The 144,179-nt window shown below is 43.1% G+C and overlaps 1 protein-coding gene across 3 annotated transcripts; it reads right to left on the bottom strand.

The window, feature by feature from the left end:
* Nucleotides 1-19,065: 19,065 nt before the first annotated feature.
* Nucleotides 19,066-91,613, bottom strand: GAD1 (glutamate decarboxylase 1). Of its 3 annotated transcripts, XM_040440324.1 has the most exons (17): nucleotides 91,526-91,613; nucleotides 80,857-81,016; nucleotides 75,764-75,826; nucleotides 49,964-50,122; nucleotides 48,418-48,660; nucleotides 44,122-44,212; nucleotides 40,379-40,491; nucleotides 38,148-38,263; nucleotides 35,734-35,813; nucleotides 35,302-35,356; nucleotides 30,930-31,046; nucleotides 30,767-30,831; nucleotides 26,624-26,702; nucleotides 24,639-24,788; nucleotides 24,335-24,442; nucleotides 23,837-23,926; nucleotides 19,066-21,250 (listed from the first exon to the last, which is right to left on the bottom strand). In XM_040440324.1, the coding sequence occupies exons 2-17, from the start codon at nucleotides 80,924-80,926 to the stop codon at nucleotides 21,077-21,079; spliced, it is 1,773 nt and encodes a 590-aa protein (XP_040296258.1). In that variant the 5' UTR covers nucleotides 80,927-81,016; nucleotides 91,526-91,613; the 3' UTR covers nucleotides 19,066-21,076. The 3 variants fall into 3 exon arrangements, with proteins under 3 accessions (XP_040296258.1, XP_040296259.1, XP_040296260.1); XM_040440325.1 differs by lacking the exon at nucleotides 75,764-75,826; XM_040440326.1 differs by lacking the exons at nucleotides 48,418-48,660; nucleotides 49,964-50,122; nucleotides 75,764-75,826; nucleotides 80,857-81,016; nucleotides 91,526-91,613 and adding an exon at nucleotides 46,363-46,443.
* Between the last annotated feature and the right edge of the window lie 52,566 nt (nucleotides 91,614-144,179).

Consider the following 144,179-nt stretch of genomic DNA (forward strand, 5'->3'; position numbering starts at 1 on the left):
CTATGACTTTACCGGAGCCTGTAACCAGAGAACGGAGCGGCGCCCGGGGATAATAGTAAGTGCAGGGGGATCCCTGGGCGCCGCTCTCCATGTATGTATATTCAGTTTACATACTTGATGCTGATGAAAGGTCCTCTTTAAGTTTTTTTTTTCGCTGAGGGGTGGTCAGCAGGCCAGGCACCAGTTAGCTGGTGAGCGTCCTCCAATTTGTAATTATAGTAATGCTATTAAGCTCACGGAAGTCCAAACATGGCCTAAGGGTTACGTCCTTCTTTTTTACAAAGAAGAACCCTGCAGCCACTGGTGATTTGGATGGTCTAATATGACCTTTAGCCAAGCTCTCGTGATATATTCTCGCATGGCTGCTCTTTCGGGTTCAGAAAGATTATACAACCGAGACATGGGCAATCTAGCTCCGGGAATAAGGTTGACGGGGCAATCATACTCCCGATGTGAAGGTAACTCCTGGTCTCCACTTTCAGAGAATACATCAGAAAAATCTGAAATAAAAGAAGGTACAATTTTAGTGGTTACAACAGAAAGCAACGTGCTAAGACAGTTGTCTATGCAAAAATCACTCCAATCAAGAATCTGTCTCGCTTGCTCAATCCATGGTAGAGTTATGTTTGGATAACCACAGTAAACCTAGCACCAGAGGAGCAGGCAGACCCTCCAGCACAAAACTGTCACGCCCTGCCCTGTGACTGATCTGAGAAGATCTGTCAGACTTGCTGCACGTGAAACTATCTGACAGATTGCTTTGTTGTGGCTTTGGGCAGGATCCCACCCCCTCACAGGTTCTGCTCATTAGTTAGGGTACTTTCACACTTGCGGCAGGACGGATCCGACATGCTGTTCACCATGTCGGATCCATCCTTCCGCTATTTCGCCGTGCCGCCGGACCTGCATGTCCGACTTTTTAGTCCAGCGGCTTTCGCCGTGCACCGCCGTGCTGCGCCGGAGCTCCACCCCCGTCCCCATTATAGTTCCACAGCAAACACATCAGAGTCCAGGCTACACTCAGTTAATATACTCCTATCTAGCCCTGCTACCCAGTGGACGCTTCTACAGCGAACTGACTAAGTCCCTGACTCTATCACCTATCACAGATAAGCACCGGTGCCACTCACAGTTCTGCAGATTCTCCTTGATCCAATAAGAAGCAGTCTGGCTCTAGGTCCGGTCGCTTGCTTGTCTGTCTTTCTCTCTCTGGTTACAGCAGATGCAGATCTTCTTCAGCTCTGGCAGGAAGGATCCGGCTTGTACTGGTCTCTGACACACGTCCCACTCCTCTCCTCTGTAACACACTGTGCAGTCTCTTTCTCTGGGTCACAGCTACAGCACTTCAGTTCAGAGTCTATCTTGGCCTGTCTCCAACACAGCCAGCTTCTCAGGACTCCATCAGTCAGGCTCCATGTCCCATCACTAGCCTTTACTTGGCTCCTAACATGGCAGCCATCATCACCCAGGGCACACACACACCTCCAGCCAGGACTCCAACCCCGGGAACTTCTGGCTCCTGCTACCTCTTGTGCATTTCAGAAACAGTTCAGCTTCCTCTTACTCAGAGCCACAGCGGCCTCTAGTGGCTGAAATAAGTCATAACAGTCTATGTAGCACAATATCGCAGATATCTGTGAAAAACAGTATTCTAGGGGCTGACCCTTACACTTGCCTCTCACTATAGCCCTTGCAGTTTATAGTTTCTCCTGGAGATCTCTGCTGGTGTTTGGTGGATCTCCTGCTCCCAGTTCGTCTTCAGTTAAGTTCTCCTTCCTTCCCTTCTGTTGTTTGTACTGGCTAGGCCTTAGGTAGACGCTGGTTCCTTCATCTTGTGCAAGGAACCGGTTGTCTTTTTGCCAGCTCCCTAGCTGAGGGTTTGTGTCAGTTGCAGCAGGGCTTAGGTTGGTGTGCATGAACACTTCTACCATCAAGATTTTTTCGTGTTGGTAGCAGTCAGGGAAAGGCTCAGGGATTGTCAGGAGGTGACCTTTCCCCGTTCCCTAGCTGTGGGGCCTAGCCTGCTCTTTTGTTTAATTTTGTTGTGCTTGGTTCGCTTCCCTTCCCTCACCCTCCGTGACAAAAACATGAAATGGATTCTTGATGAGAATCTCCAACCTTTAGGCAAATGTCCTGCACAATTTGTGACACATTTTTTTGTGAGAGTGGAGCGGAATCAAGTGCAAACAGCGAAATATTTTTGTCTAATGCGCTTGTTGTCAAACCATGCATATGGACGAATTGGCCATCCACTAGGTTAACCCCTGTTCCACTGTCAATAAATACTTCAATTCCCACAGTTTTGGAGTCTAGCGCCACCTTGGCAGGCAGGAGAAATCGGGTACTACCGGTAAATGACAAAAGTACATTCTCAGATTCCCCACCCACACTACCAAGAGTGAGAAGAGGACTAAACACATTCGTTCTCTTTCTCTCTTTTTCACCTTGATGTTTAACATAAGGACATCCGTTAACAAAATGTCCCCATTTACCACAGAAAAAGCAGAGTCTTTTCCTAACCCTAACGTTTTTATTACCAACTGCATTGGCTCATCATCAGACATGAGCATAAGTGCCTCCCTACCCAAAGTGTCAGAAGAGGCCGCTTCCCCATATAATAGTGCATCCCGAGCGAGAGGAACCTTAGATCTCTCCCTCCGGCGTCTATCAATACGTACAGCCAGAGACATGGCCGCCTCCAATGACTCTGGATATTCGTGAAATGCCAATGCGCCCTTCAGGTTCTCGGATAACCGTTGACAGAATTGACTACGGAGGGCAGGGTCATTCCACTCAGTATCAGTTGCCCATCTCCTAAATTCAGAGCAATAGATCTCCGCAGAACACTCTCCCTGCCATAAGCCATAAAAAGTCTCGGCCAGGGAAACCCGATCTGGGTCATCGAAGCCGCTGCTGGAAGCCGCCGCCTGTGGTCTCTGAAACTGCGAGACGGCCGTGCAGAGGTCAGCCACCTTTAAAGACAATCCCTGCATACGATTGACCAGTGCAGAAACAGATGCAGTATCCATCGCTGCACTGACACAAACAAAATGACGTTTCTTTGGGCGGTTGATAATGTCACGAGTAATGGGGAGGGGATAACACCAAATGACACACAGAAGGAATAGACCGGAGTCTAGGCCTCAAAGCTAAGGGAGAGGGATGGTGACCTCCCAGGGATCCCTATACCTCTCCCTGACTCCTGCCAGTATGAGTAGACCCTGAAGGTGGAAATACTCATACACCGGAAACTAGGCCCTGAAGACCCTGGAATGTCCTAGGAATGGTGGCAGGGAATTAGACTACTGGTTCCTCCCCAGGTGAAGGAACCAGCGTCTCCCTGAGGCCTAGACAACAACACACACAAGCGAACAACAAAATGCAAGACAAAATGCACTTAGCTTAAAGTAGAATGGAGGAGCAGGAGATCCAAAGGAAGAACACACCAGCTCAACCAACTCCAACAGGAAATATCAAACGCACGGTAAGCAGTGTGAGTCAGAACTAAATAGGGCCTCAGTAATGACTGCACCTGACAAGAGGTGTGGTCATTACTAAACACAACACTGAAAGGAAAAAACTCAGAGACTGTCAGATACCTTCACGTACCGCCAGTCTTTCCGATCGTCTCACCTCTGTCATGGGAGGGACCGTGACAGAGTGACCTGCAGTCACAAGTTGTTGTCAGTGCTCGAGTTGTCAGGGTATTGCCTGCTTTATGTGGGCTCATGATTCCCTAGGCATTAGGGTCTAGGGGATTGTTAAGCCTGTAAGTCCTCCAGGGGCTCCACATTTTTAGGATTTTTTTCGTGTTTCTGTCCTCCCAACTCGCCAGCTGCTCTAAGTGTAACATCTGATCTACTTTGTCTCTCCACTGTTCCCTAGTGGGTGGGTCCCCACTCAACCATTTCAATGGGATTAAAAGTCTCGCTGCCTGAATCAAGTGGGGAGTTAAGTCCACTTTGGAAGGTTGCCAAGAGGATGTGGGCAACCAAAGAAGGACAGCTTCTGGGGTCAAGGTAATAGGGCAGGGTGATATGTCATTAATTGAGCGTGAGATTTCTGTCCAAAAGGTTAGTATCTTTGGGCAGAACCAGAAAATGTGGCTCAGTGATCCTTCCCCAGTCCCACATCTCCAGCATTTGATTGAATCTTGTAGGCTTCTTAAGTACATCTGTTTGGGAGTTTTCTACCATTGTGTCAATACTTTATAAGAGTGTTCCTGAACCCGTATACATCTCGAAAACCCATGGGAATGAGAATGCATACGCAGGGTGTCTATTTCAGAAAAATCAATTCCCAGTTCTATAGCCCAGGTCTGTATATATTGAGGAGTCACTTTATTCCTTGGTGTCAACAGGGAGTGGTACAAAAGTGAGATCAATTTGGGTGGTACAGTCCTCTTATGCATTAACTTTTCAAACCCTGTCTTATCTCTATCCTCTCCCAATTGTTTACATAGTAACCTGCAAGTAGTATGGAGTTCAGAGGTATCTAGAAAATTACCCTGTGTAGAGGCGAAGAAGGCAGATTGGGGGTCTCCTTCTGCATCAGGCATTTCCTAAGGAAATTGTCTAATGTGCAGTCTGAGAATTTGTCCCATACAGGAGCAAGATCAGTCACCCCTGGTCTCACCAAAAAGGGGGTAAGGTCTTCTTGCATTGCAAGAAATGGGCTACTAAGAAGGTAACATACATAGTAACATAGTAACATAGTTTATAAGGCCGAAAAAAGACATCTGTCCATCCAGTTCGGCCTGTTATCATGCAAGTTCATCCAGAGGAAGAAAAAAAAAAAAAACTGTGAGGTAGAAGACAATTTTCCCAACTTAAGGGGAAAAAAATTCCTTCCCGACTCCAATCAGGCAATCAGAATAACTCCCTGGGTCAACAATCCATCTCTAGTAGCTATAACCTGTAATATTATTACACTCCAGAAATACATCCAGGCCCCTCCTGAACTCTTTTAGTGAACTCACCATCACCACCTACTCAGGCAGAGAGTTCCATAGTCTCACTGCTCTTACCGTAAAGAATCCTCTTCTATGTTTGTGTACAAACCTTCTTTCCTCCAGACGCAGAGGATGTCCCCTCGTCACAGTCACAGTCCTGGGGATAAATAGATGATGGGAGTGATCGCTGTACTGACCCCTGATATATTTATACATAGTTATTAGATCTCCCTTCAGTCGTCTTTTTTCTAAAGTGAATAACCCTAATTTTGATAATCTTTCAGGGTACTGTAGTCCCCCCATTCCAGTTATTACTTTAGTTGCCCTCCTCTGGACCCTCTCCAGCTCTGCTATGTCTGCCTTGTTTAAAGGAGCCCAGAACTGTACACAGTACTCCATGTGTGGTCTGACCAGTGATTTGTAAAGTGGTAGGATTATGTTCTCATCACGGGCATCTATGTCGATTTTGATGCAACCCATTATCTTATTGACCTTGGCAGCAGCTGCATGGCACTGGTTTTTGCAGCTTAGTTTGCTGTTCACTAAAATTCCTAGGTCCTTTTCCATGTCAGTGTTACCCAGTGTTTTACCATTTAGTATGTACGGGTGACTTTGTTTATGTTTCGTATCGCTGATACTGTTCCTCTAAGAAGAAGACTATCTCCTATGGAGGCAGCAGAGAGACACCACAATCCCGCTCTATTTGTAAGATGTGTTTGTTCTACTTCATTTCCCAGGGCCCTATAATTGGGAACCTGAATCGGGAGCCATCTTTTCAAGTGAATCGCTCTATAGTAGGTGAGGGCATCTGGAAGACCAAAACCGCCATGTTGTTTCCTCAATACCAATCTATGGTGAGCCACTCTGGGCCTCTTCCCATTCTATAGGAATTTTTTTGACGATCTTTCTTACTAGAAAAAGGAAGCATTTGTAGGGCATATAAAAGTTTGGGCATGATAAAGGTCTTTAGCAGGTTTTTGCAGCCCATCCACGAGACATAGGGGATCCTGAGGGACTTTAAGTGTGTTTGGATATCCTTAAGCAAAGGGACATAGTTCAAATAGAATAGCCTTCCAAGCTGGGAGGGAATTTTAACCTCTAAATAAGTAATATGGGATGTCTGCCACTTAAAGGGTGTGGATGTCTTTAGGGTTGACACTATCACCGGGAAGGGAGCGGGCTAAAACATTCAGGGCTTCGGGTTTGGAGTGATTGACCTTGAAATTAGAGAGGTTTCCATATTGGTTAAATAACTCTAGTAGGTGCGGGAAGGCCCCGACAGGGTTTGTGACCATGATGAGCAGGTTATCTGCAAAGGCTGCATTAGTGTACCTAGGCTTATTGTCCGCCACCTGAATACCTTGAATACCCAGAAGGTCTCTGATGGCCTGGAGAAGAGTCTCCATAACAAAAATATAAGGTCATAATTGCTTGAAGAAATCTTTCTGGTATTCCAAAACGCAGTAATGGCTTCTGCAGGAAATCCCAACTGACCCTGTTGAAGGCCTTTTCCGCATCTATTCCTAGTAGCACCAGTGGTTGACCTGTCTTCCTGGCTATTTGAATGGCTGTGATAAGCCTGCAGGAGTTGTGATTTCCCTCTCTACCTGGAACAAAACCTGCCTGATCAAAGTGTATGAGTTTGGGTAAAAAGGTACTAAGCCTCTTGGCCAGTAGCTTTGCCCAAATTTTTCACATCCTCATTTAGGAGTGAGATGGGTCTGTAGCTCCCGCAGTGTTGCAGGTCCTTCCCTTCCTTAGGTAGAATGGTGACTATTGCTTCTAGGGATTGTTTGTGATGGTGGGAACCATCCAAAAAATGGATCTACACCAGTCAGTAATCTGTGGTAATAGAATGGGCAAAAACTTCTTGTAATATCCCACAGGGAAACCATCCAGACCAGGGCTCTTCCCCAATGGCATTGATTGAATAATCTTCCCAACTTCCTCTTCTGTTATTGGTCTGAGAAGGGTCTCTGCATCCTCTATGGATAGACAATTTAATCGTAGTTTGCTCAAGAATTTATCCATATCTGAACAAGAGCCCGGCCCGGACAGCTCTCCAGATTCCCTTGAAATGCATCAGCTATATCTTTTGTCTTTGAGACTAGTTTACCATTTGTTTTGCTTAAAAGAAGCAATCTATGTGGAGTCTCGCCTTTGTTTTATGAGTTTGGACATAAGTTTGGTGCCTTTGCCCCCATGTGCATAGAAGCGGTATTTAGAATATTGATATGCCTTTGCATTGCATACATTAAGATGGTCTTTCATTTCCCGTCTCAGCCGTAGCAACTCCGCATGGGCATGTAGAGCTTTAGTTTGTTAATGCTCAGATTCTAAAGTAGCTATCTGGGAAAGCAGGGAGTGGAGTAATTTTTGTCTGTCCTTCTTGATTCTGCTCCCTAGAGCAATAAGTTCTCCCCTCATCACTGCCTTATAGTCTTCCCACACTGTTGCTACTGATGTATCTACAGGGGTGTTTTCCTGAAAGAACAGCCGTAGTCTCTGTTGAAGAGATCTTAAATTAGCCTCTTTATCTAACAGTGTTTCATTTAATCACCACATCCATTGTTTGGATGGTAGATTAGCAAAGGTCACTGAGGCCGAGACGGGAGCATGGTCAGACACTGTGATAGGTTCGATAGTTACATGCTGCAACATGTCTATATGCTTGTCTGATATAAAAACATAATCCAAACGTTGAAAAGAATTGTGTGGAATGGAAAAGAAAATGTAGTCCCACGCGGTCGGGTTAAGCAGCCGCCAAGCATCCACTAAGCAGGAATCAGAGCGTGTTTTATTAATGCGCCCCAAGGAAGCTTGTGAATGTACTGAGGAGCCTCCAGATGTACCTAGAGTAGGGGACAGCACCATATTAAGGTCTCCTCCTACTAGCCTGACGCCTTCAGCAAATTGATTTAGGCATCTCAAGGTACTCTTAAGCCATTGTTGTTGGCCTCTATTGGGGCCATACAAACTGGCTAGCTTTACCGTGTCTCCCCCTATTTTCCCCTTCACAAAAATATAACGACCTTTAGGATCTGCCTCGGTGAGCAAATGTATAAAAGGTACGCGCTTGGCGACTGCGATCCCCACCCCGCGAGATGCTTTTACATAAGGGCTGTGATACCGTGACTTAAAATGAGCACGAAGTAAAGAAGGCACACGTCCTGCTTTGAAGTGTGTCTCCTGGAGGAAACAGATATCAGCTCGAGCCTTCTTCAGGAGGCAAATGATTTGGGACCTTTTCTGTGGGGTGTTTAAGCCCCTAACATTGAATGTAATACACTTAATAGAAGCCATCATAATAAAGTAGGTACTCCGTTGTGCCCAATGCTTAAATGATATGTGCCATCTGGAGAGGGAAGGAGGGACAGAAGAGGATATATAAAACAATACAGGTAAGTAAAAATTAGGAACAAAAATGAACAAAACTCTTCATCTTTGTATGCAGACATTATAATGCACAAAAGCAGCATGAGAAGAGATCTCTGCACCAGGAGATGGCCATAGACTTCCCATCTCCTGGAGGGGGGAAAATTAGATGGTAATGTACGGCCTAACATGTAGCAGCACAATCTGCAGATACAAACATATATCAAGTAACATCAATGGCACCACTTCACCATTCCATCAGGCCGATGGGATATTATGCGTCATAGCTGGGGCCTCAGGTGAGGGCATCTGTGTGTCGACCTTAAGAATTGCAAAACATTAGTAAAACATTAGTAAAGAACGTTCAAAGAGGTTAAACATGCCTCTGGGGCTTGATGAGAAATCCAAACCTAAAGTGTTCTATGTTGAGAAAGTCCCTAATAGGCGATCATCAGTATGTGGGTAGGGTCCACCAAGGTCCTCTGGTGTGGACTCTCCCTGGCCTCATATGTAGGTGTAAATGCTATTCCCACCCATGTAACTCCCTCCATGTGTAATAAACTGTGTGATACTTAGATATCCAGTGTCCTGAGTCTTGGAGTTTGGCGTTCTCTTCTGCCCTACTTTCTCCCAACGGTCCAGGTCCAGCAGTTCTGGCAATGGCATGTTGAGCATCGTCCCCAGCATCCAAGAGGGGATTTCCACAGGAGGGGTCCGCAACAATGACCACGCCACAGAGAGGTCACCAGGCATACAGACTGTGCATCGTTTGCCATTTGTGACAAGAAAATAGCCATTTAAAACCTATCTAGCTGGATTTGAGGAGATCCGTCAAGGGGCGCAGCGCCTGCCACTTGTTAAGTGTTGATAGCGCTAAGTCCTGAAATAAGAGGATTTTTACACCTTCAAAGAGCATCTCCTTCTTCTCCATGGTGGTCTTGAGGAGTGCTGCAGTGTCTAAATAACTTAGAAGTCCACAGACTACATCCCTAGGTATACTTGACTCCAAATATACTTGAAGCCAGTTATTTGCTTCAGTGGAGCATGTGTCCATGTCCAGTTACCGCTGGATGTAAACAGTCCAGGGACCCAAACATTGACATGTGGGGGGACCGGAGGACCAGAGTGGTGGGGAGCAGGTAAGTATGTCTCTTTTATTTACAAAAACAGGCTGTTGGCATTAGAGAAAAAATCTGTGGGTCTGATTTATCGTTATTTTTTGCCAGTTTTTTTACGTGAAAAAGTTGCAGTCTGTTTGCGACTTTTTAAACACCAATTAAGCAAAAACATTTCCAGAAATTTTGCCAAAAACAGCACCTGTTAAAAAGTGTAGGAATTATGCCTTAATAGAGGACATCTAGAAGGGGTGAAAATACATCATTGCCTCCATAACTATGTCCATACTTGCTATGGGCCCCAGAGATGCAAGAACGTTGTGAATTTTTGTGGGGATGGCAATTTTTTGCTATAATGTGGGTTTTCTGATGTCTTCTTTAATTATTTCTACTTATGCTATTGTTTTAATTTTTTTATACTAGGTGGTGGGGGCCCCACCTTATTTTGCTATGGGGCCCTATGAATTATAGTTACACCCCCGCTTGTATCCATATACTGCACCTCGAGGGATGTGGGCATTAACCAAGATCAATATTCTCACATTACACATCTCATACATTGCTTCACATAAAAAATTGTGCAATTGATCAGGTAAGAACAAATATGGTGAGAAGGTCTTGTTGAAGCAGACACATCTGTTTTGTTAATGTCCTTGTAATGAAGCAGGGAGGTATGAAATTGATTGAGTACCTTATAGAAATTTCCATCCTTTCTTCATCGCTTCACTTAACCCATGAAAGATTGTCAATAGGCTTTAATTATCGCACAAAAATAGAGACAAGAGCCAGAATGATACCATTTCTTTTACCTGCTGCAGTTATTGGTTGCTTATCATAATTCAGTATTGACTTTCTTTAAAGAGATCAGCGCTTTTAGATACATCATTGATCACTGATAACAAATAACTAACCAAGTTAGTACCCTATCAGGATCTCTCTCACTTTTTGGGTCCAGGCCTACCTTAGTAGGCAATATACACTAGTAGGGGCCTACTGCGCCTTATTTCTCTACAGCATGTGCGTCAGTCAATCACAGGCAATGCAGAACGCCCCAGATTTCTGAAGAATTTTTTATTTATTTTTTCTATTGATGAAGATAGGTCAACCCCTGTAATAAATAAATTTGCTTGGGCCTCACCCACTTTGTCTGAGTTTTATGCCTGAAAAAGTGGAACAGGTGCTTGACATATATGGCGATCAGTCTGAACACCATATTTCTCAATGTATGTGTACCAGAAAACTGGCAAAAATACATTGATAAATCTCCTGCTTCTCTTCTGTTGAAAAGCTAGCTGCCTGCCTGCCACCACTAGGTAGAGCTCAGTGAATAGGAACTAATACAATTTCCATGGAAGCTGTAATAATCTATTTGCATTGCTGTGTGAAATTGCAGTATTTTCACATGGAGAAGAGAAGAACAAGTTCTGTGCGTTCCTTCCCGACAGTCGGCTGTTCGTTCAGTGGAGGTGAAGTCCTGCATTTACATGCAGCGATCTCCTTCACGGTACGAGGACGAGGCATCGCTATTGCCATCGCACATCCTTATATAGCTGCATTGTTTAGCAGATCACTGTTTAGACAGTACAATCTGCTGGAGTTATAAAACAAAGTTCCAGCACTCACGTTTTCTTTGGTAGCTAAAATCCTCGTCTTTATTCAGGCAGTAGAGACAATGTACAGGACATGCACCCACTAGTGTAGCAACATTGACGCGTTTCGAACGAAGTTCTTATTCTTAACTGTGAGCAGTGTCTTTTCCAGGGATTAAATACTTGACTGGAGTATTTAATCCCTAGAAAAGACACTGCTCACAGTTAAGAATAAGAACTTTGTTCGAAACGCGTCAATGTTGCTACACTAGTGGGTGCATGTCCTGTACATTGTCTCTACTGCCTGAATAAAGACGAGGATTTTAGCTACCAAAGAAAACGTGAGTGCTGGAACTTTGTTTTATAACTTATGCTACAGAGGCTCACCTGCCTGTTCCGTGCACGCGGGTGATCCAGGTTGATTGAGTGAGCTGGACTTTTCTCTACATATCTCTAAAGTACAATCTGCTGCCCTGAAACAATAGTTGGTGTGCCTGCACGAACGACAGGATTACCTTAAGAATGCAAATAAAAGTATAGACCAGCACTCAGATATGGGGATAAAAGCAGGAATTTATTAATTCTAAAAACAGTGTATCTATTCACACTAAACAGCTCCATATATGGTAGCATAATGTATCTATTCTAGACAGCCTTATGCCACCTGCTACAGCGCTGCCACTCTCCATACAGGGTTACTTTGATGTGCACACCAACGCATCCATTTGATATCACTTAATACCTACAGTATTCAGCAACTCATTTTTTCGCTTATTCTTTTAATATCTTTCCAGTACTTACTACTCTTTTTTATACATATCGATTTTTTATTGGTTATTCCACTGCTCATCAAGCACCGTGCATTGATCTCATATGGTTAAATACCTGCTTTTATGCCCATATCTGAGTGCCGGTCTATACTTTCATTTGCATTCTATTCCTTCTGACTGGGTGAGTCAGTTTAGACCTAGAGCACCTCTCATATTGCAACACTAGGTGAGCCACCTCTTCCCTCAGCCTAGGATTACCCTAAGAATAAGCATTTCGCTCGTTCATCGGGTGATCGGTCGTACATTTAGATGGGCAGATTGTCATGAACAAGCCTTTGCAGGAACATCCGTTCTCGATAATCTGCCCGACAATCAGGCCATGTAAATCCACCTTAAGGGGTTAGGCTACTTTCACACTTCCGCTGTAAATTCCGGCAGGCTGTTTCGGTAGAGAAGACGCTGCGATTAGTCAGTCCTCAGCAAAGTATAAACGCTGACTAGTCTAGTGTCTAGTCCTCAGTCTAGTGTAAATGCTGATAACAGTCATTCTAAAGTCTGGTGTAAACGCTGACAGTCAATTTACAGTCTAGTGTACAGTAAATACTGCCCTCAGTCAGTCGTCAGTATACTGTAAACACTGCTGCTGGTCAGTCCTCAGTTCAGTGTAAATGCTGCCATCAGTCAGCCCGTAGTCTGGTGTAAATGCTGCCGCCAGTCAGTCCACAGTCTAGTGTAAATGCTGCTATCCTTTAGTCCTCAGTATAGTAAAAAACTGCTGCCAGTCAGTTGGTGTAAATGCTGCTGCTACTAGTCAGTGTACAGTCTTATGGCCCGAAGAGCAGGAGGGGCCCTTTGCACCACAAGGTCTGAAAAAGTCTGCTCATGGGACTCTCCACTATGGGCCTTTGCTACAGCCGACAGCAAAATCCCTAACCTGGGGTTGCCAAAACCATTGATGGCTGCTACAGTACCTGCTGCTAACATGGTTACTGTTAATCCAGTAATGATTGTCAACTTTGTGCCGCCACCTACCCCTGTACTTCCATGGAAGCTGCCACTGGAGCAACAAGCGCCTGTGCTCCAGCTGTCACCTCTGGGCCTCAGGGGTGCTCACATTCCAAAGCTGGGGATCCTGCATTTCCAACTTTGACCCCTGGAATTCACCAATGCTTCAGCTATCCAGCTACAAGGACCACTGTTTTGGAGTCATCACAAGAAGGCCCCCTCTGGAGGAGGAAGTGGACTTCTCCATGATCTGAAGAATATTGGAGTCAAGAAGACATCTAAGGGTGAGACTATTAACTTTTATTTCTGTTCCATTAGTGTGAAGTTGGTTGTACCTAGTCCACCCTAGAACAAGTTGTGCATGTTGCACCTTTCCCCGTCGATTTTCAGGTTATTGTTTTAAGCAAAGTTCTAAGTCATGTACCCAAAGCGAGACTCTGATACTTCTGGAACTCTTTGTGACCTGTCCATCTGTAATATTTCAAGCACCATATCTATTGGCAAGAACTCTAATGCACTTAAGCAACAATGTGTCCTGGATTTGTGTTTCTATGGACTCTAGCGTTACCAGAGCTGCAATACCAGGACTTGTTATTTGCATTTTAGCTAAGTAGTAACCTACCATATGGACTGTTACTTAAGCACTTAAAGGGATTCTGTCACCAGGTTTCACCCCCTCCAGATAAAAATATGGTTTTGTTCACGGAGCTTTCACGATTCCTAATGTGGTCTTATAAATGTAATCTGTAGGCTCATTTTGCTAAAAAAAAACGCTATTACTAACCTGTCATTCAACAAAATAAGGTGCCCAAGGGGATGTAAATGGATCCAAGCTGCCGCCCGCACCCGCCGCCGTTTGTGCCCAGCTCCGCCTTTCCCGACCTCAGCGCCGCCTCATAATCCTGTGTGACGCCTCCGGCTCTCCCTCCCTCCCCCCTCCTTCTGCTCTAACATCTCGCGCGTGCGCACAGGGCTCTGCCTGATGCGCCCGTGCGGACTTCTCCGTTCGGCTTCATAGAGCGAAGTGCGCATGCGCCAGCACTTCGCTCAACCTCTCGATGACCTGCACACTGGCAGAGCCCTGTGCGCACGCGCGAGATGTTAGAGCAGAAGGAGGGGGGAGGGAGGGAGAGCCGGAGGCGTCACACAGGATTATGAGGCGGCGCTGAGGTCGGGAAAGGCGGAGCTGGGCACGAACGGCGGCGGGTGCGGGCGGCAGCTTGGATCCATTTACATCCCCTTGGGCACCTTATTTTGTTGAATGACAGGTTAGTAATAGCGTTTTTTTAGCAAAATGAGCCTACAGATTACATTTATACGACCACATTAGGAATCGTGAAAGCTCCCTGAACATAACCATATTTTTATCTGGAGGGGGTGAAACCTGGTGACAGAATCCCTTTAAGTTTTTGCCACTGTGGTAGTCAGGTAAGGCCTAGTCGTTGTTGATGTTGTGTATAAGCCCTTAAGCCTCTTTCTCTCTACAGCTGTAGAATAGGGAAGGGAGGGAGCCAGCTAAGACCTGTGTCTATGGGACTATGCACCTTACTGCCACAGATGGATCCGAGCACCAATCCAAGGACGGCTTGACTTTCAATAAGGGTGTGTGCAGTAACCCAGTATAGGGGGCATCTGCGAATAGTTTGTTCTTTAACCCCTTCCCATCCAGTGCCGTATATTTACGGCACAGTTCGGGTCTTTAAATATGGCACCCGCTCACGAGCGCAGCATCATCAAAAATGTATAGAAAGGTCTTACTCCTTTTATAATTCTGATATGCTTGTCAGTAAGGGCCAAAGCAGAACAACACAAAAGGCAGTTTTAAGTTAGACTTTTATTGAAAAATTAAAACTGCATTGCATATCATCTTTAATAGTTAGACATCTCTTATAAGTCACAGGATAGCAAGAGTCCATTGATCACACCACGGCAATTCTCACACTTTCACACATACTGTGCCCTGACAAATCCAAGTATGGCAGTGTGACTATTGCTACAATCCCTGACAATCCTCCTGAGACAACATGGAGTCCTCTCTTGTATCAGTCTGGAAAGAATAAAGTTGTTGTATGGGACAAAATACAGATTTACTAATCCATAAAATTGTGCCCAACATTTTTCTACTATTACTTTTGTTACGGAAAGGTTTAAAGTTGTGTTTCCCAGCTTAAATTTCCTAAATTATTAATTAGGGCCAGACGAAGAAACTGTGAGAGAAATTAAAGGGGAAGGATGACAAAAAAAAAAAAGTCTGCCTTTTAAGAAATGGCACTACTCTTGTCCTTGAGCTGTGTCTGGTATTGCAACCTATCCCCAATCATATGAATGGAGCAGAATTGTAATACCAGTCACAGACCTATGGTACCGTTCCTTTAAAAACAAGCATAACCTTTTTCATTTTTTTAAAGAAGTACTCCGACAAAAATGTTATTCTATGATCTGTTAAAAAGATACATGATGTAAATTGTAGTGAAGATAATTTTCTTACCAGTGACTGTATTTGTGAGTTATTCCCTCCCTTCTGATCCTCAGCTTTGTCATTTGACCAGCACTCTGACTCTCCAAATAACATAGCATCTTATGTGTGGTCAGGAAGCCAGTTTCTCTCTGTATTCCTATGGGAGCCTCAATGTCAGTCTCATAGGAATAAATAGGGAAGTAACTAACTTTCTCTTCTGTGTCAGTTGGAGGTCAGAGAATTGGTCACATGACACAGCTGAGGATCAGAGGTGAGGAAATAACTCACAAATACAGTCACTGGTTAGGAGATTACCATTACAAATTTTTGTGGGAGTACTTCTTTAATTATTTTCATTGACAACCCCTTTAAATAGATATAATTCTGACTAAAATAGCAGTAAGAGAGAGAAAGTCGGATACAACCAAGCCCTTATTGCCTCTTCTCTGCAGTAAACTCAGTGCCAGTTTGTCCTTGAGCATATAATCTGAGACATACTGGTTGCCAGGTAATAAACTGCCTGACAACCTTTGTTGTTGCTAGGCAATGCATCCCTGGCAACCAGTCTGTCTCAACAAAGCTATTCAAAGTTATTCAAGCAATAGTATCTATATTTACTTTATTCGCATATTCCAGACTGATTACTCCACGGCACCAAAAATGAGTCCTGCTGTGGTTTCCGTACATTGGCACTTAATCTTATAAGTAATGAATCACGTATGACATCACTGTGTGCTTTAACCGAATAGGATGAGGAAACTCAACATGGTATGACAGTAAGACTTTTGACAGACACTACAGGGTAAACACAAGATTGTCACAACCAGTTAAACTTCAGGAGACATATTAATTTACAGCACACAACATCATTGGAGATGAGCACGGATTTATAAATCTATTCTTTTAGACAGTATAAGTTATGGCTGTCAGAATTTGCATTAATATATGTTATGTAGGGAAAAAAAAAAAAACATAACACTGGCCAGTAATCTATTTTGATGTCTTTGATGTCTTTAAATATGGATTAAGCTTGTGAGGAATACTGAGTCTCCTTGTGGAGACCTAACTAGTCTAGGATGTCTTACAGGCAATGTTCACTGGGAAAAAAGTATACAAATGAGCTCTTCTCCAGCTCTCTAGTGCCACCTGTTGCTCCTAAGACTCCCTACACCAGCTGGATCTCAACGAGGGGAATGAGTAGTTTCCAAAAGCTTGGATCAAAGGCATCTCACCAGGCCACTCCGTACTGAGAAAGGGCAAGAACCCCAACGCAGTCGTCTACAGTTGGTGTGTGGTGGTGCTTGGTTTGGCTGAATTCTCTAGTTCTGTTTCCAGGTTGCATTCACCTACAGGCTTGCTATCTATAGGTGGCACAAGACAAACCGTTTTCTTCCTTCTAGATAAGAGCTTATCTGCGAACAATTGGGTTAACTAAGGTGACCACGTTATACAGATATAAAATGAAGGTGGGAAAATCCATTAGAAACGTCATTGATGACTAAGTGGACCTTCCACCAAACCCAAAGCTGGTTAATGGTGCTCTTATAGCTACTGTGATTGAATGTGTTCTGTGTTAGTAATTATGATCTCTACAGGCTCACATTGGTCTAAAAAGGACATAGCTAATATGGGGGCTTATGGGAACTGGTGGACATCGCGGCTACATCTGTCTCTACCAAGGAGCTGCCTATAACATGGAGGCCCTTGTCTCTCAATGGCGTGGTCTACATATTCCTAATTCTAGTGGTTTCATAGTACTTTGAGAGATGATGGACTTTAATCACTTATAGCCATATGTTAGGCAGGGCCATAGTAGATACAACCTCAGATATCAGATGAACCTCATGCCGCACAGGACGACATGCCTTAATGGCACAACAAGTAGTTAGGACAGATAATATACCAAAGAAAAAAGACTGCTAACATTATTGCCATGTTTGATTACAGATCTTGTATATAAAACACTATTTCAGTGAATCTGTCAGGTCTCTTGTCTGATGGCTGTATAGGACTGAGGAGGACATCCCGAGTTTGAAGATATATAGCTTTCTATGATTTAGCTGTTTGAATGTTGCCAGGACTCATAGAGAAAGTGTAGGAGTCCTGCTTCCTCCGCCCACACACAGTGATTGGCAGCTGTTCCTGTTTATCTGTAGAGATATCAATCCCTGCAAAGTGGGTGGGCAAAAGCAGGACTCAGAGGCCTTCTCCTGACAGCATTGATACATCTTTTTATATAAAAATACCGAATGAAACCATAGAAAACTAAATATATATATAGAAGAAAAAAGGCAGCACTCCAAATTTGTAAAAAAAAGTGGATGGTTTATTCACCCATCTAGCAGCTGCTAGATGGGTGAATAAACCATCCACTTTTTTCACAAATTTGGAGTGCTGCCTTTTTTGTACTTGGGACCTTGGTCTCAGGCCCCCATAAGGACTTGCACCCGCGTTTAATGTGTGCTGTTTTTTTCTGTTCTATATATATATATATATATATATATATATATATAATCTCAGCATCCAGCACTCTATCCTTTCCTGCCCTCAGAGAGAGATTTGACTGATCTGCTTTAAACGGCATCTGTCAGCAGTTTTGTACCCATGACACTGGCTGACCTGTTATATGTGCGCTTGGCAGCTGAAGACATCTGTGTTGGTCCCATGTTCATATGTGTCCACATTGCTGAGAAAAGTGATGTTTTAATATATGCAAATGAGCCTCTAGGAGCTCGTCATTATACCTAGAGGCTCTGCCGCACCCTCTCCATTTTCATTGACAGAACCAGGTGCTATGATGTTTTTACAGCCTGGCCCTGTCAAAGTGCAGAGGGCGGAGCAGTTGCAGAGAGAGCTGAGCCTCTAGGAGTAACTGCAACGCCCCTGTTGCCCCTAGAGGCTCATTTCCATGTATGAAAACATAATTTTTCTCAGCAATACAGACACATATGAACATGGGACCGACACAGATACCTTTAGCTGCGAAAGCGCACATGTAACAGGTCAGACAGTGTCATAGGTACAAAACTGCTGATAGATGCCCTTTAAACTTAGAGTCACTTTTTATCATGTAGTCCACTTGCCAGACCATTCATTAAGTTAAGTCATTACTAATCATTCAGCCTGGTTTCATTAGCCATTCTTTTATTTTAGATCTACAGCTTTAAACAAAGAAGGATTGACATTGCCAACGGAGCGTTGACCAACAAGGGGGAAGCTCAGTGGGTTCATAATATCATATCTAAAATGGACATAATAAACTGTAAACTAAAACTTGTCGTGTTGGTCCGGCATGTTGGAATAAATGCATTTTAGAAATTTAATGCTGATGAATTTAAAGTGCTAGAACTGTCATTTTTATGAGACTACATACTAGATTTTTCAAAGGGGGACATGGTTTAACATTACTTATTATACCCCCTTCATGCAAATGAGCATTGATAGAAGCTAAATCTTAGTGCCCCTTGATAAACCTAGACATATAGTTTATACTTCTGAACTACATCTGAGGGCACTATAGTATAGATACAAGTTCCACTATATATTTTTTTGATTTCTTTGGTTCACAAAGACACTAAATTACAATAAACATTATTTAGAACTTAGCTCAATAATATATACTATATATATTTATATATATATAAATAGAATACAATACAAATGGAGGAAAATACAAGACACCTCTTTAACATGGTAAATCTCTGCATATAAATAAGCCAGTATTTTCATATACCTATGTTTTAACAGTTAAACTGCTGTAAAACTATGACATTTAATCCCAGTTCACAAAGTTTTTTTTAAGTTTTTTTTTGACAATAATGTACACAATCTACACAAAATAATCCCTAGAAATACAGCAAGAGTATACCTGTTACAACGACTGTGCTACTATAACCCCCAAAACACTAAGACGGGGACGCACAACTATTTACTGGTTAATGCTTTTCCGACTAGTTATGTTATGGAGAAAAGCCAATCTATACTGAACGCAGGATTCTGTCCCATAAGCCTAAGGATTTCTTGTCCCGCAAATTGAGATTTTAAACTGTTTACCAACAGTGACATATAAGTATGCATTCTTTATGAACGCTCTAGAACTTCTTCTTTTTTCTCCAGGTATCACATATGTCTCCACATATTGTCTTTATTGTTTCGATGACGGAAGAAGGATGACACAAGTGCACCATTTTCATGCTTTATGTTGCCTGAGAGGGATAGACCCAGTAGAAGCATGTGTAGCATGGAGGGTCTAATGCATGGAAGATGGCACTTCCTGTGCCCACTCCATTAAAGGGACTTTCAGGGGCTATAATACTGATGGCTTATCCTCAGAATTAGTCATCAATATGTAATTGGTGGGGGTCCAACTCCCAGCATGCCCCCCCCCCCCCCGATCAGCCGTTTGAAAAGGCAGGTGAGCACTGCCGCATCCTCACAGCAAACCAAGCACAGCGCTGTCCATTGTATAGTAGCTGTGCTTGGTTTTGCAGCTCAGCCCCATTCAGTTGACCGATGAACATGACGTCAGTGGCCTAGGAAGAGGTTGTGGCGCCCACTGAAGCACCATGACCTCTTCAAACAGCTAATCAGCAGGGGTGCTGGGAGTCGGACCTCCACCTATCTGATATGGATGACTTAACCTGAGAATTTAACTCCTGGAAAACCCCTTTAAGTGGAAAGGAAGTCAAGGGCTCACTAGGCAAGCCTGCACAATGCCGTAAGAGAGGATGCCTCCAAGAACAGACATTTAGAAATACAGATTCAGGAAAGGTATGGAATAGTAATTACAACATGTGGAGTTACATTGTCATTATTTAGAGGATTATGTTTGAGTATTAAAAGTAACAGGCCACCATAAATGCTAAAACACATTTCACAAAAGCCTCTATGAAGTGTTTGCAAGGGAATTTTTGGTAGTGGCCTATCTCCTAGCAATTGACAACATGTATAAGAGAACATAAGCTTCATCTTGAGAAACACCATTCATTTCCTTTCATATTTTTATACCATTAAGGGTTCTCTCACATGGCCAGTTTGCATTTTGTTAGCAGGATGGTTGTATAGGTGCTGCATGAAAGATTTGCTTTGTGATGGGACCCCTTTACACGGGACAAGTAACGGCAACAAGCATTCATATGAACATTTATTCCTGATAATTGGCCCGATCCTCATCCCATGTAATAGGACCTTAATATACCATGAGATTATGATGAAAATGGTAGGTGTGTTGTAAAAGTAGTTTCCTATACAACCTACCTCGCTGGGTGGATGCAACATTACACTAGTGAGTGAAGGAATCTATACACAAAGTGTTAATGTCTTATTACATATTGGGAAAAATTTCAATTTGCAGTACAAGTGAAACAAACCATCCCGAGCTCCTTGGCTTTGATGAACATTACATATTTCATGGTTATCAGGTTTAGCCTTTCCCTTCATAACTCATCGAGAATCCTGTCCTATCAATATTTACTGTCCTAAGCAAAGGCCTACACTACATATGTCAAGGGCCGGCCCTGTACATAAATATTCACACAGACATACAAGTGAATACATATTACAACACTATTATTTTGGATTTTGGACATATCTGACAACCTTAACAAACACATTTATGCCAGTTGTCACTGTACACGGGTTAGATAATATTTTCTCTACATATACACTTCAGCAACCTATGTTTGTTAAGATGCCAGAGAGGAGCTGTACTCAGGGAGGGTTTCTTTTGCTTTCACCAAAAAACAAAAATACTATTCAACTGATTGGGAGAAGATTTCTCCAATATCGAGGGTTCAGTGTATTTGGCACATTTATTACAAATCTTGACCCAATCTCTCAATTTCTTCCACCAAGAAGTCAATATCTGATTTGGTGGCTGCAGGGTTTGAGATGACCATTCGGAAGAAGTTTGCCTTGTCTCCCTGGGGTTGATAGCCCACCATTGTTGTTCCAGATTCCATCATTAGAGCTTTTATCTTTGGAGCCACCTTGAAGAAAACAGACTCAAGTTTAAACATTTGTGACTGGCTGTAGGATCTGCTGGGAAAGGTCTGGTGTTTTTAACGGTGGCCATACACATTAGATAGAAGTTGGTCGATGGTTGAACAAGCAATCATATGGTGAACGTTCATTTTAGTCCATATTGGTTTGTTACGGTTGCTCAAACTGCCCATATATGATCAATGAAAGCGGGCGATGGACCAAAGATTTATCTGGGAACGTTCTTTCAAAGAAAGATTTTCGTTCACAAAAATATTAAACACGGTCGACTTCTTTTCAAACATTAATGGTCTATCATCTGTTAGCTAAAACGTTTGTTTTCACCCAACAAACGTTCATTTTGGTTGAAAACATTCATTTTAATCGACTTTAGACTAATGTACAGTATATGGTCACCACTAAAGGCCCTTTTACACAGGTCAAGGACAAGAGCAATTATAAGGGATGAGCAATTGTATGAACGCTCATTCCCGATAGTTGCCAGATGTACAGTGAATGTGCTGCTGATCTTCCAATGAACACGCAAACGCCCATTCATCAAGTAATAACGTCTTTTATGCTGCACATCAACCTGGGATGTGCTGCCGGCAATTTAATTGGTACAGAGATGAGCAATCGCAGTAACGATAAGATGATAATGCAGAGAAGATAATTGCTGCATTTTAATGCGGCTATCACCTCCACTCACGCTCAGGAAATTATTGCACATTTTTGGTTTGTTCCTGATAATTGCCTGAACATCAGCCAATGGTAAAGGGCCTTAAAGGAGTTGTCCACCTTTGAGTGGAGACCGTAGCGTGTACGAAGACTAAAGGAGCCAGAACCCAGCAGTGGGGAGTATGTAAGTGTGCTTTCCTCCGCAGATCCGGTGACGTGGGTGTCTGGTTAAAAAGACTTCCAAAGTTGGACAACCTTTTTAATGCTGTTCCTAGTGCGCATCAAGTTGCCCAGCAGATCAGTACAATAATGTATACACGTATTATTGCAGTTTTTATAAAAAGAAACTCACTACTTGCAGGAAATGTTTATTCTGTCAAATGGTCAAATGTCAGGAGTTTGGCTGAACAATTTGACCATTGGATGAAAGGAACATTTCCTGCAAGAATTCAGTGCCAAGAATTTTGCATCTCGTCACACCTTTGTGCAATATGCCAATCATGTAACAAACAACAGCATCTGGATCAGCACCACTATATAATGCATATAACTGAACTTGACATTTGGTTAGCCTATTGTAAGGATAGCCCTGTAGTAGTTAGTATAGCTGCTTTTGCAGCTTTGAGTTTAAAAGGGTTATCGGGGAAAAGATATTGATGACCCACCCGGGACCCCCGCCGATCATCCGTTAGTAGAGTCCAGGTGCTCCGTGAGCACAGCAGCCTCTGCCTAGACCAGTGACATCACCGTACATCAGTCCCATGGTCTAGTTGCAGCTCAGCCCCATTCAAGTCACTGGGACTGACCTGCAATACCAAGCACTGCCACTATACAATGTACGGCGCTGTGCTTGGTGAGCTCCCGAGAGGCCACAACTTCCTGAAACAGCTGAACACCAGGGGTGCTGGGAATCAGACCCCCGCCGATGTGATAACGATGACCTATCCTGAGGTTGTTTTCCAGGATAACCCCTTTAAGGGAATAAATTCTCATATTCAAGTGGTTTCTTCCAGGCATTCCAGTTTATCTATACTGTCTTCTTATAAAATAGGGAAATTAGATTATGATCTTCACTGAAGACAGGCAAACATCATAAATATACTACAGTATCGTCTTCATATATAGAAATGTACATTTTAACTAAAGGATGTATAAAAGACTTATTTGGTACAATATATCTGTTAGTGCGCTAATATCAGGTGGATCTCTGTCCAGTTGACTCGATGTGTCACAGCTCTATATCCTGTGACTGGATACCAAATATTACATTTATTTATTTTATCCCCCATCCCCTTCTTGATTAAAGTAACAACTTTTTCATTGGTACTTATTAAAAGTTGATTACTGGGCCAGTACTGTATCCCTGGTCCAATGATATCCTCCTGGCACTTGCTGCACATTGTGAACGTGATCCTAGCCTTGCTACAACCTGCAGCACGTGAGTGAGAATGAAACTCTCACTAGCACCTTTGAACCAAAGTACAGTACATAAGGATCTAGAAGGCAAAAATGTGTTTTCTAATTGAGCCACAAAAGGAACAAGTCTCAAAGTTCCCACAATTCACATAAAAATTCCTCTGAGGCTACAAAGATTGGGCAATATAAACATCACAATGTCTATAAGGTGTAATTCACTCTTTATGCAATGGGTTCGTATAATATGACGCAAAAAGAGTTTGACCGTCAGGAACTTTTGCGTCATATTATACTAACCTGTGATGAGTTACACCTTGTAGACATTGTGATGTCTTTATTGGCCAATGTTTTTAGCTCCGGAGGAATTTTTGTCAGATTTCCCCCCCCCCCCCCATAAAAAGAGTCCAGAGTCTTGTCCAGAATCCAACAAATTGCAACAAAAATAAAGTATAATCTTAGGATGATTGATATAATTAAATGACAAACCACAGAAGCCTCACCTTGTGCAGTTTTTCTTGCCTCTCCTGGCTTGGGGGCATACCTCTGAGGCTTGGGGGGATGTACCAGAAGCAGACATTTGTGTGCTCAGGCTAGAAAATAAGGTCTGATTCAGTAATCTAATAGTTGACAGCATAGCTCAATTTCTTATGTTAAAGAGGCTCTGCCATCATGATCAACCCTATTAACCTGGTAGGGTTGATCATGCTGTTGGTAGGTGCCAGTGTTGTGCAGAAAATCTTGCATTCATTGTTATGCAAATTAGGATTTGGAGCACCAAGAGGCGGGCTGTAGTGGTTTGAGCACCACTACAGAGACGTCCCTAGTGCTGACTACATACGCCTCTAGACCTCAAAACACCCCCCTCCCCCACGTCTAGAGCTGAGTTTTATGCGCCTGCACAGATGTGATCAAACATGGCGCTTGCTTGCTGAGCAGCACTGATTTTCAGTGCGCAGGAGCACAGTTTTAATACCCTCTTCTAATCTGTGAAGACTAACCTCTCCTCTGAAGACCATCTCAAAATCTTCCCGATTGCAGATCTTGGAATATAAATATTCGGAGAGCTCCAAACATTTGTTGATCTGTTGTTCGAACCCTACAGTGCCCTGTTTTGGAAGAAAACATAGTATATTTGACAACTAAGCATATGTACATGTTCACATACCGGTTTATCCTTGGATCCATCTTCACTGGCACTTTTCATTTATTGGGCCACTTTGAGAATTAACCGGTCTACTGATATAAGCAAAAAGTATTGTCCTTTTAAGAATAAAATGTGACTGACGTCATCAGTATTTCTACCTTTGCTTTCCACATCAACCAGAATTTGAATATATCCACATGGCGGCCACATTGTATTGCTTTGTCTCCGGTGTCGTATGATATGTCATATTGCTTGTCTTGCTGGAAGAGGTATCCTGCACACATCTGATTGCATCCCTGAAGTATACCCTGGTGAATACAAAGAAAATACTAACGTATGTATAATAATCCTAATTCCCTTCATCTTTGTAGTCCGTGAACCATTCCTTCTGTTTTATTTCTGGTGTACAGACAACACAAGTCCCCTATCTGTGTAGGGGAGTAAAATACACTGCTCAAAAAAATAAAGGGAACACTTAAACAACACAATGTAACTCCAAGTCAATCACACTTCTGTGAAATCAAACTGTCCACTTAGGAAGCAACACTGAGTGACAATCAATTTCACATGCTGTTGTGCAAATGGGATAGACAACAGGTGGAAATTATAGGCAATTAGCAAGACACCCCCAATAAAGGAGTGGTTCTGCAGGTGGTAACCACAGACCACTTCTCAGTTCCTATGTTTCCTGGCTGATGTTTTGGTCACTTTTGAATGCTGGCGGTGCTTTCACTCTAGTAGTAGCATGAGACGGAGTCTACAACCCACACAAGTGGCTCAGGTAGTGCAGCTTATCCAGGATGGCACATCAATGCGAGCTGTGGCAAGAAGGTTTGCTGTGTCTGTCAGCGTAGTGTCCAGAGCATGGAGGCGCTACCAGGAGACAGGCCAGTACATCAGGAGACGTGGAGGAGGCCGTAGGAGGGCAACAACCCAGCAGCAGGACCGCTACCTCCGCCTTTGTGCAAGGAGGAACAGGAGGAGCACTGCCAGAGTCCTGCAAAATGACCTCCAGCAGGTCACAAATGTGCATGTGTCTGCTCAAATGGTCAGAAACAGACTCCATGAGGGTGATATGAGGGCCCGACGTCCACAGGTGGGGGTTGTGCTTACAGCCCAACACCGTGCAGGACGTTTGGCATTTGCCAGAGAACACCAAGATTGGCAAATTCGCCACTGGCACCCTGTGCTCTTCACAGATGAAAGCAGGTTCACACTGAGCACATGTGACAGACGTGACAGAGTCTGGAGACGCCGTGGAGAACGTTCTGCTGCCTGCAACATCCTCCAGCATGACCGGTTTGGCATTGGGTCAGTAATGGTGTAGGGTGGCATTTCTTTGGAGGGCCGCACAGCCCTCCATGTGCTCGCCAGAGGTAGCCTGGCTGCCATTAGGTACCGAGATGAGATCCTCAGACCCCTTGTGAGACCATATGCTGGTGCGGTTGGCCCTGGGTTCCTCCTAATGCAAGACAATGCTAGACCTCATGTGGCTGGAGTGTGTCAGCAGTTCCTGCAAGACGAAGGCATTGATGCTATGGACTGGCCCGCCCGTTCCCCAGACCTGAATCCAATTGAGCACATCTGGGACATCATGTCTCGCTCTATCCACCAACGTCACGTTGCACCACAGACTGTTCAGGAGTTGGCAGATGCTTTAGTCCAGGTCTGGGAGGAGACCCCTCAGGAGACCGTCCGCCACCTCATCAGGAGCATGCACAGGCGTTGTAGGGAGGTCATACAGGCACGTGGAGGCCACACACACTACTGAGCCTCATTTTGACTTGTTTTAAGGACATTAAATCAAAGTTGGATCAGCCTGTAGTGTGTTTTTCCACTTTAATTTTGAGTGTGACTCCAAATCCAGACCTCCATGGGTTGAAAAATTGGATTTCCATTTTTTTATTTTTGTGTGATTTTGTTGTCAGCACATTCAACTATGTAAAGAACAAAGTATTTCAGAAGAATATTTAATTAATTCAGATCTAGGATGTGTTATTTTTGTGTTCCCTTTATTTTTTTGAGCAGTGTATATTACCCCCACTAAAACTTTTTGTGACTGAAAGGGCCCTTAAAGGCTCAGTAGTAAGCACTGAAAAGACTACTCATTTCATTTTTTTTTGTCTTTTTTTTTATAAATTACCTTTTCCTTTAGGAGAATTGCAGAACATTGGAGTAAAACACCCATCATCTTGTGGGGATTCCAGGTCACGGAGTCAGCTCTATGAAAAAAAATATGAAGGCATTTGTTACGTTCTAGATGAAACTAAAAGCTTGTATTGAAATGGGGAAACCAAGTTAAAATTATCTTCAGATGTCATACATGGGAGGAGTCCACATCACCACTGATTTCCAGAGAGCCCTCCTGAATTCAAATGTATCGCCATCTTCAGGAGGGTAATACATTTGATTCGAATATTGCAGCTGGGGCAGAAGTATTTTGCACTGCACTGTGGTATTTGGTCCTGCTAGGGTGGTATTTTGTGCTGCACTGGTGGTTTTTTGGTGGTATTTTGTGCTGTAGTACAGTATTGCTGGCCCAGCATACTTCTGTTGTCCCGGCCTACTTATGTTTCCCTACCTCATACAACATGGGGCCATCTCTAGTTTTTTTCTAGGGCCACTTTAAATTCCCAGCCCGACCCTGGATGTGTTGAAGCAGGAAAACTGGGGACAGGGGTAAGGATCTGAGTGACTTTACAACTAGATGACTGCGGCAAAGCAACTCCAAAACAACAGGTCTTGTGGGGTGTTTAGTGGTTAGAACTTACCAAAAAAAATCCAAGGAAGGACACCAGTGAAACGACAATAAGGTCATGGGCACACAAGGCTCACTGATGTGCATAGAGAACAAAGGCTAGTTATAGACCCAGTAAACCCTTTCATGACAACAGTTTTACCTAATGGAAATTGCCTTTTGGGATAATTCTCAACTAAAACATTGCAAAAATTGTTCAAGTATGGCTTAAGGAATATGACAGAGAGTTGACTTGGTCTCCAGATTTCCTAGACCTCAGTCCACTCGAGCATCTGTGGGATGTGCTAGAAGAGCAAGTCTGACCCATGGAGGCCTCACCTCACAACTTACAGGACTTAAAGAGAACTTGTCAGCATTTATATAGAGCAGGAGGAGCTGAGCAGATTGATATAGTTTTGTGGGAAATGATTAAGTAAAATTTGCAATTTATACATTGAAATCTCTGCTCTTTCTGAGTTCAGTTTGGGGCTGTCTTATCAATGACTTGCAGCTACCTCTGTATACACACTTGCACAGAGAATGCTATCGATCTCTGATAAGATGGCCCCATGTACAACACAGCTCAAAAAGAGCAGGGATTTGAATGAATAAATTGCAAGGTTTGCTGAATCTTTTCTGGCAAAACTATAATAAAAAATTAAAAGGTCTAAAGGGAACTTTAATTTCCTTTCAATGGCTCTTCCAGAACATTATCCATTGTTATGGACAGCGGTTGTGGAACATTTGTGGCAACCAACAATTTGGCTTTGGGCTAAACCTAAGGACGGCTCCCTGGTTTTCATCCTTTAACCACTGGTCTTTGCTGCACCAGGGCCTCTACCTCTTGAAATAGTCTTGGTATGGTTGGATGCGGATGTTGGGGGCACTGAGGGTTGAGACAAACTCAAAGTCAGTAACAGGCTGAGGTCAGGGCAGGCAATCTACATGCAAATCCGTAAAACAATTACAAAGGTCATGTCAGGTCAGGTGGCAGAGAGTCAGAGACAGGAAATCAGGCAGAAGTCGGCACACAGGCAGACCTTGATTACAGCACACCTTTGCAGGATCTAGCAATCCAGTAAACCTATTGCTCAGGCAGTGAATGAGACAAACAGCATGGTATATATAGCAGAAGCTGATTAACACATTAGAAACAGCCTAGTAGCTGCACACAGAACCAAAGGCGGGTTTAACCCTTACAGTACTGCAGAATGAGTTGAGGTTTAAATCAGAATACATTTTTTTGAATAGACACACAGGAAACAGGTGCCCACTGAGGGGGTGCAGAGGAGGGCCAGTGGGTCCAGACACAGGGTGAGTGGAGCAGCGTCTGTTACCGCCTGTAGTAGTGGGGAAGCAACGGGCATGGGCCACCGTCGTAGCATCCATCTATTATCGCAAAGAGAGTTGCATTAAGTAGTCTATGCTCATGCATATTGCATCTTACAACTAGGAAAAGGTGGCATTTAGCCCTGTATCTTCTACAATGTGATCTGCTTGCTGGATCAATAGGTTAACACACTTAATCCCCCTAAACATTACTATTCTATGTAGGCAAAACATTTGGGTTATAGAAAATGTAAGTAACCCAAAGCCACAATTTTAGCTATAACCTTCACATATAACATTGCACTAAGCTTTCCTACATCTTCAATTCCTTTTTTTCTATGGCCTGAGGCTTCCATAACTGAAAAAAAAAAGCATTGTAAATAGGCGCACCATGTGCATCCCTTATGTAACACGCAGCAGCGGGTCCCTTGCCGACAGCGCTTCTGCCCTCATAGAAAGGACCCCTTGATGTTTATAGCAATAGATTGTGTCTCATTTCTAATCTCAGCAACCTTATTCTTACTGACATTTTTTGTCAAGTTTCAGTGGGGCAAATAAAGAGGTCATGTCGCAGTTGATTTTCCCCAGGCAATGGAAAGAAAAAAAAACCAAGGCAGTAATTTTGACGTGTCAGCTACTGTCTGATCAATACATGCTGATGAGAACGGTGATACCAGCCATGTCACTTTGTATCTCATGATGACAAAGATGCAGTACTGCAATGTCTGCACGGTGTGCTTGTTAGATCTACAGAGGATGCACAACTTGACTTTTTCTCACTTCCAATGCCATTTAAAAGGTCATCTATGATGGGCGCCACCGCTCCATTTATTTCTATGGCAGTGCAGGAAATAGCTGAGCGCTGTACTCATTTATGTCCAGCGATGCCATCTATCTCCGGCGTGCTCCGTCCACAAGGTACAGAACCCCTGTTCTCTAGATCAGTGGGGGTTCCGGCGGTAGGACACCCACCAATTATTATTATTTATTATTAAAGCGCCATTCATTCCATAGCGCTGTACATATGAAAAGGGGTAAACATACATAAGTCTGATAGTTATCCCCTATCCTGTAGACAGGGGATAGCTTATTATAACTGGGATACCCCTTTAAATAAAGGCCTTTTCATAACTGGCAAATAACGCTGTTTGGGTATGGCGAGGGCATAAAAAGTGGAGAAAATCTTCATTTGCATTTATTAAAACTTCATTTTTCTCCTAAGTGAGGGCACAGATAAGGGCTTGTGCACACGACCGTATGTATTTTGCGGTCCGCTAAACACGGATCCGCAAAAAATACGGATGATATCCGTGTGCATTCCATATTTTGCAAAACAGAACTGCTGGCCCCTAATAGAACAGTCCCATCCTTGTCCGTAATGAGGACAATAATAGGACATGTTCTATTTTTTTGCAGAAAGGACATATGGACATACGGAAACGGAATGCCTACGGAGTAACTTCCGTTTTTTTTGCGGACCCATTGAAATGAATAGTTCTGCATACGGTCTGCCAAAAAAATACGGAATGGACACGGAAAGAAAATACATTTGTGTGCATGAACCCTAAGCATGGGACCAACACAGATAGCTTCTGCTGACCAGTGCGCATGTTTTAGGTCAGCCTGTTTTATCGCCATAAATCTGGCGACAGAAGCCCTTTAATGTATCTGTTGGGACAAGGGTTGCCAACCATCCATAAATTTTTGCACAGTCCGTAAAAATAGGTGTCTTTTTTCCTGTGTCCGTGAGAAAAATAGATATGTCTGTGATTTTTTGAGGCTGATGGTTCTTGACTAGATTATTTTGGTGGTAATTATCATCATGTTACAGCTCACAGTAAATGATGGTGATGAGTTCCTATCAGGATTCTGACCTATAGACATGTATCACTTAATCTTTACCATTCATTATGGTTTTCAAATTTGTCCATAAAAAAAATGTTAGAAGCCCATGATTTTGAGACAAGTTGTCCAGAAAAAACTTGCTGTGAAAGGAAATCCGAAAAAGCATAAAACTACCATAAAAACTCCACATAGAATCCACTATACATCTAAGCCATGACGCGTCACCATGGATCCTCACAGCACGATTCACTGATGGTTGTAGAGCCACCATGACTGGTGCTGTAGGACCACTACGACTGCAAAACACGTATCCCCGATCTCTTTCTATAAATGGTGTACAGTAGTAACATCATCCGTTATTTCCTATTTACTTGCCTTTCTATCCCGTTCATCTTATGACGATGCTTCCTGGACATGAGAAGTCCACCTCCCCACGCAGCCTGGTCCAAGAAAAATAGCGTCAGTCGCATGATACGGACTCAGTAAGACTGGGTTACTATCTTTACCATGGGCGGTATACAAGGTGACCACTACTTACATCCACATGTAGCCAAATGTTGTACTTTTCACATATATCTGCTATTTCGTCAATGGGATCAAACGCTCCGTAAACTGTGGTCCCAGCAGTAGCATTCACGTACAGTGGAAAGTGGCCCTGCAAGGTATACGAGAATGTTGTGGGTATTTGCAGCACATTTATGGACTCCAGGTAGACAGTAAATGCCCATGTACAACTTTTAAAATCTAACACAAAACCTATGAAACCACCACACCATAAGAGCTAGCTCAGTATAGGGTTAAAGGGATTCTCAAGTCCAATAAGACGTAAATGGTACGGAAATTGTGCCTGGTATTGCAGCTTGGTTTCATATAAAGGGGCTTTCAAACTCTTTTTTAACTGATGCCCTGTCCTCTGTATAGGTCATCAGTATCTGATCGGTGGGGGTCACTCGGGACTCCGGCCGATCAGCTGTTTTAGAAGACTGAGGCTTTCACAGGATTGCCACGGTCTTCTCGTAGCTTAGCTTAGGCCAGTGACGTCACATTCATCGGTCACATGGCCAAGGCACAGCTCAGTCTCATTGAAATGAATGGGGCTGATCTGTGATACTAAGCAAAGCAGCTATATAATGTATGGCCAGTGGCGTAACTAGAGTGCTATGGGCCCCAGGGCAATCTTTGAATTGCACCCCCCCCCCCAGAACCCCCACCCACTATAAGTTAGAATGCATTGTAGTAGAATATTAAATAGAAGAGGTAGGTGTTTAATTTTTGTTATTAACCTCTGTATATATATCCATTTAGCCTGCTCTGTATATATATATCTATTTTGCCCGCTCTGTATATACAGTTGCAAGAAAAAGTATGTGAACCCTTTGGCATGATATGGATTTCTGCACAAATTGGTCATAAAATGTGATCTGATCTTCATCTAAGTCACAACAATAGACAATCACAGTCTGCTTAAACTAATAACACACAAAGAATTAAATGTTACCATGTTTTTATTGAACACACCATGTAAACATTCACAGTGCAGGTGGAAAAAGTATGTGAACCCTTGGATTTAATAACTGGTTGAACCTCCTTTTGGCAGCAATAACTTCAACCAAACGTTTCCTGTAGTTGCAGATCAGACGTGCACAACGGTCAGGAGTAATTCGTCACCATTCCTCTTTACAGAACTGTTTCAGTTGAGCAATATTCTTGGGATGTCTGGTGTGAATCGCTTTCTTGAGGTCATGCCACAGCATCTCAATTGGGTTGAGGTCAGGACTCTGACTGGGCCACTCCAGAAGGCGTATTTTCTTCTGTTTAGGCAATTCTGTTGTTGATTTACTTCTATGCTTTGGGTCGTTGTCCTGTTGCAACACCCATCTTCTGTTGAGCTTCAGCTGGTGGACAGATGGCCTTAAGTTCTCCTGCAAAATGTCTTGATAAACTTGGAAATTCATTTTTCCTTCGATGATAGCAATCCGTCCAGGCCCTGACGCAGCAAAGCAGCCCCAAACCATGATGCCCCCACCACCATACTTCACAGTTGGGATGAGGTTTTGATGTTGGTGTGCTGTGCCTCTTTTTCTCCACACATAGTGGTATCCTCCCATGAAATCCATTCTTGTTTAGTGTTTTACGTATCGTAGATTCGCTAACAGGGATGGTAGCATAAGCCAGAGACTTTCGTAAGTCTTTAGCTGACACTCTAGGATTCTTCTTCACCTCATTCAGCAGTCTGCGTTGTGCTCTTGCAGTCATCTTTACAGGACGGCCACTCCTAGGGAGAGTAGCAGCAGTGCTGAACCTTCTCCATTTATAGACAATTTGTCTTACCGTGGACTGATGAACAGCAAGGCTTTTGGAGATACTTTTATAACCCTTTCCAGCTTTATGCAAGTCAACAATTCTTAATCGCAGGTCTTCTGAGAGCTCTTTTGTGCGAGGCATCATTCACATCAGGCAATGCTTCTTGTGTATAGCAAACCCAGACCTGGTGTGTGTTTTTTATAGGGCAGGGCAGCTGTAACCAACACCTCCAATCTCATCTCATTGATTGGACTCCAGTTGGCTGACACCTCACTCCAATTAGCTTTTGGAGATGTCATTAGTCTAGGGGTTCACATACTTTTTCCACCTGCACTGTGAATGTTTACATGGTGTGTTCAATAAAAACATGGTAACATTTAATTATTTGTGTGTTATTAGTTTAAGCAGACTGTGATTGTCTATTGTTGTGACTTAGATGAAGATTAGATCACATTTTATGACCAATTTGTGCAGAAATCCATATCATTCCAAAGGGTTCACATACTTTTTCTTGCAACTGTATATCCATTTTGCCCCCTCTTCATAAATATTCAATTTTTACCCCTCTGTATATATATCCATTTTGCCCCTCTTTATATATATCCATTTTGCCCCCTCTGTATATATATCCATTTTGCCCCCTCTGTATATATATCCATTTTGCCCCCTCTGTATATATATCCATTTTGCCCCCTCTGTATATATATCCATTTTGCCCCTCTTTATATATATCCATTTTGCCCCCTCTGTATATATATCCATTTTGCCCCCTCTGTATATATATCCATTTTGCCCCCTCTGTATATATATCCATTTTGCCCCCTCTGTATATATATCCATTTTGCCCCCTCTGTATATATATCCATTTTGCCCCCTCTGTATATATATCCATTTTGCCCCCTCTGTATATATATCCATTTTGCCCCCTATGTATATATATCCATTTTGCCCCCTCTGTATATATATCCATTTTGCCCCCTCTGTATATATATCCATTTTGCCCCCTCTGTATATATATCCATTTTGCCCCCTCTGTATATATATCCATTTTGCCCCCTCTGTATATATATCCATTTTGCCCCCTCTGTATATATATCCATTTTGCCCCCTCTGTATATATATCCATTTTGCCCCCTCTGTATATATATCCATTTTGCCCCCTCTGTATATATATCCATTTTGCCCCCTCTGTATATATATCCATTTTGCCCCCTCTGTATATATATCCATTTTGCCCCCTCTGTATATATATCCATTTTGCCCCCTCTGTATATATATCCATTTTGCCCCCTCTGTATATATATCCATTTTGCCCCCTCTGTATATATATCCATTTTGCCCCCTCTGTATATATATCCATTTTGCCCCCTCTGTATATATATCCATTTTGCCCCCTCTGTATATATATCCATTTTGCCCCCTCTGTATATATATCCATTTTGCCCCCTCTGTATATATATCCATTTTGCCCCCTCTGTATATATAATCCATTTTCTGCCCCCTCTGTATATATAATCCATTTTCTGCCCCCTCTGTATATATTTCATTTTTTTGCCCAGTATATTTCATGATTTTGACCCCGGGGCCGGGCCCCCCCAGTATGAGGGATTTGCTGCCAGACTGTGCCCGTGCCCCGCCCTCATATGGCCGGCGGGGCATGGCGGTGAGCTGTCGTGACTTATGTTGACCATCAAGTGCGGCGTGCCACTGTGCCGCACTGTGTGACATTACACATACAAGAAAAATACTTATCTACTCTGCTCTGCTCCCCCGTCATCCAGCATGCGCTGCCTCATCCTGCGAGACCCGGCGCTGAGGTCACGGGTCTCGCAGGATCATCTCAGCAAGAGGCACAGCGCCAAAGAAGGTATGGGTTGGGGTGTGGCGCCGCCGGCCAGGCAAAGGGCCCGGACTGGCCATTAAAATCACTTGCGGCAAGTTGCGGGGCTGCGGACCTTCCCCTGACCCCCCCGCCGGGCCTGGTCGTTACACCCCTGTATACGGCACTGTGCTTGGTGTGCTGAGAGGAGGCCTCAGTGGGGCTCAGGATGATCCATAGGGTTGAAAAAGTCGGAAAACCCTTTTAAATGAGCTGTGCCGTTTTTAGGATTAAAGCAGACCCTTATCTTCTTATATGAAAATGTTTTATAGTTAAAGGGTACCGGTCATTTAAAAAGAAAATCTGACATGCCATAGTGAGATACCAGACATTTTGAGCAGCGGGGAAGATTCCCCCGATCTCTCAGACGAAGGGTCAGAGGTGCCCTACTGAGCGCTGGGCTGCTTCCTTTCTGTCTGACGTTGCTTTGTTCTCTCAACGAGTGGTGTACGGATTCATAGAAAGGCCACAGAATCCATCCACCACTTGTTCCTCTCCCTCCAAGCCAAGCCCAACTGAAATGAACGGGGCCCAGCACTCAGCAGGGCATTTCTGCCTCCTCAATTTAGCAATTAGGGTTCTCACCACTTGGCCCCGCAACATTCAAAACTTCACACTCACTAGACATGTCAGAAGTTTGTGAAAACGACAGGTAGCCTTTAATTCTTGTCTAAAGTCACACAGTAAAGTTTAGCTCCATTCAAAGATTGCAGAGGTCTTTACCTACCTTCTGTTTGGATTCAATGATTTTGGCCTCCAGGTCTGCAGGAATGATCTTTCCTCTGGAATTAATACAGTCATTGTTAAGTGGGTAATAAAATGGACTGATCCTGCGATGACAACGAGTGATGAAAACCCCCCTCCCCAGTCTAAACATATACATTAAGGCCAGCGATCAGGGAAATTAGAGGGAAGGAGTGTTCCTAGTAATACTTGTTCCTGATAATTGCCCTGTGTAAAGCTGCTACCCGATGTACATTGATCGGGAAAAGCATTGTTTTTGGGCAACAAATCATCCTATGTAAACTGGGATCTGCTGACCAGAAACGTATTCCCTGTGAAGACGAGTGATGGCAGTAGAAATAGCTCATCCCCCATACGGAACAGGTGACCGCCGGCCGCGTAAAGCCTTTACACCTAGAATAGAGGTATCACTTACCTCTCATTACATTTGACCAGGATCACGTTCTCTGAACCAAATCCCAGCGCTGCTCCAGTCTTCTTCATTGAATAATGACTCTGAAAAATTCAGTATGTATTCAGATGTAAATTCTTTGTTAGAAAAACACACAGACATATATATATATATGTATATCTTCCTTGTTTCCTTCCTTCCTTTCTAGCTTCCATATAATCTATCTATCTATATATATATATCTGTCTATCTTATATCTATCTATCTATCTATCTATCTATCATCTATCTATCTCATATCTATCTATCTATCTATCAATTCATCTATCTATCTATCTATCTATCTATCTATCTATTCCTCCATCTATCTATCTATCTATCTATCTATCTATTCCTCCATCTATCTATCTATCTATCTATCTATCTATCTATCTTATATCTATCTATCTTATATCTATCTATCTCATATCTATCTATCTATCTATCTCATATCTATCTATCTATCTATCTATCTATCTATCTATCTATCTATCTATCTATCTATCTATCGCAAAGCAAGGGAGGCAGCACCAAATAGAAACAAATTGGTAGCAAAAATAAACAAGGTGCAAGCCCAAGGGGACTAGACCATTGCCCAATATACAAAAATGCAAAAAGGCAGCACTCTCAGCAAAATAAAGTAGAAAAGTATACAATTTATGAACCCATGGTATCCAAATGGGTGAATACATTTTACACTTTTCTACTTTATTTTACTGAGAGTGCTGCCTTTTTGCATTTTATCTATTTATCTATTTATATACATACTTTAAATCAGATTCTCTGTAGCTTTACTGGGGTTACTAATTTTTCAGTAAAAGTACATTTAGACGTAGAACTTCTGTTTTTCTATATGTCTGTGCAGGTTCTCATGTATCCAGGTCATAGTATGACAGTAGTAATAAGTCAGAGTACCTGCACTTGTATTTTTTCTTGAACACATTTCACTAGTCATCCGACTGGCTTTCTCAATCAGAGTGACTTGTATCAGAAATCTCCAGCATTAAATACTGGTGACTCGTGCTTCAGTCATGGAGGTAAAGTGTTGATTGCATTTGCATGACTGAAGCTATTAGGTGTGATTAAACTTACAGCTCGACTCTAACACCTCTCCAAAGGCAGTTTAATCACACCTAATAGCTTCAGTCATGCAAATGCAATCAATATCTTACCTCCATGCAGGGGCGTACCAAGATCTTATAGGGCCTCATAACAAAACTTAGCAATACGTGCACAACAATCACCCCCAGGCAACACATGATTTGTGACAAATGTATTTAAATTTCTTTGTGATTAAAAAAAGCCTCCGTCCACCTTTCCCACTTTATACGACTTCAGGCAAATAGGAAAATACATTGATAAGTCTCCTGCTTTCCTTCTATTATAAGGCTGGCCTGCTGCCTGTAACCACCACTAGGGGGAGCTCAGTGCACAGGAATTTATGCAGTTACAATTTACTGGGAGATTGAATAATCTCTTTGGATTGAGCTCCCCCTAGTGGTGGCCGCCTGAAAATGCAGTGTTTTTGCATTGTGAAGAGGACGAAGCAGTTCTGCTTTGGGCCTCCTTCCCCATGGGTCCCATAGCAGTTGCGTGGTCTTCCCACATTGAAGGTATGCCACTGTTAGGGTTGCTATATCCGAAACAGATTATTTTAAAAACTACCTTAATAATATGGGCTCCGTCTTACTATAAAATGTATGTCCTCCACGGAGGTCTTGCCGAAGGTTCTGCAAATATCGTGAGACTTACTTTGTCTCGCCTCTATCACGTCAGTTCGTTTATTCACATAAATCACTGTATCAAAATATGAAGCTGAACTTGACTTCGATAATGAGGCACAAAGACGAGTTTGGCTTAGTATTTTGATAAAGTAATGCCAATACTGACGTGATAAAGGCGAGATTAAGTAAGTCTCGCAATGTTTGCAGAACCTTCAGAAAGCCCCCCTGTAGAGGACATACATTTTACAATAAGAAGGAGCCCATATTATTAATGACGTTCGGATACAGCAATCTGAACCCTATTTGCTCAACCCAAATCACTGTCACCATGACTGAAGCATGAGCCACCAGTATTTAATGTGGAAGAATGATGGTACAAGCCATTATAATTAAGAAATCCAGCAGGATGACTAGTGAAACCAACGTCTTCAAGAAAAAAAGTCTGGTTGCTCTGACTAATTACTACTGTTTTTATCTATATGTACGTAATTGCGTACTGTCCTATGGCTTGTGTAATACTGCTGTGTATGTCCTATGTGAACATGGTTATTGTGTTTTGCGTAGGAGGAATTTGTTCATCATTTTTCTACAATTCTCTGAAATTTGTAGTTTCCAGCACCATTTTAAAAGTGAATCCATGCACGTCACACATCCAACACGGATTGATTTAACTTACATGTTCTGAGGTATAGATTATTAGTTTGGGGACAGCAGCCATTCCTTTGGTTTTCACATCAGGGAAATACTTGTATCGAGCAGCCATGATACTGTACATGTTGGATATCGCTCCTCCTAATAGCAGAATACAATAATATAACTTATTGACATGAAATTGATTTACGTGAAATTTTTGTCAATTCCATTGGTTGTCTGATGATCTTAGGGTCATGGAGGGTCACTACAGGGGCCCATATACCTTCAATAGCCTTCAGCCGATAGCTGCCAATATACCTCTGATGATGACTTATTTCCCAAGTGAACAAAAGAATTAGGCTAAAAAAATTCTGATCAATTTCAGATGATGTCAAACAAATGTCAGAAGCACCACGTACAATTTAGATTGTTGACCAGTCCTGCTGAAAACGGCAAGTTCAGCTGACAGTATACTAATGTATATTGGGGCCTTTAAGGGGTTGTCTAGACTTTTACAAGTGATGGTCTATCCTCAGAATCAGTGTGGGTTGATCAGCTGTTACGGTATAGCTTCAGCACCAGAAGGCGGCACCAGAACTATAGAGCTCTGTCCACTGTGTAGTGGACTGAGCTGTTTACTGCAGCACTGCCCCCTCTGAAGTGAATGGGAACAATGCTGCAGTAACCAGCTCCGTCCAGTACAGAATGGATGGAGTTGTGTAGTTCTGATGCCGAAACACTGAATAAGTTGATTTTCAGGGGTACAGGCTGTCAGACACCCGACCCACCGATCAGATAGTGATAGCCTATCCTGAGAATAATAATGTCCGAAAGTTACAGGTGCTCACCACTTTAGCTCCACATCATTTGTCCAGTAGCTCCAATCTTTCAGCACACGGAAGCCGTGGGCCAGCGGCAGCAATATCCAACATGAATTAAATTTCCCCATGCTTCATAAAACATAGTCCTTTATTGTATATTCATAAAAAATATAGTACAGTACATTCCGCTTAAGAGTTTCGAGCTCCCAATGGGCTCCTGTTCACACTGTACTGTACTATGTGTTTGAGAAAATGTACTAAAGGATCTGCTTTATGAGGCAGAACTTTTGTTCAAGCTAGATATCCTGAGGATAGGCCATCACTTGTGAAAAGCTGAACAACCCCTTTAACAGTGACCTAGGGTTTATTTAGACAGTGTGGTCAAATATGTATGGAATGGCAGCAACTGTAGGTCCTGTGAGGCCCATGTAGAGGAGAGAACCAGTTCCAGGCTCCCCCTTGTATTTTTAACAATCTACATCTTTCACAATCTACATCTCTCTACAAACGTACAGTATTACCAAAAAAAAGAGAGAGACATCTTGGCCCAATGGTCCAGCAGCACTGCTATCCTACAAGTGCCTGAAAAGAGGAACAAGGACCATACCCATTCTCATAAAGATGTGGCCATGACTATTCTGGGGTCTACTGAGGTACAAGGTCAGATCGTGAACTGATTCCCTGACTGCCATAACAGCTACCTGCAGCTGTCACCAGGTGGAGCTCACTGCATACAGACTTATACATGAGTTCAATAGTAGATATAAATCTGTATGCAGAAAAACTCCCCCTAGTGGTAGCAACATAGATCCAGAAAACGAGCTGGGGAGTGAAACTTTCTAGTTTCTATGAATGCCCCTGGCCAGGAATGCTGATGAACTAGTATCCAACTGGTGGTGGTGGTGGTGGTGTGTGTGTGTGTATTGCCATTTTTATTTTTGATATATTGTTGATTTTCAATGTAGACCTGGCTTACAAGGTAGCTACGTATAGGTGGCTCTAGGAAGGCAGTTTCTTTCTTCTGGTAGTGAGCTAATTTGCATACAATATGGAATATCTTTTAGCTGTATTCTCTTTGACACTTGTATGGTTTATTTAATTAAGGGTAATCCAATAAATTAAATCGATAATAGGGAATTCAAACACATGCACATATATATATATATACAATAAATATTCTAATGAACATCGACATAACCTACGCTGAACTCACATTTGTCTGTCTCTTACCCCTTTGAACTTTAAATGATCCATTTCCCATGTCTGTAGTAGTCAGGCCGCGTTATCTTGCCATTATTTATTTTGCCGTTTTAGCGTTAGGCTGAAATCATGGCTTTTAGCCTATATTTTATTACCAGTACATTCTCTGCCCGAGAGAATTCTTGTGCGCCGTACAGATTGATAATAAACTCCCTATTACTTTGAAAGCAGTAAAGTCGCTTGGGAAACTTACCAGGTGAAAAAATGCCATCTCCATCCTTTCCATTCCAACCAATTATTTCCCTCATTTTCCGGAGTGTTATTTGTTCCATCAGGACAAAAACCGGTGCAATTTCATATGTAAACCTTCATAAAGCAAATATATATGTATCAGGCAAAGCGAGATCTATATCATTTAATAGAAATGGTTTGTAGAGGCAAACTAAATTGGTTCTGGGAAAGTGGAATATTTGGTTCTGTATGCAAAAAAAAAAAAAAAAAGTAACGTGGCTTTATACCCACAGCCAATATAGATAGGTGAAGGGTTAAGCTTTACATTAACACAAACAGCACAAACCTAATTAAAAAATATTGAATGCAGTTTTAAAAATCCAAATATAATTATTTACGTCGTACCCACCGCCCCGCAACCCCCAAGGACAACTTGGTTTCTACAATAGAGTGGAGTCGATATCTGTCTGGAGTAATTATAGATGATGACTTTTTTTAATTAGCCATGACAAAAACAAAAAGATGTTCAACCAGCTGAAATGTCCGTCTAATGGAGAGGGGGGCAGTGTGTAGCGTGCAGCCGCTTGTCATGTACCACTTTCTAGTGATAGAGGGGTCTCATGGATCTAACATGATCGAGCTCTACATTACATTTACAACCCTTCATTAATACTAAGGTGAAGAATCAATGCAAATCAACATTGTGTTAATTTAGATGTATAGGAAAGCGTATTAAGGGACCGGAAAAGTGCAACTTTGTGACAAAAGGCATTCATTAATGTATAGCGCATAGAAAAACACAAGATAGCTGTCTACAGCTGTCTGCAGCTATCTTGTGTTTTTCTATACGCTATACATTAATGAATGCCTTTTGTCACAGAAGTTGCACTTTTCCGGTCCCTTAATACGCTTTCCTATACATCTAAATTAACACAATGTTCATTTGCTAGATGATAACAATAGATAGATAGATAGAATATATGTAGGTAGATAGATATTAGACAGACCAATGGATAGCTTATTGATAGATATTCCATAGATTAGCTAGATAGCTATTATATAGACAGAGTAAAACAGATAGATATTCAACAGATAGAAGATACATATATAGTTGATCAAAAAATACACTAAAAACAGCTTGTTGATAGATATTCCATAGATATACTGTATATCAGACAGCATGGTGGGTAGATAGATAGATAGACAGACAGACAGGCAGATAGAAGATATATAGACTAATTACGTAGACATTCCACAGATAGATATTCCATAAATAGATGGAAAATATATTGATAGTAGATCAATAGAACAACAAACAGCTTATTGGTAGATATTTCATAGATAGAAGATATATGGATATGGGATGGTAGGATAGATAGATAGATAAATAGATAGATATGTAGGTAGATAGACAAATGGATAGCTTATTGATAGATATTCCACAGATATAAGATAAATAGATATGATATAGATAGACATTCCACAGATATTACATAGAGGAAAAATAGACAGATATTCCATAGACACATAGAAGATACAATAGAATAACAGACTGACAAAAAGACAGCTTTTTCATGGTGGAGTTCTGTGCCCACTATTCGGGGCAGGCATGGGCACCACATCACTCACTTAGCTTCTTCTAGGCAGCTGGGTCACGCTGGCCCACCTATGCCACACTGCAGGCAGCAGCCTGGTTACTAGGCCTCTTCCTGTGTTCCATAGGCTGCATGCTCCCATGCTCCCAGCAAACAATCTATACCAGCCAATGGCCCGATTTCTGTGGGCATTTAGCCTGAGCAATAGGTCTTTCTAGCTCACTAGATCCTGTAAAGGTGGTGTAATTAATTTGTCTGCTTTTGTACCGACTTCTGTCTGATTCCCGCATTCTGACGCTGTGTTGCCTGTCCTGACCTTTTGGTGCCATGCAACAATATCTCTGACACTCATGGGTCAGCAGCCAACCAGACAAACTCTACTCCAAGAGCAGTCTTGTGTGTCCCTGCAGCGAAGACCAGATCCCTGTATAGGGGTTAAAGGATAAACAGCATAGGCCGCCAGGAGGTGTAGCCCATAGCTAAATCCGTTGGCTGGCACAGCGGTTCCACAACCATTGTCCAGTTTGCTCGGGCCATAAATCCTGCTGACCGACCTCAGATGAGTTTACCTGAGGTATGTCAGGAGCTGGCTGAACAGCATGACCTCCATGAGAGATTGCTGGATTCTATGCACCACATGTCCACCCGCATGAACGCTTTGCCCATTGCCTCAGCTGCAGCTCCACTTCTGCCTCAAGTCTTGCCTGCTGGAGGTTGTGGTTTTCGTCTGTTGTTGCCCCCATGCTGTTATGGAGATTCCAAACTGTCCTGTGGTTTCCTTTACCAGTGCACTATTTAATTTTGATCTCAAGGGAGAAGAAACACAGTAGGCACTGCACCGTGCGGTTTTTGAACATCTGACCGGATTCACACTTGCCACGGCTGCTCACGCGGTTCAATCATAAAAAAACGAGATGATAGAAGAAAAGCGGCACTAACCAATTCCTATACCAATAGTAGCTTTATTCCAGGTAAAAACATGATAGATGCGGGTCACTGCACAGCAATCCAAGGCATTTTTTTTGGAGAATATTGCTGCCCCTGCTCTTCTATAGGAATTTCTGCAAACCTTCAGTTGAAAGGAGAGAGGGCATGGGGGAAGGTGGGTAATGTCATGGCAGTGCTCTATGTCCACCACCATCCTGTTATTCCGGGTGGGAAAAAAATCAGTTTTATTTTTTTGTCGCCATATTTTGACCCCTATAACTTTTTTGTATGTTTATGGAGCTGTATGGGGGCTCACTTTTTTAGTGTGATCTGAACTTTTCATTAATACCATTCTGAGGTGTGTATGACTTTTTGATCACTTTTTATAAAATTTTTGTAGAAAATGAAGCGAACAAAAACGGCGAATCGGCCATTTGGACGCTTTTTTGTTTGACATATGGGGAATATGTTTTAATATTTTTATACTACACCCATGAAGTGTATTTTTAATTTTTTTTTAATTCTTTTATTTTTATTTTGGGAAAGGGGGGGGGGGTGATTTGAATTTTTATTTATTTTTAGGTTTTTTTTGTTAGTTTTTTCCCCATAGGGAACTATAATATGCACTCATTCAATTGCTATTCTATGCACTAGCATTGGAGTCTATGAGAAAATTGCTTGTTTCCTATGGAGCCCTATTACAGGCAAGGGCTCCATAGGAAATACTATGCAGCAGCCTCTTGTCATTCACAAAGACAGGGGCTCCTATACACAAGCTCCAGCTCCTCCGATCGCCGCACGGGGAGCCGGAGCACCACCGGAAGTGCGCGCTTTTGGTTTTCAGCGCGCTCAGATGCCGTTGTCAGGATTGACCACGGCATCTGAGGGGTTAAATGTACACGATCGGCATTACTGCCGGTTGCGGACATGAGCCGCGGGTGTTTGCTATAAGAAGCAGGCGGCTCAGGAGTGGGCGCCATCTTTAAAGACCCAGACAGCACCCTACTATTATGGTGCTGGTCGGGGAGGGGTTAATGTGTAAACAGTGTGCGGTAAGCTCCACCTAGTGGTGGCTGCAGGAAGACAAAATGCTGTTATTTAGTGCAAAGTCCTTGCAGAAGATTTGGTGCTCTGTAACAGAGAAATTCAGCTTCAATCTCTATACAACTATATGAAGAAGTTAAGTAGAACAGATGGTTGGACCTGTTCACATTAAAACAAAAAGGGCATTGATGAAACTTACATGTTTGTATTTGCCGTTGAAGTCAACCACTCCCCAGCCAGACCAATCATATCCAATCCGGTTGACAGCTGATTGAAAAATCTGGGATGACCTATGAAGTAGAAGTTGATATTGTCACTAAGTGTTACAAAATTACTTAGAATGACTCCTTAAACGTCTTATAGGGGTTCTGTACTTATTGCCATCAATATGTGATTAGTGTGGTCCTGACCAATGTTACCCTCACGGATCATAGTAATGCAGAGGGCACTGTGCTCGCGGAGGTGCTACAGCCCCTTCAGCTTCTCCTAGACACAGTATGTGCGTTGTGTCTGATACTGCAGCTCAGCCCCATACACTCTCATAGGATGGACTGTGATACCAGGCACGACATACAAATGATGGGGGCACTGTATCTGGTGAAAGTCAATAGGGCTGATGCACTCCTGCATGTGTGATCCAAGATAACATAATGCATTGTACTTTACTGCGTATGCTTATATTTATTCATATTATGTACCCATTGCTGTGAAATATAAAGGGGACCCTGTCCATGAGTCAGGATTTGTCCTCAGGTGACATCCTGCCCTTATGGGTGGGAAACTGCAGTTGGAACAATCAGTTTATTTTTATGCCTAGAGCCCCATGCACACGACCGTATCAGTTTTGCAGTCTGCAAATCGCAAATCCACAAAATACGGATGTGCTCCGTATGCCATATGCCTTTTATTTGCCGATCCATTGTTTTCAATGGGTTCATGGCTATTAGATAGGAAGGGCAAAAAGTGCAAAGGAATGCTACTCCCAAGATAAAATAGGTGCGCATTCACACTTGAAGGTGCCACTCCCTCAAGCATATACTACATAAACAAAAAAAATCACAGAAAAAAACAAAGATAAAAACATCCTGCACAGTATGATAAATAAATGTGCGGATGTCCCTGGCCACATTCATGGAAAAAAATAAAAATCACAGAAAAAAGATAATAATGCACTAGCAAAATAGTTGCAAGCATTATATATGGACCAAGTCCTCACTCTGATATAATAATATCTGAGACACTTAGCCAATATATTTTGATCAAAACACAACTGTGCCCGCCTACCAAGCTCCAAGGTGATCTCAGGTCAGGCGGGTCCTACGCTAAACCTACCTAAGCCGTTGGGCTTCTATGTTCAGGAGCGCAGACGCCACCCACACATACGGTGTGCTGCTCCTAGTCACCTCCATGTGCATCAAGCAACCGATGGGAGGAGGAGCAAGCACACCCATATGTACCACCATATGTGCGGCGTCTGCGCTCCTGAACATAGAAGCTCAACGGCTTAGGTAGGTTTAGCGTAGGACCCGCCTGACCTGAGACCACCTTGGCGCTTGGTAGGCGGGCACAGATGTGTTTTGATCAAAATATATTGGCTAAGTGTCTCAGATTTTTATCACATCAGAGTGAGGGCTTGGTCCATATATAATGCTTGCATCTATTTTATTAAGTGCATTACTTTTTTTTCTGTGATTTCCCGCCCCCCCCCCCAACTCAAATAACGTGCACGGTTTCACTGGCCAGCACATAAGGACCTGATCAGAGGGGATGGGACCAGGTTTGACCCCCACGCTGTCTCCAAGGGCTCCATAGCAGCCATATCATCTACCTCTACGGCCCATACACCCCTGTTATTCTGCAGAACACAGGAGCAATCAAACAGAGATGACTCTTCTGGCTAGTTCTTCTTCCACAGGACCACAGGTCATACAAGGACTACTGGGGAGCGCACGCTCTAATCTAATGGGAAGACCTGACATCTGTGCCTATAAAATGTATTTGGCAAACGAAAAAAAAAAATATTGCATGAAATGCGATGCACTAAAAGAAAACCTGTACAGGCCATATACTGCTCCATAAATCAGATGGCTGGGTCATGAACAGCTTGTGCAATATTAGCAGCCTCCTAATCTGCCATCACTGACATGCCTGCCTCTAAAAAATAAACTCCGGCTCCGGCTTTGAAAACCTTGGGGGTTATTAATGCTAATGACAGAGAAGATTACTTTAGGAGCATGTACTAGAAGGGCTGCCATTAGCTTGGAGTGAGCTGCTTTAATTAGCTGCACTTTCTGATTACAGTTAATGATGTGAAGAGACAAAAATTCAGCAGATTCAAGTATATATATATATATATATATATATATATATATAGGCACCGACAGACATCATAAAGATATGGTACCAGTGAGATTGTGTCCCTGCCCATCAGTAAACACACCTGGACGACAGCGGTCATGCTTACAATCGGTACATCTGCCTGGGATCAGTGTTTACTTGCAGCAGCTGCACGCCCTCCATTGTCTCCTATACAACCGCACCTAGTTAGGAGTTGGCTGAGTCATATCATTCTTGCACATACTCAGCAATGGCCTTTAATGTTTCGCTCTGTTGTCTGCAGATCCAATAAAACCAATAAAACATTTGGTTCATACTCGGCCGATCTGTTACAGCCACCTGCTGCTGCAACCGGGACAAAGAAAGTTGGATATGACAGAGGATGTGTCACCATAGATAATCTGACAGCCTTCTTTCAATTCATTCCCCATGTGGATGTGGTAGATAGTTTAAGGAAGAGAGTTGAACGGCACACCTCTAAGATGAAGACGGTGCTCAGTGGTAAAATGGATACATATAAATCTGGAAAAAAAAACACGGCACTCCAAGTTCTGTTATATGAATTTCTTATTTATTTAGTTTTGTTTTCAATCCATCCGGATAAGGTTATATTTTAGCCACTGGCCAACATTTTGGTCTAAACCTAGACCTTGTTCACGGCCTTAATCATGGTAGCGATTAGTATGCAAGATGGCGCCATCCGACTAAAGCTGTGAACAAGGTCTAGGTTTAGACCGAAACGTTGGCCAGTGGCTGAAATTTAACCTTATCCGGATGGATTGAAAACAAAACAAAATAAATAAGAAATTCATATAACAGAACTTGGAGTGCCGTGTTTTTTTTCCAGATTTAGATGTGGTAGGTGGCGGCCCCGCCAGGATGGATGGATGTTGTTGAAACCCTGTTTGGAGATAGGTGTGGGTTCCATAAGTGGGGCCTACAATTATCAGGCATTCATGCCATATCCTGTACATGTCCCATAAATGTCTATGGTGAAGGGGTTGTCTCACAATGGGTCATATAGACATCATAGGGGCGGAGGGGGGTTCCCTAGTCGCAAGTCTCCACTAGGGAACCCAGAGGGGAGAACGGCCAAGTGGCTCAATCTTTGGCTGACCCGACCCATCTACATATTATTATAATATGATTGAATGTAACATCATTTCAAGCCAACTATGGGCAATCCTTCAGAAAATTACAGTGTCCTATGAAACCGCCCAGCCTTAAAAATAGGAATGTTTTTTTCATTTTTCTCTGACAAATGCATACTTATCTCTATAGTCAATCAGCTTTAGACCAAGAAACCTAAGGCAATTATAATAACTATGTCTTATCCATCCAAAACACATCAGGAAATGCATCCTGTTTTAAACCCCACCCGATTTTACGGCCATTTTGATTCCTTTAAGGAACGTTAACCATGCAATGATTTGTCATTTTGAACTTGGCGTATTAAAACGCTTCTCGTTAAGATTTAGACGGCACATTACGTGAACAGCTTCATCTGATTATCCATAAAGAGGATAATGAATGCAGAGCTGTCTGAGAGTCTACGCTTCACGTCCCACAGAGGGTCTATATATCCAGGCCCCTAGTGTACAGGAAGTGCAATCCTTTCACACGCGCAGCTGTTAAACCTAATGAGATGATTCCCTTGGCATATCTTAAGTTTGGGTGTTTTTTTTTTTTGTATGAAAATAACACTCTTTTTAGTAAAACGTTACTAAAGGAGAGACCTGCTGCTTCCTGTAGAACCAAAGACTCAGAAAATGCTCCAGGGTGTTGATTCAAAAGGCCACCCTGCGCCCCTAAAGGCCAAAACATTTTTTGCATTCTGGTTGCAATTATAGTTGACATATGCAAAAGAGGTGGCCATAGGTTATCATGTTGTATTGTTATCTGACAAGCTTTTTGGCAGGCCCCTATGGTACAAGGGTCACCACTGTAAAGATCTGGGGGGAGGGGGGGGGGTTGCTGCCAGGAGTTTCTTGGTCCATCTCCTGTATAGGGTCATAGTTGTATAGTGCCAGTGCAAAATCTATATTGCAGTACTCAATATAAAAGTGACATTTTATTCCACTTTTTGTAACTATTCCTCATTATGTTCAATGGTGGTCATACATTTACTTATTTCTGACAGTCCATTGAGATACCATACCTGTCCTGACTCCATACTTTAGAGTATCCCTGCAGTCCACCAGGATCTGCTCAAGCGCTTCAGGGTTGTCCGACAGCTCCAGATTGAAGCCCTCAATTCCTTCCAGAAGCTGGTGTGGATGGTGGAAGTCTAGGACTTTGGTGGATCTATCAAAGGTTTTCTTTACGTAGTTCATGAGAATGTCAACCACCTCTAGAAGAAACTGCATGGTGGGTTCTTCTCCATTCTTGGCAGGCAGTAAATCTGTAGAACAAACAAGCTATTAGCAGGCCGGCCTTTAAATCTGAAGAAGCAGAAGATGGATCACCAAGTGGCGGCTGTCAGCTAAGTGCTGGGATCTTTATATATGACTTGGGCTAGGAGAATACAAATTGTCTGAGCACAATACTAAGAGCGCTATCACACATCACCCTGACAGTCGTAGCCGTTTCTCATTTGGAATTAGCCATATTTCTCGGTCTAATCTCCTCTCACGACCAGTCATCTCTGTGATTAAGCATTAAGGCATTATACAAAAATTTGGGTTTACAAAGTAGCAGATATTTTTCTTGTAGGCAGCAATGCAATTTACTTCAGATGGGCTTCAAGGCAAACCCATACTGAATACTCCGGGTTATAATATTTTGCAACAGAAATTAAAAGAATATATTGCATACCCTATAGCATTAGATATCAGTACTATGAGCCTATAAGAAGTCAAATCTACCCGTCATACCTAGCAGGTAATGTCAAGTAGCAAAAAACAGTATGAAATATGGTTAGTACAAGGAATAATGTGTAAGTAAATATAAGGAAGTTGCTAGTAAACAGAAACCCTACAGGTTCTGCAAATAAAGGTTATCCTTTGTATAATGAAAAGTTATACATTGTTTCTTTTTGTATCAATTCCTCAAAATTTCCAAAATCTCTGCCATTATTGTTTACTTCCAGCGAAGCCATGGTTTATTTGCTGAAATACCCCTTTAAGTGTATAGAATCGGATAAATACTGTCATCATACATAAATGAAATTTTCAGGTGTTTTATAACGAAGATCTGAACAGTCTAGAACAGGGATCAGCAACCTCCAGCACTCCAGCTGTTCTAAAACTATAACTCCTTTCACTTCTATGAGAGTTACAAGAATAGATGAGTAAGAGTGCATGCTGGGAGTTGTAGTTTCACAGCAGCTGGAGTGCTTAAGGTTGCTGATCCCTGGTCTAGAATATAACATGCATTGATTGTAATAATAATTAGCACAAAAATAATAAAGGATTTGCAAAACTGGATGACAAAAGCCCAAAACTTTTAAAAATTTCAAAACCCTTTATAAATACATGAAAATATTAAAATGTAAACTGTCTAAATGTTAAGGTAAATAATGCAAAATATGGGAAACTAGAATTCAGAACCCAAAGGATCAAATTATAACAAATTAGTCACTCAATATAAACTTCTAATAAAAAAATATTCTTCAGGAAATAAAATTTTTTGATAATTCAAAAAGTTGACCATCATGAATATGGAGCTTTACCAGCCAACGAGTGAAAGAAGAGTTCGAGTCTCACCTCTGGCATACAGGTTGGAGAAGTCAGTCTCGGTACGTCTAAACCTGGATTCTTTCTCACTGTTCTCACAGACCAGAAGATTTTTGGACGATTGTCTCTCTTTGAAGGAACTCACAATTCTGCTCTTGTCCTCCAAGCTGTTGTTCCTCTGCAGAAAGCCTACATTATTACAAAGAGAACAAGTCATGGGCAGGCTCTTGTCGTCCCTCAGCATGGTGGTGACAATGGGCACAGGTTCTAGCTTTGGAACAGAAGATCAAATGCGAGGTTATCATGCAAACTCCTAACCAGGCACGCGGAAAGGGCTATTTATTGGATTATAAAACTATGTGGGGGCTGATCTACAAATGAAATCAACCGACATAAAAAAAAAAAAGAAATCCAGTCATGCAAAGGACAAATGAATCTCCATCATTTGATGCAGAGGTAAATTCTTATTAAGTTGATCAGACAGATTCCACTTCACTAATCAGCCACTGGGAAGCGGTTCAGGATGAGTCAATGCTATTACAGCCTGCAGGCCAGGTTTATGGACTGAGCAGACAGATAGAGGGGGCAGCGATGTGTGATTAATAGCCAGGCCACTTTCACTCATTCTCCTGTTGCTGGTTCCTGAAGAAAGGACAATAAAATCCTTATCTTCTCCCATAACTGCCCCCATAACAGGCACTCATTTGTTATATAACCTAGCATTCTAGAAGGGCAAATTAATATTTGTGACATGATTAGGGACATAGTGGAATTGGAATCCTCATGGAGGTTGTGGGTCATACATTTTCCGGTCGATACTGGTATTAAAGGACACAGCAATGGTAAATGACATGTAATTAATTGCAGTGCCTTGTGTTATCTGGTTGATGGGGGAGAATGCCATTATTTCAGTTGGAAACACTATTGTGAGCATCAATTTTAGTGAATGAATTACAGCTTTTAGGCTCCACGGACGTGATGTATTATACCTTCCTGTCCTGTTTCTAACTTTACAACACATTGCCTCTCTTTAGGTTTTGAAGACCAATATATACTGACTTGGAGAAAGTGGTCAGATAAAATATCAGTATCATATCATATATCATATTTTATCATTGCATTAACTTTCAAAAGGAAAGGGACCACATGGCGTTCATCAAATTAGGACCAACCAGGACAGATGAGCCTAGTTTTGGTTTTTCATTCCCATCTCCTTTCCAGTACCCTTGTACCGATTCCCCTCAGCCTTTGTAGTGCCTATGGAGAAGGAAATCCTTTACAGGTTCCAATATCCAACCAGGCTTGACTTCTCAGGGCCATCAATATTGTGGTGCAGCACAAAGTACTGCCCCAGCACAACCGAATACACAGTGCAGCACAAAATACTGCCACCCCCTCCACAACATTCAACTCTATCACTGTCCTTATGACAGCAATACAGTTGAAAGCAGGAGGGCACTTTCTTCTGCCAGCCAGGGGCATAAGTACTAGAGGCTCTTAGCATTAATTAATGCTGAGCGCGTCAGATTGCTATGCACCTGACAGGCGGAAGTGAGGAGGGCTTGGGCAGCCTCTTGGGCATCGGCCCAACAGGAAATTTCCCTGTAGGGTTTATGGCCAGTCCGCCCGTGATTTCAGTAGTCCAAAGTAACATCTGTTTAAATAAAATCTACAGCCATCCATTCAAATACTGCATTAACACATGCACCTTCAAATAACTTTGATTTCTTTACTGAACCCTCCAGCAGCTTCAACCATTGCTGTGAAGTTGTAAATTAGACATTTTTGTGAAATCGTAAACCATTCCATGTAGTTTACAGGTGCAAAGCTTCATGTCTGGTTATGTTGTAAGTGTATATTGCAAGAAATAACTGGCATTTTGTATACTTAAGTAATGATTACTGAGTACTGATACTGAGTACAGTCATCCCTCAAGATACAATGCTCTCAGGATACAATATTTTCAACATACAATGGCCTTTTCTGACCTATCGTAAGTTGAAACTAGACTCAACATACAATGCCTCAGACTCAAATCCAACCAACGAAGGCCACTTCTCTGGTAAAATAGTTGCTAGTTAACTGCTATTCCAGAATGTTATATGTAAGGACTTGTATCTGCCTTAGTTATCTGCTTATTTTTCTTAAATCTTCATTTTCTCTTATCTTGGATGATATTTTGGGGCTTTGGAACCGATTACTCAACTTACAATGGTTTCAACATACAATGGTCGTCCTGGAACCAATTAATATTGTATCTTGAGGGACCACTGTATTGAGTACTCCAAGGCCTTGGACAGGGTAAAGTGGAGATTCCTCTGGAAGGTTTTGGGCAGGATGGGATTTGGAGATAGATTTATAGATAAGATTAAATTGCTATATACCCTGTAGATCTCCTTTGGCGAGACTGACAAGGAGTTTGACATCTAGTTTTACCTTGAATAGGGGTACTCGCCAAGGTTGCCCATTATCCCCATTGTTATTTGATATCTATATTGAACCCATAGCCTTGGCTGTTAGGCAGGATACTAAAATTAAAGGATTTGGAACTTTAGGGACAGAGCATTGTATTACTTTATATGCGGATGATGTCCTATTTTTTATAAATCATACTAATACAACTCTTCCAAGACTCATCCGAATAGTTAACTCCTTTGGCAAGGTCTCAGACCTAGCTATAAATTGGTCAAAAACTTCTCTTATGCCAGTGGATACCTTTGTACTCTCCAGTGAGGGACTCTTGAGCAAGTTGATACCTTTCAATATTTCGGTATGATTATATCCCCCAAGATTGAAGATTTTTTTTACAGCTTAACCTGATCCCACTGTTAACTAAATTGAGGTTTAAAATTGGGGTTTGGCTGCAACTTCCTTTATCTAGAGCTGACAGAGTATCCCTGGTTAAGATGGTGATCCTACCCCAACTCCTCTATATCCTTAGGAATTCACCCATATGGATAGAGGATACGTTTTTCAAACTTATGGAGAGAATGATTAATGACTTGTTGTGGGGAAGAAATTGGGTAAGGCTTAAATTGGAATATTTATATAAGCCGCTGGAACAGGGGGGTTTGAATCTTTCCTACTTCAAGGGCTATTTTATAGCTGGGCAGTTATGGTTATATCGTGAATGGGAGAAAAGTGCATTTGTATGACTGGTGAGGAGATCCCCATATAACAATATATTTGCCTTACTAGAATCTGGACAACTGATTAATGTGGAACAGGAGTACAGAGGGGCTAGAAAATTATTATCCAATTCTTGGGACATTCAAGGATCGCTCCAATGCACCCCTGTTTGGTATAATCTCCATCTACAGGTTTTAGATGGAATATCCGGAGATCAGTTTTGGCAAAAAAATAGCATTCTATATGTCACACAGGTGGTGAAGAATAGAGTGATACTGTCATTTTCAGAGTTAGCACAAAGGGAGACTTTGGATAATTTGTCGTAGTTTAGATACTTTCAGTTGCGATCTGCACTTTCTAGTGTAAAGGATAAATCACTTGGAAATAGATACTTCCAAGTTTTTAAAGTTTAACTGCCATTTCACTACCAAATATGAAATTCCTAACATATGTGATGCTGAACGGAAGATATTCATGAAGCTGCATTTTTCAGCTAATTTAACCATTCTGATGTCTGTATTCAGCCCTTAGCAACCATATTTCTCTGTGCCTCTATTTCAGCAACTTCCTAAGATGGCCTCTGCTGCTCTTCCTGTGATGATCTTTACCCTTCCTTGAGGCCATCCTGTATTTCCCTCACTTCCCATAAGCCCTTGCATTCCTCACAAGAACTAGCAGGACCAATCAGAACGCAGATAACTTCCCACAGTACCCAGAGCAGTGTGTATCCTCACATACAGCTAACCAGAGACAAGCCCTGCAATTAAATTAAATCAGTAAGCATTTCTTTTAACCTCTTAAAAGCCAGTTGTCCCTCATTCTCTTCCAGACTGACAGGGGGGGGGGGGGGGGCTGCTTTAGCTGCTTATAACTCTAATTTGGTACCAGCTAGAAATATGGGCTTTGTATTGTCTGAAAGCTGACATTCCAAGCTTTTCAATACCAGAATGACATAAGTCTGTTCAGTACAGGGGAGGATATCAATGATAGAAATTGGGATGCTGTGAATAAAGCTGAAAGTAAAAGCAGATTTTACTTGCGATTATTCCCGACTCTATTTCTAACAGTGATTTCCCCTCTGTTGCTTGGACTATAGCTGTCATTCTGGTCTTGTATGAAAGCCTGGACTGTTGCATATTTCTAGCTGCTACCATTGAGAACATATTACCATCTAAAGCAGCCCTCCCCTCTCCACTTTCTGCCTCAGCCCAACTCCAGGCTGTCAGAACTGATCTCCTCCTCCCAGAGCTCATCCGTCTCTTTTGGTATAATACTGAGAAGACGGACTGCACATGGCAACGCTGTGAGATGAGAGCTGCTGAATAGGAAAGTAGCATGCATCTGTGGGAGTTATTAGCAGGTAAAACTGAAAAGGATCAAAGTTTAAAGGGTTTCTACCACCAGAAATAACGTTATGTAGCTGACTGACATTAGCACATCGCTAATGTCAGCACTACATAACAGTATGTTTTTGACATTTCTCCCTGCAGCTGTTTTGGTAAAATAAGCACTTGTATAATATGCTAATGAGCCTCTAGGTGCTATGTGGGCCTAAAATAAGCACCTAGAGGCTCCGTCTACTCACCCTTTATCCCGCCCAGGTCCTCTGTTCTGCCCGCCTCGCTCCTCTTGATTGATGTGACGGTTCGCAGCATCGTTGACGAAATCCCTCGCCTGCGCCGTTCACTTCTGTATTCGGCGCAAGCGCAGTGAGTGAATGATGCGCTACTGGTGCCGGATTACATACTGCGCCTGCACTGACTATGTCACACAGTGAGGAAGCCGGCATCAGGAGAGCAGCCTTCACTCACTGCGCCTGCGCTGAAGACAGAAGTGAGCGGTGCAGGCGCAGGATTTCATCAACGATGCTGCGAACCGTCACATCAATCAAGAGGAGCTGGGCGGGCAGAACAGTGGACCTGGGCGGGATAAAGGGTGAGTAGACGGAGCCTCTAGGTGCTGATTTTACGCCCACATAGCACCTAGAGGCTCATTAGCATATTATACAAGTGCTTATTTTACAGCTGCAGGGAGAAATGTAAATAACACGTGGTTATGTAGTGCTGACATCAGCGCATCGCTATATCAGTCAGCTACATAACAGTATTTCTGGTGGTAGAAACCCTTTAAATCACAAAAGCACTTATACAGCAGGGTGTACTATACCATTAGGGAATAAAAAATGAAACGGCAGTGACACTTTAAATGATTGTGAATTTAGAATAGAGAGTTAAGATTGCACATATTTACAAACTACTACTTAAGGCACTATATATTAAAATACAATTACCAGGACAAAGGGCTTGGGGAGTTGAGTGTCCAGGTATTCAATTAGAGGGATGGGGAAATATTTTTGTGAATTTAAGTTTAATATCTCACAATTTTAATCATGTTTTGGTACAATTCAATATTTTGCATAGATTATATGTTACCCCCTTATGGCTTAATAAATGTAGGTTAAGAGATAGCTCTAAGTGTCCACGGTGTGATCTACCTGGTCCAGATAATCTGCATATGCTTTGGTCTTGTCCAAAACTAAAAGAATACTGGAGTGCTATTAATCATTTTTTAAATTCATAAATTGAGACTGCAGATCCCTTTTATGGTAGAATGTTGGATACTGAGTGATCTTTCTAAGTTAAGTACCTACAAATATAAGAAGATTCTTTTAGGAAGAATATTGTTTCTGGCTAAACTCCTGATTACTTGGGCCTGGTTTTCACGATATGTTCTAAAGCTGAACACATGGATAAACTTTGTTAATAAGGTAAAAAATTATGAAAATATTCTTTATAAGCAAAGAAATGCTCAAGAGAAGTGGATGAAGATATGGGAGGCCCCTCATTTTTATCTTTGACTCATTTTGACTTTTCTTTTTTTTGTTCTTAACATCTTAGCTTTTCCTTTTCCTCTTTCTTGCTTTTTTCTGAGTGATAGAAGGATTTGAGACACATTGCAAGGGTGGGGGGGGGGGGGCTAGGTTTTTTATGGGGGAAATAAGGTATATTAATTTCAAATTTTAATTTTGTATTAAAAATAGTCTGTATATGTCTTATTCTAATAAAGATATGCAAAAAAAAATAAAGTACTGATTAGTTCTTTCCCCTTTAATTACAATATTACCTTCTATATTCTTTGTAATGTAGTGAATTAGGGATAGTTAATTACCATATATATAGCCATTGTTCTGTGTCAGATGACCACCAGGCCACATTCTAGAGTGGTTAACTCACAAGACATGCGTACTGTACACTAGACATTTTTTTGAGGAGGTGCTGAAAGGTATAAACCTCTGTGTACAAAGACAAAAAACTCAGCGCCAATGTGAACATCATCCAGGTAGGATGTTGTAGGTCAATCTCTCTCTCTCTTGTATTATCAGGGAGCATTGCCCATGTGGTACATGAGTAGCATGGTATGGTAATAGGTGATTATTATTTACCTTTACTATTCTGTATGTGATTTGTCTCTTTTATATATTTAGTCACACTTAGTAAATATTTTTAGCACTTAGCCTGTGTAAGCCTATTTATTCTCAAATCTTTGAATTCAAGGTAAAACAGAAATACAGGTGATGAAAACAAGTGCTGGCCCTTCATGCATCGGTATAGTGGTGGCAAGAACTAACGCCAGATGGTTCCATTTGCTCCATGGCCCTTGTCATCTATGTATGTACCTTTTCTGAACTTTTTATTGCATGTGCTCTCAACAAACAGTTCATTTTCTTTCTCATAAGCAGATCACATCCCAAACTGATATACAAGTGTGAAGCGCAAAGACATGATGGATTTTGAAGTTTGATAGTCAATTAGAATGACCGCCTGGTTGTGTTCCAAATTTTCAATAACTCTCTAAAATGCTGAATCTGTACATCATTTGGCCAATGAGTGTCTGTAACTGACTGGCAACTTTGCCCTCAGAGACATAGTGCTTTGTCTATACATAAATATCCATTTTCCTAGCTGTTTGGGCACAGATGCTACATGGAACTAAATTCAGGCTTTTTAGGGCTTGTATTGCATTTCAGTTGCCCCTTGGCCTGCACCAGTTTACCTGTGGCTGTCTGTATTAATGCTAAATTCTTGGTCAGTTTATGTCGATTTTGCAACTTTTTAACTAATGAAAATGCCAAAAACAAGCTGACCTTTCCATGTTCAAAATCTCTGTATGTAATTTGCTGCCATTATTGCGGACCGCGTGAAGTCATTCAGTCCTACTGTACCGTAATTTGACATTGTTGGTTTTCTTCCCCCTTTGGACAAGTAATTGCATCCTTTCATTGCCTCAGATTTAGTCACATCTCCAGCAAGGGCATTCATTTATTACCGCCTATTGCTCTTCAACACCATCCACATACTGGGACTGGATCTGTTGCCAGGCAACTGGATTTTTTTTTCCTTTTTGCATATTAAAGCTACACACAGAGACAGGGTAATTTGCATTAACAAAATTAGCTCAACCGCACATTAAAACCATAAGTTCATTTACTATGCATTGTGCCAGCGGATAAGCAAAAGCTAAAGCTTGGTTCTTTTGGTTCTTATTTTTACAGTAGGATACTACTATACCTTATATGCTATATTGCATTGGACGTCTATTTAGCGACATCAATATTCACAAGCATTATTACATTTCGAAGCTAGACCTGTAACTATATATCCCAGAATTAGAAAACATTGAACCATTTGTTGAATGCACTTTGTCTATATTGGATTGCTCTCAGTTTCTGAAGCACAAACCTGCCACTAGGGGGAGCCAAATGTAGACGTATACATACAGCATGTATTTTTATAGCCACCTAAATGTATCTGTACAGCACCACCTGCTGCTGGTTCTTTTTTCTTATTTCTCTGTCCACCTCGCTGAGATGGCCGCACATGCTCAGCTCCATACTTTAACTGCCTCCTGAGCTGTGATAGGGAGAGAGCTGCAGCAGAAAGGACACACTCACTGAGTTGCCAGCTTGATATAAAACATTTGGAGCAATGAATGGGCAGATTTCTAGATCCATGTGAGGATCAGAGAAAGGCTGACTGAGTGATTTGGATCATGACAACCTAGAAAAATATAATTGCAGTTGTTAGACAAATTGCCTTTAGCACCAAGACAGTCAGGCATGACTCAAAAGTGCTGTGCAAAGTTCAGTTACACTGTTTGGTGGGATTTACACCAGAAATGTGACTCATAGGGGCAGGTATGTCTGATTAAGGCTTAGCCTTAGGGCTCATGCACACGGCTGAGGCCGTTTTTGCGGTCCGCAAATTGTGGATCTGCAAAACATGGATACCAACCTTGTGTGTTCCATATATGTCCTGCCCTCTATAGTAAGACGGACAAGAACATGACATGTTCTATTTTTTCACTGGGCTGCGGAACTGACATACAGATGCAGACAGCACACGGTGTGCTTTCCACATCTTTTGTGGCCCCAGTGAAGTGAATGGGTCCTCATCCGACTAACAAAAAATGCGGATTGGATGTAGACCAAAAATAAGATAATATTTGCAAAGACAGGTGCACTCTGCGGTGCTCGGGCTCAGACAGGTCCTCCAAAGTAGGATATGTTGGCTAATCTCTCAATTTTAACATCAGTTTGAGGGTTTAGTAAGACCGCAGAGTGCACCTGACTTTGCAAATATTATTATATTGTTATACTGGTTATCACATCCATATAATTGCTATCTTGTGTAGGATGTTTATTGTGGTACTTGTGGTTCGCTGCTGGCATCCTCCACTGTATGCATTTTTGCTGGGGATCGCCATTAGCAACGGGCCACAATTGCAGGATTTGCTCCCCTGTATATACAGTCACCTAAAGAATTATTAGGAACACCTGTTCTATTTCTCATTAATGCAATTATCTAGTCAACCAATCACATGGCAGTTGCTTCAATGCATTTAGGGGTGTGGTCCTGGTCAAGACAATCTCCTGAACTCCAAACTGAATGTCAGAATGGGAAAGAAAGGTGATTTAAGCAATTTTGAGCGTGGCATTGTTGTTGGTGCCAGACGGGCCGGTCTGAGTATTTCACAATCTGCTCAGTTACTGGGATTTTCACGCACAACCATTTCTAGGGTTTACAAAGAATGGTGTGAAAAGGGAAAAACATCCAGTATGCGGCAGTCCTGTGGGCAAAAATGCCTTGTGGATGCTAGAGGTCAGAGGAGAATGGGCCGACTGATTCAAGCTGATAGAAGAGCAACGTTGACTGAAATAACCACTCGTTACAACCGAGGTATGCAGCAAAGCATTTGTGAAGGCACAACACGCACAACCTTGAGGCGGATGGGCTACAACAGCAGAAGACCCCACCAGGTACCACTCATCTCCACTACAAATAGGAAAAAGAGGCTACAATTTGCACGAGCTCACCAAAATTGGACTGTTGAAGACTGGAAAAATGTTGCCTGGTCTGATGAGTCTCGATTTCTGTTGAGACATTCAAATGGTAGAGTCCGAATTTGGCGTAAACAGAATGAGAACATGTATCCATCCCCTGATGGCTACTTCCAGCAGGATAATGCACCATGTCACAAAGCTCGAATCATTTCAAATTGGTTTCTTGAACATGACAATGAGTTCACTGTACTAAAATGGCCCCACAGTCACCAGATCTCAACCCAATAGAGCATCTTTGGGATGTGGTGGAACGGGAGCTTCGTGCCCTGGATGTGCATCCCTCAAATCTCCATCAACTGCAAGATGCTATCCTATCAATATGGGCCAACATTTCTAAAGAATGCTATCAGCACCTTGTTGAATCAATGCCACGTAGAATTAAGGCAGTTCTGAAGGCAAAAGGGGGTCCAACACCGTATTAGTATGGTGTTCCTAATAATTCTTTAGGTGAGTGTATATGCACAACTGCATGTGGGTTTGAGCACCTCCTGCCTGTTTAACACCACACCATTTTTTTTCAGTTTGTTTGTATATAGAGATGCCTGGAGGGGTATAAACTCCAATTTAACCATTTCTCTACCAGCACCGTACATGTTGCGAACATGGCGCCCGCTCGCACATGCAGCGGGCATCATGGCCAGCACATCTCTGCTGTTTCATGCAGCAGAGACCTGCGGCTAATTACCATGACCGGCAATAATGCCGATCGCGGTAATGAAATGCTTCACTTGGTCACAGCATATAAATGTGGATAAACTCGGAAACTCATGCTTCTGGGCTTCCTATTGATGCCCCGTGTGGCCAAATGGGGCATCGGTATTTGCGCTGAACACCTTCAGCCTCGCTGATGAGGCTTAAAGTGTTCAGGCTGCAATTATTATTTTGGCCACCAGATGGCAGGCCAGGAGAAGAAATTAGCAAAATGAACTTTCAATGGCAAATATAAAATCCCTGAAAGAACAAAATTAAAAATTAAAAAACTAAATTAATAGGCTCATATATGACTCACAAAATGATCTCAAAAAATAAAATTAAAATGTTAAAAAATATATTTAAAAAAAGTTTAAATCACCCCCCTTTCCGTATAATTAAAGAATAAATACCTAGATAACAATAAATATAAACATCATGGGTATCACCGCGACCGAAAACGCCCATATTATTAAATTCCAATACGGCGAATGGCGTAACGGAAAAAAGGGTCAAAATGTCTGATTTGCCATTTTTTCATTGCTACTCTTACTCAAAAAAAATTAATAAAATGTGTTTAAAAAGTCACGCACACTCCAAAATAGTATCAATAAAAAGTTAAGATTGTTCTGCAAAAAATGAGCCCCTAAACAGCTCAGTAGACATAAGTCTAAAAAAGTTATGGGGGTCAGAATACTGTGATATAAAAAATATTTCTTTATCAAAGTTTACATTTATTTTTACAGTACTTATACATAAAAAACCTATACATATGGGGTATCGCTGTAATCGTACTGACCCAGAGAATGAAGGGCATGGGTCAGTTTTGCCATAAGCGAAACGCAGTGGGAACAAAACACATAAAACGGTGGAGGGATTGCGTTTTTTTTTTCCAATTCCACCCCATTTGGATTTTTTTTCCCGCTTCCCATAATTAATGATAGCATTAGAAAGTAGAACTTGTCCCGCAAAAAATAAGCCCTCATACAGCTATGTGATCGGAAATATAAAAAAGTTATGGCTCACAGAAAATAGGGAAGAAAAATAAAAACGCAAAAATGAAAAAAACCTCCGGTAGCCAAGGGGTTAAATGTGCCTGTTTTCCATTCACAGGCTACATTTAGGTGCACCTGTGAGGCCTGGGCCTTATCAGCCAGTCTTGAGTGGGACTCGCAGACTCCTCCCTCTGCTAGCATGGCTACATGCTGGAGGTAACTGGTGAGTTGTCTGTGAGTCGGACCTTACGCTCCTGTAATTCACCCACTGGCCGCTGGTATTGCCCATACGGGTAAGGCTACTTTCACACTTGCGTTCAGAGCGGGTCCGTCTGGTGTCTGCACAGACGGATCCTCTCCTATAATGCAGACGTTTGGATCCGTTCAGAACGGATCCGTCTGCATTATAGTTTAAAAAAAATTCTAAGTCTGAAAGTTGTTCAGACGGATCCGTCCAGACTTTACATTGAAAGTCAATGGGGGACGGATCCGTTTGAAAATTGAGCCATATTGTGTCATCTTCAAACGGATCCGTCCCCATTGACTTACATTGTAAGTCTGGACGGATCCGTTTGCCTCCGCACGGCCAGGCGGACACCCGAACGCTGCAAGCAGCGTTCAGGTGTCCGCTTGCTGAGCGGAGCGGAGGCTGAACGCTGCCAGACTGATGCATTCTGAGCGGATCCGCAGCATCCACTCAGAATGCATTGGGGCAGTACGGATGCGTTCGGGGCCGCTTGTGAGACCCTTCAAACGGAGCTCACAAGCGGAGCCCTGAACGCTAGTGTGAAAGTAGCCTAAGGTAGGTGAGTGTTAGGTCCCGAGCTACTTGAGAAACCTTGGCGCGGTGCTCGGGCTCAGACATGTCCTCCATAGTAGGAAATGTTGGCTAATCTCTCAATTTTAACATTAGTTTGAGGGCTTAGTAAGACCGCAGAGTGCACCTGTCTTTGCTATTATTATATTGTTATATTGATTATCACATCCACATAATTGCTATCTTGTGTAGGATGTTTATTGTGGTACTTGTGGTTCGCTGCGGGCATCCTCCACTGTATGCATTTTCGCTAGGGATCGCCATTAGCAACAGGCCACAAGTGCAGGCTCCCCTGTATATACAGTCAGGTCTATAAATATTGGGACATTGACACAATTCTAACATTTTTGGCTCTATACACCACCACAATAGATTTGAAATGAAACAAACAAGATTTGCTTTACCTGCAGACTGTCAGCTTTAATTTGAGGGTATTTACATCCAAATCAGGTGAACGGTGTAGGAATTACAACAGATTGCATATGTGCCTCCCACTTGTTAAGGGACCAAAAGTAATGGGACAGAATAATAATCATAAATCAAACTTTCACTTTTTAATACTTGGTTGCAAATCCTTTGCAGTCAATTACAGCCTGAAGTCTGGAACGCATAGACATCACCAGACGGTGGGTTTCATCCCTGGTGATGCTCTGCCAGGCCTCTACTGCAACTGTCTTCAGTTCCTGCTTGTTCTTGGGGCATTTTCCCTTCAGTTTTGTCTTCAGCAAGTGAAATGCATGCTCAATCGGATTCAAGTCCGGTGATTGACTTGGCCATTGCATAACATTCCACTTCTTTCCCTTAAAAAACTCTTTGGTTGCTTTTGCAGTATGCTTTGGGTAATTGTCCATCTGCACTGTGAAGCGCCGTCCAATGAGTTCTAAGCATTTGGCTGAATATGAGCAGATAATATTGCCCGAAACACTTCAGAATTCATCCTGCTACTTTTGTCAGCAGTCACATCATCAATAAATACAAGAGAACCAGTTCCATTGGCAGCCATACATGCCCACGCCATGACACTACCACCACCATGCTTCACCGATAAGGTGGTATGCTTCTCCATACTCTTCTCTTCCCATCACTCTGGTACAAGTTGATCTTGGTCTCATCTGTCCATAGGATGTTGTTTCAGAACTGTGAAGGCTTTTTTAGATGTCATTTGGCAAATTCTAATCTGGCCTTCCTGTTTTTGAGGCTCACCATTGGTTTACATCTTGTGGTGAACCCTCTGTATTCACTCTGGTGAAGTCTTCTCTTGATTGTTGACTTTGACACACATACACCTAGCTCCTGGGGAGTGTTCTTGATCTGGCTAACTGTTTTGAAGGGTGTTTTCTTCACCAGGGAAATAATTCTTTGGTCCTCCACCACAGTTGTTTCCCGTGGTCTTCCAGGTCTTTTGGTGTTGCTGAGCTCACCGGTGTGTTCCTTCTTTTTAAGAATGTTCCAAACAGTTGTTTTGGCCACACCTAATGTTTTTGCTATCTCTCTGATGGGTTTGTTTTGTTTTTTTCAGCCTAATGATGGCTTGCTTCACTGATGGTGACAGCTCTTTGGATCTCCTCTTGAGAGCTGACAGCAACAGATTCCAAATGCAAATAGCACACTTGAAATGAACTCTGGACCTTTTATCTGCTCATTGTACTTGGGATAATGAGGGAATAACACACACCTGGCCATGGAACAGCTGAGAAGACAATTGTCCCATTACTTTTGGTCCCTTAACAAGTGGGAGGCACATATGCAAACTGTTGTAATTCCTACACCGTTCACCTGATTTGGATGTAAATAACCTCAAATTAAAGCTGTCAGTCTGCAGTTAAAGCACATCTTGTTAGTTTCATTTCAAATCCATTGTGGTGGTGTATAGAGCCAAAAATGTTAGAATTGTGTCGATGTCCCAATATTTATGGACCTGACTGTATATGCACAACTGCATGTGGGTTTGAGCACTTCCTGCCTGTTTAACACCACGCCATTTTTTTCAGTTTGGTTGGACCAAAAATAAGCCCTATGCGGACTGCAAAATGTCCAACAGTCGTGTGCATGAGCCCTTAGTATAAAGTCCTTTGGCACAGATTTTTGCCTAATTTATTAAGAGGCACAGCCCTCTTAATGCATTTGGCCCAGTTTTAGGCAGTCCGTGCACCAGACTTTCAAATGTACACCAGCTATGAGCTGGCGTATATTCGAACTATCAGTTACACCAATTTCCGGAGTAAATGATAGAAGCCCCACCCACGAAGTGAAAAGTTGCAAATTTTTGCTCAAGTATGGTGTGCACCATAATTTGAATTCTTTTTACGCCACATGTTCCTCATGATGTTATATGTGATGACACTGGACGCACCATGACCACCGACAGTACTACAGCTGTGCCCTTGAACTTTTCTACTTTGCTTAAGGGCTCATGCACCGTGTGCTGGCCGAGCGCGTGCTGCTGATAGCAAATTGCTGTCTGCAAGACACGAGCACCGACCGCGGGGCAGCCGCATGTGGATCGCGCACCCATTGAATGGGGTCCGCATCCGACGGTCCGCACAGCAAAAAAGTAGTGCATTCACTCCGTAGTGCTTCCGTGGGCTTCCGATCCGTGACTCTGTTCTGCATCTCCCAGATTGCGGACCCATTTAAGTGAAGGGGTCCGCGATCTGTGATGCGAGATGCACACGGCCGGTGGACGTGTATTGCGGAACCGCCGTGTGCGGCCCACAATATGGTCACGGCCAGGCAACGGTTGTGTGCATGAGCCCTAAGGCCTTAGGTTTTGCAGTCCGTTTGAAACTGATCCTTTTTTTTTTCAGTAGTGTTTCCATTTCCGTTCCGCTTCTGTTCCGTTTTGCCGTTCGGTTTCCGTTTGTGATCCGTTTTTTGCGGATCGGAAACAGAAGCATACAATAATGTTTAAACAGAGAGTACATAAAAAAATTGGGCTGGGCATAAAAATTTCAATAGATGGTTCCGTAAAAAAGGAACGGATACGGAAGACATATGGATGCATTCTGTATGCATTACGTTTTTTTTGCGGGACCATTGACTTGAATGGAGCCACTGAACGTGATTTGGGGGCAATTATAGGACATGTTGTATCTTTGAACGGAAATACGGAAACAGAATGCCTACGGAGTGCCTTCCATTGTTTTTGCGGGCCCATTGAAGTGAATGGTTCCGCATACGGACTGCAAAAAAATGAAACTGAAACAGAAAAAAATACGGTTTTGTGCAGGAGGCCTAAAGCAATTGTATTGTCAAGACACAGCTTTTAGCCTGTCTACAAAAATAAAAGACGGAATCTGATTAATTTTACAGCCCCAAGGATTGACCTACTGTTCGTTTTGAAGCACTGCACAATTCTAATATCAATGTCCAAAAATTAGACCTATTAAAGGGTCCAGTACAAAAAAAAAGCAGCACAGGTTGTGCGTGATAATATGGCTCAGCCCTATTCATTGGAATGGAGCGGAGCTGTAATACCAGACACAGCCCATGGATGGGACAATGCTGGAAACCCTTTTAAACCTTACACTTCCATGTTCTCGCCTCGGAACCTTGCAAGACGATGTGTCTGGAGAAATAACTCTACGAGGTTGAGATATCAGGTGCTTACCAGACATAAAGGGGCGGCTCAGGGCCTGATTACTCGCTTTACCATAAACCTGCACGACTAGCATGTAGAGACTACAGGGTGGGCCATTTATATGGATACACCTTAATAAAATGGGAATGGTTGGTTATATTAACTTCCTGTTTGTGGCACATTAGTATATGTGAGGGGGGAAACTTTTCAAGATGGGTGGTGACCATGGCGGCCATTTTGAAGTCGGCCATTTTGAATCCAACTTTTGTTTTTTCAATAGGAAGAGGGTCATGTGACACATCAAACTTATTGGGAATTTCACTAGAAAAATAATGGTGTGCTTGGTTTTAACGTAACTTTGTTCTTCCATGAGTTATTTACAAGTTTCTGACCACTTATAAAATGTGTTCAATGTGCTGCCCATTGTGTTGGATTGTCAATGCAACCCTCTTCTCCCACTCTTCACACACTGATAGCAACACCGCAGGAGAAATGCTAGCACAGGCTTCCAGTATCCGTAGTTTCAGGTGCTGCACATCTCGTATCATCTGAAGGCAATTGTCTATGCTGTGAAGATAAGTTTGATGTGTCAAATGACCCTCTTCCTATTAAAAAAAACAAAAGTTGGATTCAAAATGGCCAACTTCAAAATGGCCGCCATGGTCACCACCCATCTTGAAAAGTTTCCCCCCTCACATATACTAATGTGCCACAAACAGGAAGTTATTATCACCAACCATTCCCATTTTATTAAGGTGTATCCATATAAATGGCCCACCCTGTAGAACAAAGTTTGGGTGGGAGACAATAACCTCTGCCCTACCAACCTTTCTGTATCTATCATTCACAATCTGCAGATCCAGACAAACCTTTTTGGGCCTTGATACGTCTATTAACCTATACGTTTGTTACATCCTAGGCTCTCAAGCAGTGATGGCCAGTTCGCATTGTTCGCCCGCAAACATATGCGAGCTGCCATCTTTTCTCACAAGTCCGGCAAGGCACTCTTAGTCCTATCTATTGATCAGCTGCTCTCATCAGGAAGCCATATCTAGGGACACATTCCTCCCTGTACCGGCTGTCCATGTAATGCATGCACTCTCTCTATCCTGGTACATGGAAGGGAGTGTTGTATGACCCAATAGGGGTCGGGATGGTCAGGTTAAGCACGAGTTGGAAGGGTCATTAAAGGGGTTGTCTCACATCAGTAAGTGGCATTTATCATGTTGAGAAAGTTAATACAAGGCACTTACTAATGTATTGTGATTCTCCATCTTGCCTCCTTTGCTGGCTGGATTCATATTTCCATCACATTATAAACAGCTCGTGTCCAGGGGTTACAGCCACCTCTGCAGCGCAGATACGAGGTGGCCACGACAGGAGCTGCTGCGCATGCGTGCCTATGTGTGCTCCAACGGTCCCGGCCACCAGAGGGGCTGGCACTTTTTCTTATAGTGCGCAAGCACAACCACCACTGCTGGATTGCAGGGTGGTCATAAACAATGGAAACGAGCAGTGTATAATGTGATGGAAAAATGAATCCATCCAGCAAAGGAGGCAATATGGAAAATCACAATACATTAGTAAGTGCCTTGTATTAACTTCCTCTACATGATGAATGTCATTTGCTGAAGTGAGAGGACCCCTTTAAAGGACATCTGTCAGCAGATTTGTTCCATGTGCGCTGGGCAGCTGAAGGCATCTGTGTTGGTCCCATGTTCATATGTGCCCGCATTGCTGAGAAAAATGATGTTTTAATATATGCAAATGAGCCTCTAGGAGCAACGGGGGCGTTGTCATTACTCCTAGAGGCTCAGCTCTCTCTGCAACTGCCGCACCCTCTGTTCTTTGATTGACAAGACCAGACATTTAAAACATCCTGATAGCTGGTCCTGTCAGTGCAGAGGGCGCAGCAGTTGCAGAGAGAGCAGAGCCTCTAGGTGTAATGGTAACGCCCCCGTTGCTCCTAGAGGCTCATTTGCATATATTAAAACTTAGTTTTTCTCAGTAATGCGGCCACATATGAACATGGGACCAACACAGATGCCTTCAGCTGCCCAGTGCTCATGTAACAGGTCAGCCAGTGTCATAGGGACAAATCTGCTGACAGATGTCCTTTAATAGATTTTCTAGGCGGATGCCCCAAACCATTTAATGTGTAGCCTCCACTTCTTGCGGTGATCTGATGCTTACTACCAGGTAACAGTCCATGCATGGTTGCAGTTCTGGATTTGCGTTAGCAGGAAGCATAGGGATTATGTAGGGTTCATGTGAGGCACAAGGTTGGGGAGATATCTGCAGGGTGTTCTACTAGTTAGAGTAAGACATTGTATTATAATCTTTATGGTTCTGTTTTTGTGTCGTGATCCATTTCTCTGACAGCTGCATGTTGTAGAAAAGACCAAAAAAACAAAACTACACATGATTTCATCTCCTCTAAATTAAAGGATACGATGTGCGCACGGGGCCTGCTAACTCAGATGTCAACCTACGCTGGCGGCAGACAAGATTTTATCCGAAGGGCTGTTCTCTGCCATCTCTCTCCCGGATAAGCATGATAAGTGTGAATTTTTGTTTCAAATACAGATCTGTTTTCTAATTCCTTATCTGAGATGTCACATCAAGGACTTGGCACAAATTCTGATGCCAAAGAGAGAACCTGCGTATTTGTCTTGATAACCAGACATTTTAATACCTGCTGGCAGATGTGGAGTATGATAATAATAGAGAGAGCGAGATATTCGCATTAAACTGGAGCGTACACAACACGGTAAAGCAGTCATTTACATCTCAATAACTCTTCGTTTACAGGGAGATACCGTATATCTTGGCCTGAACTGCCATTTGGAATACACAAGAGACAGGCCTCCTCCAGGCGTTCTCCAGAAGTCATGGCTGGCCTCGGGGTAAGTGGTTGCACAGGGCACCTAATCTACTGACCCCCATAGCCCGGGCATCCAGAACTTGCATCTCTGATCCCAAACCTATGCAATGTCAAGTGCTCAGATTGCAATGACAAACCGTTTTGGGCCTTGATACGTCCACTAACCGATACCTTTATTATATCCTAGGCCCTCAAGTCCAGGAGTCTTATGCTGGGTCCCTGTTGCCTAGGCGTGTAGTTTCGGCACTATACGGTAAACCAGTGTCGTCGTTTCCCCCCCCCCCCCCCAACCAGGGGCTTAGGAGCCACACATATGATTTGCAACCCCTCCATGTCCATAGGAGCCCTGAGTTAGGAACCCAGCACTTGCTACAATACGACATCCACAATATCACAGACATATCTTGTACCCAGAATCACTGTACTTGCGGATAGGCCATCATTTAAAAAAAAAGTCTTTAAAAAGGGTCGTCCAAGTTAAGTAAAAATTTGGGCAGCCCCTGTAAGGCTGGGTTCACATCACGTTTTATGCCTCTGTTTGACATATACGTTACAAAAAAGAGTATACAGAAACGCAGCACACCACGTTCTTGTATCCTGCACAGTCCGGTAAAAAAAAAAGTATATGTTTTTTGTGTTTTTTTACGATGGAACTCTATGGTGAACAAATGCCACTGTATGGCATCAGTCTGAGGCATCCGTCAAACATATACGTTTTTTGTATACGTTAAAATGATAGGAAAAATATGAATATGAACCCAGCCTAAATGTGCTAAAATAACAAAAGAAGTGACCCTCGCCCCTTTTCTCCCCTGTCTCTTCGAGCACTGTGCTCCGGTCCTACCCTGCACACCAAGTCCCCGTTGCAGCCAATCACTAGCCTCAGAGGAGATGTCCCATATACTGCTGTGACCTCTAATTGGCTGCAGTGGTGACCTCCTGTGTACTGCTGAGGTCAGTAATTGCTGGCACAGTTATCTGTGTGCACGGACGTCACCCTGCAGCCAATCACTGGCCTCAGCGGAGATGTCCCATATACTGCTGAGACCTCTAATTGGCTGCAGTTGTGACGTTCTGTGTACTGCTGAGGTCAGTAATTGGTGGCACAGTGACGTCACCTGCAGCCAGGAAGATGACGTCAGTAGTATGGAGGATCAGAGCGCATTGCTACAAGCTGCAGAGGAGCTTCTTTTCTTATTATGTCGTTATGGGGTTGACAGTTTTTTTTGTTTAACCCAGACAACCCTTTTAACTTGGAGATTCACATTGGACACAGCAGGATTAACCGACCATCTAACATGTTTAGGGTGTCTGTACCATCTTCCATGAAGATGGATGTTGGTGAAAAGAAGGAACGGCATGGTGGTTCTCCTCGTGCCCAGGCCTTTGTTCTTACAGGAGGTAAGCCACCTCCAGAGCTGCCTGGTTTCTTGACCGAGAACACACGCATGCCTAACCGAACTGAGTATGCATGTGTGTTTGGGGTCAAGAGAAATAGGTGCTGGCTGTACAAGCATTTGGCCAAGAGCTTTCTAAGCTTTCTCCGGCTCTCCAGCTGTGGTGGCGACACTACAACTCCCAGCATGCTCCATTCACTTTTATGGGAGTTCTGAGAACAGTCAAGCAAGTGGGCATGCTGGGAGTTGTAGTTTCACCACATCTGGAGTCCCAAAGATTGCCGATCCCTGGTATATATCTAGTATCTAGAAATGCCTCTAAAAAGGCATCCGCCGCCTTTGTCAGCTCTGTGGCTTAAGAATAGTATTTTAAGAGGAACTGTCTGATTTCCTCATTTAAAAAAAACAACAACAATTTTGAAGCATTTTACTTAAAGGGCTCATGCACACGAACGTTTTTTGCGTTCCGTATACGGAATATTTTGATTCCATATACGGAACCATTCATTTCAATGGGTCCGCAAAAGACGCGGACAGCACTCCGTGTGCTGTCCGCATCCGTTGCTCCGTTCCGTGGCCCCACAAAAAAAAATATAGCATGTCCTATTCTTGACAAGAATAGGCATTTCTACAATGGGCCGCCCGTTCCGTAAATTGCGGAAGGCACATGGGTGGCTTCCGTTTTTTGCGGATCTGCGGTTTGCGGACTGCAAAAAACGGAACAGTCGTGTGCATGAGGCCTAAACCTAACATATATATATAATTAGTCATGGCAGTGGGGTCTGACTGCTGACGGGTCTGTAGGACAAGTGTTGGAATTGGAGATTACTAGGAACATTTTTGCTTTTCTCCTATTGCATACACCTAATGGATGACTATGTTGCACCCCCCTATTGCACCTGATTCAGGAGGGGGGGGGGGGCTTTTACACAAAGCCTGTGTTGGTGTATCTGGCAGACAGGTTCACTGGTGCGTTACTGTATCAGCTCTGCTTGCCTTACTAAATTAAAAAGATGATGGCAGGAGCCCCCCTTCTCCAGACACTGCACGAGCTGCTAGCGAAATGCTCCATTAAATCCGCACCAGCTGCTATTTATAGACCGAAATTCACTTTAAGAAGAATCTCTCCCCTCTCTTCCAGCGACCCTGCCTTGTCCTTAATATGCTGAATGTACTCTTCCTTCAAGACCAGGAGGACATGTGTGCTGATAGCAGCACGACACACTAATTCTGTCTTCCTGAGATAATATTTCCAGGATATATTTGATGAGGGCAGGAAGGACCTCGCGGTGATTTGCCTCCGAGATAACAAAGAATGGATTGTCACTACAGAATATAAAACACCCTGATATAAAGTACAATATAATATAACCCCCATTGCTGGGAGGGATGACTAGGGGTCCCAGGGAAGGCCTATCTCTCCCAAACAGGTCTGACTGCTGCCCGTCTGATGGGCCTCCCATTCATCTTTCCTCCCAGGGGACCAGCGTTTTGTTGGAAGATAAGCTTGAGAGATTTTCAACACTCTATGATCCCATTGCTTCCATCATTACCAGATCCCCTCAGGGATCTCCAAATCATTTACAACATTAACCCATGCCAGCGCTCGGCGTACCCGAGCAGCCTTGTATTATCGAACTGATTAACGTCAGATCATTAAGTGCCCGTAATGAAGTGGCTGCTGGATCATAATCGCTGAATTCAATCACTGCTCAAAGTCCTTCCAAGAAGAAGACACCAGGAAAGGAAAATGTCTCCTGCAGATGTTCCTTGGACGTGGAATAGAAGAAAAGTGAAGCTCACGTGTCAAACTCTCCGTGGCAGAAGATGGTGCGATGGCCTCCAGAAATATATTATAGGAAAATATCAGATTTACCAGATATTTTTTTTTAATAAAAATTGCACCGCACATGTGCAATTTGCTGCACCTAACGTGGAATGTCCTGCATGTGGTTTAGGCCTCATGCACACAAACGTATTTTGTTTCCGTATCTGCTCCGTTTTTTTTTGCGGATAGGATGCAGACCCATTCATTTCAATGGGTCTTCAAAAAATGCGGACAGCACACCGCGTGCTGTCCGCATCAGTATGTCCATTCCGTAGCCCCGCAAAAAAAAAAAATAGAACATGTCCTATTCTTGTCCGTTTTAGGCATTGTTACAATGGATCCACAAAAAAAAAAACGGATGACATACGGATGTCATCTGTTTTTTTTTTTTTTTGCGGACCGCAAAACACATACGGTCATGTAGCCTTAGGGCTCGTTGACACGAACGTGTGAAGCCCGTGCCCGTGCTGTGGACCGCAAATTGCAGTCCGCAATGCACGGGCACCGTCCGTGGGGCAGGCGCATGAGGATTGCAGACCCATTCACTTGAATGGGTCCGCGATCCTTCAGTTCCGCAAAAAGATAAAGCATTGAAATGAATGGGTCCGCATCCGTGATGCGGAATGGCCACGGAACAGTGCCCGTGTATTGCGGATCCGCAAATGCAGTCCACAATACGGCAACGGGCAGCACGCGATCGAGCCCTTACAAAGAGATTTTCCGCATGGGTTTTCAAATCCAGACAAAACATTTTTTACTTGTGGATTTTGTTGCGGATTTTGATAACGTTTTTTCCCTATCGCAACCTTTGATTTGCAAAAGGGTGAAATCCGGACTTAAAATCCACAATAACAATTGACGTGCTGCGGAATTCAAAACCTGCACATAAAAAAATATGCAAAGCGATCATGAGATTTGACAAATCTCACTCACTTAGGCCTCATGCACACGACCGTTGTTGTGTTCCGTTCTGCAAAATGGGGTTCCGTTGTTTCGTGATCAGTTTCCATTTGATCCGTTTCCGTGTGTCTTCCTTTATTTTTGGAGGATCACCAGACATGAATGAAAGTAAAAAAAAAAATCGAAGACAGGTTTGCCATGCAAATGAGAGGAAAAAAACGGACGCGGATGACAATCTTGTGTGCCTCTGTGTTTTTTAGCGGTCCCATTGACTTGAATGGGTCCGCGAACCGTTTTCTGCGAAAAAAACAGGACAGGTTATATTTTTTTGACGGACTGGAACCACGGACGCGGATGACAAACGGTGCATTAGCCGAGTTTTCAACAGACTCACTGAAAGTCAATGGGTCCGCAGAAAATCACTAAAAACGGAACAACGGACACGGACTAAAACAACGGTCGTGTGCATGAGGCCTTACTTTGATAAAACGAAAATCCATGCATAAAAACTGCTTGTAATCTGCAATGCATGCAGGCTGTGGAATATGTGTGGTTTTTCAGCGAGGATCCCTGTGCGGAAACACCGCAGCGTATTACGGTACCAGCAAAGTGTATGGGATTACAATAATCTGATCTACACTTTGCAGATTTATTCTGTGCAGAAATTGACCTGCCGTGCGGATTTCAAAATAAATAGCATGTCAATTATGTTTGCGGTTTTAGCTGCCGATTTTTCCCTTTTCAATGGAAAGGTGAGATCTGCGGCAAAACCGGATCAAATCCACACCAGAACCTACAATTAGAAATTGCGGATTTTGGTGCACATATGCTGCAGAAACGCATAAATCCGCAAGGATGTGAACAGCGCCTTAAACACATTTCTCTTCCTTACACCACCACATTGGTGCTGTGTATGTACGCCAGTATTTTGCCCCAAAAATAAGTGTATATCTCTAAGGGTGCTGTCAAACTGAGATTTTGGGCACCATAGGAATGAATGGGGTTGAGGCCCGACTTGCATGTTTGCTGTGACTGCGACAAAAATTGCAAGTCCTGCTTCAACCCCATTCATTCCTATGGCTGCCCTGCCTCACTGTGTTATTTGGGGACGATATGTGTCATGCCCAAAATCACTGTCTAGCTGTACCCTACGGGCTCATGCGCACAAACGTGTTTTTTTTTCCTATCCGTTCCGGGTTTTTTTTTTTTTTGCCCATATGCAGAACCATTCGCCTCAATGCAGCAGCAAAAAAAAACGGAATTGACTCCATGTGCATTCCATTTTCGTATGTTTGCGTAGAACATGTCCTATTATTGTCCGCATTACGGACAAGGATAGGACTGTTCTATTATGGGATGGACGGTCTGCTCTGCAGAATGCACACGGCCGGTATCCGTGTTTTGCAGATTTGCAATTTGCTGACCGCACAACATCCAGTGGTTGTGGGCATGAGCCCTAATGATCAATCGGGGGCCCTTCACAATGGCTCATAGGCATGCCTCTTTTATATACACTTTTTGACCCTGTCAAGGAAGGCGCAAAAAGTTTCTAAAAATACATAACAAATCTGCCCCAAGCGCCATAGAAATATACATTGGAGTAATCACACCAACAGTTCACATATCACATACATATCATGGGCCCGGCTATGCTCCATGTTATTGACCATTGAGTTTTAGTTTTTGTTACTTTTTGTTCTATTTATGCTGCAAATGTGTCATTTTATAGACTTGAAGGCCTTATTCAGACGGTCAGTGTGAATGGTGCAGAGAGGGTTGTTTGGTTAATTATTCAGTGAAATACTAGAAGGCCATTATTAAAGGGGCAGTTGGGATTATCGGAGTCTTCTGTGTTGGGTCGTCCAAATATCTTTACTGTTGTCACTTATTCTTAGCACCTTAGATAACGCTAGGTGTAAGGATGAAGCTATCAAATGGATAGACCCAAAAACTATCCTCCTACGGAATGATAATCTTTGCTTCCATGGTACCAAACCAATATCATATGATGAGTGACATCCTTTGAAGTCTAAGGTTTGGGCTACATGGTGATTTTGGGGCGTGACACGTGCCAAGTATTACAGGGAAGCCATAGAAATGAATGGCACCACAGTCAGGGGTGCACCTCCAATGAGGCCAGGTGAGGCGGCGAGACCTAGAGACAAGCGGGGGCAGGGCCATGAGAAATGAGTGCTTCCATTGTGGAAGTGCCATCTCTCTATATTCGCCTGAATCGCAGTAGGGCCACGGTTGCTAAGACGGCCGCCCCAGAATCTCAAAAAATTCTGCAGTGATGGATTCTTGGCGATTTTGGGGTTGCGGCAAATGTGTGACCCAATTCATTTCTATGGCTGCTCTGCTACACTGAAATACTTGGACGTGCAAAGTGTGTCACACCCAAAATTGCCATGTGGCCAAACCCTTAGGGCAATGCATTGGACGTGTTCTCAAATTTAGGTGGATGATGAATTGTTATCATGTAATTTTGTCATGTATCTGACAAGGTGCGGCCAAAATTCCCTGCAACGCATTTATATTAGGTGATCAATACGGCATCACTTTGACGCATTGTTTTATATAGGGGGCACATGGTTATTTTGAGGCACTTCTTGGTCAATTAAAAAGAAAAAAGAAAATTTTTTACTATTTCTGCCACTGAATCCTTACCTACAAACACATACATCATGATGGGCTTGTTTCTCTATCACTGTGTCCTGATAAATGAGTTCAGCTATTCTGTATACAGCCGCTAGGGGGAGCTCTGGTACAGGCTGTCAGGGAGTTGGAGGAGGAATGATGGATCTTGTGGACTTGATTTATTTCAATAAATGAGATTAATGACAATATTAACGTGAACAGACATTTTCTTTTGTGTCTCGATATTTCAGCACCGCACTGCTACCTTACACCATATTTCCCTCTTTAATAGGGATAACACTAGATAGATATAAAGAGACAGAGAGAGAGAGAGAGAGAGAGAGAGAGAGAGAGAGAGAGAGAGAGATCCAAACACAGATGCAGCAGAGCTGAGTTTGCTCATTGACACAGGGGCTACTAATGTGTTATTTTAGTTTTGCATGGGACTGCTGCAATTGGGTTATCAAGGTGTGGCGAAAGAAGCAGATTGCATAATACATACTCAACTCTGCTACATCTGTACATATATTGTATAAACTGTTCACATCAAGAAACAAAGGATCTGCCACCTACCACATATCTTTAGTCCCAGCTTTTTTGAGCATCCTTGTGCCACCCCACACCAGGTGTCATAGGCTGCAAATGGAATACAGAATATCAGCACCATGCAAAGACTGTATCAGTATGGTGGCAGAAAACACAAGTGGATGATGTACCAGCACAGCATTCCTATTCACACAGGGGGCACAGAGCCGCAGCCTTACTAAACCGCGCTTGCAAAAACATTACATGTTGCGGTTTTATAACATCGCAAGCTTGTCCTGTGTAAATACCCCGCAGCCACACTCCCTATAGACAACTGTATTATTTCATTAACTAGATACAAACTAACAATTGTAGGTATTTCTATATTACATAAGTATCCGGCCTCTTATATTAACCCGAATTCTAAATGTATTTATGTATTTATTTATACTTGTACAAGTCAGTGCACTGAAGGGGAAGCCGGATCCGGTCCTGTGCACCATGGACTGTGTGCAGACACAATGCAGATCAGAGAGTGCCCCTGACAATGGAGGAGACCTGCTCCATCAGGGCTCCTCGTCTGTGTCCTGGGCAGTTGGCATCCTCTGCTTCAGCTGCAGTCAAGTAAACAGCCATGAAATGGGGGTCAGGGAACAGAGCAGGAATTAATTGGCTGAAAAATAGTATTTGACTGGCTGATCAGGCTGACTGCTTACAGAGGGTGAGGGGGAGGTTCTGCACAACACCCCAGCAACCCCAAATTAAAGGAGCACTAACTATAACTAGATAGATAGATATAGATAGGTAGATAGATATAAATTAGATAGACTTAAATTAGGTAGATAAATATTACATATAGATGGATAGATAGATAGATAGATAGATAGATAGATAGATAGATAGATAATAGATAGCCATGGACTAAATGTTGCTTGTAAAGGATATTTACACAGTCAGCATGAAATGGCTGCTACCAGGGACTAATAGAATGCTTTCAGAAAATGTATCATGAAGGGTTAAGTCCAGCTCTCTCCATATGGACGGGCGGGTTTCAGTTTTTCGTTTGTTCTCCTAATGGAAACTTGGATATTTGTGACAGTCCCTGTTCTTACTGATTGTTTTATATAGAGAAGATTCGATGTAGCCTGGCTGTAATGTGCCCTGCCCCCACCTACAGAAGAACTGGGCGATAAGTATAGGTGTCAATTCAGACTCCGGGCGTTTTAGAAGTTTCTTTCGTTTCCTCAGTATATATTTATCTATTTATCTGTCTATCTATCTATCTATCTATCTATCTATCTATCTATCTAATATCTATCTATCTCTCTAGTATCTATCTATCTATATAATATCTATCTATCTATCTATCTATCTATCTGTCTCTCTAGTATCTATCTATCTATATAATATCTATCTATCCATCTATCTATTTCTCTATCTAATATCTATCTATCTATCTATCTATCTATCTATATAATATCTATCTATCTATCTCTATCTATCTATCTATCTATATAATATCTATCTATCTATCTATCTGTCTCTCTAGTATCTATCTATCTATCTATCTATCTATCTAATATCTATCTATCTCTCTAGTATCTATCTATCTATATAATATCTATCTATCTATCTATCTATCTGTCTCTCTAGTATCTATCTCTCTATCTATCTATCTATCTAATATCTATCTACCTAATATCTTTATATCCCATATCCATCCATCCATCCATAGTAGATATCTCAGTATTGACTACTATTGCTATTGTTCACAGACCTCGGGTGGTGGAGGTTTTGGCCTCATGTCTGTGAGAAGTACAAGACAATAGATTATCTAAACGACCCTATTGAATCGATCCTGCTGCCTTCACTGCTCTTCATTATCTTTTCAATTTACACTCCTGTGTCCTCAGTCTTCATTGTATCAAAACTCTCCCACTTTCTGACTGGTTTGTGTGTATATATATATATTTATGCCATATATGCCTATATGCTACAGGACTACACTACACCTTCCATATCAGTGAATTAACAAGGTGTGAATGGACAGCTAAATTACATCCATAAAGAACAGGTGTAGCAGAGCAGACTTTGTCATGTAACTGTTTTCCTTATTCCTAGTCTAGATGTCTTCATCTAGTAGCAGCTCCTTATTATAATAGCGGAGGTGAAGGAAACAATGTATCTGTATCTATACTGTGCACCCCCATTAGTGCAATTATTACATTTCGTTAATTACCAAAAGGAAAATAGTAGAGAGACAGGAAAAATAAATGTTACTAATAAATATGGATTTGAAAAGCCGGATCTAGTCTTTTATTTATGCTTTTCTAAAGATGCGAGATAAAAGTGCGTGAAAGCGCATGAAAATCGCACTGGCTGAGAATGACGTGAGAACATGCGTTAGATGTCTAGAAAAGAGAGCCACAAAAACGGAGCTTAGTCACAAAGCCTTGTATTTCATTTTTATTCACCTTTTCCTTTCTTTATACAATATATGTGATGATGGATAGCTAATGGACACATTAGATAGATATTAGATAGATAGAAGATAAAAGATAGATATAGATAGATAGATAGATAGATAGATAGATAGATAGAAGATAAAAGATAGATAGATATTAGATAGATACATGTTGATACAATATAGATTCGGTCTGATCACTGATAAAAGCAATGTTTTGGGTCAATGAGAATACATATATGCACGCCAATGACGTCATTTTATAACGACGTCAGATAAATAATTCGAACATAAATAATTAGTGCAATAAATGATTATCCATAAAGGTCTTTGTAATGAATATGTGAGCCTGCCGCAATTAACAACAGCAACACATAAAAGAGGTAAAACGCGATGGAAGATGTGATGATATAATGATGCCTCCACATGGAGAAGGTGCTGGAGAATGGGTTGGAGCTCCTTCTAGAAGTGCTCTTTTTGGTGGCTCTGGTGGGGGGTGAACATGCAGGTGTACAGGGAGGGGTAGGGGCGACATGAGGAGGGAGGGAGAAGGGTTTGCTTTGGGGAAAGTAGTTGTGAGCCTCACATGAGCAGTAAATGGAAGGAGGCATCAGGGAGAAATATATGACTCTATACAGAGAGAAACAGAGCGTGTCCTCTCAGTCCCAGCAGCCAGGAACACATATACTGCCATATACTGGACAGACACATATACTGCCATATACTGGACAGACACATATACTGCCATATACTGGACAGACACATATACTGCCATATACTGGACAGACACATATACTGGACAGACACATATACTGCCATATACTGGACAGACACATATACTGCCATATACTGGACAGACACATATACTGCCATATACTGGACAGACACATATACTGCCATATACTGGACAGACACATATACTGCCATATACTGGACAGACACATATACTGCCATATACTGGACAGACACATATACTGCCATATACTGGACAGACACATATACTGCCATATACTGGACAGACACATATACTGCCATATACTGGACAGACACATATACTGCCATATACTGGACAGACACATATACTGCCATATACTGGACAGACACATATACTGCCATATACTGGACAGACACATATACTGCCATATACTGGACAGACACATATACTGCCATATACTGGACAGACACATATACTGCCATATACTGGACAGACACATATACTGCCATATACTGGACAGACACATATACGTGCATACTACACACCATATTACAAAATACAGACATTTAATACATGTTCAATTATTAACCTATATTACATATGTACAAGCACACATTACCAACACATAGTACATGCATAAAATACATGTAGAAAACAAAACCATTCCAAACCTTACAAGCACACACATTTTACATACATACACTTTTATGCAACCACAGGCACATATTACAGACATATACTTCAATATACAGATATGTTATACCGTGTTACATACACCGACATATATCATACATACATGGACACCAGCTACATACACACGTCTACCTGCCTGTTCTTTCCTGCGCACACCCACTCCCATACACTGTAATTCATCAATATTAGTTATTTATTTTTGTTACTTTTAAATACAAAAATAAAAATAAAACTATTAAATCATATCACACAATCTGTAAAAACGAAGAATATTTCTAGATTTATTATTTAGGAAATAATAAGTGGCAGGTTTTGTCCATTATTGAAAAATCCTCCGATGAAAATGTTTTTCAGGAGAAAACATTTCTCTGTGCACTTTGCCTCCATCCTCTTTGGTTCCCTAATAATCAGGATAATGACCCTGTGTTCATGCCTCACAGCTTCTGCAGCCCTGTCAGGCTATGGAGTGGCTGGCAGCGCTGTGTGTCTTGTCCTGCTCCTCTTTGTCTCCTATCATTATGTCACATTATATATAGGTGACACACATTGTGTGTGTGTGTGTGTGTATGTATGTGTATATATATAATGTCTATCTATCTACCTATGTATCTAATCTATATATATATGACACACATTGTGTGTGTGTGTGTGTGTGTGTGTGTGTGTATATATATATATATATATATATATATATATATAATGTCTATCTATCTGTCTACCTATGTATCTAATCTATATATATATATATATATATATATGACACACATTGTGTGTGTATATGTATGTATATATATATATATGGTCTATCTATCATCTGTCTACCTATGTAATCAATCTATATGACACACATTGTGTGCATCTATCTATCTATCTATCTATCTATCTATCTATCTATCTATCTCTGGCTTTTACTAAATTAACCAGTGTGACTGGATGCAACAAGCTCCTCACCACTCCTCCAACTACAGGACAATATAATCCCTTAAACGCAGGACAATTTGCCCCACAAAAACCTGCAATTATTACCAGATGCAGTTGATTATAGGATGCACTAAAAGCCTAGACGGAGCAAGAAGAGGACCTCATTGAAATGCTAATAACAGTACATTTGCTCTAATCAAGCCTGAGCATGTTTCATTGTTTCAGATGGCTCCTATATATTCAATGTCATCCATATAGTGGTGCCCCGTTACATGAAACCTTTCCATAGCTACATTCGTCTCAACCATTAATGAACCAACCACACATGAAATAAAATGAGTCTCCTACTTGTAGGTCGCAGGTTAGATGGATTGGAGTCCTGGTTGGCACTGGAAGAAGGAGGAGAAGAAGAAGCCATTTCTCTAGTGACAAAGTCCTTTGTTTAGTTGACTTTAGTTGATGTCAATAGCTCCTTTTCTAGTTGTCCAGGAAAGCTGTGGAGATCCACCTCAAAGGAAGAAGAAATGCACTTTATTAGGGTGAAATGGGTTAAAAGGAGATCCACCTGGACTGAGATGACCTTGGAAATCTCAGTTCCTGTTGACAATGATCTAACTCCAACCTAGGAAGGATTGTCATTTCATGTGAAGTGGAGGAGGACACCGGCTTGAAGGCTATGGCAGAGCACCAAGGCTATGCTAGGGCTGGTAACAAGGGGCTAGCCTAAAGTCAGATCTATTTCTAGTCTGTCCCTAGGATACCTGTCCTGGCTCGGCAGACCATGCAGTCTCCTGGAATTAAATCAGTGGACACTGAGCTTCTCCAATAATGATTTGTGTCAGGTCCATCCCAGATATGGGGAAAAGGGTGAAATGATGGAGAACATGACATACCCTACAAAAGGGAAACCATCAAAATGTGTGTAATGCAAACTTATTACAGTCAATACTCACACTATTATTATATCAAAGGTTTAGTGCAAACCTACTCCAAATAATGTTAATTTAGCATTTCACTAAAATCGAATTAAGACAGAATTCCAGCATGACCCAATTCCAATAAGAATCATCTATTTTATGAGGCATCTTCAGACCATGAGATGATCCATTAACCGTTTCCTTTCTTGACCATGACGTATGAAGTATACCTTTATATGAATATATTCGTTCTCCTACCATCACAACATCTATTCGTTTTCATTAGATCTCCAGTCTACTGAAAGGTTAAGCTAAATCCCATGGCTGGAATCAGAGGAGCAGGGAGTAACAGGTTACCTGGATTTCTCCTTCCAATTTCTTTGTATTGGGTTAGAATAAAGCTACAGCTGGACACGATCCTATGATCTAACCACACAAAAAAAAAAAAAAACAACACATCTTATATCAGACAGAGAAGGAAATGATGCTCACCTAAGGATTGTCCACCTGCAGGTATCTGCTAGGAGTTCATCCAGATCTTAAATCTTGCAGTCTTGATTCCCAAATAGAGGTATCTTTAGAAGAACTCCAGAGAGGACTGGATGAGTGGACGTCAATAGGATGCAGGTATGGATTGGGGATGCCCCTGTCTTCTTCTTCACAAGTACTTGGCTATTCTATTTTCAAGCCAGGCAAGCAGTTAATGCCTGAGCACAGACATGACTCAGTGCAACGCCTCCCCTAGTCCAGTGTGAGTGTATGGACTACATCACTTGCTTCTGCTGCTGGAAGCTATTAGCTGGCCACACTCAATCCAAATGACTTGGATGCAGGGTCCTTGTTGCCTCTAGGGGATGTGTGGGTGTTTTAGGAATTCTAACCTCCCCCAGATGGAGAAATGACACCCTGGGCTGCCTAAAATCTGCAGCTCAGCTCATAGCCTTGAATGATTTCTCTCCATAGGGGATGCTTTTGGAAGGGGGTGGGGGTGTTGGTGGTGTAAAAGGGGTTAGTGGAATCCACCTCTAAACAGAATCTGGATTTTAGGATGTTGGTCACATTCAACACCATTAACCCTACAGAAGCCACAGACATTTTTTCTAAGCCAGAATTATTCGAATATCTAAAGACTGTTTGCACTCTTCTCCACACACTAGCGAGTCCTATAGAAAGGGAGTAACAATGACACAGGAGAGAAGATTTGTTCCCCTCTTTCAACAGGTTTGTTCAATTTTAGCAAATGGTCTTGGTGTTTCACCTGTCTATAAATGTCACTCAGGGCAGAGAAAGCTGACAATGTCATCAATGGACACCAGAGGGCGCCAGAATCCCACTAATAAAAAGACTGAGGCTCTTATAGGGAGCTGTGCCTCACCAATGAATGAGACCTAGCAATTTAGGATAATTAATCACATTATTTCATTTTCTTCTATATGGAAGACAAGCAATCTAGCTATTTTTGGTGGGAGAGAAGAAAACCCCAGTAGCCTCTAGTCTTGTTCCATAGTATTCTTTAGAAATTTCTTAGAAATGTATGGACTAGTTAATTTATATCTCTAGCTCTAAGAATTTTCCAATGCTGATGTCACCCTTGCGTTTTTCCTTTCCGGCACTGAGTTCCGTCCTACGGGCTCTATACCGGAAAAGAACTGATCAGTCTTATCCCCATGCATTTTGAATGGAGAGCAATCTGTTCAGGAGGCATCAGGATGTCTTCAGTTCAGGTCTTTTTGACTGATCAGGAAAAAGATAAAACCACAGCACGCTACGGTTTTATCTCCAGCCAAAAAATCGAAGGACTTGCCTGAATGCCGGATCCGGCATTTTTACCTATAGGAATGTATTAGTGCCGGATCCGGCATTCAAAATACCGAAAAAAAGGTGAAGAAAAAAAATGCCGGTTCCTTTTTTCCAGATGACATCGGAAAGACGGATCCGGCATTTCAATGCATTTTTCTGACTGATCAGGCATTTTTCAGACTGATCAGGATACAAATAATCATTTTTTGCCGGATCCGGCAGGCAGTTCCGGAGACGGAACTACTTGCCGGATCACTCTGCCACAAGTGTGAAAGTACCCTTACAAATAATCTTTAGTCATCATTCTTATTGAATTATCTTAGGTGCATCTCCTTTGTTATTATTGCTTTGTATATTCAAATAATATCTCTAAGGCCTGCTTAAAGGGCTTCTGTCACCCCCCAACCCCCAATTATCAGTTTTTGACTTATTATATTTGTTAATGTAAGCAGATTCCATATAAGCCCCTCTTACCTCGGGCAGTGCAGTAATTACAGTAAAAAAACGTACTTTTATTATATGTAAATTTCTTCACTACCAGCAAGTTGGGCGGACTTGCTGGTAGCCGCCGCATCCTCTGTTTGAAAAAACGCCCCCTCCTCCACTTGATTGACAGGGCCAGTGAGAGCTCTCCTCCTCTCGCTGGCCCTGCCTGCAGCCTCAAATCCCGCGCCTGCGCCGTACCGGTCGTCATTCGGCGCAGGCGCTCTGAGAGAAGGGCGCTCGCTTGGCCGCTCCTTCCTCAGTGCACCTGCGCCGATGACGTCAGCCCTACACCCGGAAGAGAGGTCTTTTGTTCCGGGTGTAGGGCTGACATCATCGGTGCAGGCGCACTGAGGAAGGAGTGGCCGTCCTTCTCTCAGAGCGCCTGCGCCGAATGACGTTCGGTACGGCGCAGGCGCGGGATTTGAGGCTGCAGGCAGGGCCAGCGAGAGGAAGAGAGCATTTTCTGCACCATGCCGGAGGAGAACTGAACCGCTGGATCACCGGACACATGTGAAGTGGGCCTTAAAGGGGTTGTCCAGGCTTTTAATACTTATGACCTATCCTCAGGATAGGTTATCAATATCAGATCGGCGGGTGTCCGACACCCGACATCCCCGCCGATCAGCTGTTTGAAGGACAGGCGCGCGCTGTGTGCACGTGCCGTCTCCTGTCTCTCTTCCTGCTCGCTGCTGATTTGCCATAGACATAGCAGCAGGAAGTGAGACAGGAGACGGCACGTGCACACAGCGCGCGCCTGTCCTTCAAACAGCTGATCGGCGGGGATGTCGGGTGTCGGACACCCGCCAATCTGATATTGATAACCTATCCTGAGGATAGGTCATAAGTATTAAAAGCCTGGACAACCCCTTTAATGAAAACACATATAATAAAAAGTAAGACAGAATAGGTAAATATTAGCAAGATGTGCTATAACAGGAATCAGCGGTATGAGATGTGGATGGCGCTCTAGAAGGGAGCAGGTTCAGCACTATGGACAGCGATCAGTCCTTTGGCAGCTGTTCTGCTTTATTTCCTGCTCAACAGTCCAAAATACGAAGGAATTTATCTGATTTATTTTTATGCATGTAGGCCGAAGACAGCATTTAACCCTTAATATTCTGCACTGTCTCAGGGATATTTCCAAGAAGTCATTTATAAGACCTATCCATGTATGTGCTATACCATATGTATATCTATGTCAAGGCTATAGATTAGGGGAAATAATAATTTATGATGTAGATTTTTTTTCTATCTTGGCTGCAGATATGAATACACGGCCATCAGTAACTCCTAGTGAAGGAGCAGACGGCAGAACCTTTAAAGGGGTTATCCAGAATTAGAAAAACAAGGTTGCGTTCTGTAAAAAAATATATCTTCACACCTGTCCATGGGTTGTGTCTGGTATTGCAGCTCAGTTGCTTTGGGAATGGGAATGATATGGGAATGAGCTGTGATCCCACATACATCCTGTGGACAGGTGTGGTGCTGTTTTGGGAAGATAGTAGCCATCTTTTTCTAGTCTTAGACATCCCCTTTAATGACAAGCTCTACAAAACTTCATAATTACCCCCCAAAGGTACTAAAGATAAGCGGTAGGTATGTACCCAGCATGCTTGGTGCTGGAAGTGGGCACCAATAAAACAGTTCCTTGTTAGTGTAGTGTCCCACTAGATAGGCGTGGGCATTACACAAGGGTCAATTGGTGTGCGTGTTACTTCTACTCACGAGGGACAGAAATGTTATGTTTAACTATGCATTTAATGTATTTGCTAATGTGTTTTTATATGCAATGTTCCCCTGTGTAAATGCTTAGCAGGCCTAGTTGGGTGTAGTTAAACATCCTACACACTAGAGGGAGATAGGGAGCCCCTAGTATAAATGTTCAGGCCCAGACAGGGAGAGGGAGTTCAGAGTCAGGAGTCTGTGGAGACAGAAGTCAGAAGGCACCAGCCAGAGATATGCTGAGGGCCTCCTCCTGACATGCAGCTTGATAGCCCTGGCTGCTAGCTATGACCAGGAGGCTAGTGAGGAACCCTAGCCTGCCTGAAGATCAAGAGAGCCTTAGTTAGCTCAGAAGTCACCCCAGTAGAAGGACAGGACCTCCTGGGAGAAACCTGCAGTCATTCACAAGTCAAGCAAGGATATTTCCAGCCAAGATAAGTAACACTAATAGGCAGAGGAACTATAAAGCAAAGCAAGGATTAATACGGGAGGAAGATATATATTTTACCAAGGATTTAAGCCACTATTTAGGCATCCGGGCCTTGGGATTGAAACCAGACAGGAGTTCTAAAAGGACAGTGTACGCTATTTCTGAGGAAAGGTACAACCTGATTCTGAGTGTGTTGTGGATTTACCCTCTGAGTATCTTGCATGATCAATACCTGCCATCTTGTGAAATAAGCCTGCTTGTGAAGCTTGTGATATAAAGGACTGTATAACTATCTTGCTGTACAAAGTTGGACTGTTTAAGTAAAGTAACGTTTGGTTCACTATACCACCTGTGTACCTCACTTATTCCAACTATAAATCGGTGTGCCACCGTTACAGGCACTGGCGTCACGAATCCAAAAGGGACCTTGCCCCGGGCACACAAAATACCAGTAACATCCAGGGCACCTCATCCACCATCAGGCCTGGTCCCTACATACCGAGTGTGCCCCAGAGGAACTGTGTCTACCTCTCCTTCACTGCCGCATGCCTGTAACCGTGACCTCGCTTCGCTATACCCTGCAGGACTTGCGTGCCGCATTAGCCCAGCGGTCCGTGCCGGCGCTGTTGCCCCTACCCATGGGCACGGGCTTTCCCTCCTGCTGCCTTGCGCCGTGCTGACAAGCTCTATGCCAGAGTTTCCTTCCTGCTGGAGACCTGCACTGTTGTTAGGGCTTGCACTGGTGTGTCTCTCCTCGCCTCTGTCTCACCAGCCTATGGCTGGATTGCAGGAAGGATTTAAAGGCTTCCTACCCCAAGAAGATGGTCTTCATGGTCACTATCTTGTCTAGTTCCAAGTGTGAAGGTGTTTTTCAAGTTTTGCTTTGCTGTGTACCGGACCCTGCTTTTGGAATTATCAGATTTTGCCTGTTTGCCGCCTGCCTCTGACCTCAGACTTCATTTACGGACCTTGCTTGATCTCTGACTGCCCTGACCACGTACTTCCCCTCGGTGCTTGCACCGGTATCTCTGACTCCCTGGTCAGCTGCCACTGACTCAGGGACTGCTCTGGCACCTGGCAACTACCCTAACGGCCCAAGCCTATCCTCACCATCAGAGCCTCTAGTGAAAACCAGGTAGTTGCTTAGTCACGCCCTTCCAGAGTATAGCCAGTCAGTGACGCAGTGGGTCCACACCCGCTTGCATAACATTCCTTATACGGGTTGTGCCATAATTGCATGTAATTACAAATTTAGTGTAGAACTGTTTGTTCTTTTCCTTATTTCTCCATCCACCTGAGCAGTCACACACTCCATTTAAATCTTCAGCTGTAATCAACCATATCTACTGTTAGATGTTGGGGTAGTTACATGGAAAGAGCTGCAGCAGAAAGGACACCCCCTCTGAGAAAGGACACGCCCCCTGAGCTGCCAGCGTGAAATAAATCTAGCAGAACAATTGGAACAATGAATGGGGGATCCAACGTCATATCTCATAGCTGCAATTTCCCATGCATACTTAGGGTACTTTCACACTAGCGGCAGGACGGATCCGACCGGCTGTTCACCCTGTCAGATCCGTCCTGCCGCTATTTCGCCGTGCCGCCAGACTGCCGCTCCGTCCCCATTGACTATAATGGGGACAGAGGCGGAGCTCCGGCGCAGCACGGCAGTGCGCGGTGAGAGGCGCCGGACTTAAAAGTCGGACATGCAGTACTTTTAGTCCGGCGGCCTCTCGCCGTGCACTGCAGTGCTGCGCCGGAGCTACGCCCCCGTCCCCATTATAGTCAATGGGGACGGAGCGGCAGTGTGGCGGCACGGCGAAATAGCGGCAGGACGGATCCGACAGGGTGAACAGCGTGTCGGATCCGTCCTGCTGCTAGTGTGAAAGTAGCCTTAAGCGTTTCACAAGCACCTCTCCAATTTTTCTATTATGGAGCCGTATTCCAGCTTTCATTATCCATCGTCATATATGCAGCAAATACAGCTGTGCATAAAGTGGTCTGTGGTCTTCCCCTCACTAGTATACGTTCATACAGTCAGATGTTTATTAAGGGTCTTTAAGGCTATGTATAATACAATGGGTACTATGCACTGTACGCTGTAAAATTCATAGGGTAAAACTGTATCAGCACCATGGTTCAGTCTCCTTCCTGTCTGGCAGGTATAACTTGCTTCTTGTCAGGCCCTTAGGTCACAATGCACTGAAAACAACTTCCCTTTTAATAGATAGATCATGGTGAAAAAAAAAGAATATATATATATATATATATATATATATATATATATATATATATATATAGAGAGAGAGAGAGAGAGAGCACTTTATATTTGAAAAACACAAAACAACAGTTCTCGCTGTACAAGCCGATGCCGGCGGATTAACCCCTTCTTATGCCGCGATCAGCGCTGACCACGACATAGAAGGGATTTGAGGCGGGTGAGGGAGCCCATCGAGTCCCCGCGCTGCTGTGGCAGGGACCCGATGGGTGAGAAGGCAGCCCGATGCCGTTCAGAGGCTGCCCAATGCTTTGCACGGCATCGTGACCTGCCTTCTACGGGGGCCCAGGAGATCCAGCCTCAGGCCCGGTCTCCTAGGCAACCTGTTAGTGTATTACACTGAGTCATACACTAACAGGCAATGCATTACAATACAGATGTATTGTAATGCATTGCAGAGGGGATCAGACCCCCAAAAGTAAAGTCCCAGAGTGGGACAGAAATAAAGTTTAAAAAAAAAAGTCTAAAAAAGAGTTTTCAATAAAAAAAAAAAAAGTTTCAAGTTAAAAAAGAAAAAAACGCCCCTTTCCCCTAATTTTATATAAAAAATAGAAAGAAAAAAGAAAACACACACATATTAGGTTTTGCCGCGTCCATAACGACTGGCTCAATAAATATATCACATGATCCACCCCGTACGATAAACACCGTAAAAAAAATTAAATATAAAAACTGTTTGAAAAAAAGCAATTTTTGTCCCCTTACATCACAAAAAGTGCAACACCAAGCGATCAAAAAGGCGTATGCCCCCCAAAATGATACAAATCAAACCGTCACCTCATCCCACAAAAAATGAGACCCTACCTAAGACAATCGCCCAAAAAATTAAAATAAATATAGCTCTCAGAACATGGAGACACTAAAACATCATTTTTTTGGTTTCAAAAATGCAATTATTGTATTAAAGTGAAATAAATAAAAAAAAGTATACATATTAGGTATCGTCGCGTCCATAACAACAAGCTCTATAAAAATATCACATAAATTAACCCCTCAGGTGAACACATAAAAAACAAAACTGTGCCAAAAAAAGCAATTTTTTGTCACCTTACATCACAAAAATTGCAACACCAAGCGATCAAAAAGGCACCAAAATAGAACTAATCAAGCCGTCACCTCATCCTGCAAAAAATTTGATCCTACCTAAGACAATCGCCCAAAAAATAAAAAAAAACTATGACTCTCAGACAATGGAGACACTAAAATGTGATTTTTTTTGCTTCAAAAATGCTATTATTGTGAAATTAAAAAAAAAAGTAGATATGATAGATATCGCCGTGTCTGTAACAACCTGCTATATAAAAATATCCCCTGACCTAACTCCTCAGGTGAACACCGTAAAAAAATAAAAACTGTGCCAAAAAAGCCATTTTTGTCACCTAACATCATTTAAAGTACAACACCAAGCTATCAAAAAGGTGTATATCCCCCAAAATAGAAACAATCAAACCATCATCTCATCCCGCAAAAAATGAGCCCCTACCTAAGACAATTGGTAAAAAAAAAAAAAAGCTATGGCTCTCAGACTATGGAGACACTAAAACATCAAAAATGCTATTATTGTGTAAAACTTAAAGAGGACCTTTCACTACAATAAAAAATCTAAACTAAGTATACAGACATGGAGAGCGGCGCCCAGGGATCTCCCTGCACTTACTATTATCCCTGGGCGCCGCTCCGTTCTCCCGGTATAGGCTCCGGTATCTTCATATTTTCCTTTAATTCTTGTGGAACACCTAAGGGTTAACAAAGTTTGTAAAATCAGTTTTGAGTAACTTGAGGGGTGTAGTTTCTACAATGGGGTCATTTATGGGGGTATCCACTATGTAGGCCCCACAAAGTGACTTCAGGCCTGAACTCGTCCTTAAAAAGTGGGTTTTGGAAATTTTCTTTAAAATGGTTAGAATTGCTTCTAAAATTCTAAGCCTTCTAACGTCCCCAAAAAATAAAATGACATTTCCAAAATGATGCAAACATAAAGTAGACATATGGGAAATGTTAAGTAATAAATATTTAATGAGTTATCACTTTCTGTTTTAAAAGTAGAAATTTTTTTTTTAGAAAATTGCGAATTTTTCCAAATTTTTGCTAAATTTGGGATTTTTTCATAAATAAAAGGTGAACTATATTGACTCAAATTTCTGACTCTCAGGAATTACAATGTGTCACGAGAAAACAATCCTAGAATGGCTTGAATAAGTAAAAGCGTTCCAAAGTTATTAAGACATAAAGTGACACAATGTCAGATTTGCAAAAAATGGCCTGGGCAGGAAGGTGAAAACTGGCCTGGGGTAGAAGGGGTTAATGGCATTTTAAAATAAATAAATGATAATATTAATTATACGGTAAGTCTGGGAAAATGAATAGCACAGTATCTTATTATGTTACACTGATCCTGTGAGAGGAGATGTAGTTGTGCATGCTGCCCATTCAACTTAATAGCTGACCATATAATACATGGATGGGCTGGGTCTTCAGGAGCTGCAGCCACTCGCTTTGAGAAGCTGTCTGCCCTGGCTCAAAATGGGGCCAGAATAGGGAACCCCGTTTGTATGATGTCCATTTGAGTTAACAAGGAAAGATATTTTCGGGAACCCATGGCTGGTACTAGTCTGAAGAAGGAGATATCCATGCCACCCTGTGGGAATCAACACAAATTATGATCCCGTTCATTCCCTGATGTCACACACAAAGCCATTGGGGCCATACAGGAACTGCATTAACATCAATCTACTAAATATCAATTTGCTGATGTAATGCTCACCCTAAGGCCTCATGCACACGACCGTTGTTTTATTCCGTGTCCGTTGTTCCGTTTTTTGTGATTTTCTGCGGACCCATTGACTTTCAATAGGTCCGTTGAAAACTCGGCTAATGCACCGTTTGTCGTCCGTGATCCGTAGTTCCAGTCCGTCAAAAAAATACAACCTGTCCTATTATTTTCACGGAAAACGGTTCGCGGACCCATTCAAGTCAATGGGACCGTGAAAAAACGCGGAGGCACACAAGATTGTCATCCGCGTCCGTTTTTTTCCTATCATTTGCATGGCAAACTTGACTTAGACTTTTTTTTACTTTCCTTCATGTCTGGTGATCCTCCAAAAATCAAGGAAGACACACGGAAACAAAAACGGAAACAGATCACGGAACAACGGAACCTCATTTTGCGGAACGGAACACAACAACGGTCGTGTGCATGAGGCCTAACCCTGCACCAGTCCTTGCATTTTGATCCAAGGCAGTGGGGAATTAGCTGCCAATTCTGCTACAGGCTAAAGGGGAGCAATAGCCAAACTTTTATATGGGACTTGCCATATACATATTTCTCAACGTGACATCAAGATGGAACTACTTTTCAAATGTATAAAGAGACCTGCTACTTACCTCAAATGTTGCAAAGAAAACAAAGCATGCTGACAATTTTAGAAAAGTTATTGCACTTCTCAGTGAAGTCTTCTATCCGACAACAAGCCCTTGCTTGTTGAATATTCATTGCTGCACGCGTTTCATTGCATGTGGGTGAGGTTTTCTGGGCTGGACCTGCATTCCTGAGAATCTAATTTCTAAGGGCTCGTTCACACGAACATGTGCTGCCCGTTCCCGTATTGTGGACCGCATTTGCGGATCCGCAATACACGGGGACCGTTCCGTTGTCATTTCGCATCATGGATGCGGACCCATTAATTTCAATGGGTCCGCAAATCCGAAGATGCGGAGCGGTAGAACGGAACGGAACACTGCGGAGTGCTTTCTGGGGCTCCGTTCCGTGCCTCCGCACCGCAAAAAGACAGAAAATGCTCTTTCTTCTTGCGGAACGGAGGGATCGCGTACCCATTCAAGTGAATGTGTCTGTGATCCCCATGCGCCTGCCCCACGGAAGGTGCCCGTGCATTGCGGTTCACAGCACGGGCATGGGACACCAACGGTCGTGTGAACGAGCCCTAAAGTTGACCTCCTACCATCAACTAAGCCACTAGTATGTGGTCAATTTTAAGGCTTGATTCTTACAAATGTTAACCCCTTGAGGACCCTGGGATTTTCCTTTTTTTGTTTTTCACTCCCCGCCTTCCCATAGTCCTAACTTTTTTATTTTTCAATGATACAATGATACTACACTTGTATAATTTTTCTTGCGTTTTAATACTGATTTTTTTTTTAAACCTTTGAGGAAACAAAAATGTTTTATATCCATATTCTGACCCCTATAACTTTTTTGTAGTTATGTGTGCAGGGTTGTGTGAGGGCTCATTTTTTGCAGGACGTTCTGTTCTTTTCAGTGATACCAATTTGAAGTGTTTGCAACTTTTTGATCCCTTTTTATAAAAAAAATATTGGGTAGTTGAAGTGATAAAAAATAGCAAATTGGCTGTTTTTCTTTTTTCCCCCGTTACGCTACTTGCCGTATGCCATTAATATTGTTATATTTTAATTGTATGGGCATTTTCACACGCGGTGATGCCCATGATGTTTATTTATTTTTTATTGGTTAAGTATTTTTATTTTAAGGAAAGGGCGTGATTTGAATTATTTATTTTTTTTATATTTGTAAAAACTTTTTTTTACTTAAAGAGGACCTTTCATCAGTCCAAACATTGTAAGATAACTATCAGGCTATGTAGAGCGGCGCCCCGGGATCTCGCTGCACTTACTATTATTCCGGGGCGCCGCTCCTTTCTCCCGCTATGTCCCCCGGTATTTTCCCTGACTTGGTAACACTGGGAGGAGCCTGCCGTTTTTCTCCTGGGTGTCTCCTTCTCCCAGCCTGGGAGTTTTTTTTTCTACCAGGCTGTGAGCTCTGCGCTGCGATTGGACAGCGCTACAGAGAAGGAGACATCACTCAGGCAGTGGGAGAGATGATAAGGCTGTAAGCCCCGCCTATAACAGGCCATGTGACACAGGCCGCCAGGTGCAACAGAATGCTACCAGCAGTACGCAATGGCACATCCTAAACATATCAAGAAAAATAACTGAAATAAAGTGGCCTAAATGGGAGGAAATGATCAAAAACCCCAAACACTGTGGCGTGTTTATATATATATATATATATATATATATATTCCTAAAATAGGCACCGAAGCCTGCTTGAGGCGATGTAACGGGTTCCCCCGATCTCAGTCAGGGAACGCTGGTACCGGACCGGAAGTGCGCGACTTCCGCTTCCGGTCTGATCAGATGCCGTGGTCGCATTTGACCACGGCATCTGAAGGATAAAATGTATGTGATCAGCCTTATGGCTGATCGCATACATGTGCCGTGGGTCTCTTTTTAAAATAGCAGAATCCCGGCGGCAATGGCACCCGCTGCACGTGAGAGCGAGCTCCATGTTTGGGGACCGGACCTCCGCTGTATATATACGGCGGAGGTCCTTGAGGAGTTAAAGGGATTGTCTCACTTGAACAAATGACATTCATCATGTAGAGAAAGTTAATACAAGGCACTCACTAATGTATTGTGATTCTCCATGTTGCCTCCTTTGCTGGCTGGATTCATTTTTCCATCACATTATACACTGCATTTTTCCATGATTACGACCACCCTGTAGTCCAGCAGTGGTGGACATGTTTTCATACTACAGGAAAAAGTGCCCGCCTCTCTGGTGGCCAGGACTGTGGGAGCACACAAAGGCTGGTGCTTTTTTTCTATACTGTGCAAGCATGACCACCACTGACGGATTGCTGGGTGGTCATAACCATGGAAACCAACAGTGGTGTCTACAGCTCCTATGTAAATCTATGTGTTTTACTTGTTGCAGACTACTGCTCCTGCAGTCACATTTCTTTTTCCTACTTCATTCATACATTTGGTAGATTATCAAAATTTAAGGGGCATATGGAAAGGATTATGACTGTCGGATCAGCACTCCATAATTCTGGTCCCCATTAAACCAAAATAGAAACATAGAAACATAAGAACCATTTGGCCCATCTAGTCTGCCCAACATACTGAATACTATGTATAGCCCCTGGCCTATCTTATATGAAGGATGGCCTTATGCGTATCCCATGCATGCTTAAACTCCTTCACTGTATTTGCAGCTACCACTTCTGCAGGAAGGCTATTCCATGCATCCACTACTCTCTCAGTAAAGTAATACTTCCTGATATTACTTTTAAACCTTTGCCCCTCTAATTTAAAACTATGTCCTCTTGTAGCAGTTTTTCTTCTCTTAAAGGGAACCTGTCACCGGGATTTTGTGTACAGAGCTGAGGACATGGGTTGCTAGATGGCTGCTAGCACATCCGCAATACCCAGTCCCCATAGCTCTGTGTGCTTTTATTGTGTAAAATAACAGATTTTATCCATATGCAAATTAACCTGAGATGAGTTCTGTCCCTGAGATGATAAGGATCAAATCAGTTTTTTTACACAATAAAAGCACACAGAGCTATGGGGACTGGGTATTGCGGATGTGCTAGCGGCCATCTAGCAACCCATGTCCTCAGCTCTATACACAAAATCCCGGTGACAGGTTCCCTTTAAATATTCTCTCCTCTTTTACCTTGTTGATTGCATTTATGTATTTAAAAGTTTCTATCATATCCCCTCTGTCTCGTCTATCTTCCAAGCTATACATGTTAAGGTCCTTTAACCTTTCCTGGTAAGTTTTATCCTGCAATCCATGTACCAGTTTAGTAGCTCTTCTCTGAACTCTCTCCAAAGTATCAATATCCTTCTGGAGATATGGTCTCCAGTACTGAGCACAATACTCCAAATGAGGTCTCACTAGTGCTCTGTAGAGCGGCATGAGCACCTTCCTCTTTCTACTGGTAATGCCTCTCCCTATACACCCAAGCATTCTGCTAGCATTTCCTGCTGCTCTATGACATTGTCTGCCTACCTTTAAGTCTTCTGAAATAATGACCCCTAAATACCTTTCCCCAGATACTGAGGTTAGGACTGTATCACTGATTCTATATTCTGCTCTTGGGTTTTTACGCCCCAAGTGCATTATCTTGCACTTATCAACATTAAATTTTAGTTGCCAGATTTTTGACCATTCCTCTAGTTTTCCTAAATCCTTTTCCATTTGGTGTATCCTTCCAGGAACATCAACCCTGTTACAAATCTTTGTGTCATCAGCAAAAAGACACACCTTACCATCGAGGCCTTCTGCAATTTCGCTGATAAAGATATTAAACAATATGGTCCCAGAACAGATCCCTGAGGTACCCCGCTGGTAACAATACCATGGTCTGAATATACTCCATTGACTACAACCCTCTGTTGTCTGTCCCTCAGCCACTGCCTAATCCATTCAACAATATAGGAGTCCAAGCCCAAAGACTGCAATGTATTGATAAGCCTTCTATGTGGGACAGTATCAAAAGCCTTACTAAAGTCTAGATAAGCTATGTCTACTGCACCTCCTCCATCTATTATTTTAGTCACCCAATCAAAAAAATCAATAAGATTAGTTTGACATGATCTCCCTGTCATGGTCTTATCTTCTTGCTGTTCTCCTTCGTTTGACATGTGCTGGCGGCCATCTTGGTTTCTGGGTTTCTTGTAGCCTTCCACCCTGCGGCTCCTCCTTCCCACTGGGAGGAGCTGGATGCCTAGCTCATATATATAGGAGGTCTGTGGCTTCAGTTCCTTGCTTGGTCCTCTTGTGTTCACATGCTTCTAAGACTGCTGCTGCTTCTGGTTCCTGATCCTGGCTTCGTCTGACTACCCTGCTGGTTCCTGATCCTGGCTTCGTCTGACTACCCTGCTGGTTCCTGATCCTGGCTTCGTCTGACTACCCTTCTGGTTCCTGACCTCTGGCTTCGCAAAGACTCTGCTCGGTTTCACCATCCGTTTGGACTTTTGCTTTACAGCTTTATTTTCAATAAAGCCTTCTTATTTTCACTTATCTCTTGTTGTACGTCTGGTTCATGGTTCCGTGACATTAGGACCAAGCCATGAATTCTGACGGTACAGGGCCATCCTCGCTACCCACGCTGGTTGCCAGACTTGATCAGCAGGATCACCTGTTGGGTCGGTTCGCTGTGGCGTTGCAAACCCTGCTTGAACGCACGGCTCATTTCGCTCCCGTTGCCGATGGGTCGGTTGTCGCTCCTGGGCTCGCTCCTACTGCCGCTCCGGTTGTTGCGCCAGAGTCTACCCCGACACCTGTTGTTGCGCCTGCGGTGTTTCGGGGTATGACCGGTTCTGCCCCTCTTCCACAGCGCTTTGGGGGAGAGCCAACTCAGTGCCGAGGTTTCCTTAACCAGGTGGGCATTTATTTCGAGTTGCTGCCACATGCCTTTCCCACTGAGAGATCAAAGGTGGGCTTCTTGATCTCGCTGCTCTCGGACAAGGCCTTGGCCTGGGCCAGCCCTTTATGGGAGAACAACAATCCAGTGGTTGCCGAGTTTTCCGGTTTTGTTGCTTCTCTTCGGAAGGTATTCGATGTGCCGGCTCGTGCTGCCTCTGCTGCGAAGCTCCTTATGTCCATCAGACAGGGTTCACGATCCGTAGCTGAATACGCCATTGAGTTTCGTACCCTGGCAGCAGAGGTGGGCTGGAATAATGAGGCTCTGGTCGCTGCTTTCTCTCATGGTCTCTCGGATGCCTTGAAGGATGAGGTTGCAGCTAAGGACCTACCAGTTGAGCTCGAGTCTCTTATTTCTTTCCTGATTTTGATTGACACCAGACTCAGGGAGAGACCTTCCTTTAAGGAGAACCTGCGGAGGTCTTCTAACAGATTGGTGCCTACGTTTGCTGTCCCACCCGTGCCTCCCTCTCCTCCCACGCCTCCTAGGGATGACTTGTCTGGGGGTGAACCCATGCAGCTGGGGTTTGCTCGCCTGTCCGAGGGGGAGAGGGCACTCCGGAGACGCGAGGGCCGATGCATGTACTGTGGTCTCGGTGGGCATTTTCGGTTGGCATGTCCGAACCGTCCGGGAAAACGCTCGTACCTGAGATCCTGTCGGGGGCAGATCTTGGGTGGAGTCTCCTCGTCCCCGGTTTCCCGTGTTGACAAACCACTGATCACTGTTGTCCTCTCCTGGGTCGGGGGCTCGGTGACGACCCAGGCGTTGGTGGACTCTGGTGCTGGTGGTTTGTTCATTGATAGTGTGTTCGCTGCCGCCAATTCCATTCCTCTGCAGGCTCGAGGTTCCCCACTGGCTCTTGAGGCGATAGACGGCAGACCCCTTCTGCCGCCACACGTGACTCATGAGACCCTTCCAGTGGGGATAGCCATTGGTGCCGTTCACAGAGAGTCGGTCTGCCTCCAGGTTATTTCGTCTCCACAATACTCGGTGGTCTTGGGGTACCCCTGGCTCCAGAAGCATAATCCGACTTTCGATTGGAGATCGGTCGAGATCCTCTCGTGGTCACCGCAGTGTGGGGCTAGTTGCATCCATGGGTCTGTCAAGTTGCTGTGTACTTCCTCGGACTCTCTGTTGCCTCCTGAATACGAGGAGTACCGGGATGTATTCGATAAGGTGCGCGCGGTTGCCCTACCTCCGCACCGCCCATACGATTGTGCCATAGAGTTACAATCTGGTGCCGTTCCTCCTCGTGGCAAAGTCTATCCACTGTCGGTAGCGGAGAATGAGGCCATGGAGGAGTATGTGAGGGAGGCGCTTTCACGCGGACACATTCGCAAATCTTCGTCCCCGGCAGGGGCTGGATTTTTCTTTGTGAAAAAGAAGGGCGGTGAGTTGAGGCCTTGCATCGATTACAGGGGTCTCAATCGCATCACGATCAAGAACGCTTACCCGATACCCTTGATTTCCGAGCTGTTCGATCGCCTTAAAGGGGCCACGGTCTTTACCAAACTCGACCTGAGGGCGGCATATAACCTGGTAAGGATCAAGGCGGGCGATGAGTGGAAGACCGCGTTTAACACCAGGACCGGTCATTACGAATCCTTGGTTATGCCCTTTGGGTTGTGCAATGCGCCCGCAGTCTTTCAGGAATTCCCTGCAGCGCTTTTTGGGCTTCGCCAATTATTATCGGAAGTTCATCAGGGACTTTTCCATGCTGGCCAAGCCTCTCACGGATCTGACCAGGAAAGGCAGTAATTCCCAGGTCTGGCCGCTCGAGGCCATCCGAGCTTTTGAGGCCCTAAAGTCCGCCTTTGTGTCGGCTCCGATTCTGTCGCATCCCAACCCTGGGTTGCCCTTTGTCCTCGAGGTGGACGCGTCTGAGACGGGAGTAGGCGCCCTTCTGTCTCAGCGTAGAACACCAGAGGGTCCTCTGCTTCCTTGTGGGTTTTACTCCCGGAAACTGTCTTCCGCGGAGTGCAACTATCAGATTGGTGACAGGGAGTTATTGGCCATCGTGCAGGCCCTTAAAGAATGGAGGCACTTGCTCGAGGGTTCGGTGGTTCCGGTTCTCATCCTGACGGACCACAAGAATCTGACCTACCTTTCTGAGGCCAAGAGATTGACACCACGTCAGGCCAGATGGGCTCTGTTCTTGTCACGTTTTAATTACGTGGTCTCCTACCTACCCGGTTCCAAGAACATCAGGGCGGATGCCTTATCACGGCAGTACTCCGAGCTGTCCAGGGAGGAGTCGATTCCGACTTCGGTCATACCTCCGAATCAGATCCTGGCCGCCATTCGCACCAGCCTGACCTCTCCCCTGGGTGAGCAGATTTTGGCGGCTCAATCTGGTGCTCCCTCTGGAAGACCCAACGGCAGATGTTTTGTGCCTGAGGAGTTGCGCACTCGGTTGTTGCGAACCTACCATAACTCCAAGACCGCGGGGCATCCTGGAAAGAATCAGCTGTCCTGGGCTGTTTCACGTCTGTTCTGGTGGCCTTCCCTACGTTCCGACATCGCCGCATATGTAGCGGCATGCTCCGTTTGTGCCCAGAGTAAGTCCCCTCGGCACCTTCCGTTGGGCCTTCTGCAACCCATAGCCACCGGGGAGCGCCCATGGTCACACCTGGGGATGGATTTCATTGTGGACCTCCCTGCATCCCGAGGCCATACGGTCATTCTCATGATTGTGGATCGGTTTTCCAAAATGTGCCACTGTGTTCCTCTCAAGAAGTTACCCTCTGCACAAGAGTTGGCCACGATTTTTGCCAGGGAGGTCTTCCGGTTGCACGGTTTGCCCAAGGAGATTGTGTCGGATCGGGGGAGTCAGTTTGTGTCCAGGTTCTGGCGCGCCTTTTGCTCCCAGTTGGGGATTCATCTCTCCTTCTCCTCGGCCTACCACCCTCAGTCCAATGGGGCCGCAGAACGATCCAATCAGGCCTTGGAGCAATTCCTTCGTTGCTATGTCTCCGATCACCAAGACAATTGGGTTGACCTCCTGCCTTGGGCTGAGTTTGCCAGGAACACGGCGGTGAACTCTTCCTCTGGGACATCTCCCTTCATGGCCAATTATGGGTTCCAACCTGCCGTGTTACCGGAGGTATTCTCTCCCCAGGATATTCCGGCTGTGGAGGATCACCTTTCCGTCCTACGTGCTTCTTGGGTACAGATCCAGAAGTCCCTTGAGGTCTCTGCGCAGCGCCAGAGACTCCAGGCTGATCGCAGACGAGCGCCTGCTCCTTCCTACCAGGTCGGAGACCGTGTATGGTTGTCCACCCGCAACCTCAACCTTCGAGTGCCCACTCCCAAGCTGGCGCCTCGCTTTGTTGGTCCCTTCCGAGTGCTTCGCAGGGTAAACCCGGTAGCCTATGCCCTTGCGCTTCCTCCTGGCATGCGGATCTCCAACGTGTTTCATGTCTCCCTGTTGAAGCCACTGGTGTGTAATCGTTTCACTTCCTCGGTTCCTCGGCCTCGTCCGGTCCAAGTGGGCAATCGTGAGGAATATGAGGTGAGCAATATCCTGGACTCACGCCTGGTCCGCGGTCGGTTGCAGTTTTTGGTCCATTGGCGTGGTTATGGTCCAGAGGAGCGTTCCTGGGTTCCCTCCGCAGATGTCCATGCTCCTGCCTTGCTCCGAGCCTTCCACGCACGCTTCCCTCAGAAACCGTTTTGTGCTCCGCGGAGGAGGGGCCCTTGAGGGGGAGGTACTGTCATGGTCTTACCTTCTTGCTGTTCTCCTTCGTTTGACATGTGCTGGCGGCCATCTTGGTTTCTGGGTTTCTTGTAGCCTTCCACCCTGCGGCTCCTCCTTCCCACTGGGAGGAGCTGGATGCCTAGCTCATATATATAGGAGGTCTGTGGCTTCAGTTCCTTGCTTGGTCCTCTTGTGTTCACATGCTTCTAAGACTGCTGCTGCTTCTGGTTCCTGATCCTGGCTTCGTCTGACTACCCTGCTGGTTCCTGATCCTGGCTTCGTCTGACTACCCTGCTGGTTCCTGATCCTAGCTTCGTCTGACTACCCTTCTGGTTCCTGACCTCTGGCTTCGCAAAGACTCTGCTCGGTTTCACCATCCGTTTGGACTTTTGCTTTACAGCTTTATTTTCAATAAAGCCTTCTTATTTTCACTTATCTCTTGTTGTACGTCTGGTTCATGGTTCCGTGACACTCCCTGAAGTAAACCCATGCTGTTTTTCATCTTTCAATCCATGGGATTTTAGATGTTCCACAATCCTCTCCTTAAGTATGGTTTCCATTAATTTCCCCACTATTGATGTCAGGCTTACTGGCCTATAGTTGCCCGATTCTCCCCTACTACCTTTCTTGTGAATGGGCACAACATTTGATGAAATATTAAATATCATGGCACTACATAGGGTTTGTAGTCTGTTACCATGGAGATCCATAAGTCTGCGTTGGAGCCCGAGGCAGAAAATGGTAGAATATTTTCAATTAAGGCGATCTGCAAAATTGATTTGTTTTATTTTTTAAATGCACTGAAGGAAAAAAACATTTGGTTGCAAAGGCAGACATACCTTTAAAAAAAAGAAAAAAAAAAAGAAAATCATTTTGTTGAGAAATGCTTAAACCACCACTATCATCATGCACACAGTTATTACATACTCATTAATGATAAAACTAAAGAAAAAAACATTTAATCATTAAAATGCTGCTCCTTGGACCTGTCAGTCAAATAGCACACCATTGATGGAGTTTATTTATCAAATGGCTGATATTATCACATAGAAGATAATATCACATCATGGTGGGGTGTGCTGTAGGACTGATTCATCAATCAGACAGTAATGTTAGACACTGTGATGAATGGGCCCTATAATAACAACAGTACGCAGGGTGATATAATCTCACTTGACAAGAATGCTGCTTTAATGAATAGGCCCGTGATGCATTTGCCCAAGGCAAGAGACTTTAGGAGAAATTTACAATTATTTGCCGTAATATAACGATAACCTCTGTAATCCCATCGTCTTACTGTATACTACGTAATTAGCAGGTGATACATTTATGTAATGTAATCTCAGCATGTGATATATTTGTATTGTATAATATTAAAAGGTGATACAGTTATATGATGCAATATTAGCAGGTGATGGGTTTATATTGTATAGTATTAGCAAGTGATACATTTATATAGTATAATATTAGCAGGTGATAGATTTATATTATATATTATTAGCAGGTGTTAAATTTATACTATGTAATATTAGTAAGTAAATACATTTATATATTATAATTTCATCAGGTGATACATTTTGTATTATGTAATATTAGCAGTTAATAGGTTTATATTGTATAATATTAGCAGGTGATACATTTATATTATGTATTATTACAGGTGATCCATTTCTATTATGCAATATTATCAGGTGAGGCTACTTGCACACTTCCGTTTACAATTTCTGGTTTTGAGATCCATCAAAGGGTCTCAATACCAAAAAAAAAAACATTCATTGTCAATGGGGACAAAACGGAACTGAACAGAACGGAGTGCAACAGAATGCATTCTGTTCCGTTTGGTTGCGTTCTCATACCGGAGAGAGAAAACCGCAGCAAGCTGCAGGTTTCTTTCCGTCATGGGATGCAGAGAAAAATGTATCCGACATGACCCACAATGCAAGTCAATGGGGACGAATCCGTTTTCTCAGACACCATAGAAAACTGATCCGTTCCCCGTTGACTTTCAGTGGTGTTCATGACGGATCCGTCATTGCTACGTTAAAGATAACACAACCGGATCCGTTCATAACGGATGCAGATGGTTGTATTATCAGCAACGGAAGCGTCTTTGCTGATCGCTGCCGGATCCAGCAAAAACACTAGTGTGAAAGTAGCCTGATAGATTTATATTATGTATTATTAGCAGCTGATATGTTTATATTGTATAATATTAGCAGGTGATACATTTATATTATGCAGCACATAATGTATAGTGCAGGGATGGCCAACCTGAGGCTCTCCAGCTGTTGCCAAACTACAACTCCCAGCATGCCCAGACTGCCTACATCTATTATCCTACAGCAGGGCATGGTGGGAGTTGTAGTTTTACAACAGCTGGAGAGCCGCAGGTTGGTCATGCCTGGTATAGTGTAATAGATTATCCATAGACCACAGCAACAGGTATGTGCTAGGCTTAGTGCTAGAAAACCTCCCATAAGAAAGGTGAGGGTTTTTATTATTAATAAACGCTCTAGCCCCTGTCATCTAATCATGTCTAGAAGACAACTCCTAGAATGATTCCTAGAAGATAATGTAACAGAAGAAGTTAATTGTCTGTCTAAGACATTTAGACTAAAGCATGAAACCAAATCCTAGTGTTGCAATATTATGCTGAACGATACTTACCTGACTTGTTATTCTTCATAGGTCGCATTAACCTTTTTAGGGTTTCAACAGTGATATGAAAAGTCATTTACTGGCTCCATCTGCAAGGAGTTAAGAGGGCCACATAAATTTTACATTTACTTCTATTTTTCAATATGGTGGGAATACTTTAAAGGGCATCTGTCATCAGATTTGTACCTATGACACTGGCTGAGCTGTTACATGTGCGCTTGGCAGGTGAAGACATCTGTGTTGGTCCCATGTGTAATACCCCAGAGTGGTATTACCACCTCTTTGTGCCCCTCTACTATCTCCTATGGTTGACCCAATGTCATCTTATGCATTTACTTCCTGATCCTGCAAAAATGTATATTTATTTCCATGCAACTGTTGTGTTAATATGTAATGTGCCTGGTTCACCAGCAGATGGCGGCAATAATGGCAGAGCTAGTTTGTCTGGAATGGAACCTTTTTGTCCATTCCAGCCCTCGCTTGCTAGAGAGGGAGGAGTTTAGTTAGTGAAGGTCAGTCTAGAGGACCCCCTGCAAGAGGGAGGTTGTGCAGCAGGGGAGCTCGTCCCTTCTGGGCGAGCCCTTCCTAGGCCAGCAGAGCACCATCAGCTCTGCTGGAACAAGAGAAAAGAGTAAAGAGCCTCAGAGAAGCCAGGAAGAAAGGTTCCCTGGATAAAAGTTAAGACACAGATAAGGATAAAGACTGAATCAGACTACAGAAAGTAAAGTTCAGCAGAAAGGAAAAGTTTCTATTGAATCCTGTCAGCACAGCAGAGCTAAAGAAAGCGACAGATGTAGCAGAGATGAATGTGTTTGCCTGCCAGAATTTATGCCAAAACCTGCTGATGGCCAAGATAAAGGTTGAAGATTGTTTCTCATGCAAGTTTATTGGACGACACTGCCTGTGGTTCCAGTGTATCCAGGTAGGAGCACCGTGACACATGCTACACTACTAAGGGACATTAGGCCACCCTCACCCTTACACCACTCTGGCATTCCTATCCTGGGTACCCACCACCAACATGATTTGCTTAGGGTGACCCAGTCCCTCATTGCTGAAATGCAACTGGCGTCACGACAAAAACTTTCCCTTTAAGGGACCCCAGTAGTTGCCTCGTCGTCGTCTTGCTGCATTCAGCTTCACAAACAGGATTTGGCCAGTACCAATCTGTGTGCCCCTCCTTCTTCTCCAGCAATCTCAGCCAGAGGAGAGCGAGACAAGATGGCGACTGAGCCACACCAGGAGGAGACTGCCCCAAAGTCCAGTTGGGAGGAGACACTCAGCGGAGATTACTTCTCCGACTTGAAAGAAGCGGTGGAAGAGATCAGAATATTGCAGCTCGTCCAAGGAGAAGCCCGCATACCCTGCGCCAGCTGGAGCAGCGGAGGCGGCCGGAGATCTCACTCGGCCGCCCAGCAGGAACGAGCCGCGCAGAGAAAGTCAATCACCCAGCCAGAACAAGCCTGTTGACGCGCTCAACCCCATGGTGCCCTGGAGAGTGACAGCCCATGCCGCTAATGCCTGGGAGTACCGAAAGGCCATTGAGGACTGGGTCCTCCGGATCATCGATTGACCTCTGCCCCACGACCAGGTGCTGGAGAAGCGGACCGGAACTGTCCTGTGGTTAAACGTGGAGAGAGATACTGGGCTTATTCAAGATGACCGGTTGGGGACGGAGCTTTTTTTGAATAGACGGTCTGTGAAACGTCGGTACCTGCCGCAGCCCCGCCATAGTCTCTATAAAGGGGAACAGGTAGAATACACCCCCATGCGGTCCCCTAAAGGCCCATTTGCTACCGGGGTGAGCCTGATACACAAACCGCTGGTCCCAGTGTCCACACCGGAACACTGGCAGGAAGATCCAACTGCCCGGGAGTGTAATGGTAGTCTGCAAAAAGCGGAAGATAGTATGCTGCGGTACCAGAAGAGGCCCAAACCAGAACCGGAACCTCTGATACCTGTACTGCCCGCACCCCCAACCATTGGTCGGCAGATGGGCAGCATGGCTCAAACAGCTTTAGTCTACAGCCCGACCATTGTAGCCTATCAGCTCCCCTGGAAGGCCCAGCCACAGCTAAGAAAAAGGGATCCCCAAGAGTTGTCGATCCGGCCACCTCAAGTGGAGGACTATCTACCAACACCCCTACAGCCAGAAGTATGGGACCCATTCGATCTGGCAGGAGCGTTGGCTCCAGTAAAGCAGAAGGTTGCTGAGCAGATGAAGTGTTACTACCTGGGCGATACCTAATTCCACCACAGGAGGGCAGTGGCGCTCCACCACTAGAGCCATAATGGATTACAGGAGGCAGGACAGGCCCCTGATGTCCTTTTCAAGCAACTCCAGTAGCGAGGAGGACATGAGGCCCTTCCCATAAGGAGCCTCACCATCTTCATCTAAAGTAAAGACTACTGGGAGCCACTTCGTGGACTGGACCTGAAGGGTGAGGGCCTGTTGGCATGCTTTACATGTTTTTCTGTTGCAGGTTGCCTTGTTTTTAGCCCTCACTCGGATGGAGTAAGGACTCCCCCCATCAGCATTTGCCTCCCTGTTGGACGTGACAGTGCCCAAAATCCCTTTTTTTCCCCTTTTTAGGTTATTTGGGAGCCTCTTTGCCTAACGGTTCTCATAACCTGTGCTGCTATTTTATATTGCTACCCATGTGGATTACAATTTACATTATTACCTTATGTGGATTACAAATGACTTGCTACCTCATTTGGATCACAATGACATTTCCAATGGATTACAAATTTTTGCCTCATATGGATTACAACTATTGACGTTATTTTGTTCCTATGGATTACAAAGGACTCTTTTGCCCTTAAGAGACTTTATTGCACCTAAAGTTCCAGTCCGTTGCACTTTACTTACCAGCATTGAAGAAAAGGGACTCTAATGTGAATGTATTATTGCATTATATTACTACATTAAAAATGTGCCTTTATTAAATATCTGCACTAATGTTTTGTCATTTACAGCAACGTTCAAGAATATTGTGCCCATTGTGTGTGTTCTCTTTCAGGTACAGCAATGTGATTCTATATGCATTTTGTATGGATTTTGCACTTTATTCAGGTCACCAGATAGTCAGCATCTTATGTATTGCTTAGTTATTATGGACTGCCTCTGAGGACGGCTGGTATGTCACAAGCAGATCTAACATCGCCATTGCTCATTATGGACCGCCTCTGAGGATAGTAACGTCATAGTGGTCCCTGAGTTACATAGCCTATTGCAACACCAGAGAAACCAAGTGGTCAACATCACAAGCAGGTCTAACATCGTGGAGGGTAACCCGCTGCTATTATGTATGGAGAGATTGGAGTGCCTAGCCTCATCCTCCTAGTGTATATGTTGGAGAGCCTAGTGTTTAGCCAAGGTTATTTGAGTCCTAAGGCCTTGTGCACTGCCTTAAGGAAAATTGCTTGTAGCTACATGTTTAGTCATCAAGGTGACCGTGCGAAAAGCTATATATAGACCATGGTGCTTGGAAGGGATTACAGGATAAAGCCACCCTTCTGTTTGCGGGCGTATCAAAGAATGTGGAGGGATTACAGTACATGACACCCCCCACGCTCCATATACGACAAAGGCCATGTCGTGGAGTGCAGTGTGAGTACTTGAGGGGGGGGGGGGAGATATATACTCCTGTGGACACTCACTCTGAACAGGTTATGATTAAGGACAATGTAAGGTCCGAAACATGTTAACCGTCCACGGTGGTGGGTGTAGATACATGTTGTTTTTGATTTTATTTTGAAGACCAATAAAGACGAACAACCATGTGAATTTACCTGTGTGCTGGAATGTTTCCTTTTCACTACTTAAAGGGGTTGTCCGAGTTATGAAAAAAAATAATATAGCACTGAAAATCTGATATATAACTGAGCTAAGCAAGTTTTATGCAAAAAAAAATATATATTTTATTTTTCTCATTTCCCTGGTTCTTTTCTGGCCCTTTGTTTACATGCAATAAAAACAATCTGTGCCCCTCCCCCTGCTCTGCTAAGGGAGTGAATACAAGAGCTGCCCTGAGTGACATGTCTGCCTGCTGGGAGACTCTGCAGCATGTTGTATGTGTAGGACTACAAGTCCCAGCTGTATAATGACACTGCTAAGGGAGTGGATAAAAGAGCTGCCATGAGTGCTGGGAGAATCAACAGCAACTTGTAAGTGTAGAACTACAAATCCCACTTGTATAATGATACTGCTAATACACATAGGATCTTCCCCCTACCTTCTTGTGCAATGCTCTCTCTAGTATGTCAGCTCCAGTGCCCAGCATTGTCTCCTCACTGCCTGCAGAGCTAGCCAGTGTGTGCAGCTGAATGAAGGGGTTAAGAATCCTAGCAGAAAGTAGACGGCAGTGAAGGGGGGGGGGGGGGGGGGGCGTGGCCAGCACAGTGACGTCTCGTTTACAGGCTTGTAAACGACCTTTATCAGAGCAGGGAGAGAAGCTGACATCACAGGTCATGTGACCCTCAGTCAAATCTGAGAAACCAGCCACTGGAGATAAAGTGAGTTAATTGGAAAGCTGTTACATTTGCTTAGTTAGGAACATAGAAAGAAAAAAAAAAAAACTCGGACAACCCCTTTAAGGAATACTAATTTGGATTGGTTTGCTGCAAGAGAGATATTATTAGCAGGTGTTACATTTATACTATGTAATATTAGCAAGTGATACATTTATATATTAAAATATTAGCAGGTGATAGGCTTATATTATGTAATATCATCAGGTGATACATTTTTTATTATGTAATATTAGCAGGTAATAGGTTTATATTGTATAATATTAGCAGGTGATACATTTCTATTATGTATTATTATAGGTGAGGCTACTTGCACACTTGCGTTTACATTTTCTGGTTTTCAGATCCATCATAGGGTCTCAATACCGGAAAAAAACGCTTCCGTTTTGTCCCCATTCATTGTCGATGGGAACAAAACGGAACTGAACAGAATGGAGTGCAACAGAATGCATTCTGTTCCGTTTGGTTGCGTTCTCATACCGTCATGGGATGCGGAGCAAAATGGATCTGACATGACCCACAATGCAAGTCAATGGGGTCGGATCCGTTTTCTCAGACACCATAGAAAACTGATCCGTTCCCCGTTGACTTTCAGTGGTGTTCATGACGGATCCGTCATTGCTACGTTAAAGATCATACAACCGGATCCGTTCATAACGGATGCAGATGGTTGTATTATCAGTAACGGAAGCGTTTTTGCTGATCTCTGCCGGATCAGGCAAAAACACTAGTGTGAAGGTAGCCTGATACATTTATATTATGTATTATTAGCAGGTGATATGTTTATATTATGCAGCACATAATGTACAGTGTAATAGATTATCCATAGACCACAGCAACAGGTATGTGCTAGGCTTAGTGCTAGAAAACCTCCCATAAGAAAGGTGAGTTTTTTTAAATTATTATTATTAAACGCTCTAGCCCCTGTCATCTAATCATGTCTAGAAGAGAACTCCTAGAATGATTCCTAGAAGATAATGGAACAGAAGAAGTTAATTGTCTGTCTAAGACATTTAGCCTAAAGCAAGAAACCAAATCCTAGTGTTGCAATATTATGCTGAACGATACTTACCTGACTTGTTAGGCTGGTTTCACACGGGCGTTGCTGGAAAATGTGCGGGTGCGTAGCGGGAACATGTGCGATTTTTCCGCGCGAGTGCAAAACATTGTAATGCGTTTTGCACTCGCGTGAGGAAAATCGCGCATGTTTGGTACCCAAACCCGAACTTCTTCACAGAAGTTCGGGCTTGGGATCGGTGTTCTGTAGATTGTATTATTTTCCCTTATAACATGGTTAAAAGGGAAAATAATAGCATTCGGAATACAGAATGCTTAGTAAACTAGCGCTGGAGGGGTTACATTTTTATTTAATTAAACTCACGTTAGTCCACTTGATCGCGCAGCCGGCATCTGTTCTGTCTCCTTCTTTGCTGATTGCAGGAAAAGGACCTGTGGTGACGTCAACGAATTCCGATCCTTACTCATGACAACATGATAGTGTGAGACACTGGCCTTAAATAAGGGGCAGGTCAAGCACATCAGGTGGACACAATCAACACATAGCTCCACCTCTAACACATAAAAATTTCTGACATTCCACATGCGCTGACCTGAAATGTTTCTGCGGTCAGTTCACACTATGCGGCTTGTCATGCAGGTGATACCAGTAGCCTTGTGGTGCAGGGAGTGGAAAGGGTTAAATTTCCTAAACGTGATGGTGACCATAGGAGAGTTCTCTTAAACAGAGAATCTTATTGGATCTTTACTATGGGTACCTGCGTACCAACAGGCCTTAATCGTAGGCATGATCTATTATTGCATTATTGATTATGGTATACTTTCTTTGTATCCCTTGTTTTTCCTCTTTTTCTTTCTATTTTAGCATGTTTTTATGTGTTAGAGGTGGAGCTATGTGTTGATTGTGTCCACCTGGTATGCTTGACCTGCCCCTTATTTAAGCCCAGTGTCTCACACCATCATGTTGTCATGAGTAAGGATCTGAATTTGTTGATCTGAAACGCGTAGACCTGGTGTACATGTCCGGATTTTACCACGTTTTTTCATTAAAGCATTCATAAGGTCGTCTGGGAGCTGGATTTCCTTTTTTCTTGCATTTTCCATTATCGCTGAGTTCCTGCCGATTATCCGTGCTTCCATCTCAGACCGTGACCAGGTGAGCCTTGACTGCTGCCTCTTTTTTGATTGTCCCCACTCAGGAACTGTTTTGTAGTGCTCCTGGTCTCTGCTCTTTATATTTAGTGCTGGATATATATATATTTTCTTGGACACCACCAACATGTCTCATACCTCACTAAGAGTCATTGATAATTGTGATGAAAGACTCAAAAAAAATCAATGCTATATTCAATATAGAAGATGAGGATTCACGCAATGTTCTAGATCTTAAAATTCAGAGTTCTCTTGAAAAATTGCTCACACGTGAAATGCGCACCTGGTGGGACCTAACCTCATTAAAGAAGTATGTGGATAGAGGAATGATTCCTCGCGGCCTAAGGCTGCACAAGAAACCCACAACCACTTATTCTGAGGATTTTATCTCCAAATGGCAAACTACAAACCGGATTCCAAAAAAGTTGGGACACTAAACAAATTGTGAATAAAAACTGAATGCAATGATGTGGAGATGGCAAATGTCAATATTTTATTTGTAATAGAACGTAGATGACAGATCAAACGTTTAATCCGAGTAAATGTATCATTTTAAAGGAAAAATACGTTGATTCAAAATTTCACAGTGTCAACAAATCCCCAAAAAGTTGGGACAAGTAGCAATAAGAGGTTGGAAAAAGTAAATTTGAGCATAACCAAGAGCTGGAAGACTAATTAACACTAATTAGGTCAATTGGCAACATGATTGGGTATAAAAAGAGCTTCTCAGAGTGGCAGTGTCTCTCAGAAGCCAAGATGGGTAGAGGATCACCAATTCCCACAATGTTGCGCAGAAAGATAGTGGAGCAATATCAGAAGGGAAGGTTAATTCCCGAAACGCGTCTGGGCCGGACACCTGTGAGAAGTACCTCCGCGACTATTAGCGTGGCCACGCAACGAGTATTGCAGTTGCAGTAATCACTATTGGAACAAGTAAACACAGACCGAAGAGGCAGCTTCTTTGTTCCAGCCGGAAGAGCAACAGGCACGGACCAACCAAGTCCCGCCCCAACTCCCGCGATAGTTCGGGATAGCCGGCGAGAGAAGCTGGAAGCGTGACGCCGGTACTAACCCGCACCGCTCGACACTCGTTTGGATAGGAAGGAAGGTAAGAACTACTCTTTCTCAAAGCACTGACCTATTCATGAGGTTATAAATAATACCTACGGCTATTAAGCTTGAGATTACGTCAGAGACTTATTGTTTTGAAAACTCTGTGGAAGAGACTATCACTATCATCATAACTATGTCTTGGATATCCACTTGCGTTTGACGCGGATTTATATATATGGGATAAGAACTTATATCCATACCAGAGATTCGACACTTTAATTTGTGGATTTGCGTCTAAATACCACCATCTTGATAGCCTACATTGTTTGGACATTGCGAGGATTGTATATATGTGAAGTGTGAGATTCCAGCACATTGTCTTTTCATTGGCAACGGCATTTCATGTTTTTACTTATCTTAATTGATTTTACAATTGCACATGTACTAATAAATTGATTTAATAAATTTTATTAAGTCCAAGTGCCAGAGTGCTCACCCATTATTCTCTTATTTATTAGCTATACCTGACCAGAGGGTGGGTGTCCCTCTAATTTGGGTTAGTAGCACCTGATTCCATAATCCGCTTGAAGTGAGCCACCATATTGTAATTACAATATCAGAAAGGTGTTACCCAGCGAAAAATTGCAAAGACTTTGCATCTATCATCATCAACTGTGCATAACATCATCCGAAGATTCAGAGAATCTGGAACAATCTCTGTGCGTAAGGGTCAAGGCCGTAAAACCATACTGGATGCCCGTGATCTCCGGGCCCTTAAACGACACTGCACCACAAACAGGAATGCTACTGTAAAGGAAATCACAGAATGGGCTCAGGAATACTTCCAGAAACCATTGTCAGTCAACACAATCCACCGTGCCATCCGCCGTTGCCAGCTGAAACTCTACAGTGCAAAGAAGAAGCCATTTCTAAGCAAGATCCACAAGCTCAGGCGTTTTCACTGGGCCAGGGATCATTTAAAATGGAGTGTGGCAAAATGGAAGACTGTTCTGTGGTCAGACGAGTCACGATTCGAAGTTCTTTTTGGAAATCTGGGACGCCATGTCATCCGGACCAAAGAGGACAAGGACAACCCAAGTTGTTATCAACGCTCAGTTCAGAAGCCTGCATCTCTGATGGTATGGGGTTGCATGAGTGTGTGTGGCATGGGCAGCTTGCATGTCTGGAAAGGCACCATCAATGCAGAAAAATATATTCAGGTTCTAGAACAACATATGCTCCCATCCAGACGTCATCTCTTTCAGGGAAGACCCTGCATTTTTCAACAAGATAATGCCAGACCACATTCTGTATCAATCACAACATCATGGCTGCGTAGGAGAAGGATCCGGGTACTGAAATGGCCAGTCTGCAGTCCAGATCTTTCACCTATAGAGAACATTTGGCGCATCATAAAGAGGAAGGTGCAACAAAGAAGGCCCAAGACGATTGAACAGTTAGAGGCCTGTATTAGACAAGAATGGGAGAGCATTCCTATTTCTAAACTCGAGAAACTGGTCTCCTCGGTCGCCAGACGTCTGTTGAGTGTTGTAAGAAGAAGGGGAGATGCCACACAGTGGTGAAAATGGCCTTGTCCCAACTTTTTGGGGTTTTGTTGACACCATGAAATTCTGATTCAACATATTTTTCCCTTAGAATGGTAAATTTTCTCAGTTTAAACTTTTGTTCCGTGATTTATGTTCTATTCTGAATAAAATATTAGAAGTTGGCACCTCCACATCATTGCATTCAGTTTTTATTCACGATTTGTATAGTGTCCCAACTTTTTTGGAATCCGGTTTGTATTTTGTCAGATTGTTCCATCAAGTTAATGGGACTGATTATCTCTCATGAGGAAGAGACCCTGGTTAATCTCCGGGAAGAAATCAGAGTTACAAAAAATTCCATTGCACCTCTGGCGGACTCGTCCATTTTCTCAGATCTGGATGAGAAACTCCAACTGAATTTAAATAAAATGGAGCACAGTCTGATTGCTATCAAGCAGGATAAATTCGGCAGAGACATGCAAGATTATAAAACCCAGAATGTCTATAACTGGTCTGCTGCTAAAACCAATACTTCTCGCTCTATCACGAGGAGGATATACAGAGGAAAGAAGTCCAGGTTTTCCAAAGTCAGCTTCAGTTCTACAGACATCGACTCCTCCAATTCAGCGTCAGAAACCGCACGTCCCAGCGCTTCATCTACACCTCACGTCACCTCAGAGGAAACCACCTGCCCTGGAAAATCAGGGCGTAGACACAAGAAAAGGTGGGCGCTACCCCTTGCGTCAGAGAAAAACCTAGTTTATTCTCAAGTGATCAATATTTCCTCTATGGTACTCTCTTAACCACAGATTCAAGTTCTATCTAAAGGACTATCTTTTTCACCTACGTGTCATTTTGACATTTACAAGACCCTGTTGGATGTGAACAGATTAGCTCGGGACCTTACTTTAAAGAAACATTTTGCTTGTAATGATACAGGTGAATCCCCCCCTGCTACCTCTGTACCTGTTTCTACTCCATCTGCTACAATTTCTTCAAGTCAGATGAATATGTCCTTCCAGGAACTTGTCCACATTTCCCATTTAGAGCAGTGTCGGGACGTTTCCAGTTCTTTGTCTATGTCTGATTTCTCTCATAATTTTGCAACTCACAATCGTGATTTTTATCCCATACAGTCTCGCTCTCTGGCTCTTGATCATTTTCAGGAATCAGTAGAGCAAGATCTGGTTGCATTGAGGGACAATCGTCAGTCCCGACCTAAATTTAATAGTAACTGTAATTTGTCTACTGCTGAAAAAACGGCTTTGAAAGAGCTTGAAAATATGAAAGATGTCGTCTTTAAACAGGCGGACAAAGGGGGGTCGGTTGTGGTCATGGACCGCTCCATATATGCGTCCCAAAATCTTTTAATGTTGGGAGACTCTGACACATATCTGGAGTTGTCACATGACCCCACTCCCCAATTCCAAAAGGATCTGCTTTCTTTGTTGTCCTTGGGGGTTAAGAGTGGCTTTATGGATCAAAAACAAGCTGATTTCATATATGTTTTACATCCTATTATTCCTATTTTCCACTCTTTACCCAAGATCCACAAACCAGGCTTCCCCCCACCCATGCGACCTATTGTAGCCGGGATAGGCTCATTTACGGAGCGGTTGTCTGCGTGGGTTGACAGTTTGTTGCAGCCACTTGTCCAGACTATCCCTGGCTTCCTTCTAGACACTAGAACTGTACTTCAGTCCTTTCATCAATTCTCTTGGAAGCCGGAGTATGTCTGGATAACTGCGGATGTTACATCCCTTTATTCTGTCATTCCCCACCATGCAGCTATAGTCTCTCTACGATGGTTCCTGAATACTTATGTTGATTTCAGCTTAGAATTTCAAGACTACATATGTAATGTTGTCTCTTTTCTACTTAAACACAATGGATTCATGTTTAACCACCGCTTTTTCCTCCAACGCACTGGTGTTTCCATGGGGGCAAAATTCTCGCCCTCCATGGCTAACATCTACATGGCGTGGTGGGAATCCTGTTATCTCTTTTCAGATGACAATATTTGGGCCCCCTCAATACGGTGGTATGGCCGTTATATTGATGACTTGTTGTTCATCTGGTCAGGTGACCATACTGCCATACCACTGTTTGAGGAGTACCTAAATAACAACACTTTGAATCTGACATTCACTCTTAATTCTAATTGTACATCTATTGCGTTTTTGGACTTGACTTTGAAGGGTAATATTACTGACTCGAATATAGTCACCCGCACCTACCGCAAGGAAACGGCGGGCAACAGCACTTTATTCGCGTCCATATGTCATCCTGCTCATGTTGTACGCAATATCCCTAGAGGCGAATTCACACGCCACATACGGAATTGCTCCAGTGACACAGGACTCAGGGAGGAGCTCAGCCTAGTTACAGGAACAGCAGTCTGACCCAGGCCGCGGCTCAAGTTAAGTCCAAATCTCGGATTGATTTACTGTTTCCACAAAACAGGGCTGGCAGTCGTCCCAATTTTGACAGTGAAGTTCTAAAGAATTTTTCTACGAGCTATAGTGCAGAATTTAATAAGATCATATTATTAGAAAAAACCTGTCCCTACTTCGTATGGACGAGCAGTGGTCTGATGTTCTCAGCTCAAAAATTAAATGCATTGCTCGCCGAGCTCCAACTCTGGGCCACCGTATCAGCCCTAGCTTGTTCATGGATGATTTGCAGACACAGCAGAGCTGGCTACGTTTTAAAGGCAACTATAAGTGCGGACATCGTATCTGCACTTGTTGCAAGCACCTTTCAATTGGCCAAACTGTTGTCTCTGTAGCTAATCAAAAAACTTTTACTTTGAAACAATATATCAACTGCAATACCAGCTTTGTGGTCTACTGTATCACCTGCATGGCATGCCGCCTACAGTATATAGGCTGTACCTCTAACAGCCTCAAAACTAGAATTCGCCGACATATTTCTGACATTCCACATGCGCTAACCCGAAATGTTTCTGCGGTCAGTTCACACTATGTGGCTTGTCATGCAGGTGATACCAGTAGCCTTGTGGTGCAGGGAGTGGAAAGGGTTAAATTTTCTAAACGTGGAGGTGACCATAGGAGAGTTCTCTTAAACAGAGAATCTTATTGGATCTTTACTATGGGTACCTGCGTACCAACAGGCCTTAATCGTAGGCATGATCTATTATTGCATTATTGATTATGGTATACTTTCTTTGTATCCCTTGTTTTTCCTCTTTTTCTTTCTATTTTAGCATGTTTTTATGTGTTAGAGGTGGAGCTATGTGTTGATTGTGTCCACCTAATATGCTTGACCTGCCCCTTATTTAAGCCCAGTGTCTCACACCATCATGTTGTCATGAGTAAGGATCTGAATTTGTTGATCTGAAACGCGTAGACCTGGTGTACATGTCCGGATTTTACCACGTTTTTTCATTAAAGCATTCATATGGTCGTCTGGGAGCTGGATTTCCCTTTTTCTTGCATTTTCCATTATCGCTGAGTTCCTGGCGATTATCCGTGCCTCCATCTCAGACAGTGACCAGGTGAGCCTCAACTGCTGCCTCTTTTTTGATAGTGGGCCCTAAAGGTCCAGGAAAAAAAAAATCCCATTTGGAGCCGCCTTTGGAGCTAATCACTTGACTACAACTTTTTTTCCTTTGATTCTTTAATTCTAAACCTATTAAACTTTATTGATGATATAGAGGTTGGGCCCTAAGTGAAGGTTTCTCAGTTTGGCCCAAGCAACACCAGTTCGACACCTTTCACGTTTGAGTTACATTATTAATTTAGCGTGATATTTGGATTACATCCCAGCATTTCTTTTTCCCCCCTTGTTTTGACCATTCCTTTTGATATGGCTAGTTTTTTGTCAGGCACCCTTTTTACGGATGCTCTAATACAAGAGGCCAAAGAATTTTTTTCTGAGAAAGATATACCTGGACTATCCACCTCTGCCACTTGTAAACTAGTTTTCAGGATATAAAGAAAATATCAAATTCTGGTGGGAGGTCAAATCCCTAGAAAGCTATATTGAACATCAAATAGTACCCAAAGGCCTCCGTATTCCAATTAGACCAGCAGTTCGCATAAGCTCCCCTCAATTGATTCAGAAGTGGGAACAAGAACTCACACACAGTTCATTAAAGTAATTGACACTCCTTCTTGAAGAAGAAAAAAAGATATTCGAGAAAACATCAAGTAATTTGAAGGAGTTGATAGATCTAACTTTAACATTTAAAACCCATCCAGAGTTTAATAAAAGGGAAGCGTCTCTTCAAACATCGGTTGAGAAATTCCAGATTCTCATCAAAGAAACATAGACAGTTTATAAGGGATTTAGGAGAATTTAAAGATAATAAGGCTTACAATCTTGAGTGATCAAACTGAGTCGGAAGTTTCATCATCTGAAGTAGATTACTCAGATTACTCAGACTCAGAGGTCGATTACTAGTAGATCACTCAGACTCAGAGGTCGATTACTAGTAGATTACTCAGACTCAGAGGTCGATTACTAGTAGATTACTCAGACTCAACCTCGTAAAACTGCTGGTTATGGAAAAACTAGTTTGCAACCAAGAAAATCAGGAAGAAAATGGCAGAGATAGAACAGACACTGAGGAAATACAGGGGGTCTTCCCAGTTCCTCCTCCTCATTGGTTACATCAGTCAACAATTCACAGTCTTTTTTAAGCAACAATCAGGTACTTTATCAATTGAGGGACAGCACGAAAGGGGTGGAATCTGTCTTCAGGGACTCTGAATGAAACAGAAATTAGTCTCCTTCAGAAAGGACTCTCATTTGTACCCACTACCAGATTTAATCTATTTACATGGGTGAAAGATTTACATCTCTTCTGTAGGAGACTGAAATGGCATAAGATGTTTCAGAATTCCAATAAGCAAATATGCGAACAATTAGGAGTCAATACAAATTATTTTCCTGACTTACAGATCCTGATGGATCCGTGGGAAGCGGGATCCAGAACCCCGGGTGAAGGCCCTTTCACAGACTTACGTCCGGTTAGACTACCCTATTCCCCCCCGTTAATTCCGAACATATTGACATCTTTTTACAACTCGTCATTATGATCTTGAACAATTAGAAATCGGGGCGTGGCTGAGCTCCGTCTAAGATGGCCGCAGCGGGAAGGAGCTCCTCACCTCATCACCACAGCGACTGGAATATAGCGGCCTCAGGTCTCCAATAAGCCATAAAAACACCCCAAATTGCTGCAACAACTCTGGGCACTCACCATGGTGAAAAGCAGGTGGAGCAGGGAGACCCCGAAACACCTCACCGACTTCTTCCTCACGGCAGAAAGTGGCGGGAAGGAGAAGGCCACGCAGCAGACATCGCACTCCTCCAGCAGCAGCAACTCCCCGTCAGCCCCTACAGAGGATAGTCAGGTACAAAGAAAGCCTACTCAAACACTAAGAAATACAAAGCCCTCTGCCCGGGCAGCAGCCATAGCAGACTACAAGAACAATAAAAATACAAGATTAAGCCAGGCTGGCCCTGGATCTTATCAGCAAATACAGTAGATACTGGAGGAGCAAGATGGCGCAGCATATTCAGACTCCTCAGACACAAGAAGTCCAGCAAAGCAAAAACCAAGGATGGACAATGATTATACCACTCCACATGAGGTAGGAACACCTGTCTCCCTGTCTCCCCACACTATGGGGGTGTTTGCCCACATACCTACATCTAATGAATTCATTACTGTTGATCTAATGAAAGAAATGCTAATGGCCTTGAAAGGTTGAATTAAAGCTGATATCACACAAATGTGTAATGCCCTCTCTACAAACCTAGAAGAACTAGGACACAGAGTAAGCCATATTGAAAACAAAATGGCGGAATATGCAGGTGTGCATAATACATTGGTAGACGCACATAACTCCCAAGAAGATGACATCATAGCCATTAAAGCAAAATAGCAGATCGGAAGGATCGCTCCAGACGAAACAATGTTAAATTCAGGGGAATCCCAGAATTTGTACCCCCGGGAGAACTATCCAAATATCTACAGAATCTGATGCAAACTCTGCTACCGGAAGTGTCTCCACTAGATCTGACAATAGACGGAGCCCACAGACCCGTATGTGCAAATAATCCTATTCATCGATCTTTCACAAGCAACTATGTAAGAAAGAAAGAAATTTCAAGCAATTACTTCTTGTCTAAGAGAAAACAAGATTTCTTATAGATGGGGCTTCCCTACTAAATTAATAATACACAGAGACGTAGCGACTCACTCCATACTAAGCACAGACCAAGGCCAGAAACTACTTAAAGGGAACCTGTCACCGGGATTTTGTGTATAGAGCTGAGGACATGGGTTGCTAGATGGCTGCTAGCACATCCGTAATACCCAGTCCCCATAGCTCTGTGTGCTTTTATTGTGTAAAAAAAACGATTTGATACATATGCAAATTAACCTGAGATGAGTCCTGTCCCTGAGATGAGTCCTGTCCCTGAGATGAGTCCAGCGTGAAGGAGCGCAGCACCGCCCCGCATCCTCAGAATCTCCTCCTTGCTCCCCGACGTCAGAAAGCTAGAGCGCCGTAATCTCGCGATGCGCGAGCTAGTGCATGCCCAGTTCGTTCCCTGAGGCTGATGCCAGCACAGGGAAGGAACACTATGAAGACACAGCGCATGCGCTAGATCGCGCATCGCGAGATGACGGCGCTCTAGCTTTGTGACGTCGGGGAGCAAGGAGGAGATTCGGAGGATGCGGGGCAGTGCTGGGCTCCTTCACGCTGGACTCATCTCAGGTTCATTTGCATATGTCAAAAAAAATAAGGGTTACACAATAAGGGTACATTCACACGACCGTATAATTTTATCCGCATCCGTTCCGCATTTTGCGTAATAGATGCGGATCTATTCATTTCTATGGGTGAATAAAATGTGCGGACAATGTTCAGTATGTTGTCCGCATCCGTGTTTCCGCATTTCTAGTCCGCAAAAATATGAAGCTTGTCCTACTATTGTCCGCACAGATCGGTCCGCAGCCCCATTCAAGTCAATGGATCCGCAAAATGCGGATGACATATGGAATGGTTTTTGAAGGCCTTAATAATTGTTTTTTTTTCTCTCTATCTTTTTTTTTCCTTCCATTTTTTGCTTCCACACACCTGCCGATCATCCAGATCCATCTCTGTTTCCCTACAATAAGTAGGGCTTGTTTGCTTGTTCTCTTCTCTCTTGTTGTCCTCTTTTCTGTTATATATTTTTTTTACATACACTTAGGTCTTCCTTTCAGTAAACCCATACTACATCTGAGAAGACTCCTCTACAGCCTAGACTCCGACGGATATGTTTAAAACATGCTGGACACAGACATCTAGAAACCTTCCTACCATACCACCTGAAGTACCAAAAGGAAGAAAGCTACCGTAAGCTTCACCTACATACACGTCATGATGTTTAATACTTTCTCAATTAAATGTTAAGGGACTCAACCACCCTTACAAGCATTGTTCGCTCTGGAAGGAGGCGAAGACAAATAAAGCAGATGCTATCTGTGTCCAAGAGACACACTTGATATGTGAGGATGCTGCCAAACTGAAACACAGGCAATATCCTCACATATATCACTCATGCGCCAATGCCAAAAAAACTGGCGTTAGTATAGCAATTAGAGATACTCTGTCGTTTGAAGAGATCAGTGTGGTCAAAGATGAAGGGGGAAGGTTTCTCATTCTAGTCTGCAAATTAAGCAACATTCTCTACACCATATGCAACATACTGTATACTGCCCTAATACTTCCCAAATATCAGTTTTGAACAAGGTCAACAAAAAATTGGCTACATTACGTGTTAATGAATAATGACTTATATGATTCATGGAGATGTGTTAATGCCAATGAAAGAGACTATACCTTTTTTTTCAACATGCTATAACACATACACAAGAATAGTTTACTGCTTAACGATCAGACATTCCCTTCAACTAATATATAAAGCACAGATGGGACAGATAACATGGACGGATCATGCACCTGTCATTATCACAATAAAAGAGAAAGCTATCCAAAACTCAGATTATATATGGCGCATAAACAACTACCTGATCACAAATAAAGAAATACAGCTTTCCTTAAAAAAAAGACATCCAGGATTACTTTCAAATGAATGACCTTCCTGAAATGAATAGATTCACACCCTGGAATGCTCACAAGGCTTATATTAGAGGCCTATTAATAAAATACGGTGCCCATTATAAAAAGGAAAAACAGAAAAACCTAAAAGAAAAATTAAAAGCCTTAAAAAAAGGTGAAAACAAATACAAAATAAACACCAACCCACAGGTTTTAACTCTCATAACAAAACTAAGAGATGAACAATTAGAAATTAAGAAGGGCCATTGCCAGAATTTATCCAAAGATGAATTAAGTGCCTTAAGTAGCCTTGAAAAGGATAACGAAATCATTATAAAACCGTCCGGCAAAGGTGGTAATTTAGTTATTTTGGATCCCGCTAAATATCAAAAAATGTGTCTTGATCTTCTCTGCGATCATAATAGTTACCAGGTAATCCTCTTTGATCCCTCTACTAAATTTCTGATGGAATTAAAATCTATCCTAAGTGAGGATATAAAGGGGCAGTAATTATTGAGGCAGAGTTTAATTTCTTACTCCCAAAGTCACCACAGATTGTGACGTTTTACAGATTACCAAAAATACACAAAGGACTGCATCCGTTAAAAGGTCGTCCCATTGTGTCAGGTGTCGATTCTTTGACACATAAATGTGGCATCTATCTTGATAGGGTATTGAGAGAATTTGTCTCATCCCTTCCATCATTTACAAGAGACACAATGGACTTCCTACGAAAAATGGAGTCTCTATCTGTCGACCCTTCATGTATTCTCGCCAACATTGAGGTGGAATCCTTATATACATCTATTCCACATGAAAAGGGTCTCTTGGCTATCTCTCACTATTTGAGCACTAGGGGTACACAGTTTACCAAACATAACCAGTTCATCTTGAATCTCCTAAACTTTACCCTCACACATAATTATTTTCTATTTATTGGGTCCTTCTACCACCAGCTCTGGGGGACTGCGATGGGGAGCCCTTGTGCCCCTTCGTATGCAAATATCTTTTTGGGCTGGTGGGAAGATATAAGAGTGTTCCCTGATCATCCAGTATGGTGGAACGATAAGATCTTTTTTTGGACCCATTATATTGATGATATTTTTCTAATTTGGAATGGTAATAAGGAGGATTTCCATCGACTGGTTAATACCCTTAACAACAATAAGATTGGTCTAACTTTTACTTATGAGACACTAATGAAATGTATAACCTTTTTGTATGCTTTAATTGAAAAGCAAGATGACCGACTAGCTACTTCTGTGTTTTGGAAACCCACTGACAATAACAATATTCTCCATTGGAATAGTTACCACCCATCTGCTCTAAAAAGAGGTATACCAAAGGACAGTATCTGCATATGCGCAGAAATTGTTCCAACCATAAGAATTTTTATGTTGAATCAAAACAATTATATAGTAGACTCCGAGAGAGGAGTTATCCTCAACTGATATTGAGGAGTGCCTTCAAACAAGCTGAGATACGAGATAGGAGCGATCTCCTTATCCCTAGGACTATCGACCAAAAAGATAAAAACTACATTCGGTTAATATCTACTTATGACATCGCTAATAAAGAGGTCAGAGATATCCTCAACAATTATTGGCCAATATTATCTATGGCTCCTGACCTCAATAAGGCAGTCTCATCTGTCCCCATGATCACTTATCGTAAAGGCAGAAGTTTACAAGATCGTTTGATCCATAGTCATTATACTGGTCCAAAAAGAGAGGGTACCTTGGTTGATAGGAAACCAGCTGGCATGTTTCACGGTGGTTCCTGTAAAGCATGTGATTTTCTACACACCTCTAAAGCAATTACTTGCTCTGTGACAAATTGTAGCTATGTCATTAGAGACTTCATCGATTGTAGGAGCAAAGGTGTTGTGTATATCTGCCAATGTACCTGTCCTAAGGATTACATTGGCAAGACTTTTAGAGAACTTAGATGCAGGATTTGCAATCATGTTAATGATATCACTAAGAAAAACAACACTCCAGTAGCCAACCATGTAGTGGACTTTCATAATGGTGATCCTCGTGCTATTAAGTTCTCAGCTCTTGATACCGCTTTCCCCCAAGAAAGGGGACAGGGACCGTAAGATCCTTCAGAAAGACTCTGCGTGGATCTATCGGTTTCCGTCCGAGTCCCCAACCGGTTTAAATGAGAGACTAACCTTTAGTTGCTTTATTTAGTGATCTCTTTTTTTCAACACTTTGTACTTGTCTGGATACATCCTTCTATACTTACCTCAGTTTCCTGTGTATTTGTTGCCTGTAACTGGTCATTGATGCAAGAAACATCTAAATATTTGTTGGTTATGAATATGCCACCGTATCTATGTTTTCATTGGCGCCTTGGTTGTAACGGTCACGTCCACACACACACAGGGGAAAGGATAGTGACCACTGCGCTCCACCCTCACCCCTGGCCCTGCCTACTTGCCTCACGAGTCCTGATGACAGGGGACAACTGGACGACAGTCCCTAACTTAGGATACATGCAGGGAAGACAGACAAGACAAAATACGGAACATGAACGGACTGGGTCAGAACCAAGAGAGCTACGCAGTACAAAGGGTTAAGCAAAGAATGGTCAGGAGAAGCCGGGGTCAAATACCAGGAGAGTAGAGAAGTACAAGAGGAGTCCTAAGAGAGTAGTCAGGTGGGAGCCGAGGTCACAATACCAGGACGGATGCGCAGTACAGGAGGAGCAGGTAAAAGGATCGTCAGGGAACGGAATCAGGTGAGTATTCAGTAGTCCAACAAATAGCCAGGAACCTAGAAATTAACAGGCAACCTGTAGCTAGCAGGCTGCCTGTATTTATAGTGGGGAGTGAGGGTCATGTGACGTGGCCAGCGTCACATGACCGACAGACCAACCAGTTGAGCACCGAGTGATCAGCTCGGCGCTCAAGGCAGACTTAGGAGCAGGGAGCCACCCAGCAGTAAAGCCGCCCTGGGAATGAGGTCAAACACAGATCCTCATTCCCAAAGCTAAGCAACAGGTCTGCGGGCAATGGGGGACCGAAGTGCACCTTCGGAACCCCGTTACAATGGTACCCTCCTCGTCCGCTTGGTATGTTATTTTATCGGATTTCAGTGGTCAATTATGAAAGAGTAGGGGCATTTATCAAGTTACATAAATATTGTCTTTATGACTCTAGCTCTATCATATATATATACATCATGTATATGCACACATAATTATAGGGTTTTCTATATATAATTTATGAATTGCCCCCACTGTCTATTATATCTGCCGCCCTCAGCACAGCCTGGCCTGTGAGTTCCATGCCGGAGCCGATGGCACCAGAAGTTACCTTTGCGTAGTGCTTTCCACCGCACCGAAAGTTATCATTCAGATGGGCTGAAACTCTATGCGGCGCCAGTATTTAAAGCTTTCAGCTGGCGCCGGACCACTGTTACATTGCCTGTACCAACAGAGGAGCTCACTAGCCCGCTATGTGCCACTGTAAGTACTCTACCAATATACAAGGTACTGTTTACATGGTTCTAGGTCATTTTCTACAACTTTTGTATCTACTTTATTGCAGGAATACTTCATATTAGCCGATTATCATTTGGCAGATACCCAAAATGTCGGTATTGGTGGCAAGTACTTTATATCATTTATATTATTATCAATCTATTTAATTGCTGGTGCTGTGAGCTCCTCTTTTATCTATTCCCTACATATCGCCATATAAACGTACTTTTCCCAGTATTACCCACTGATGAACCGTTGCTTTGGGGGAAACACTTTGGGGTGCAGGGATTATTATTTTCTTCTTTCATGATTATTATTTGTATCATGTAGGTTTTTTAGGGTGATTCTAGGATAGGAACGAGGACAGGGAGCCTCTACCTTCTGGAGGCAACCCTGGGCTGAGGGCCTACTTAGGGCTAATCAGGGAAAGATACTCCCATCCCTAAGATTCATGCCTCTGATCTTTTCCCACACCCTCATTTTTACCATCTTGGACAATTTTTTTCAGTTGATTTTCTTTAGGCCTCCTGCACACGGACATTTTTTTTTCCCCGTTTACTGGCCGTTTTTTGCGTTCCGTATACGGTCCGTATACGGAACCATTCATTTCAATGGTTCCGCAAAAAAAAAAAAACGGAATGTACCCCGTATGCATTCCGTTTCCGTATTTCCGTTTTTCCGTTCCGTTCTAACATAGAACATGTCCTATTATTGCCCGCAAATCACGTTCCGTGGCTCCATTCAAGTCAATGGGTCCGCAAAAAAAACTGAACACATACGGAAATGCATCCGTATGTCTTCCGTTTCTGTTTTTTGCAGAACCATCTATTCAAAATGTTATGCCCAGCCCAATTTTATCTATGTAATTACTGTATACTGTATATGCCATACGGAAAAACGGAACAGAAACGGAAACAAAAAACGGAACAACGGATCCGTGAAAAACGGACCGCAAAACACTGAAAAAGCCATACGGTCGTGTGCAATAGGCCTTATAGTGTGTTTTTGTGCACATAATTAATAATTTTAAATAGCTTTAATAAAGACATGTTTTTAGGGATCACGTTCTTTGAGTTACATTAATGCTATGTGACCCGTGCAGTTCTGGAAGTTCAGGACGGGATCTGCGCTGCGAGTCCACAGCGTGACACTCGCTCGTCTGAAAGGGGTCTTATACAGCTTTCTTGCTGTCTCCAAACAGCCCCCTATCACTCTGTGTTTTAGGTCAGCATGTACATATATCCGCTGACCATTGTCTAATGAGTTATTATGACCCTGATCCCTCAATTAACATGCATGCAATCGAAGAAGGAGGGACCAGGGATCCAATTTTTCTCAAGGATTAAATTGTTTTCTCTTCTGCAACTGGCCAATTTTGACAGGATGTGCCCCTGGGTTTATTCCCATCTTGGACACTTATGACATTAAAGTGGGACCCTACACTCCATGTCTGATAGATGTAGGTTGCACCTCTGGCATCTTCACCGGTATCTACAACTGGGCCCTTCTGACCCCACCATGCCTGAATGTGATGACCATAAGTGGTCAGGGCTATGGAAACAGCCGAGTGGGCAGGGCTGCACTGTTTCTGTAGCATCCATGCAAGTGGAGTTATGGAAATTGAATAGCACAGTGAGCTCTGCTGTTTACGCACCTCACGTATTAGGGTAACAGCATAGATATAATGTTTCTGTAACTCCCATTCAATTTTATGGGAGCCATAGAAATAATGTAGAACAGCCGTAGTTCTGACCATTTCTGGCCACTGCATCCATGTCTGTAACCCGGTGTCAACTACATATCTGTTAATTATCAAAATAACATGAGGTCGACATGCATACTTAGGAAAGACAGTTGTCAGATGACAACCATTTTAGATACATGACCAACCATACCACTAAGGCCAATTTCACATGAGCGTATTCAGTCCGTGAAATATGCTCCGTGTGACAGGTATTTCCCGGGCTAAACGCTGCACCTGGGATACAACCTTAGGGCTCATGCACATAACAGTATTTTGCGTTCAGTATACTGGCCGTTTTTGTAGTTCAGTATGCTGTACATATACTGAACCATTCATTTCAATGGTTCAGCAAAAAAAATAACTGAAGTGTCTCCGTGTGCATTCCGTTTCAGTATTTCCGTATTTCCGTACCGTGAAAAGATAGAACATGTCCTATTCTTGTCCGCAAATCACGGTGCTTGGCTCCATTCAAGTCAATGGGTCCGCAAAAAAAACGGAACACATACGGAAATGCATCCGTATGTCTTCCGTTTCCGTTCCGTTTTTTGCTGAACCATCTATTGAAAATGTTATGCCCAGCCCAATTTTATTTATGTAATTACTGTATACTGTATATGCCATACGGAAAAACGGAACGGAAAAACGGAACAACGGATCCGTGAAAAACGGACCGCAAAACACTGAAAAAGCCATACGGTCGTGTGCATGAGGCCTTATGGTTTATAATGCTGTGTATTGCTGCCTAACGTCGGCTGTAATGAATTGTACTGATGGCATTATGTGAATACAATTCATTACAGGTCAGGCAGCAACACACAGCATTATAAATCATTAGTTTGTGTCACAGGAGCAGCGTTCCTCTGCCACATGGACTGAATACAGTTGTGTGAAATTGATCTAACTTTATTGAGAGCATAGTCTACTTAAAGGGGTTGTATCACTTCAGCAAATAGCATTTATTATTTAGAGCAAGTTAATAAGGCACTTACCGTACTAATGTATTGTGATTGTCCATATTGCCTCCTTTTCTGGCTGGATTCATTTTTTTTTATCACATTATACACTGCTCGTTTCCATGGTTATGACCACCCTACAATCCATCAGTGATGGTCATGCTTGCACACTATCAAAAAAGCACTGGCTTATGTGCGCTACCACGGTCCCGGCCACAAAATAGGCCCCAGCGCTTTTTCCTATAGTGTGCAAGCACGACCACCAGTGATGGATGGATTGCAGGGTGGTCGTAACCATGGAAACAAGCAGTAAATAATGTGATGGAAAAATGAATCCAGCCAGCAAAGGAGGCAATATGGAGAATCACAATACATTAGTAAGTGCCTGGTATTAACTTCCTCTACATGATAAATGCCATTTGCTGAAGTGGAACAACCCCTTTAATATTTGTAAGAATCGAGCCTTAAAATTGACCAGATACTAGTGGCTTAGTTGATGGTAGGAGGTCAACTAGTTTCTCAGGAATGCAGGTCCAGCCCAGAAAACCTCACCCACATGCAATGAAACGTGTGCAGAAATGAATACAAATTAGGGCCAATGGCCAACTTTGGGACTGCAGGCAGGCATATAGTTTTATATACCTGCATCCTATAAGAGAGAATGACACGTGAAAAAAAAAAAAAAGCAAAAAAAAAAAAAAAAAACAGCAAATGCAATACTATACTATGTTAAAAAATAAAATCTGTACTCCACAAGAGGGCAGTATACATCAATTTTATATTTCTCAAATGAAACCTCATTTTCTAATTCCCTGCATTTTCCAACTCGTAAGCCAGGTTTATGCTGCATATCCAACCTGAGACCATCGCTTTTACACAACTAGTTAATATTTAATAGAGATTTTACTCACATTTTAGAACACACTACTGACAAAATGCTGGTTAATTGCCCATTAAACGCAGAACAGGGATGTGTCTACTACTTCCATGGTGTATCTCTCTATCATGCACTGTACTGCCGCCCCCATACACATTGAATAATTACTATAATTCTCTTCCTAGATCTACAGCAGTGATTTTCGAACATGACTCCTGCCTCCATTCATTTTATTTAGTACATCATAACTTGTTTCGATAGAAAGGAGTAAATGGCTGAGGCTCTGCATGGCCGATAAATCAGTTCTATGTTGGTGCGGATTGTCACAAGTATGAAACATAGCCCTGGCTCACCTTTAGGTAATGTCAAGTATCAAGATGCCTGCGTTAAACACTTGGCAGAAGTCTCATGCAAGATGGAGCTCGAGATTCAAAGCAACTTTCAAGGGATTATCCCATAATTATTGTGAAAGAATGAAAATCAGACATCTTATAGTACTGGAAAAGCTCTTTCTAAGGGTGCATTCACATCACCCTTTAGCTTTCCGTTCTTCTTATCCGTCAGAAGACGAGAGAAAAAAAACAGGATCCTGTAAAAAAAAAAAAGACAACAGATCCTGTTGCATCAGTTGTCATCCGTTTGAGCCATTTCCATCTGAGATCTGTTTTTTAAACTTGAAAAAAAATACTGCACGCAGGACTTTTTTTTCCTCGTCTTAGGCTACTTTCACCCTAGCGTTAATATTTTCCGGTATTGAGATCCGCCATTCATTGTCAATGGGGACAAAACGTAGCTGAACAGAACGGAAAGCTCCAAAATGCATGCTGCGGTTTTCTTTCCGTCATGGGATGCGGATCCGTTTTCTCTGGCACAATCTGAAACAATAGAAAACGGATCCGTCCCCCATTGACTTTCAGTGGAGTTCATGACGGATCCTTCTTGGCTATGTTACAGATAATACAACCGGATCCGTTTATAATGGGTGCAGATACATAGTAACATAGTTTATAATCCCGAAAAAAGACATTTGTCCATCCAGTTCGGCCTGTTATCCTGCAAGTTGATCCAGAGGAAGGAAAAAAAAAAAACTGTGAGGTAGAAACCAATTTTCCCCACTTAAGGGTAAAAAGAAATTCCTTCCCGACTCCAATTGAGCAATCAGAATAACTCCCTGGATCAACGACCTCTCTCTAGTAGCTATAGCCTGTAATATTATTACACTCCAGAAATACATCCAGGCCCCTCTTGAACTCTTTTATTGTACTCACCATCACCACCTCCTCAGGCAGAGAGTTCCATAGTCTCACTGCTCTTACCGGAAAGAATCCTTTTCTATGTTTGTGTACAAACCTTCTTTCCTCCAGACGCAGAGGATGTCCCCTCGTCACAGGCACAGTCCTGGGGATAAATAGATGATGGGAGAGATCTCTGTACTGACCCCTGATATATTTATACATAGTTATTTGATCTCCCCTCAGTTGTCTTTTTTCTAAAGTGAATAACCCTAATTTTGATAATCTTTTAGGGTACTGTAGTCCTTTTCCATGTCAGTGTTACCCAGTGTTTTACCATTTAGTATGTATGGGTGACTTGCATTATTCCTTCCCATGTGCATAACTTTACATTTGTCAGTGTTAAACCTCATCTGCCAGTTATCAGCCTAAGCCTCCAATCTATCCAGAACCCTCTGTAGCAGTATACTGTCCTCTTCAGTATATCTGTAAAGAATAAATCAAGGCAACTGGACTTACTGTAGATTTCTTGAAAACGTTTCACTCGTTCTTCCAACGCGCTTTCTCAATTCTGAGTGACTGTACAAGAATTCTCTGGGAATAAATATGTAACTGAATCAACATCTGGTAATTACAGTAAGTCCAGTTGCCTTGGTTTATTCTTTACAGATATACCATGACCTGGATAAATGAGTACCTTCACAGACATGACCTCTTCAGTGTTAATTACTTTACACAGTTTAGTGTCATCTGCAAAAATTGATATTTTACTGTGCAAGCCTTCTACAAGATCATTAATAAATATATTGAAGAGAATAGGGCCGGGCCCAATACTGACCCCTGTGGTACCCCACTAGTGACAGTGACCCAATCTGAGTGTGTACCATTAATAACCACCCTCTGTTTTCTATCCCTCAGCCAGTTACTTACCCACATACAGACATTTTCTCCCAGTCCAAGCATTCTCATTTTTTATACTGACCTTTCATGCGGTACAGTGTGAAATGCTTTGGAGAAGTCCAGATATACGACATCCATTGATTCGCCGCTGTCAAGTCTAGAACTTACCTCTTCATATAAACTGATTCAATTAGTTTGACATGACCGATCCCTCATGAAGCCATGCTGATATGGCAGTTTTTGCTTATTTTCATTGAGGTACTCTAAGATAGCATCTCTTAGAAAACCTTCAAGCAGTTTACCCACGACGTATGTTAAACTTACCCGCCTATAGTTTCCGGGCTGTTTTTGGACCCTTTTTGAGTATTGGCACCACATTTGCTATGCGCCAATCCTGTGAAACACTCCCTGTCAGTATAGAGTCCTTAAATATCAGAAATATGGGTCTGGCTATGATATTACTTAATTCTCTTAGGATACGGGGGTGTATGCCATCTGGTCCTGGTGATTTGTCTATTTTAATCTTTTTAAGACGCCACTGTACTTCTTCCTGGGTCAGACGGCACTTTTATTGGAGAATTTACTTTTACATTCTGAATTTCATCTGACAGTTTATTTTCCTCAGTGAATACAGTGGAGAAAAAAATATTTTATAGCTTTGCTTCCTCCTCATCGCTCTCTGCAACTCCCCCCTCATTACTCTGTTAGAGGGCCGACACCTTCAGATTTATACTTTTTACCATTTATATAATTGAAGAACATTTTAGGGTTAGTTTTGCTCTCTTTGGCAATTAATCTCTCAGTCTCTAGTTTGGCTGCTTTTATTTGTTTTTTACATAGTTTACTTTTTTCCTTATAGTTTTTCAGTGCTTCCTTCCTTAACCTTTTATTCCCATAAGGTATGTACCTCTCACAATTAGATTTTAGGATGCTTTTAAAATTATCCCATTTTGTGGATGTATTTGTATTTTTGAGGACTTTGTCCCAGTGAGTTAGGCCTATGGCCTCTCTTAGTTGGCTACATTTAGCTTTTTTGAAGTTTGGTATTTTTGTTCCTCCCTGAAGAAACACTCTTTTGAATGACAATTAGAAGGTTATTACCTTATGCTCACTATTTCCTAGGTGTCCCCCAAACTGCACATCTGTTGTTCTGTCAGGTCTATTGGTTAATACTAAGTCCAGTATGGCTGTCCCTCCAGTCGGGTCCTGAACCAGTAGGGAAAGGTAATTGTCTTTGGTTATTGCCAAGAACCTGTTTCGTTTATGAGATGTACAGCTTTTAGTTTCCCAGTTTATTTCTGGGTAGTTTAAGTCCCCCATAATAACCACCTCATTATGATTTGCCGCCAGGTCTATCTCGTTTAGTAGTAGATTTTCTGTAGACTCTGGTATATTAGGTGGTTTATAATAAATTCTTATTAGTATTTTATTATTGTTTTTGCCTCCATGTATTTCTACCCACAATGACTCCACATGTTCATGTCCCTCACTTATATCTTCTCTGACTGTGGGCTTTAGACAGGACTTTACATAAAGGCAGACCCCTCCCCCACCGCCCAAACATACAATTAAGAGTTTTATGTATATTTTTTACCCTACACCTTTCCTTCTGAACTGTTCTAGTCCCTCCTTCCATTCCTCCCCCAGTCCTGTTACCTCGCCCCTAGTCTTCATCTGCACTATCTTACCATCTTATAACGTAATTACCCTCCCCCCAGTCCCTAGTTTAAACACTCCTCCAACCTTCTAGCCATCTTCTCCCCCAACACAGCTGCCCCTTCCCCATTGAGGTGCAGCCCGTCCCTACGATAGAGCCTGTAGCCAACAGAGAAGTCGGCCCAGTTCTCCAGGAACCCAAACCCCTCCTTCCTACACCAGTTCTTGAGCCACTAATAATCAGGAAAAGAACAAACATCAGGTGGAGCTATATAGATACATTTTATTGAATAACATTCAATAATTACATGCATTTACAAAAGTATTCAGATCCAGGTGCTGGCTTGAAAAATGTAGAATATTTTTCCTGGTTCTTTATTATAATAGGGTACAGCATAACTAACAATTACATAATAAAATGATGGTATTATTGTCATTGCTCAGTTTACAAAGAAGAGGAATCTGACAATGATGAACAGCAGAGCTGCAGTTGTCAGCAGAATGCAGACACTATACATATCAACCTTTATTTCCTCTGTGCACTAACACGGGCAGCAGTCAGAGGTCAACATAAAAATAAGGGAACCCCATGCAAAGATTAAAAAAGGCCCCCTACTATATGCGCAGCTTTACCCTTCAGGTCATAAGGGGTTGGTGTTAGCCCTGCCATTCCTTTCCATGATTGGGGGCCTATCCCCTACCCCTTGCTTGCTTAGAGAGCAATTCCTCTGTAGATGGGAGCCCTGCAGAAGTTCAGGAGCAAAGCAGAAGAAACCAACCATGTCTGGTCCATCTCTTTTAATGGACTCCATAGCTGTGTGGTCTACCTCTATAATACAGTATGTATGACCTTGACTGCAGTGAGGTGCTGATTGGCATCAGGAATGGACTAGGAACTTAAAGGCTATGTACACCTTGGGGGCAATTTTATTATGATTGCATTTTACTCATTTGGGTTAAAAATCTTTTTTTCAATTGGTCTTTAATAAAATATAGAGCTGTTCTGTCACAAAGGGTTAACTGTTTTTCTAGCTGTGTGAATGGTACTTTCACTTTTACTTTGTGGCCATACTCTAATAACCCTTATCTATAAATTACCAAAAGGTCATAAACACTTATTTAAACCACATTCTCATCAGTAATATAAGAATTGAGCTTTAATGAGTGTTTATAATGTCAGAGATCAGAGATAAGGAGCCTGTCAGCAGAGCGAAAATAAAGATCCTGCTAGCAGATAAACTTAAAGCTGTGCAGAAATATATAGGGATGTCAAACCCTGACATTCATTGGGTCTTCTATACTACGGACCAGTGAAGGATAGGGCACATCTCACTATATACTAATTACCGTAGGGAACCTTCAACAACACAGTGCAGATAGATAAAGATCCACATCCACGAAATATATAAAATAATCCTCAATCTATACAAAATAACTAACTAAACCTAGAACCACAACAACAATTACCTTATTACACCATAAACACTACTAATTGTGAAGATCCAAAGAATAAATATCCCTCCATACCAAAAAAAACCCATACTCATTAAATATGCTATCATTACCTCATATAGGAAATAAGATACCTGACCCACTGTCTATAGGTAGGCTCCTAAACAATGAACCTACAACCATCATTATTACCCCATGAACTAAAGGACATAATCACAATACTCAGCAAAATCAATCAAAGGAATAATCTTTCTCAATTAGACACACTTTTCCATATATCTCAACATTTTTTTATAATTTTTTTTATTGATTCATTCGTTTATTTTTCTTCCATATATCCCAATATTTTCATTTGTTTTTCTTCACATTTCTACAATTTGCACAAACTTTACCCTTGCAACAAACTAAATGTGCCAAATTAGAATCGGGCATACTAGATTGGAACAGGACAACCAGATTGAAATATATGCACTGATTGAAAAAGATAATCAGCTCATAATTGAGTTGATTGCCTCTGTTCTATAAATACTCCAGCATTCACTACAATCCTCCACTTACTGATGAAGGGAGAGACTCCCGAAACGCGTTTAAGGAGCAGAGGATTGTCAGAATACCCATTATCCGAAACAGAGCAAGAGGATCACTCAGAATAGGCCGGGACCATTTAGAACAAGCCGGGAGAAAAATCGCGATCACGTGACAGCTTATGTCACCATCCAGACGCGCGAACCACGCCCCCCCGGCGTCCTTGCCAACACGAGACACGCCGCCGACTCCTGAACTGGATTTAAGATAGCCGCCCAGCTGATCACCGCCACAGGACCGAAGACAGCAGCGCCGGGTGAAGGGTAAGTGACCTCTGGAGCCAGAGACAGTGCGGGACGCCGCACTCAGGCACAGAGCATCCCTTCTTCCCACGGCCCAGCATAAAAAGTACAGCAACAATATATTGCTACATATAAACTACAAATGTACATACTTGCGGCTTTATGAAAACAAACTGACATTTATATATAGCAACAAGGCGCATCATCTATCTTCCATTCCATAGCGGTGAATATATAGAAGGAGCCATAAGGCGCATTCTTTACTTATTCATCTCCTATCTAGAGGATATTACTCTTTTTAAAAAAAGACTATCCTATATATGAGGAAATAAGGAGAAAGACGCACTATTTTATCCTCCATTTAGCCTCTACCTTGAGGCTACTATTTTTTGAAAAGACTGCTCTATATATAACTATATAAATAAGGACAATTATCCTCTATTTTTCACTTTCTTCATTTTTTACTAGCGCATGCTTTTTATTCTTTTATTAACGCATCATTTATATTTTATTTTTAATTACAATCTTTTCTATTACCAGCGGGTAACTATTCACCAACTTACCTCTACATTTTATTACTATTATCTATTAAAAAGACATTTAGCAGAATACAACTTTTCAACCTATTGTAACATTATTTTAAATATATTATACACTCCACGTCTACCATATATACAAATAAATTAATAGTTTGACCCAAATCAGAGTGTGCCTGCTTATCAATCTTCTTTTCTGTGCAGAAATATGGCTCATCATTTTTAATAAAGACCAATTGAAAAAATGTTTGTTAGTTTTTTTTAGCTCAAAAGGAGTACAATGCAATAACAAAAAATTGCCACCAAAGGTGTACATAGTCTTTGTAGTGGCTGTGGAAAAAAACAAAAAAGTGGATCCATGTTGTAGGCTGGTCCAGAGTGCAGATAGGGCCAGCATAAATAGGCAGGGAAAACAGAAGCAGGTGGGGCCAACAATACTATAGTTCAGAACAAAATACCGCCTCAGCAGAACCGAATACCACAGCGCAGAACAAAACACTGTTCGCCTCGCCACAGTATTCAACTGTATGATCGTCCTGAGGATGGTGACGTGCCTTCTCTTCATACAGCCGATCTGATATTGATGACCTATCCTGGAAAACCCTTTTAGTTCAGAAGGGCACCCATGGCCACCAGTCAGATGCATAGGTAGTGTTGATCGCGATTCTAATTGCGGATTTTTATGGCGAATACTGGCACTTTGAGAATTCACGAAGATGTAGAATATAGTGCTATATATTCGTTATCGCGAATATTCTAGATTTTCTTATCATCCGTAACCTCCCTTCTTGCTTGTGGGCCAATGAGAAGGCTGCAATATATTTGTCAGAGCTTAGCAACATCCCTAGCAACCAATAGGAAAGTTTCCTACCCCTTTACTATATAAGAACCTCCCCAGCAGCCATTTTCTGCTGTTTTTTTTTTGCAGTTCTGAGATAGAGAGCAGTGACATTGCTGTGCTCTGTGCTTTCATCTGGATCCTATTCCTTATCCAATTACATTAGATAGTTAGTTAGTTAGCTCATATATATAATACAGATAGTTAGTGGGAGATAGTCAGTGTAGGTTATATCCTGATATAATGTAGCTGATAGGTTCCAGTGCAGGGTGTTAGGTAGTGTGATAGGGATTACTGTTTCTCTGCTGTCCATACATACATGCTACAGACACAGCGCTGTGATGTCACAACAATACTTGCTGCACCAATCAGTAATATCTACAGACCTGATACAATGGGAAGTTGCATGTATTGCGCAAAAAATATGCGCATCATTAGTGCCGTTTTGCGCAATCGCGAAAATAATGACGAGATCACGAATTCTAGAACTCGCAAATTTATTGCGAATATTATGCGAAAAATTCGCGAAATGTCGCAAAAAATAATATTGCCTATGCCGATCATCACTATGCATAAGTACCTGATGCTCCTACATTAACTAATGCTGAAAGCATCAGTCCATTATGTACCCAGCAGGTGGCCATGAGGAGGCCTCACGTGGCCATCTGGACATTGGTCCGCCAGGAAATTTCTGTGTAGGGTCCATGGACAGTCCACCCCTGATTGGCATGCTAACGTTAGGCCATACAAGGCTTTGGGTATTCCGGTTAGAATCAGTTATTCCCTATCCAATGGATGTTGTGGTCTTTTCGCTGAACACCCCACTAATCACAAGAATTAGGGTCAAGTGCCTCTGTATGAACGGAGTGGTAGGTAAGTATGCGCACAGCCACTCCATTCATCTGCATGGGATAGTCAAGTACAGCACAGTTAGTTTCAATAAACCTTTTGTCCTGAGTGGCAGCGCCCCTTGATCTGCTTCTTCCTATTTTTCTCCATTGTCCTCCTTACAGCATACCAAGTACAGCGCCATACATTGTATAGTGGCTGTGCTTGGTATTGCAGCCAGGCTTATTTACTAGAATGAGACTGAGCTGCGCCTTGGCCATGTGACCGATAAACATGATGTCATTAGCCTAGGGAGAGACTGCAGCGCTCACCAGAGCACTGTGGTCTCTTCAAACAGCTGGATCCCCACCGATCAGATATTAATTACCTTTCCTGAGGAAACAGCATCAATATTAAACTCCAGGAAAACTCCTTTAATTTTTTCAGCAACTTGTGGTGGAGTCGCTCGTCTGTGCAATGAGACATAGCCTTCATTCCTCACATCAATGAAGCTTGGGCTCCCATAACCCTGCCGCAGGTTCACCGGTTGTCCTTCCTTGGAGCACTTTTGGTAAGTACTAGAAACTCTCTACAAAACTTGCTGTTTTGGAGATGCTCTGACCCAGTCATCTAGTTATTGCAATTTGGCCTTTGCTCAGATTTTTCTCTTGCTCACTTTTCCACACCCTTAAAGGACATCTGTCAGCAGATCTGTACCTATGACACTGGCTGACCGGTTACATGTTCGCTTGGCAGCTGAAGACATCTGTGTTGGTCCCATGTTCATATGTGCCCGCATTGCTGAGAAAAATGATGTTTAAATATATGCAAATGAGCCTCTAGGAGCAACAGGGGCGTTGCCATTACACCTAGAGGCTCTGCTCTCTCTGCAACTGCTGTGACCTCTACACTCTGATAAAGCCAGGCAGTGAAAACATCATCATTTTGGGTCCTGTTAATCAAAGTGCAGAGGGCGCAGCAGCTACAGAGAGAGCAGAGCCTCTAGGTGTAACGGCAACGCCCCCGTTGCTCCTAGAGGCTCATTTACATATAATAAAACATCCTTTTTCTCAGAAATGTGGGCACATATGAACATGGAGCAAACACAGACGCCTTCAGCTGCCAAGCGCTCATGTAACAGGTCAGCCAGTGTTATAGGTACAAATCTGCTGACAGATGCCCTTTAACAGGGCTTATTGTAATGTGATTACAATTAAAGGGGTTGTCCGGGATCAAACTTATTTTTTTTAAAACATCTTACTCACCTTTAGTAGCCAAGTCTATGTTCCCAAGGTGGTTTGAGGTATCTTTTACACTGGAGCATGGCTCCTACAGCCCTGAACACATTGTTTACATATCTGTTTATCTGTTCCTTCACTTCCTGCCGCACTGCATTGTGGGTCCCAGTGCAGGGCGGCATCTGCTGATTTCTCCTGTCTAACATCATGTCCCTGCACCCGCCCCCTCATACATATTCATGCATCCTGCACAGCCTCCACTCCTCCTTTCGATCCGCCCCCTCATACATATTCATCCTCCTGGCTTATATTCCTCCCCCATATGTACGCCCATAAACTTCTCCTTGCTCTATCTCTGGCATCTGTCATGTGCTCAGTGTTTGCAGAGCTTAGAGACAATCGGACACCATCACACTGTAAGGGGCACGCTCCCACATGCATCCATAAACATACCGGACACCGTCACACTGTAAGGGGCACGCTCCCACATGCATCCATAAACATACCGGACACCGTCACACTGTAAGGGGCACGCTCCCACATGCATCCATAAACATACCGGACACAGTCACACTGTAAGGCCTCATGCACACGACCGTTGTGTGCACCCGTGGCCGTTGTGCCGTTTTCCGTTTTTTTTCGCGGACCCATTGACTTTCAATGGGTCCGTGGAAAAATCGGAAAATGCACCGTTTTGCAGCCGCATCCGTGATCCGTGTTTCCTGGCCGTGAAAAAAATATGACCTGTCCTATTTTTTTCACGGCCAACGGTTCACGGACCCATTCAAGTCAATGGGTCCGTGAAAGAACACGGATGCACACAAGATTGGCATCCGTGTCCGTGATCCGTGGCCGTAGGTTAGTTTTTATACAGACGGATCCGAAGATCCGTCTGCATAAAAGCTTTTTCAAAGCTGAGTTTTCACTTCGTGAAAACTCAGAACCGACAGTATATTCTAACACAGAAGCGTTCCCATGGTGATGGGGACGCTTCTAGTTAGAATACACTACAAACTGTGTACAAGACTGCCCCCTGCTGCCTGGCAGCACCCGATCTCTTACAGGGGGCCGTGATCAGCACAATTAACCCCTTCAGGTGCGGCACTTGAGGGGTTAATTGTGCTGATCACGGCCCCCTGAAAGAGATCAGGGCTGCTAGGCAGCAGGGGGCAGACCCCCCCCTCCCCAGTTTGAATATCATTGGTGGCCAGTGCGGCCCCCCCCCCTCTATTGTAATAATTCGTTGGTGGCACAGTGTGCGCCCCCCATCGGCCCCCCCTCCCTCTATAGCATTAACAACATTGGTGGCCAGTGTGCGGCCTCCCATCTCCCCCCCCCCATCATTGGTGGCAGCGGAGTTCCGATCGGAGTCCCAGTTTAATCGCTGGGGCTCCGATCGGTAACCATGGCAACCAGGACGCTACTACAGTCCTGGTTGCCATGGTTACTTAGCATCCCCCCCCCCGATCATTGGTGGCAGCGGGTTACTAGCAATAGTACAATAGTAGAAGATTCATACTTACCGGCTGCTGGGATGTTCGTGTCCGGCCGGGAGCTCCACCTACTGGTCTGTGCGGCGCATTGCTAAATGAACTGTCACTTACCAGTAGGAGGAGCTACCGGCCGGAAGCAGACATCGCAGCTCCCAGGTAAGTATAATTCTTTTACTATTGTACTATTGCTAGTAACCCGCTGCCACCAATGATCGGGGGGGGGGGGGGGGGGGGTAGATGGGAGGCCGCACACTGGCCACCAATGTTGTTAATGCTATAGAAGGAGGGGGGGCCGATGGGGGGCGCACACTGTGCCACCAACGATTTATTACAATAGAGGGAGGAAGGGGGGGGGGGCGCACACTGTGCCACCAACGATTTATTACAATAGAGGGAGGAAGGGGGGGGGGGGCCGCACTGGCCACCAATGATATTCAAACTGGGGAGGGGGGGGGGGGGGAGTCTGCACACTGGCCACCAATGTTGTTAATGCTATAGAGGGAGGGGGGGCCGATGGGGGGCGCACACTGTGCCACCAACGATTTATTACAATAGAGGGAGGAAGGGGGGGGGGGGCGCACACTGTGCCACCAACGATTTATTACAATAGAGGGAGGAAGGGGGGGGGGCGCACACTGTGCCACCAACGATTTATTACAATAGAGGGAGAAAGGGGGGGGGGGGCCGCACTGGCCACCAATGATATTCAAACTGGGGAGGGGGGGGGGGGGAGTCTGCCCCCTGCTGCCGGGCAGCCCTGATCTCTTACAGGGGGATATTATAGTACAATTAACCCCTTCAGGTGCGGCACTTGAGGGGTTAATTGTGCTGATCACGGCCCCCTGTAAGAGATCGGATGCTGCTAGGCAGCAGGGGGCAGTCATGTACACAGTTTGTAGTGTATTCTAACTAGAAGCGTCCCCATCACCATGGGAACGCCTCTGTGTTAGAATATACTGTCGGAAATGAGGTTTCACGATCTAACTCATATCCGACAGTATATTCTAACATAGAGGCGTTCCCATGGTGATGGGGACGCTTCAAGTTAAAATATACCATCGGATTGGAGAAAACTCCGATCCGATGGTATAAAAGGGACTCCAGACTTTACATTGAAAGTCAATGGGGACGGATCCGTTTGAAATGGCACCATATTGTGTCAACGTCAAACGGATCCGTCCCCATTGACTTGCATTGTAATTCAGGACGGATCCGTTTGGCTCCGCACGGCCAGGCGGACACCAAAACGACTTTTTTTTCATGTCCGTGGATCCTCCAAAAATCAAGGAAGACCCACGGACGAAAAAACGGTCACGGATCACGGACCTACGGACCCCGTTTTTGCGGACCGTGAAAAAAAACGTTCGTGTGCATGAGGCCTAAGGAGCACGCTCCCACATGCATCCATAAACATACCGGACACAGTCACACTGTAAGGGGCACGCTCCCATATATATATATATATATATATATATATATATTTCAAGGTAAACCTTATATACTGACCTGGCAATCAGTTAAAACAGATGTATAAGGCTACTTTCACACTTGCGGCAGGACGGATCCGACAGGCTGTTCACCCTGTCGGATCCGTCCTTCCGCTATTTCGCCGTGCCGCCACTCCTTCCCCATTGACTATAATGGGGGCGGAGCTCCGGCGCAGTACGGCAGTTCGCGGTGAGAGGACGCTGGACTAAAAAGTCGGACATGCAGGACTTTTAATCCGGCGGCCTTTCGCCGTGCACTGCCGTGCTGCGCCGGAGCTCCGCCCCTGTCTCCATTATAGTCAATGGGGACAGAGCGGCGGCACGGCGAAATAGCGGAAGGACGGATCCGACATGGTGAACAGCCTGTCGGATCCGTCCTGCTGCAAATGCGAAAGTAGCCTAACCACAGGAAAGTGAAATGCACACACTGCAACTCCAAAAGGAGAATGTGCTAAAAAGATTCATTCCAAAACACAAGTACGGGGCTAAAAAAATGATTTTAAACTAGACAAAAGCAGCCTCATTACATAAATAGGATTATCCGTTTATTTCAAATCAACAAAAAAAAAAAGCAGACTGATTACACTATTATTACCTTTTCTTTCAACTGAGCCATTGTTTTACACAATCAACATGCCATTGTCTAAATGCAATATATGCAATTAGCATGGCCATGTCATCCTGTGGTGAAAGGAATTCCTCCTTTCTAAAGCCTTCTGCCCCATTAGCTAGTAATTCTGATGGGAGGAGTTTTCTATGCTAACAAGCATAGTAATCCTCCTCCATTCATTGTAATGCTGAAGGGGCGGTGACGTCACCGACTGGGGGCGGGGCTTAGCGCGATGCCGGCCGGACAAGTTACCGCCCCTCCAACCTCTCTGCATTATTATCTAGACTGCCAGTGACGTCACCGGGCTCCCTGGCAGAGGAAGAGGAAGCTATGCTCGCCTGCTAGGGACCCGGTACGTCACTGAAGATAAGAAAAGACTCACTTCCGGGCATGAATTGAAAGGAGGAAAACAGGGCTTCAGCAATATGTTCTAAAGGTACCACATGCATGTTTGTAATGTTTATGTTATTAGATTACTAATAGACAAATGTCCCCAATCCCGGACAACCCCTAGGGAATAGATTCTAACAAACAAATGTTCTCACCTGTGAGGTGCTGCCGTCGCAGGTGAAGAAGTGCCCACCTGCCTCTTCATTTAGAGGGTCATCTCACCTGGCCCTGACAAGTCACACAGAGGCTCTGCTTCCGCTGTTGGAGCATGTGCTGCTGCTGCACACATGCTGTGTTGTGCTTTGCTATGCTACAACCCTAACTTTTTTGGGGATCAGTGCTTATAAAACAGCAGGGTCAGAAGATTATTCATTAGGAGCTTTTATGCAGCTTCAGCTAGGGCCTGATTCACAGGTCAGTGAGTTACGGACACGTGCGATCCGTGTTCTCCTCAGACAGCACACATACCCATTCATTTTAATGTGTGTATTTATACATCCGTGCTTTAGCGTGGTCTGTGGGTTTAGCACGAAAGTATGCCCTATTTTTGTCCACGTTTGCACCGCCATCATGGTTTATGGGTCCGTGAAAAACATGGACCCAAGACGGACGCCATCCATGTTTCCTAATTCATTTATAGGAGATGATCTTAAAATTGATTATCAGCTGCCCTGTCCGTGGAACATGAATGAGATGCGGAGAACAGAAAACGGACACACGGACCAAACCACGGAAATCTTCATGGATGAATCACTCACCATCTTATCGTGGATTTGATCACGGACGCCGATGTGTGAATGAGGCCTAACTACCCAATGAATCTATCCTTATACTGACTAAATACTCAAGTTGAGCAAATGTACGAAAAGACAGGTCCGTCTCAAGACACTGTGCCATTGCTGGGGTTTTGTGTCCTCATACTGATAGGACGTTTCCAAGTGTTATATTTCAGGATTGATTCAGGACTCGCTGTGCTAAATCTATTATCCAAATCCTAAAAGTCAAATCCCAGTTGGCTATTTTATTATAGAAAGCCAGTGAGTAAAAAGCATTAGAATGATCCTCGGAGGCCTAATCTGGGATAATCCATATGGGGAGATCATCATAAGAGTGAATTTGAAATTCTGCTGCTGCCCTATCTCTTCTGTGTTTAGGGGATAGAGGATGTGGTGTGTTTTTTCTTAATTTATTAATCCACTTATGTATAAATTATATTTTTCTTCACGCTCCAGGAGCAGTCATTACATAGTGTAAATTGTTTCTGCCTTTACACTCTGATGAAAACCTGAATGTATTTATGGGAGTTGTTAGGTCCAGTTCACACAGGGTGATAATGTGGGGTGCATTGCAAAAGCGGGTATGTGTGCTCGCTGAGGTCAATGGGGAAAACATACCCGTTTTTGCAACGCACCCCTCATTATCTTAAAGATTAGAATGAATTAATAAATAAATAATTAATAAATATATATATATATATAATTAATGTGCCAGGCAAAGATGCCCCATAACAGTATGGAAGCCACAAATCCGAACATACAGTATTTCCATCAGCCAGAAATGCAGAAGCCACATATGCCCCAATATTAGTGTCAGCCAAATATGCCACAGTATTGCAGCCACATATATCTCAGGTATGATGCCAGCACACAAATGTGTCATCTATATGTAACACCCCAGAGTTGTGTTACTACACGCCTCTACCCCTCTACTATCTTCTAAGAGCCTTTATACTGTCATCGGATGTAACATGCATAGTAACATAGTAGACAAGGCCGAAAAAAGACATTTGTCCATCCAGTTCGGCCTGTTATCCTGCAAGTTGATCCAGAGGAAGGCAAAAAAAAAACAACCCTGTGAGGTAGAAGCCAATTTTTCCCACTTAAGGGGGAAAAAATTCCTTCCCGACACCAATCAGGCAATCAGAATAACTCCCTGGATCAACGACCCCTCTCTAGTAGCTATAGCCTGTAATATTATTACACTCCAGAAATACATCCAGGCCCCTCTTGAATTCCTTTATTGTACTCACCATCACCACCTCCTCAGGCAGAGAGTTCCATAGTCTCACTGCTCTTACCGTAAAGAATCCTCTTCTATGTTTGTGTACAAACCTTCTTTCCTCCAGACGCAGAGGATGTCCCCTCGTCACAGTCACAGTCCTGGGGATAAATAGATGATGGGAGAGATCTCTGTACTGACCCCTGATATATTTATACATATTAATTAGATCTCCCCTCAGTCGTCTTTTTTCTAAAGTGAATAACCCTAATGTTGATAATCTTTCAGGGTACTGTAGTCCCCCCATTCCAGTTATTACTCTAGTTGCCCTCCTCTGAACCCTCTCCAGCTCTGCTATGTCTGCCTTGTTCACAGGAGCCCAGAACTGTACACAGTACTCCATGTGTGGTCTGACCAGTGATTTGTAAAGTGATAGGACTATGTTCTCATCACGGGCATCTATGCCCCTTTTGATGCAAACCATTATCTTATTGGCCTTCGCAGCAGAAGCCTGGCACTGGTTTCTATAGTTTAGCTGTCTGTTTATTAAAATTCCTAGGTCCTTTTCCATGTGTTTTATCATTTAGTATGTACGGGTGACTTGCATTATTTCTTCCCATGTGCATAACTTTACATTTGTCAGTGTTAAACCTCATCTGCCACTTATCTGCCGAAGCCTACAATCTATCCAGATCCCTCTGTAGCAGTATACTGTCCTCTTCAGTGTTAATTACTTTACACAGTTTAGTGTCATCTGCAAAAAATGCTATTTAACTGTGCAAGCCTTCTACAAGATCATTAATAAATATATTGAAGAGAATAGGGCCCAATACTGACCCCTGAGGTACCCCACTAGTGACAGTGACCCAATCTGAGTGTGTACCATTAATAACCACCCTCTGTTTTCTATCCCTCAGCCAGTTACTTACCCACATACAGACGTTTTCTCCCGGTCCGAGCATTCTCATTTTATATACTAACCTTTTATGTGGTACAGTGTCAAATGCTTTGAAGAAGTCCAGATATACGACATCCATTGATTCGCCGCTGTCAAGTCTAGAACTTACCTCCTCATAGAAACTGATTAAATTAGTTTGACATGACCGATCCCTCATGAAGCCATGCTGATATGATGTTATTTGCTTGTTTTCATTGAGATTTATATTATGTCCTCCACAAATGTGCATACAAAACCATGTTAAATGCAATTGTTCATGTAATTTTCCTTATTACCAGTAGGTGGCAGCAACACATTGGCAAGTACAAGTCACAGTTTAGTGTATCTGAGCTGGAATGGATTATTTCAGCTTTGCTCCCCCTCTGTGGAGAGAGTGGGCTGGTCCCACATCCTGCAGCATGGGTGGAGAAGGAAGTTAGGGTCAGTGTAGCCTCCCCCCTGCTAGGGGAAGGCTGTGTGATAGCGTTCAGGCGTTCGCCTGCATAGGGAAGACAGCAAGGACCTAGTCTCGGATGAGAGTTGGCCATATACCAAGCTTC

This window comes from Bufo bufo, chromosome 7, assembly GCF_905171765.1.
Source record: "Bufo bufo chromosome 7, aBufBuf1.1, whole genome shotgun sequence".
Lineage (NCBI taxonomy): Eukaryota > Metazoa > Chordata > Amphibia > Anura > Bufonidae > Bufo > Bufo bufo.

Coding starts and splice junctions, on each gene's coding strand:
- GAD1 (XM_040440324.1), bottom strand. CDS start 80,926: ATGGCTTCTTCTTCTCCTCCTTCTTCCAGTGCCAACCAGGACTCCAAT. Junction 50,123..75,763: donor GCTGGGACTAAAGATATGTG/GTAGGTGGCAGA, acceptor GTAATAATGTAG/GCTTTCTGCAGAGGAACAAC. Junction 21,251..23,836: donor GGCAAGAAAAACTGCACAAG/GTGAGGCTTCTG, acceptor GTTTTCTTCAAG/GTGGCTCCAAAGATAAAAGC.